Raw genomic sequence first — 144,179 nt, forward strand, 5'->3', positions numbered from 1 at the left:
ACTATCCTGTTTGCCGATGACATCAGCATATTGCTCACGGGATCCAGTCCAGAAACTTTGCAGTCCACAGCAGAAAGTTCTATGAAAAGACTTTCTGAGTGGTTCACAAAAAAACTCATTATAAATACTGAAAAAATTGTGTGTGTTGATTTTCATTTAATTTCTCCAACTAGTCAAATGTCTATTAAAGCACAATTAAAAAATTATCCCCTATTAAATGTAAGTGTCACAAAATTTTTGGGTCTATGGGTTCAGCAAGACTTTAAAGTGGAACACACATATAAATAACTTGTCTAGAAAACTATCATCTGTGTGGTATGGCCTAAGAATTTTAAAGACTACAACAAGCAAAACAACAGTACTGCAGGCATACTATACACAGTTCCACTTCCTAGTCCGATATGGGATCGTTTTCTGGGGATACTCAACACACAGTGTACAGGTTTTTAGAATGCAGAAAAGAGCTCTAAGAATAATTTGTGGCCTTAAAAAGATGGAGTCCTGTAAATCCCATTTTACTGAGGTTGGTGTTCTAAATGTTCAAAGTTTATTCATTTACGAAACTATCTTGTTCACTAGGGACTAACCCCTGAAAACAGGTAAACTGCTACAGAACAAAAATGTACACAACTATAGTACCAGAGGGAAATCAAATATACATCAAAAATATCACAGAACAACCTCCTATCAGATGAGAATAATCCCAATGGTGTAATGCTACACAATAAGATACCAGAGGAAATAAAAAATGCTACTCATCCAATATTTAAAGCTAAACTAAAGGCATTTCTAATAAAGCACTGTTTCTATTCTGTCAGAGAATTTCTGAATATGTAACAAAATTAATTGTAATAGGTACTTATTTTGCTAATGCGACGTATTATAGTAACTTATCTTTGGCCTGTCCAATATCAATTGTACAATTTGTGCTGTATGATAAAACTGTACCAATAAAAAAACAAATCAAATCAGTCTTGTGTACAAGCTGTTGAACTGTTAGAAGGTCAATATTTGAGAAGCCATTTCTAACAACTGCATCTCTGTCAATATTTTTAAATGGATATCACCACTGCCCAGGATCAATTGGATTCCAGTCACAGTCACTACATCCAACCGACTCAGACATTTGTTTGCTTACCTCTCCATCATCAAGTGGAAAAATTCCTACATCATATGCAGTTAGTTTAGGTTTTTGTACAGAGGTAGTTTCTGTGTCTGCTGACACTGGATTATCTTTCGGCAAAATGTGGCTGCACATTGTTTTGTTATTTTCTCTAGCTCTTTCACAAATTTTTCATCACACTTACAGTTTTCTGATAATTTCTGTGCACCAGATTTATGTGCGTAGCCTGACATTACCTTGTAAATAAATATGTTTACACAAATAAGGAAAGCTTTAAATAATAATAGTCAAAGTAGTAGCACAAAATTATTTTTAAGATTTTGTAACCTTCTCTGATTAAATACGATAAAAGAGGATTGCCTGTTAGATTCACAGCTACCTGTGATACCAATGCAAGAAAGGAAACCAATTTACTTGAAAACTTGCATACTGCCTTCACTTCTAATGTTAATCAAATAAATGAAAACAAGCACAACACTTAAATCTGAAACACACCACATGTAAAACACCAAGAAGCTGACAGTGGAGCCAAGTGCAAAAAGAACAGTCATCAGTATTGTTGCCAATGCCGTTCTTATGAAACTGGTAAGGTCAAAGTATAAATTCCGGTAAGACTTTTATCAATGGAATAAACATTATTCTTTATACCAAAGGGATTTTAGAAAGTCACTCCATCCATATTTAAATATATTTAATCCTTAGAAAAATTATAATTACTTGTCACTGACAGATGTGCCAAACACTGGATTTGGAGATTTACTGTTTAATTTGGGGATAGCTGTGTTCAGTCATCATTACAATCGGTTGTCAATATGTATTGTAAAATTGGTTGTGATAGTTATGAGGCTATGGCTTGTCCAACTTCCCTTGTGTCAGAGCCTAGGGCGGCAAATGAAGGGTAAGCACTATTGTGGCTGTGGGGCTAGGAATGTTGAGCGGGAAACATCTCTTGACAGTTCTGACAACTTTTGCAGCTCATACTACATTCTGACCACTTGCCGTGGTCATGGAAGTAACAAGATTTCATGAAAGTGCATTAAAGTGATGCTCATATTCAACATGTGGTACTAACTTGTAGCTATGAAAGTGATTTGAAATTAAGACCAAAGCTCATTGTCAAACAATAATGAGAGTATTGTGTATTAGCTACTGCAGTACCACTCAGTATCAGCTTGCATAGATAGGCAACAGCTACAAGCTCAGTGACAAGCATCACAAAAACTTATGAATTCTGTGGTGTGTACCAAGCAGTACTATGAGGCATTGCCCAAGAAAAGTTAGTCAAATTATAAAATCTTTTTGTTGATTTATTTTCCATTCCAATGAAAACATCAATAGCAACATTGAGTGTACAAGCTTTTATGATCACCCAGCATGGACAGTTTGGCGAGAATTTCAATCTTCAAGAAAATCACAATTGAATAAAAAACAAAACTGTACACCAGTGGCAGAATAGCAATGCTGGAATAACAATCCTGACTCCAGAGAACAACTCAAGCCTGACTTATACACTGCTCGTAGCTTCTACTGCATTTTATGCTACTACTTATGCTCACAAGAAACTAATTAACTTGAGGACGGTTCCAGCAACACCAGAAATGGTTGCACTAAAGTGAAAGAACTTCACTACAGTTATGGGTAAAGTAAATCATGAGGATGTAGCAATGTCAGGCTGTGTCCTACCTGCTCCTATCCTGTGTATCAAGCAAAGTTGCAAAGAAAAGTATTCAGGGTCATGAATGTTTAAGGCTTTGATGAAAGAAACTTCATTAGTTCAAGAAACCAATTCTGAACATTATATTCCACACTAATTGACACAACAGATCTGAACCAATGTGTTACATCATTAATGACCACTATTAGGTGATGTCCCAGCAAGTGTCTTAACTTACCGCCCTTTTCCCAATCTCAGGAAGCTATGTTGCAATAAATTGCTGATTGCTTTAGGGATAGGGTGTAACCCTGTAAAGCCAGTATGCTGCATGCCAATTTCTCTCATGTTTCTGGCCAGAGTCTCCCAGTCTCGTAGCTGCTGTTTTCGCTGATGGTTGTGGTTGATGGTGGTGCACTGGACCGTATTGCCAGAGGCTGAGATGAATGGTGGCAACACTCTGAAGTCTCCACTGCCAGCCTTTGTTGCTCATCTGGTAACATGCAACTCTCACTGGCAACAATCCATCTGTGCCTCCCCAGCAGTCCTGCCATTAGCAACAACTGAAATGTTGCTTCCTGCAAGCCTTCCCCCCACCAAGGGACACTCCCCTTTGTTAGAATTTCCAGCCTCCTGTTTCTTTAATATTTTTTTGTCTTTGCCTGGTACAGAAAAAGATTTATATTTCTTATTTACAATTTTAGATTAGTCTCTACTTCTCCCCTTGTTACCAGCATAAAATTTAATTTTTAATTACTTTAGAAAAACAGTTTTTGAAAGTCCCTCTCTTTCTTTCCACCAGTGACAGACGTCTTACTTGTTGCCAGGGTCACTCACCTTTCCGCAGCCTTGGTTTGCAACCCCACAGCAACTAAAGCATTGTTTGGAACCTTGACACTTTATTGCACAACATCACTAACCTTTTTTTTATTTTGGCCACAATACAACCTTTACACAGGAGGTACTTAGGGTACTATAACCATTCTTTGTACTGACAAGTTTGAAGTACTGTCTCCCACTGAACTGAAACTTTAGACAGTTCACTTGTTGGGAAGCCTGCTATGGCCTGTGTCAAGAGGAAGCACATGCAGGTGGGTAGGGCTCTGTTAATCACTGGTAATTTGGACATATGGTGAATAATGGTGCCCCTTAGGGAAGTGGCTGCAAGGGATGCAACTAGTGTTTGTGCCTGTGAGCCTTATTTAACATGTTGAAGAGGTTGCTGTGTCATCCATTGAGAGAGTTGGGTGCAAAACAATGCCAGTTGTCTTGGCTCTGAGGCCATACTTGGATCATTCCAGTTACTGACAGGGAAGAATGAGAACACTAGGCTTGCTTGTAGTATTTCCTCCAATCTCACAATCTGTAGCACTATCCCCAGAATTACTCATAGCCCTGTAGTTTGGTTCAAATGAACGATGTGAACCTAACTCTTCAATAGTTCCACGGCACGCTAGGCTGTGACTTTCTAGACTTGTACCTTACGGCTGTCAATTGTAGGGTTCCTGTAAAAGGGGCACTACTACACTACACATCAGAGGCTGCTGTCACGGCAGGTGGCTATTATTATTATTATTATTATTATTATTATTATAATGTCAGATATTTATAGTTGTAGGAGACCCCAGAGAAATTCCCTCTACAGATAATACTTTTGAAATCCTAGTGATCAGCTGACAAAGCAGTCACAGCCCCAAAGATTGAAGCATTCCTAAACAGCACTGGAGCTCACATGATACTAGGTACAGAAAGCTAACTGAAACATGAAATCGACAGTATTGAGAATTTTTGGGTAAATTTAAGTGTATATCGAAAGGCAATTGGGGCACTGAGATGGTGTATTGGTCACTGCAAACAAGAAACTCAAATCCACCAAGATAGCTGCTGAAGCTGCATGTGAGAATGTTTCGTATCCGGGGTTGGTGAAAACTTATAATTGTTATAATTGGGTCCATCTATAAGGTACCAGACTCCATCCCCAGATGTAAGCAAAAGCTATGGAGAAAAACCCACCACATACCCATGTAAAAATTTCTCAATCATACTGTCATTGGAGCAGACTGTGATCACCCAAAAATGAATTAGAATACAAGTTTTCTGAGGGATAAGCATGAAAGACATCATGCGAGACAATACTAAGTACCTGCGCCGGAAAAGAATTTTTCACTCATTATACTAATATATTAGATTTAATGGTAACAAACAGATCTGATCTTGAAGATGTCCACACTGAAGTTGTGATCAGTTACCATGAGGCAGTTGAAGTAACAATGGTTACGAAAGTATTAAAGGAAACTAAAATAAATAGAAAAATTACACTGAAGCACCAAAGAAACTGGTATAGGCATGCATATTCAAGTACAGATATATGTAAACAGGCAGAATATGGTGCTGTGGTCGGCAACACCTACATACGACAACAAGTGTTTGGCGCAGTTGTTAGATTGGTTACTGCTGCTGCAGTGGCAGGTTCCCAAGATTTAAGTGAGTCTGAACTTGGTGTTCGCACATGAGCAATGGGACAAAACATCTCCGAGAAAGCAGTGAAGTGGGGAGTTTCCCCTACAACCATTTCACAAGTCTACCGTGAATATCAGGAATCCGGTAAATATCAAATCTCAGACATTGCTGCTGCCGGAGAAAGATCCTGCAAGAATGGGACCAACAATGATTGAAGAGAATCATTCAATGTGACAGAAGTACAACCCTTCCACAAATTGCTGGGCCATCAGCAAGTGTCAGCATGCGAACCATACAACAAAACATCATAGATAAGGACTTTCAGAGCCGAAGGCCCACTCGTTTACCCTTGATGATTGCATGACAAAAAGCTTTATGCCTCGCCTGGGTCCATGAGCACCGACATTGGACTGTTGATGACTGGAAACATGTAGCCGGGTTGGACGAGTCTCATTTCAAATTGTATAGGGCGAAAGGACATTTACGGATATGGAGACAACCTCATAAATCCATGGAATCTGCATGTCAGCAGGGGAGTGTTCAAGCTGGTGGAAGCTCAGTAATGTTGTGGGGTGTGTGCAGTTGGAGTGATACGGGACCCCTGGTATGTCTAGAAATGACTCTGAAATGTGATACGTACTTAAGCATCACCTGCATTCTTTCATGCCCATTGTGCATTCCGACAGACTTGGGCAATTCCAGTAGGACAATGCGACACGCCACGCATCCAGAATTGCCATGGAGTGGCTCCAGGAACACACTTCTCAGTTTAAACACTTCCGCTGGCCACTAAACTCTCCTAACATTAACATTATTGAGCATACCTGGGATGCCTTGCAACGTGCTGTTTAGAAGAGTTCTCCACCCAATTGTACTCTTACAGATTTATGGACAGCCATGCAGGATTTGTGGTGTCAGTTCCCTCCAACACTACTACATTAGTCCAGACCATGCCATGTCGTGTTGTGGCACTTCTGCATGCTTGCGGGGGCCCTACATGATACTAGGCAGGTGTACCAGTGTCAGCGTACATGTTCAGTAGACCAGATAAAGCGGCAGTAGCATCTTATGTCAAGGAGGTACTTGAAATATTTGGCACCAAGCAGGGGCATGTTGATGATGGAGAGGGTTGTATCAGCGCATGACGACAAGGTCTTCAGCGCCCGCTCAGTAACAGGTTGAGACGGGTGTCAAGAAAATACACAGAACAGTAACTTAAAACAGAACGTAAAACACAGGTCACAAGGTTGGAAAAATATGTGCCTACCCACACCGAAACGTGGGACGAAGCATGCCATCAGCAGTAAAACATGGACAACACAAGAAGAAAGTGGTAAAGGGAGCTAAAACAATATGGCAGATGGTAGTGGCTGGCTGACCGCAAGGAAAAAAGGGAGGAGCCAGCCACTTTGCAATACACTAAAACCTCCAGCCTAAAAGTTTAGGCCAGAGTCCAGACAAATCACAAAACTTTAAAACCCTACACACAAGTCTCATCATTAGGTAAAATACAGGGCAGATCCCCATCAACTTGTGCTTCTGCCCTTGCATCACGGTATTAAACGCAGTCTGTTAAAATGTGCTGGAAAGAGATGTGCACATCACAAAATGGGGGATCCTCCCGCCGTAATAGAAAGCTATGTGTGAGAGGAAAGTGGCCAATCCGAAGACGCGTGAGGGTCTCTTCCTCCCACCTGAACAACCGGCAAGAGGAACACCATGGCTGAGTTGTTGACTTCACCAACCGCAATTTATTGGCCGTCACTGCCAGCCATTCTTCCTCCCACAACTCCATGCACTTCTTGTGGAGTGCAGAAATGACACACTGCAAGGGAATAGGACACTGGACCACATCCTGCTCTCTGCAGGCCTCCTTGCCAGCCCGATCGGCCTGTTCATTGCCCCATATTCCTACATGACCAGGCATTCAGCACAAGGACGCCTCCTTACCCCGCCATTGGTGCAAGTACAGTTGGTCATATATCAGCCCCGAACACAATTCATCTGCTCCAGTGCCTTCAGGGTCGTGTGGAGCTCCGCTGCGAAAACAGTATATTCATCATGGAGGCGAATCCGGGTAACATGATCAGGAACACTACAGAACAGCCAAGGAAATTCTCTTGTTTGGAGCCATCAGTGTAAACGACGGTAAAACTGTGATGCACATCTAAAATGTTAAAAAACAGAGATTGGAACGTACAATCTTGTGTACTTTCTTTCTTAAAATTAGTTAAATCTAAAATAAGTCTGGGTCTCTGGAGGAGCCAAGGTGGAAATCTGCTCCAACCGTGACGGAAAACATGAAGATCAGCCATATCCATTGCAGAGAGGCTATCCTGTGCGCGAATCCCATAGGGCCGTGTCGCTCGTTGCCGGTTATGAAACAGTCGTGCCAGAGGAAGCTGAGCAACGGTATGGTATGCAGGTGTGGACAAAGTTTTATACACCTGGCGCACCGTAAGTAGCCGCTGCCGCATATGAAGTGGCGGTTCACCAGCCTCTGCACAGAGGCTTGGTATGGGGCTAGTTCTGAATGCCCCAGTGGCCAACCGAAGCCCTTCATGGTGCACAACGTCCAACAGCCTTAAGTAAGAAGGCCTCGCAGACCCATACACCTTGCACCCATAATCGAGCCGAGATCGCACAAACGCCCTGTAAAACTGGAGCAGACAAGTCCTGTCGGCTTCCCATGTCCTGTGGCTAAGACATTTTAAAATACTTAAAGCCTTAAGTGACCGTCATTTCAGGTCTTTTAAGATGAGGTAACCACGTAAGCTTCGAGTAAAAAATGAGCCCCAGAAATCTCACCGTGTCTCTAAAAGTAAAGACAGTGTCTCTCATCCTCAGGAATGGTTAAAATCAAATGAGAACGATGAAAAAGAACACACATGGACTTCTTGGTGGAAAACTTAAAACCAATCTTCTGTGTCCAGTCATCCAAATGTCTACGAGTGAGTTGCAACTGACGCCTTGGCGTTGCAAGGCTTGAAGAAGAGCAAAACAAAGAGAAATCATCCACAAACAAAGAACAGAATTGTGGTTCAAATTTAGAAGAATAGTTGATTTAGGACCTATAGATTTGAATCCAGCAAAGCAAGTTTGTGACAGTCGGGATCCTCCATGGTATAAACTGATGTAAACAAACTTCTGGAGAAGCAGTGACTATTCCGCAATAACTGTAAAACAAAACATAGAACTATAGACAGATGCTAAATTAAACATGTTTGGCTGTCAAAGGAAAATGTGCAAAGCCTTCAACAACTACCACAGCAGAATTTTATGAAATGACAACTGTCCAAATCCAATTAAATTTTGGTCATATGTTACAGCTGTTACTCCCATAAAAGTTAGTGTCTAGGATGCTACGAATGGCATAAGAAACAAAACTGAGGGTAACAAAGAATAAGTAGAAATAATGAATTCTGTTTTCAAAAATGTCTCTTTCAAATGGAAGATCTAGTAGTACTGCCCCAGTTTAATTCTCACGCCCCTGCAAAGATGAGCACAGTAGATATTAGTCCCAGTGCTACTGAGAAAAAGTTGAAATCACTAAAATTAAAAGAAACCACAGTGTCCTGTCACATTTTGTGCAGAACGTCTAGCTGAGTTAGCCTCTCTTTAAACCATACAGCAGTTCCCTCAAACAAATAAACTGTGCCCTGTGTTTGAAAGCAAGCAAATTTCATGTTCATCAACAAGAGGGGTAGCAGATGTGACCCTCAAAACTACTGCCAGTATCACTGACACCCATCTGACAAAATAAGCTATCTCCAACAGAATGATCTTCTTTGTGTCAGCTATGGTGTATTTAGAAAACATTGGACATGAGAAAAATCAACTTTTGCTTTTCACACATGACGACATGAATGCCATGGAGCAAAGAAATTAGGTGGATGCAGAATTTCATTACTTCTGAAAAGTTTTTGAGTGAGTATCACACCTACATTTAATTATGTAAGTATGACCATATGGGGTATTTAATGAAATTGGATTGAGGATTTCTTGGTTGGATGGATGGTTGGTTGGTTGAACAGGGGTAGAAACCCAGACAATGAGCTCATCGGTCTCATGATCCAAGATGGCAGAAACCAAGAGTGGAACAACACAAATAGCACTTCCATGCAAGGGAAAGGGAAAATGGGCAAACAAATAGGTAAATGGAATGTTGGGGCAGCAGGAAGAAGAACGAACAGGTGAGGGGTAGGAAAAAACTGCGAGAGTAGGGGTACCCAGAAATGCTATGTGCGTTGTGCACCAGCACTGTCACTAACCCTTCCTGATCCCCACACCCAACAATTATCACAACACAATGGGAACAACATCCAGGGAAAGAAGACACAAGAAAAGGGTAAATGAAATTGTGCAAAAAAACATGCAAAATATAGGGAAGGAAGTGGAGGAAGAATCCAGCCACTGTGGAGGCAAGGCCAATGCTAACTGAGGGACTCCAATTCCTGAGGGGAATTCAAGGAATTAAAGCTCAGAGGACAAATTACTTTTTTGAAGAAAACCATGTGAGGGTTGTCTACTAACACCTGGGACAAGGAAGATGTGAGGGTATTTTTAGAGTGAAGGGCCAAAAGGCAGGGGCAGTCTAGCAAAATATGGGTCACTCTGAGGGGACATCCGCAGCTACTACGGGGGGCATGGCTCAATGTGGAGTAAAAAACTTTGGGTCAACTTCGTATGACCGGTACAAAGATGGCAGAGGATGATAAGACTCCTGCTGGGAGAGGGAAGAATGCCTTGTGATGGAAGTCACTCTGATTGCATGAAGGTTATTAAAAAGGGGAGTGACCTCCCAAAAGTCAGCCCATGACTGAGCAAAATGGGATTTGATATGAAGCTGCAAATCTGCCCCAGATGTATAACCGAGAATGAGGGGCAGGTGGTTGAAGACTTGCTGTTACAGGGCACAGAGGCAGGAGGATCCTGCTCCATGAGGTCCATAGAAGCGTCAGCATTCTTCTTCTGTTGGCCTGCGGAATCCAGAGCAAAAATACAGTTGGTGGTGTGCACCGGCAACACGGGGTCAGCCGGCGGCCGGGTGAGGGTATTACATGGCGACACCGTCAAAGAGGATCTTTGAGTCAGCGAAGGAGACAGTTTGCCTTTAACTATGATCCTAAATTTGAGGTCGCATGTCTACATGGCCATGTCATTTGTGGAGCGAGATGTAGCAAGAACAGTACTGTAGGCACCATATTGTAGAATGCACTCTTTCCAAAAGCCACCAACTTGCTAGTGAGCAGGTGCGGCACTTTTTCCTTCACCCTGATCTCCTAGACAGCCCATTCATTCAGGTACACGGGACAATTCGGGAGCAGGCAGCATGTCGCCATTGCAGTTGATGCAGTAGGGAGGAGGAGGCGGACAATCTCCCTTGTGAGCATCCCTACCACAGGTTACATATTTGGCTGGGTGTCAACAGGACTCTCGAGTGGGGTTGCAATGATGACACTGGTAGCAGCACATAGGGTTCGGAATGCATGGTGCGACTGTGATAACATAATCTGCTTTGATCTTGGATGGAAGAATTACTCTATCAAAAGTGAGAAAGAGAGAGTGTGTGGGCGCTAAGGAGACAAACTTTTTTCAGCAGCTGATAGACTGGAGTGACATCCTGATCAGAGAGGTACATTTGGAGTTTTGCCTCCGTCACAACATCGAGCAGCCTAGTGCATACAACACCATGGGAAGCATTCAGCTGGGAGGGTCTTTGAGTCATTAGCCTTATTCTGTTTATGTTTTGTAGCCGTTTAATGTGAAGATGATTGGTTCATTGCGAGAAGAACCCCCTCCCCAATTACCAGTGTCTCTGATGGTGTGGTGCTTCCAACTGGGGACCTGCTTCATAAGTGGGAACACCCGCCTTAGGCAATTGTTAACACCTCCCGAATACCTGACAGAGGGGCCAATCCCCAGTTTGCAAGGGTAGCAGCTCAGGCAATCACCCCTCCCTGGGCCTGGGCTGTACCACCAGGGGGTTTGTGCAAACCCTACCTGTCAACCCCGGGCTGGGAATTACACGTTATCCAGTCACCTGTTACGCGTCAGATGCATTGGCTAACCTTCAGGAGCGCACAGGGAGGAAGACGAAAAAGAGGAACCTCAAACGCCAAAGAGGAGGAAGTATAGGAGAAGGTGAACGAAGAAAGAAAAAAGGAACGAAAAACAGTGGAGAGAATATTGACTACTGAAAATGCAGAATACATTTCCAAAACCAGCCCACACATGTTCTCCAAGCGAGGGGAAAAAGAACAGCAAGAGGACAGACATGTAGCGTGGAAGGGAAAAGATGCTGCAAAGGCTGGGGCCCCGTGGTAGCCTAGCAAGAACCTGCCAAAGAGCGGCCAGCCCCCCGGTGTCCGTCCATCTGTGTGTCGTCTATCTTTATAAATTTGATTCGTCGTTGTTATACATAGTATTTGATGCTTCTGAGGCTATTAAGTAAATAAATAAATGTCTCTCTACCATGTTTCTTTGTTTTAAGTATTTTAGTAAACACTTAAAACAAAGAAACATGGTAGAGAGACATTTATTTATTTACTTTTTTCTTTCAATGTCTCTCCTACCCTTTGCTGAAAAGCTATTCTTTTTTATATGTTTATGTATCTTTGTTTAATTTAGCAACCTGTTGTTACTTACAAGCTCAGCATTAAACAATGAAATAACAGTATCCATCAAAACTAGCCAGTACTGGTATCTGGATCTTGACAGTCAGTTCATAACACACTTCTACAAAGACTCTCTCCTAACTCAGCATTTGAATAAACTTTTACTTCTTTCAGCACGTGCGAGTTTTACTTTTTCTTTATATTAGCTATCTTCTCACTTACCCTATGAGTAATACAGGAATTTTTAAACTTTATTTTGTATTCGTCATGCATTCTGATGGGTGGTTACCACTCTGTCCACATATGTCTCAAGTACAGTTTTAAATAAAACTTCAGTTACTATACAGCAAAAGGTTTTGGAGACTTTTGTAAATGATCATTCACCTCACGTAGTAGTGTTAACCGAGAATGGACTGAAACCTGAGGAAATTATTTACTTTAAACTAGATGGCTATTTCCTAGGAAATAGCTACTGTAGACAGCATCACAAAGGTGGAGGTGTAGCAGTATTTGTTAGAGAGCAGCTCAAAGTAAATAAATTAAACCATCTAAATCTGTATAATAATGAAGACTTGACTGAAGTGACAGGCGTTGAACTCCATATCAAAGGTTGTGGAAAGGGCATCGTGAAACAGAAAATTATTGGGATTTATCGTCCACCAAAATTGGAGGTAGGGCGTTTCACAGATATTTTTAGTAGAATAGTGGGACACTGTGACCCAAACGAGGTAACAATACTTGGTGACTTGAATATAGAGGCAACATCTTGCAATAACCATAACAGCAGGCTAATAGATACCCTTAACTCCTATAATCTTATGAAAGCAGTAAATTCAGATACAAGAGTAACTCAGTCTACTTCTAGTAGAATAGACTACATAATACTAAGTAAAGAGGTAAAAGATAGTATTAGATGCTGGAATGTGGACTTCCACTACTCAGACCACAAATGTCACTTTGTAGACTATGAACACACAAGCACCCAAGAAAGGACTCAGATCTTAGAACATAAAAGAATGCTTAAAGAGAAAAACATTAATGCTCTTAAAAGTAAACTAGCATCTGAGGAATGTCAACTAGTTCTTCAGCAAAAAGGGTCTGAATAAAAATGGGCCAAATTTTATGATATTATTTTACAATATCTTGATTTTTGCTGCCCAGTGAAAGAAATTAAGAAAGTAATAACTCACAACCAAAATGTAAAAAAGACCGGACTGACTCTTCCAGCTTACATGACTAAACTCAGGCAAAATATCGAGGATCTAAGTGTGCTATATAAGTCAACTAAATTGCAGATATTTAAGGATAAGTACAATCAAGCTAAAAAATAATTTCAGGAACAGCTCTCAAATTTAAGAAAACAGATCAGTCAACAAATATAGGGAAGACTTCATGGAATATAATAAATAGATATAGCAAAGCCACCCCTAAGTTAGATGCTCAAATAGACAGAACCCAACATGAAGGAAACCTTATTAATGATCCAGATAAAATCTACAATATATTTAATGAATATTTTATATCTTCAGCTGTGAATCCAGTTAATAACACAGGTCTGACTCTGATAGTAAAGCCTTACCCTAGGCTGGAAACTGCTTTTGAATTTAAGGAAGTGAGTGTGGAAGAAATAGGAAAAATAAAAATAAATTAAAGAATAAGATCTCATCTGGCTGGGATGGACTGAGTAGTGTTATAATCAAAAATGCAATAAGGAATTAGTTGGAATAATTACCCATATGATGATCAACAGTAGTATCAGGGAGCACACATTTCCAAATATATTTAAGAAAAGTACAGTTAAACCTCTGCATAAAAAAAGGATCAAAAGAAGAGCTATCAAACTTCAGGCACATATCACTAACGCCAATTTTCGGTAAAATATTTGAAATTGTTTTGTTGGCACAACTTATTGATTATTTCACAAAGAATAATTTACTAGCAGAAAAACAGCATGGCTTCAGAAAGCATCACAGTACCATATGGCAATTACCGAATTTCTCCACAAGGTGTATGATGCTCTGGATGAGGGAATGCAGACAGCAGGAATATTTCTAGACCTTACTAAATACTTTGACTCAGTGAACCATGAGCTACTACTAAGCAAACTGGAAACTTACAATATAAATGCCACATCCATACAACTACTGATCACTTATCTAACCAATCATAAGCAGTGTACAAAGCTGAGTTACGAAATTAATGATCAGATCATACATTTCCAATCCAGCTATGAAACAGTAAAACAATGTGTACCTCAGGGCTCCGTATTGGGCCCTTTCCTTTTCCTGGTCTACATTAATGATTTAGAGGCACCTCTGTACTCACAATTAATAAGTTATGCAGATGATACTTAACTTTTCTTCTTTTGAAAACAAACTAATGACTTGACATTGGCTGCAACTGATGGCTGAAGTCAAATAACTACTTACTTCCATGATCAAGGTCTAAAAGTTAATATTAGCAAATCCCAGCTATTACCATTTAAACTTGGTAATTCATAACAAACCTGTATTGATAATATAAGTGGCATCAAAAAAGTAGACACTGACAAATGTAAATTTTTGGGGATATACCTAGACGAAAATCTTAGATGGGTAGACCATATCAATTTTGTATGCAAGAAAATCAGCAGTTCACTGCACTTAATTAGCAAACTATCAAAATTAGGCACATGAACAGAATCCTAACACTGCAGAAAAGAGCAATCAGGACCATGCATCGAATAGGATACAGAGATTCATGTAGGGAAACCTTTGTACAATATAAATATCTAACAGTATATTCCTTGTACCTGTACAAATTAATAACATCCTTTGTGGACCATAAAAATAATGAAACTAAGTGCTCTGAAGTGCATACCCATAACACAAGACAAAAAGATTGCTTCTTCAGAAACAGAACTAAACTACAGACAACAGATCATAGTCCTTGGATTAATGGCCAGATATGGTTTAACAAACTGCTAGGTGCTATAAGATGCCACAGAGGTAAAGTATTCAAAAGGGGATTAAAATCATTCTCGACTCTCAAATGTTTGTACTCACTGAATGAATACTGATCTTAAAATGTAGCTATTCCTAAATGGAGGCCTAACTCTTCTATCAATACGATGTACTATTCTGAGGTGATAGTAATTTATAACAACATGCTGTAAATTCAAATACCTATACTATGTAACAACTGTATATTGCATTATGAAGTACTGTATCATATATTGCCAAGTGCATCACCTGTAAATGGCTTCTTGAACATGTGAATTGGAAATTCCTACTGTTTGTACAAAAATTGTATAAAAATGCTATGGTCTTTGCAAAAGTCACCAGTTGGTGACTATATGCAAAAAATAAATAAATAAATAAATAAATAATAATAAAATAAAATCACAAAGTTACATAGAGATTGTCATCTACACATGGAATCCAAGTTATTTTCAAGGAAAACACTTTACTAGCACAACATTCTCATGGAAATGATTATGCAGTTCCAGTGACATATTAGAAGAGAGGCACTGTGCATCACATGATGCTTACTGTTAAAATTCTGAAAATGCACTTTATCACACGAGTAGATCAACATATTATTTCCTTCTAAATCTACATACATACCACACTCTACAAGCCATCGTATGGTGTATGGTGGAGGGTATCTTGTACCACTGTTAGCCATTTCTTCTCCTGTTCCAATCTCAGAGTGAGGGGAAAAGATCTGTCTATATGTTTCTGCATGAGCCCTACCTTATCTTTGTGATCATATCAAGACTAATCAGACAGTAAAATAAGATAAATGAAACTTAAGAAAGTATTATGAAAAGGATATATTACTACTCACCATATAAAAGGATATGCTGAGGCCTGCCCTCAGCCTCCCCCCCCCCCCCCCCCCCTTTCCCTCAACCAATCTCCCTAGTGCTCCTAGCTGCTCTGCCCTGTCCCCATCACATCCTTCCTTGCACCCACTAGCAGCACTTTACTGTCCCTGCCCCATAACCCTACCCTATCCTTCCACCTCCCTGCCCTAGCCTCCTCCTTACCCCCAGCATCCAAATTGCTTCTCCTGTCAGGTGCAACTGCTCCCAGTCTGGCCTCAGTGGTCATGTGTGTGTGAGTTGTGCTTGCATAAATTTGTGTGTGTTGTCTAGTTTACAAGAAGGCTTTTTAGCTGTAAGCTCACATGTTTAGCACATCTTTTTGTAGTGCCTGTGACTCTACATTGCCTCTATACGGTGAGTAGCTATCTATCTTTTCATAATATTATCTGATCTCCATCCTGGATTTTCCATTGTTTGATAAATTAAACTATGGTTGTTCTAACACCGAGGCAACAGTTTGTTGCGAAAGCTTGAATTTTGTGTGTATGTTTGTGTGTCTATCGACCTGCCAGCGCTTTTGTTCGGTAAGTCACCTCATCTTTGTTTTTATACACTATTAGAAAAGAATTTTTTATATATTTTTTCCCCACACTGGCTGCTGTAATAGTATTACATAATGTACTCTCTGCCATACACCATAACAACTCCTAACTCTGTCCAAATAAGCCTCGGAAGGCTCAATGGCATCAACCAACTGCTAGTAGGCATAACTGAATGGGGATATAGAAGGGCGTGTAGTCAGTGTACCGCTCTCCCAGCTGTTGTCAGATTTCATGACTGGAGTCGCTACTTCTCAGTAAAGTATCTCCTCCATTGGCCCTGAGGGCTGAGTGCACCTCATTTATTAACACTGCTTGGCAGACCCAGATGGTCGCCCATGCAAGTCCTAGCCAAGCCCGACAGGGCTCACCTTCAGTGATCTGACAGGAACTAGTGTTTCCACGGTGGCAAGGCTGTTGCCCATAGACAATAGTAAGGGTGTTTACAAAATATAAATTCAGATGTAGAAATTTTCAGTGTGTTTGTGTGTGTGTGTGTGTGTGTGTGTGTGTGTGTGTGTACACACATCAATCAGGGTGGTAACTGCATTTCTCAATCATCTCTTTTAACCCAGAAGCTTACACTTAGCATCTTTACCTCACATCATAGCTTAAACTCTAAATGGTTGTTATATGAAAACTTTTATTACAACTATACACAAAATAAATTACTGCACAATTATTGCATTTGGATGTTACATATGTAGATTGATCTGGACCTACAAATTTCCAGTTATTGCACATTCACACTCACACATGCATATACAATTAAGTAGAACATACTTTAAATGAAACACACTTCATTCCTTCTGTACAAAAGTCAAAAGTTGAAAACAGTCGTCATTTAAATATAAATAACACTAAACTCTTTGAATGAGCCAGTGGAACATGGGTGTGAGAATATTGTTTCCCAAGTTCGCAGTATGCTAGCATACAGGAATAACTATCGAGGGTAGCTGGTGGTTCCCAACATATATTGTTTCCCAAGTTCGCAGTATGCTAGCATACAGGAATAACTATCGAGGGTAGCTGGTGGTTCCCAACATTCACACGCATTTGTGGTCACAAATTTTAAAGTTCACAGCAACTTGATAGGTTTATTTGAAGTCTGTCCATTTCACTGTGGACAATTCACATTATAAAATATTCTGAGTGCCCTTAATTACTCATTTTCCCCATTTGTAGCATCAGCTGCTTGAGTCAGATAAACAGGCGTCCCCCCTCCAGACTGCGGGGCAACCTGTAACAGTTAATGAAGAGACTTTAGTAAACATGTACAAGATCAAATTATATTACTGTAAGTTTGGTCAATAACACTAACAAACCTGTATGATCTGTGGCTGCCCTGCCTGCTGTATCGTCTGTAGTGGGGCCGTCTGAATTATAATTGGCTGATTTGTACCACCTTGCATCTGCATTCTTATCATTTGTAGTTGTTGCGGAGTTAACTGAATCTGTAAAATGGAACACACACAAATGAAGATAAGGAAACAAATAAATTCTAAAATAATATACAGTACCACATGTACCGGTATGAAATGAGCGTCAAGATACAAATGTGTCGATAGGGAACATTTGTTGTGAACGAGCCTTAATTTTTTTTTTTTGTTTTCATCGTGTTAACAATGTCGAATTTTGTACCAGAAAGTGATGATTTACGGAAAGAATTAATTTTTTGTTTTCATTTGAAAAAAAGTGCTGCAGAGTTGCATCGGATGCTTGTCGAGGCACATGGTAATCATGCTCTATCAGAAGCAACATGCAAAAGATGGTTTCAACAGTTCAGAAATAATGATTTTGATGTAAGAAATGAAGAACATGGAAGATCACCAAAAAAGTCCGAAGACGCCGAACTGCAAGCAATATCGGATGAAGATGATACTTTGAGTCAGGAGCAAATGGCAGCAATGCTGCTAAGTGTTGCACAACAAACAATTTCTGACTGTTTGAAAGCTATGGGAATGATCAAAAAGTGTGGAAAATGGGTGCCACATGAATTGAATGAAAGACAGATGGAAAACCGAAAAACCATTTGTCAAATTTTGCTTCAAAGACATGAAAGAAAATCAATTTTGCATCGAATTGTTACTGGCGATGAAAACTGGATTTATTTTAAGAAGCCTATACAGGAAAAAATCATGGGTTAATCCGGGACAACCATCAACATTGACTGCAAAACCAGATCAATTCGGCAAGAAGAGAATGCTCTGTGTTTGGTGGGATCAGAAAGGTGTGGTGTATCATGAGCTTCTAAAACCCAGTGAAACTGTGAATAATAATTGCTACAGACAACAAATGATCAATTTGAACTATGCATTGATCGAGAAAAGACCAGAATGAGCCAGAAGCCAAGGAAAAGTAATTTTTTTACACAACAATGCACCTGCACACAAAGCAAAACTGGTTCAGGATACAATCAAAACACTTGGCTGGGAGCTGCTACCCCACCCGCTGTATTCACCAGACTTGGCCCCTTCCGACTACCATTTGTTATTATCAATGGGACATGCATTAGCTGAGGAACACTTCGATTCCTACGAAGAAGTCGAAAATTGGGTGTCTGATTGGATTGCTTCAAAAGACGAACATTTATATTGGCGTGGTGTCCACAAATTGCCAGAAAGGTGGTCAAAATGTATAGAAAGCAATGGTCAGTACTTTGAATAAAATGTTTTTACTTTTCAATTAAAAATTAGTGTTTCAATTTCACAAAAAACGCTCATTTCATACCGGTACACCTGGTATAAATATGCTTCTTTGCACCAGTTGCAGACCTGCTGTAGACTGGAGGTGTAATTCTTCTTAATGTTCAAAAATTTTAGAAATACAATAAACAAGCGCATATGACATTTAATTTATTTTACTTATTTTGTAACAATCTAACACACTAATATATTATTGTCACAAAAGTAACAAATTGAAGCATTAGTGGTGTGAATATGTTGAAGACAGTAAACAATAATTTGTCTGTCTCAATCTATATTTCTAAATTGCTAAAACTGTCAACTGCTCCCAGTTCCAGGTTGTCTGTCTAATGGCTTGGATTGGGGCAAAAAATCTGGTTTTTCACTATTTCATGTAATTATTGATCAAATTTAAAATGCTATCATAATCTACTCATTAAGAGATGTGTAATCTTATGTTAAAGACTGATCACAATAAGTCTAGCAGTTCATTAGAAACTGCCTATACATCTTGAGGCAGTGTAACTCACTGTGCCCAAATTACTCACAGCCCTCAACATAATTTCTGCATGATAAAACCATTTTAAATGATCACTGTTGACTGTCAGATTCTTTATACAAGATGACCTTTGTTTCACCATGTATTACATTACTGGACAGCTTGACCCGTGCCCATTTTCAAATGCAGTTGTTTCGTGATGTGTGTATGTGCACCACGTAACATTAGATAGCCTTTACATACACATATTGCTGACAGAACTGCATCTGAAAATGGCTAAAGGTTGAAACTGTCTTGTAATGTAATAATGACAAAAAATAAAGGTCATCTTGTATAAACTATCTGCAGTCTACAATGGTTATTTAAAATGGTTTTATCATTCAGATACTCAGACTATCTTCATACAATTTTGACTTTCTATTAGTTTATGGGGGAATGATCCCAAACAAATAAAACCAACATAACTATAGTTTTTCTTCTTCTATATAAATATTTTAACATGCTTAATAGAAAATATTTATTAGATGTTTGAAGCTGTTTTGTATATGGGAGTTTGATTTTTTAAACGACTGGGGGTGGAGTTACTGGTACATACTAACGTAACATACCCAACAAATTCACATTTGGGAGAGTCAATAAAAGGCAACAGATGTAAAGAAAATAAAGGGAGCCTACTTGTCATAATTACATCAGTCAAACAGAATCTTTTGTATGATATTGATTCAGTGACAATCAAGTCTGCTTTTATTCGATGTACTATGTGAGCAATAACACAAAAAGTGATCTCACTTTAATTAGGAGCGTATTGCGGAAAAAAGACAAGGGGCATTCAAGAAGTAATTCAACACTTTTTCCTGAAAGCAGGTTGGTTTTATTCAGGATTACAATATGCCATATTATAATTCCCCATTCTTTTGGCTAAAAAACCTTATTTTTTCAACACAATCCCCATTCAATGCGACACCCTTATGCCTTCTTACTGGGAGGGCCTGAATTCCCACATGACGCCAGAGCCACTGCTGTGCTACATCAATAACCTCCCCGTCATCCATGTACTATTCTAACCACAAGAACATACAAACAATGACAGATACAACACTTTATTGTGCCTGGAAATAATTTGTTACAGGAAGACACTTTCCATGGAGTGGCTACACTACTAGTCTGATAATCCTAGTCAGAATGGCAACATCTAACTGAGGGAAAGGCTGGCAGGGCTCGACTCTATAAGCTGTTGGCCAGCCAGTCAAGTGCATGGAGAGGAGGCTGCAAGTGCATCCATAAGTGGTGACATCTGACGGTTCTAGCACCTGCAGAATCTATCCATGTCACTATACCAAAGCTCCTTCCTTGGGTGGAGGGTGGGGGTGGGGGTGAGGAGGCAGGGAGTGGGGGGGTGGAGTATCGCTGATTCCCTAGGCAAGGTCAGATGGCCACAATTTGGAGACGCGTCAATGTCCTTGCAGGTGAGAGCAACTCTCAGTAGCTGAAGAAAGATTATGGGTGAAAGTGACTCGGATGAGGAGCACCTCGACTCCCTCCACCCCTGGTCAAACCATGAGATGACAGGACCAGTGACAGGCAGTCCAAGCCGGGATCCCTGGCAACATCCCGTGGCGGTGTGGAAGGTGAAGGTGACTCCAGCGCAGGATGAGGCCACGCAGAATATATTGAACTGGCGAGGGCAAGTCCGCCATCTGGAAGGCCACTGGAGCTGCTGCCAGTGGCTTTGAGGTCGCAGGTTCATCAGGCAGAGGTGCTGACACAGGAAGAAGAGGAGGCTGGAATACTGGTAGATAGGCAGGACCCAGTGACCATAGCACTGGAGAATATGGCAGTGCAGCCATGGGGGGGGGGGGGGGGGGCACCGAGACGGGTAGCTGATTTCAATTGTGCTGGAACTCCCAATCTCTAGTCTCAATGATGTAGATGCGACAGCCGTTCTGATACACAGTGATTGGCCAGTCTCTAGGGAGGGCACCAACCAAAACCATGAGGCCAGACTACTGTCCCTGGTGGAAAGCTTACTAAAGCAGAACGTGATGGTGGGCGAGATCCTGGACAGAGGAGAGGAGCAGTGTCCTTGCCTGGCACCTGTGGAGAAGCTTGGCTGGGCCACAGGAACCAATAGCAGTTATCCGGCAGGCCGTCAGAAAAAAAGAACTGCTAATTCCTTCCTTGGCAGGAAAGTCTAGCAGATATTTTTTCTCATTTGGGTCGGACCATGCTCTCATCTTCCAAGTTAGATTGGGAGTGAGCAAACATGGGGAATGCCTGACTGCACACAGAAATCACAAAATGCCTGAGACGGGAACTGAGGTCCATTGTCAGAAATGATAGTAATTGGGTGACCTTCCACATAAAAAAGTTTTGCGAGAGCCTGAATAGCGACTTCAATAGTGGCCAAGGAGAGGAGTACTGCACCAAGTATGGTAAATGTGAGAAAGCGTCAATGTAAATCAGCTGAAACACATTCAGAAATGGACCCACAAAATCCACATGGATGTGTTCCGAGGGCTGGGTTCCTGGATGCTATGGGAGAATGAAGCCTTTGGATCCACTTGCTGACTAACACACTGGGAACACACAGCAACCAAACGCTCCAGCACCTGGCCAATAGCAGGCCAGTACTTATGTCTATGAGCCAAGGCTTTGGGGCAGGAACACCCCAGTAACCCTCATGCAACAGTTGTAAGACCTCCCACCGCAAACTCCTGGGAATGACCACCCTGGGAGCTGCGTTGTCTGTGGAGAGCAAGAGGACATAGTCTAAGACAGGAAATGTTAGTACAAGACAAAGTAGTTATGAAGCGGATCAGAAGTGCGGTCCAGAGGACGATAAGACCAACCCTGCTGGATAAGGCAGACTACTTGCTAGAGAACGGTGTTGAACACTGTTGCCTCAGTGACTCAGGCACTAGTGATCAGAAACCCATCTACCGCTTGGCGGGAGATGATATACAAATGAAAATACACTAGCTCTTCTCAATCAACCTTGGGTGTTGGGCCAACAGGCAGCCGCGATAAGGCTCCATATGGGCACAGTACTCAGTGGGGTGAAAATGAATGTCATAGTTGTATTTGGAGAGAAACTGGGGACCCAGAAGGAAGGAAAGCAGCTTGACACAGTGCCGACCTGAGGTGTTCGTTTAGTGTGGTGAAGGCCTAGTAACACAATGGAGACCAGAGAAAGGAAGCACCCTTACAGGGTAGCAAGTGGAGATGATGTACAGTGGTGAATGGCCCAGGAATAAATTGGCGGTAATAGCCAATTTTTCCCATGAAGTCTGCAGTTCTTGCAACGATGACGGACGCAGCACATCCATAATGTGCCAGGGTGAGACTCTCCACGTATCGGATGCCCTGCTGCAAGACGGCATGGATCACACACAAAATGGTTGGAAAAATCTGGACTTCTACAGATTGCAATGCTGACCCATGACCTGAAGCTTTTGACAAAAGGCCCTGAGATTGTGCAAGTGGTAACTTGTAGTAGTCCAGTAATGACAATGTCATCCAGAAAGTTGAAACAGTGCGGAATAATGGACGTGACTTGTTCCAGAAAGCATTCAAAAATTGCGGACGCTCATATCAACCCAAACATCAACAACTGGTATTGATACGGGCCAAAAGACATTACGAACCATGATATACTTGGGGACTCCTCATTCAGGGGTAACTGGTGAACTGGTGATGTGTGTCAGAAATGCCAAGTTTGGAGAAGAATTGACCTCTGCTAAGTGTGTGAAAAGCTCATCCAGATGTGCGAAAGGGTGTGTGTCACCTACAGACTGTGAATTCACAGTGACCGCAGAGTCGCAATTTACCTGAGGGTTTTTTCACGGTGACAAGGGGTGTGGCCCATTCACTAGAGGAAACGGGAACCACAATCCCGAAGCTAACTGCTTCAAGGTTAAGTGGACTTGAATGTTGTGACACACCCTAGACTTTCTGCAAAGATATCCTGAAATTCTGAGCACAGAGATTCCAATGATTGAGGGGGGGGGGCTTTGGCAGATCCCAAATGTCTGGAGTTGGTGACAGAAAAGCCAAAGGGCAGAAAGATATCAAACCCAAAAATGTTTGCTAAACTAGCACAGTGGACAACAATAGAGGTAATAGGCCAAGTCACTATTTTATAGGTAACTTCAGCCATGAATTGGCCAAGTAAGGGGATTTGCTGTTTATAAAATCCCCAAAGGCACCCGTTTACCAGTGACAGTGGCGGAGAGCTGAGATCTTTGTTTGGGCATTATGCAGGGAAACTGCTTTGCTGGTGTCTACACATGACAACAGGGAGCGCTGTCTAGAATGCCGTTCGTGTGCTGTGTGGAAGCCATTGGATTGACAGCTTGCACCACCACAGTATTGTCCTCCCTGGACACAGCTGGGCCATCTTGTATCACTACAACACTGCATCAGGCATGCAGCTGCTGACCAGCAGTGAGAGAGACCTCATACGACTGAGCAAATGATGAAACCTCTTCAAGGGATGAATTCTACAATTGGAGGGTCCATCACTGGACTGACTTATCTGGGGCAGTGCGGATGATAACATCCCAAACCATGATGCCTTCATACAATTCTTTTGACTTGGCCATGACCAAACGGCACTTGCTACTACGGTTGTGGTGGTTCATGGCCCAGGCACGATACAACTGATGCGGCTGCTTCTTGCATACTGATGCAGCTGCTTCTTGCATTGGTAGAATTCAACTCTAGCTGCCACGATGTGTGTGCAGCAGCGGTAATAGGAAGATGACAACAAACATAAACTGTCAAAGGACAACATGGAAGGTTCCTGCTATGGGATCAGCTGTTGCAACACCACACCTGATACATGGCATGAGAAATCCATGACACAAAAAGTGCACGACATACATTCGCTTCTGTAACATGGAAGGTGTGGAAATGGTGCCACAGGCAGTGTTCGTACGCTTCCCAATCTTCCACTGCATCCCCAATGGGAGGGCCAGGGCCAGGGGAGTGGGGAGGGAGGGGGGGGGGGGGGGGTGGAGGGGGGATAGATGAGGAAACAGAGCTGAAGATGAAGCTTTGGAGAGCAAAGCCTATTAGATGATCGTGATGAAATCATCCTGTTGTTCACCAACCTTTGAAGCAGAGATTCCATGTCATGACAACATGCAAAAGCAACCACATAATGAAAAACACATGAAAATATGACCCTACTCATCGCCAATGTATTCTTACCACAAGAACACACAGAAAATGATACTTTATTATGTCTCGGAGTGGTTACACTAATAGTCCGATAAGCCTAGCCAGAATGTAAACATCTAACTGAAGGCAAGAATGGCTGGGCCCAACTCTACAAGATGTCAGCTGGCTGGTAGCGAGCGCAGAGGAGAGGCTGTTTGTGCACATCCACGAGTGGTGGTCTCCAATGGTTCTAATGTCTGCAGACTTCTGTGGTGCGTCTTACAACTGTGCATCCAGATCTTGGGTGTGCAATCTATGCAGGTCAGTACACATACTGCTTCCTGTGGAGTGCATCCTTTGTTAGCCCAAACAGATGGAAATCGATAGGTGCCAGATGAGGAAGAAGAATCTAACGAAATTTTGTGAGCTCGTCTCAGATGTGCAGACTTTGTATGCGAGGCTCTGCATTGGCACAGAGAAGAAGTTAATTTGCATTTTTGTGGCGATGAACTCATAGAAATCATTTCTTCCGTTTCCTGAGGGTAGTAGAACACACTTCAGAGGTGATTGTTGCACCCTGAGGGAGGACATGAAACACAATAAACCATTTAGAGTCCTTTAAGACCGTTTCCAGGACATTACCAGCTGAGGGTGCAGCTTTGAACTTTTCCTTTGGAGGAGAGGTGTCACTTTTTTTTCCAGTTTGAAGTGATGAACCCATGTTTCATTTTCACTGCCTGGGACAATGTTCGGGCGGGGGGAGGGGGGAAGGGGCACAATCAGCCTTGCAATGTGCAGGCAATTCCACACAGATGGCTCTTCGTTGCTCAATCCTTCAATCACCTCGAATGAAAGTGTCCACGTTCCAACACTGCATGACTCACAGGTGTGTGCACTCGGCTGGCACACGGTATATCAGACAGGTTTTCGAGACCTCGTTGCAATGATGACAGCCTCCCCCCCCCCCCCCCCCCCCCAACAACTTACTGTGATTTTGTTCACTGCCAGGTCTCGGTATACATTCTGCAAGCACCTATGAATATCTGTGATGCTATGTTTTTCTCCCAAAAGAAAACGCCTCTGATACAGATGCCATTTTGAAGGCTACATATAGTGCCACCATCTATTGGAACTTCATGAAACTATAGGGGAACATTCCTCGATGTCCTATTACAAATTTAGCATTTTTTAAACTGACATATGATGCGAAAAAAAGACACACATGTTGCAATACTTATTGAATGCCCCTTGTAAATTTACATAAAAAGTCTGCCTCAATCACGTTCATATTACTCTTTTCAAAATATGCTACTACTATGAATATGTCAAATGCATCATAAACATAATTCACAAAGCACTATTAAAAATCTCCTCAAAAGTAACAAGTGAAGCCCACACACTATGGCCTAGTACTATGACTCAGACCAAGGCCAAACAAAAACAAATAATACAAATAATTACCGGTACTTGCTGTATGTCCCCAGAGGGGGCAACAATTTGCTGGACTATCTGTATCCCGCCTGCGGGCTGTGCAGCAGCGACCTGCCCTGTCTGCTGCAGCTGGATGACCTGCGCTGGCTGCTGTGCAGCTGCCTGATGCTGCTGTGCAGCCACCGTTGTTGTAGTTGCGGAGTTTGTCCCAACTTGTGTCACCTGTACAATTGAATACTTCATCATCTGGACCAACTCATATATTTAATATTTACTTTATTGTTGTATGAATTTCATGAACAGAATTTTTATATCGAATTTTTCATAAGTTATTCTGTAATATCTTGGCAGGTTAATGTGGCAGCACTTTAAAGATTTATCTCCTGTCCAGAATGAGGTTTTTAGGATGGAACACCTCAGAAGGGTGGGAAAATTAACAGGTCAGTTTCCTGGCAGAGTAATCATTTCAGTATTCACCAGAAGTTATTTTGATTTGAGTTAAATGTCCTACTTTGTTAAAGAGTTGGAGTACAAGCTCTGATTGGATGAGGATAGGGCAAAAGTTAGGCAGAGCACTGGTTAAAGCAATGAACTTTTATTTGTAGGAGTGGATTTACAATCTAAACCAAGATTTGAGTTTTCTATGGCTTCCCTAAGTTGCTGAGGGCTTTGAACATGAACCCCCGCCGTAACCATGGCACAGCCACAACTGGTGTTATACAGATATTTGACTCCAGGTCTCTTATTTCATTAAAAGTCTGATTTTATGAAACTTTGATTCTTTGTTAAAGTTTAAGTCCCTTTATAACCAGCTGGGTAATTCAATTCAAACATCGGGGAAAAGAAATGGCTTACCACCTCTAACAGGACCACGCCTCGTAAGGCACTGTGGTGTTTCAACTAATCTCTGGACTGATGTCAGCTTTATCTTTAGCAGTCACATCTGTTTGTGAAAGTAATAACTTAGCTATCAGTTTATGGAAAGCTCAATGCTTATTTCAAGGAGAGCGAGTTTCAGTTTCAAACTCAACATATTACAGATCTTGATGCTATTACGGCCACAGCACTGGCTCAGTTGGCAAAGGAACCATCATGGCATACTGTAGTTAAGTTTTGAAGACAACAGATATTTGACCTACCACTGTTGAAGAGTTGTCTGAAATCCATGAGTCCATTACCTTGAGCACTATAGTATAATGACAGAAGAGTCTCAGTACGGTAATTTTATTTTGCTTATTGTTGGAAGAGGTGTGACCACTACCAGATTACTTGTCACACGCGTGATACAACATAAGTTTGGAAAGCTCAAAAATGTTATTTTTGTGCATTCCATTAGTAACAGAATGGAAGGACTAGCATTTTATGTTTAATGATTCGCACACTTTGCAACATTCATTATACAGTCAGCATTAAATCCACTTAAGGTGCAAAAGTTTACTTTTCTTACAAGGGCTTTAGTCTGTCAATAGATTGGGAATTACAATATGCAGTAGTTTATATACAATACATCATCAGCTTACACTGCATGGGAAAGAAAAAAAAATCTAATCACACTGCTGCAATGTGACTATGTGAAGTACTTCATATCAAGCCATATGACATTCCCCAACCATTATCCCTACCCCAAGGTTCCTACCCCTACAAACAATGCCACTTAAAAAATCTGCCCCATCCACCCTCCCACTACCACCTACTCCAGCCTACCATTGATAAATTCTACAATATCAAAGGCAGAGCAACTTGCAAAGCCAAGCATTCTGTTTATTAACCCTTTGACTGCTACAGACATGCTCTCTGCATTCCGTGCATGGTTTTGTTGTTGCTGTACTGCTTGCCCAATGCTGTTCCCTGTGCTCAGAGACAGTTTTCCAACCACTATAAAATACTTACCATTTGATTTTACGAAAATATGTTTGCACGCTTACAGTCTGATATCTTCATCTGATAAAGGACTGGATTTAATTTCATTGTTCACCACAGTTACTGTGCTGCATCAAATTAATTAAACCATTATGTGAAATTTTAAAGAATCTGCAAAGGTAAAAACGCATCGTGTATGGCTGATTTTAGCTCATAGATTGATGTGTATGAAATGCACACAAGATATCAAATTTTTATTTAAAATTGAGCTCAGAATTCTCTCTCACTTCATTCTAAAGTTATTGGTTTTTATATCCAGCAGATAGTGACGTGTGGCACATCAGGAATCATGCAGTAATAATCATTATCAATTTCATAAATGTTTCAAGGTATTTTAATGAAGTTTTTTTTTGCAAATGACAGCATACAAAGAAGCACATATGTTGCATAATAAATACTTGACACTTTTTTATTCATTGATATATGTAAGTAACTCAGCTGCGGCAGTGAGAGGGTTAGTTGAATGGGATATATAAATACATCAACAAGGAAAACACAGAGGCCGTGTTTAAATATGTCCTCAGTACCTGGGAGCAATGGGCATGACAAGTTAACTCATCCACAGATGTCAAAGGGTTAACTGGTGTCCATCCACACTATTTTATACACGGAATGAGCACCATTAAACTGGCCGAGTGCATGAATGGCCGTAGAAGACTTGTTCTCCTTGGGAACAGCCACTGCCCAATTAATGAACATACAGTACAGCAGGACCCAAGTGACCTGAATGCTTACTACATCACACAGGTTACTTCAATTCTCCAAATTTATACTAGTTTCCATGAACTTCAGAGATGGGAATTTGTTCTCAACATATCGTAGCATATTCCAACGTCCTCCTGGAACATATTTACCCCTCTTATCATCACCATAATTTCATTATATTTTATATACTCCTTATTTATTTTATCCCATATTTCCTTTATTTTCTTTTTGCTTCTACTTTTTTGTATTCATTCTTCCCTGTTGCCCTTTATCTTTTTCTCTAGTTTTTAATCATAAAATTCAATTACCTTCCTCTTAGTGTTTTACATCTCACTCTGGCATCTTTGGCGTGAAGATTTCATGTACTATCTTTCACTACCTACTCTTTCTCATGCCCCCCCCCCCCCCCCCCACCCCTGCACTCTCTCTTGGCTGCAAAAGTGAACTTCCATAAATTTTGTGAGTAAAAACGATTGTCATGAATAGTTACTTAAGAAATCTCAAACAAACAAGTTAACTACCAGTAAAAAGCCTGTTTGTAACAGCTTGAAACAATTATATTGAGATCTGCTGGGAACAGCAGTAATATTTATAAATAACAAAGGTCAATTACTTATCTGCACATGTTGGCAGCTGTTGTGACTGACAATTCGCAATTTTTCACAAACACAACTTTTATTGGTGTAAGTTCACAAGGTTGATGACTGAACAACAAATGAAAGGTAACAATAATGATGCCAGCGAAGTCTCCTAATTGAGGCAAACAAAAGTGCACTTCTAATTTTCCACAAAGCTTTATGGTAATACACACACACACACACACACACACACACACACACACACACACTAGTAACAGTCCAATTCAGAGATGAAGACGTAATCTTCAACGGTCGCAGTACAAGAGATCGGCATCCATCGTGAACTGAACTTTGGGGCTGGTTCTAGCCCCTAAATAGCTGTCTCCAGCCAATCGGGTTTTGGCATAGTGATACTTCCTGCAGGCTGTGGCTCAAGCTCCCCCTGCAGGAAGTAGTGCTCGGAATGTCTGTTTCCATTATCTTGTATGTAAGTAGCCGGTGTTTACCATGATGCTTTTGGTACACTTTGGGGATAGACAACCTCGACCTCTGTGGAAGGGGCTACCTTGGCTCCGGTATAACACCAGCCTTAGAAATAAACACAGATAACTGGACCAACCTCCTCAACAACCGAACGCAATTGTTGCTGGGGATTGGGTGAGGGCCAACAATATTTGGAGATACATAATAAGACAACTGAATGTGGTTAAAGAATACCGAGATTAATTCTTTTGATAACCCTGAGAGATCAGAACTGCTGGCGCCATCAACTGTTTTGTGTGCTCTAGGTTCAGTATTTAATAATATATAAAAGGAAACTTTGCCACAGTTACTTAGAATTTTATTAAGTCTTCATCCTGACTGCATTTAGCTGGAAAACAGATGACATCAGAATTGGACAGTGAATCACGAAAGTTACAGCAATTAATACGAACTTCCTGAAACACATTGTTTCAGTTGGAGGCTTATCTGATTAACTACTTAAGAGAATTAAACAAAGAAATTTATTTTTTGTTGCTAACAACAGCAAAAATGTTAGTTATACCTGCTCAACTGCAGCATTAGGAATAGCAACAGTCTGAACCTGTCCAGGCTGTACTATCTGAATAGTTGCTTGATTTGCTGATCCAGTTTGTTGATTTGTCTGCTGGAGAGCTGCTTGATGTTGCTGAGCTAGTTGAAAGTAGTAGTGTACCTGGAAAACAAAATCCTGTGTGGATTATGTTGCCAAAGTAAACACTAAATGGCAAGTGTAAAATAAGGACATTAATAAATTCTAGTTTGCCCTACATGATTGAAAAACAGTTTGCGGACACTTGGTCAACAACAGAAGGCAACTGCTGGTAATGGGGATGAATAATTAGCTAGGATATATCACAGCCTGAGGCTGTGGGAGCTTTGGTAAGACTACCACACAGAGGTTTTCAGCGTAAGGTATCAGTGAGTCAATAAGATAATGCTCTATTGGAATTTGGAACGTAAATTATAAAACTGTGGAAAGTCCAGGATCGAAAAAATGGAAATGAGTGTATGGCACTGTTGGCGGGGAGGCCCTGTTCAGGGAATTTCAGCTGCCAAGTGCAAGTCTTATTGCATTCAAAGCCACATTGAGTGATTGTGCGCTGGTGATGGGGATGAAATAATGATGAGGACAACACGACACCCAGTCCCCGAGCGGAAAAACTCTCCAACCCGGTCAGGAATTGAACCTGGGGCAGCATGCATAGGAGGCGAGCACGTTACCACCCAGCTAAGCAGGTGGACTTCCAGGATGGAATAACAACAATATGGAAAGGACAGATTGCTACTCATGACAGAGGAGGCATTGAATCACAGACAATAAAGATTGCTAAAAATATCAAGCTTTCAGACAAAGTCCTTCTTCCAAAATAGAAAACATGCTTACATTCACGCAAGCATAACTCACATACACTGGCCAGTGTCTCTGGGCACTTGGGCCTGACTATGTGACTGTATCTGATGTGAGCACCAATCTGCCGGTGTGGCGATGGGGGGGGGGGGGGGGTTTAAGGAGGCAGTACTGAATGGGGAGGGAGCATGGGGTGGGGAGGAGGGGTAGCAGAGTAGGGGTAGGGGATGATGCTGCATTGCCCGTGGGAACATACAGAGATGAGGTGGGGACGGGACGGGACAGGACAGGACAGGACAGCTAGGTGTGGTGTTAAGAGGCTGTGCTGGGTGGGAGGGAGGCGGTGACAGAACAGGACAGAAGGTAGAGAATGGCAAAGGACTGGTAGATGCATTGGTGGGTGGTTCTGGAATGACAGCTAGGAAGGGGATAGGTAGGTGGAGGACAAGGGCTAGCCTGGGGGGAGGGGTTGCTATGGGAATAAAAGATATGTTGTAGAAAGTAGTAGAAATCTGCATGAAAATGATAATATTAAACTGGTGCACAGATGTATAACTCTAAACAATGCAACGATATAAACACTTCATGTTATCCAGGACAACCAAATGATATGAATAGTTGGCTAATTAATGTCTGCAGATGATGTCAGATGAAAGACTTTACAAATGGAGTAACAGCAGCTGAAGAAATCAGAACTATGACAGTGAATACATGGTGACAAGAAAGGTGAAGAATCGTAGTTAGTTGGATGAAGCAGGGTAAAAAAAAAAAGGAAAGATTGGGGACATAACAGTGAAATAAAGGTTGCATCTGAAGAGCTCACTTTCATGGAAGCTCTGTTATATATTCAGAGACCAATTAAAAATAATGTGTGTATGAAAGCAAACTAAATGAGATTGTGAAATAAAGAAGAGAGTTTTCACTCTAGAGAACCAAAGATGCGTGATACAAACAAAATAGCAAAGAAGTGAGCATAAAAGTAAGAGTCGTCCATCAGATAGAAAAAAACTATTCTGCAACAAAAATTTCACATTGTTTACAGATTACAAGTGTAACAACACAAGCCAGGTAAAGATTTTTTCTTCACTGTCCACATCAAACGATTATTGCTATTTCTAAATTGGACAACAACCACACAATTGGTAGTAACTAGTAACGACAAAAACAAAAATATTTCTATTACCTGATCAGGATTCATTGAAGTCGTTCGAACTGCACCATCATCCCTAGATTTATTTGGTTTTAGCTCATCTCTAGGAACAATGTCAATCAAAAAATCAAACTGATCATACTTTGTGATAGCCATAGCAATATCATTCCTCTGCAAAAAAAAGAAAACGATATATAATTTACTATGAATCAAAAATGTTTTGTGTAATAATTACAAACTGAACTGAAAACCAGTGACGAAAGGGTGAATACACAACATCTACAATTATCTACAACCATACTCTTCAAACTACCATAAAGTGCATGTCAGAGCAGCACCTACACTTGTACCACATATCTGGGTTTCTTCTTGTTCCAACTGTGTATTGAGCAGGAAGAATGACTGCTTTAATGCCTGTACGCCCACAATTAGCCTAACCCAGTCTTCCTGGTCCCTATGGGAGCAGTACATAGGAAGCTGTAGTATATTCCTTGCTTAAAACTGGTTCTTGAAACTTTTTATAGCACACTTTTGTGGGACAGATGTCAACAAACTTGAAGAGTCTGCTAGTTCAGGTTTTTCAGCATTTCTGTAATACTCTTGCATGGGTCAACAAACATATCCACAGTCATGCTGCCCTTCGTTATAAACATGTAATATTCATTGTTAGTCCTTTTTAGTGTTGGTACCACACAATTGATCAATATTCTAGAATAGTTGCATGAGCATTTTGTAAACTATCTCACTGTGTTTTCCCAATACCCTAGCAATAAACTGGTGTGTGCCACCAGTTTTACGTAGAACTGAGGCTTTGAGAAAACTGTGAATCACTGCACCACTTTGAAATCTTAACATCTGTCTGAGTATTTGTGCAGCTTTTGGTTTGTTAGCTGATTGGGGTAAGAGAGGTCATCAGTCCACCCATCAAACGTTCGGTTGTTTGCAGGTAGTGACGTCCACCAGGAATGTGCTCAGATGAGGAAAGTACCGTATTTACTCGAATCTAAGCCACACTTTTTTTCCGGTTTTTGTAATCCAAAAAACCGCCTGCGGCTTAGAATCGAGTGCAAAGCAAGTGGAAGTTCTGAAAAATGTTGGTGGGTGCCGCCACAACTAACTTCTGCCGTCGAATATATGTAGCGCTACATGGCATGCTTTGTAGGCACAAAGATAAATAATGGCACCAAATCCTCTGCATCAGTAAATAAATTTAAAAAAAGGTGGAAGACGAGCTTTTTTTTCTCCGCCCCGAGTTTCGACCACTGCATTTTCATACATTATCCAACGAAGTAAATACAAAGTCCGTGTCGTTCATCTTCGAATGTAACAGCATTTTAATGTACTACGAAAATCCGACTGGCAAGACTGTTTGGGATGTTGGTCAATATGGCCAACTCTACTCGTCAATATGGTCAACTCTACATTCTGAATTTTTTCCTACCTGTGGGAAGAGATGGTTGCTAATAGGAACTTTTATGAATTGTGAATCACATGCAGTATTCTCTTCACCATAAGAATAATACGAATATAAACATTTTGTCATGTATTGTTTCGTGTTTGCTGCTGTGTCATTTAAATCCTGTCTGCCTGATAAACTACGAAACTAGAGTGAGACAACAGCAAACACGTAAGAATATACATATCATGTCATGTTTATATTCGTATTATTCTTATGCCTAATAGTGATACAGTCAGAAATGAAGCACAGCAACTGACTAGATTTTTAAATCTAAGATGACTAATTTCTGTGCAGAATGTAATGTACTAAAGAGGCACCAACAAAGATTTTCAAACGGAGAAAAATTTTCGCTAAACTCTCGTTCAGAACATCTTCTATCATATGGAGTCTATTATTTGGTTCTTGTTGATCATTATTAAAGAAAGCAGCAGTGTAAGTAACAACAAATAGCAAAAAGCAAGCCGTGCCGCGAGCGGCAACAGGCCGTAAACACGCACTATCAGAATGTGACAAACAATGCATAACACAGTACAGTAATGAATTTTCAGCTTAGAGTGACGTAATCACCTATAACAAAGAAAACGGCGCTTATGAGATCAAAGAAAAATAAGCAATCAATTCAAACCAGACAAAGCACGTGAAAAAGAAAGGGTACCCGTATAAATAAGGACGGAGCGCCTGACTCATAGCAATGGTTACCTGGTAAAGCTTAACTGCTAAGCTTACAACTCCAACCGAACTACTGTAGCTGTATCGTCATTCATTCGACCTAAATTGTGTCTCATATTACAATGGACCAACATTGTTTCGGCCTAAAACTTTTCTCTCCCCTTGAATTTCGACTCTCAAATTTCAGGTGCGGCTTAGATTTGAGAATTTTTTTTTCCCTTGATTTCGAGTCTTATTTTTCAGGTGCAGCTTAGATTCGAGTAAATACGGTACGCTGGAGTGGTAAAAGTGAGGCATTTAAAGTAATACTAATGACAAAGCTGAAAAACGATTTACTATGAATTAAAGGTCTATGGATTGGATTGGTACCCATGTTCGAAGAGACAGGAGGTATCTCAGAGCTTAGTTATGCTGAGAGAAACCCCTCCTTCATCTGAACCCCCCCCCCCCCCCCCCCATCAACCTGATTAAAAGTGAAAACAACTGCAGAATATGGATGTCAGTAGGACCACGAATAACAAAACAAGATGACAGAAATAATTACGGCGGCACATGGGTGTGCCCTGGGGCTCTGTATGTAAAGGGGGCAGTTCCCACAGCAGACACATCCCCAGTCCTTAACAGGCAAAGCATTAAAGAGGAGGATAGTCCTAATCCACAGAGTCCTACTCCTAAAAAAGGAAACAGCATGTGGCAAAAATATGCAAAACACCTAAAAGCAATTAAAATGAAGGAAAGGAGGGATGACAGATGCAGACGGCAAAGGTGACAGGGCTGAGGGTTCCCTGACCCAGCATGAGGCAGGAGACATTCCAAACATATCTACCCTGCCCCTGCCCTGAAGGTAGTTTAAAATGTTGTAAAACCTGAGAATAAAAACAGCTGCCAGTAAAAATGGAGAACCAATTCAATTATCTGTGAGCTGCCTGCCAACACAAGAAAAAAAAATTGGAAGACTATGCTTAGCATGGAGAGCCAGGAGGAGCAGCATTCGACTGGGATGAGCAAATGTCAGTAAGGGCCCACAACCACAATGTGGGGGTAATCCATTACGTAAAATACAACTATAAAACTGTGTGTCAGTATGATATGACAGCCGCTAAGGTGGCATACAACAGTTGATGTCTTCAGGGAGGAACAGAAGGAAGGGTGCCATGCAGCAGTAATCTCCTTGATAGTGCAGACTTTATTAGAGGGGGAGTAGCCCACCAGATGCTGCTCTATCTCTAACTGAGCAGAGGCTTAGCTGCACCTGCAAATCTGCACCTGGGGTTGTCTATGCAAATGAGGGAGGAGGTTGGCAAACAATTGTTCTCTAGCGAAATGGTTGGCCAATTCACTCCCTGGGATACTAACATGATTTGCAGCTAGTCCTAAAAACTGGGACTGTGCAACAATGTGGGAGTGCTGGGTACACAAACAGAGTGCTTGACCTGCATTTTTGTTGGAGCAAACTGGAAGCCATGGGAAAGGGTCCAAGAAGAGGCCCATCAAATAGCACCTTGGAGCTGGCATTCAGCCACAGCTACAGTGTATCAAATGCAGAAGTCACTGACATACAGCACAGGGGTGACTACTAGTCTAACAGAGGTCACTAATTTACTGATGTTGATTTTTTTTTTTTTTTTGTTTGTTTGTTTGTGGTTTTAGGGCGCAAAACTTCTATGGTCATTAGCGCCCAGCCCGTGACGTAGAAAACAGGAAAAAAACGAAATTTAAAATCAGCAGCAATGGGAACAAAGTCATAAAATTTGAGAAAATAAAGGCAGAAGGAATGCTTAAAAATCCACTATAGAAAGGGGTTGGTTGTCCCCCAAAAAAAGGGCTTCAAATGACTGACGTCATTTCACTGTCACTAATAAACTGTAGAACGCGGTCAGCTGAGCGCGTGTCATCTGCTAAAATCGACGATAGATCAGGCGATAGCTGTAGACGGGAGCGTAACGGATTAAAATAGGGGCATTCAATTAAAAGGTGTCTGACCGTCCACGGCTGAGAGCAGTGGGGACAGAGTGGGGGAGGATCACCGCTGAAAAGATGTCGATGACTAAAAAGACAGTGCCCTATCCGGAGTCTAGCTAAAATTACCTCCTCCCGACGACGCGATCGGGAGGAAGAGGTCCATGCGCAAGGAAGGGCTTTCACTTCCCGCAATTTATTATGGGGAAGTGTTGACCAATGCGCATGCCATAAATGAGCAACTTGGCGACATAAACCGCTCCGTAGATCGGTAAACGGAAGAGACTGAAGAGCTGGCCGAGGAAGAGAGACTGCAGCCTTGGCCGCTATATCGGCCGCCTCATTTCCACAGATACCAGCGTGTCCTGGGAGCCAGAGGAACGCCACTGAGACGCCCCCCAGGTGGAGCAAGCGCAGACAGTCCTGAATCCGGTGGACCAGAGGGTGCACAGGGTAAAGAGCTTGGAGACTTAGGAGAGAGCTGAGAGAATCTGAGCAGATTACGTACTGTATCCGCTGATGGCGGCGGATGTAGTGGACAGCCTGGAGAATAGCGTAAAGCTCCGCAGCATAAACCGAACACTGGTCGGGAAGCCGAAAGTGATTTGGGGTGTCGCCAACAATATAGGCACTCCCTACACCTAACGATGTTTTCGAGCCATCGGTGTAAATAAATGTGGCTTCCGTCATTTGTGCACATAGAGCAGCAAATGCCCGACGGTAAACAAGTGTAGGGGTACCATCCTTGGGAAATTGACATAGGTCTCTGAGCAAGTCGATCCGGGGACGGAGCCAAGGCGGTGCTGTACCCCAAGTTGTCAAGAAGGTTTTAGGAAAGCGGAAGGAAAGAGAATGGAGCAGTTGACGGAAGCGGACTCCCGGGGGTAGTAGGGAGGAGGAGCGGCCTGCATACCCGACATCAAGGGAGGCGTCGAAAAAAAGGTCATGGGCTGGATTAGCAGGCATGGAAGACAAATGGCTAGCATAACGACTCAGAAGGACTGCCCGCCGATTGGATAGCGGAGGTTCAGCAGTCTCAGCATAAAGGCTTTCCACAGGGCTGGTGTAAAAAGCTCCAGACACTAAACGTAATCCACAGTGGTGGAGAGAGTCGAGACGCCGAAGAATAGACGGCCGAGCAGAGGAGTAGACTATGCTTCCATAATCCAATTTCGAGCGCACTAAGGCGCGATAGAGGCGGAGAAGGACCACTCGGTCCGCTCCCCAAGAGGTGCCATTCAGGACACGGAGGGTGTTAAGGGAACGCAGACAGCGAGCCGAAAGATAGGAAACATGGGAGGACCAGCACAGTTTACTGTCAAACATAAGACCCAAGAATTTAGCGACGTCGGAAAACGGAAGGTTGACAGGACCTAGATGTAAGGAGGGCGGAAGAAACTCCTTACGTCGCCAAAAATTAACACAAACGGTCTTACTGGGTGAGAAACGGAAGCCGGTTTCGATGCTCCACGAGTGGAAGCGATCGAGACATCCTTGAAGACGTCTTTCAAGAAGGCTGGTCCGTTGAGAGCTGTAGTAGATCGCAAAATCGTCCACAAAGAGGGAGCCCGAGACATCAGGAAGGAGACAATCCATAATTGGATTAATGGCAATGGCAAACAGTACAACACTCAGCACGGAGCCCATTGCTACTGATGTTGATGAGGAATAGTGTGACACTCAGCATGGAGCCCTACATGCCGCCATCCTCTTGGACCTGTGGAGTGCTGAATGAAGTACCAAATCACGCCCAGAACAAATGTTGGGACAAAAACCGCTACATAAAGATTGTTAGGAGCCTTGAAAACCCGTCATGGAGGGCAAGTAAAATGTGATGGTGCTAGGCAGTGTCATATGCCTTATATGGGTTAAAAGAGACAACAATGAGGTGTTGTGCATTTATAAAAAGCCTCTCGGATAGTCATTTCCACCTAACAAGATGTTCGCTTGTGATCGTCCCTCCCCGAGTTCAAGAACACAGCATAATCTGTGGGTAATCATCCTTTTGAGCAGTTTGTAGAGCACATTTGTGAGGTTAATCAGCCAGTAGCTCTCAATGTTTGTTGAGTTTTTGTCTGGCTTAAGGATTGGGATCATCATACTATTTCACCACTGCAAAGGAAAGACAAACACTGTTGAGCCAAATACACTGAATAATAGTCAGATGTTGCAGCATGTGATTGTGAACATAGTAAGTGCTCGAGGCAGAATTACGAGATGAGGTCAGAGCCTGAAGAAATTCCCAGTCAGTGACGTAAGGGTTCATTATAGAATTCAGCATGTCAAGGGGTGAAGGAGAGAGGGATGTCTTCAATTCATTCTTTTTGTGCCCAGGAGGCAGCTGCATAAGAATATTATGCCAGTGTCAAGTGGGTCACAAGGTATTCAGCAACAGCCAATGTGTCAGTACAGAGGCAATCCAGAAGGAAGAGACCTGGTGCAGCTGTTAATCTTCGGTGGCCCAGAAGAATACAGTGTTTGGTCCACACCAGGGATGAAAAGGCAAATGTTCCCAGGGAGGAGGTAAGAGTACTCCCAGCATTCCTTTTTGTTTTTCAGTTATCAGTCTTCTAACTGGTTTGATGCAGCCTGCCACGAAATCCTCTCCTGCAGCAGCCTCATCATCTCAGAGTAGCATTCGCACCCTATGTTCTCATTACTTTCTGCATATATTCCAATCTCTGTTTTCCCCTACAGTTTTTGCTCTACTTGTACAGTTCCCACTAGTATCATGGAAGTTATTTCCGAATGTCTTAACACTCGTCCTATCATCCTGTCTCTTATTTCAGTCATTGTTTTCCATATGTCCCTTTGTTCGCTGATTCTGTGGAGAATCTCTTCAGAACTTATCACTCCACCTAATTTTCAACATTCTTATGTAGCATTACATCGCAAACACTTCAATTCTCTTCTGTTCCGGCTTTCCCACTGTTCATGATCCACTACATACAATGCTGTGCTCCAAGCATACATTCTCAGAAATTTCTTCCTCAAATTAAGGCCTATGTCTGATACTAGTAGGCTTCTCTTGGCCATGAGCCTTCTGTCTTGACTAGTCTCCATTTTACATCATACTTGCTTCATCCGTCTTAAGTTATTTTGCGTCCAAGCCAGCAGAATTTCTTAATTATTTCTACTTTGTGATCAACAACTTTAACGTTAAGTTTCTCACTACTCCCATTTCTGCTGCTTCTTAACACTCTGATCTTTTTCTGGTTTACTCTCATCCCAGATTCTGTACTCATTAGACTGTTCATTTGATTCTATGGATCCTGTAATTCCTCTTCACTTTTACAGAAAAGAGCAGTGTCATCTGCCAATCTTTAACACTGATATCCTGTCACCCTGAATTTTCATCCCGTCCTTGAACCTTTCTTTTATTTCCATCATTGCTCGTTTGATGCATAGATTTAAAAGTACAGGCAAAAGGCTGCATTACTGTCTTACACCATTTTTAATCAGACACTTCAGTTTTGGTCATCCAATCTTACTGTTCCTTCTTGGCTCATGTACAAACTGTGTATCAGCCACTTTTCACTACAGCTTAACCCTATTTTTTCTCAGAATTTTGAACATACTGCCCCATTTTACATTGTCAGGTACTTTTTCTAGATTGACGAATTCTATCAGCATGTTTTTATTTTTCTTCAGTCCTCATTCCATTTTAAAACGCAGTATCAGAATTGCCTCTCTGGTGCCTTTACTTTTCCTAAAGCCAAACTGATTGCCGTCTAACATATTCTCTATTTTCTTTTCCACCCTTCTGTATATTATTCTTGTCAGCAGCTTGGATGCACGAGCTGTTAAGCTGACTGTGTGGTAGCTCTCACAACTATGAGCACTTGCTATTTTCAGAATTTTCCCCAATGCATTTAGAAATTACAATGGAATGTTATCTACTCCTTCTGCCTTATATGTTCGCAAATCTTCTATATAGAGCTCTTTTAAATTATGATTAATACTAGATCCCCTATGTCTTTCACGTTGATTATAATTTCTTCTTCGATAAAGTCGTTAGACAAGTCCTCTCCCTCATGAAGACCTTCATGTACTGCATTTGACAGTGGAACTCCCATTGGACTCAATTTTGCCACCCTAGCTACTAATTTCTACGAGGTTTATTCTGACTTTTCTATATGCTGAGTCAGTCCTTCTGAAACATTTCTTTTTTTATTTCTTCACATTTTTCCTGTAGCCATTTAGCCTTGGCTTCCTGCACTTCCTATTTATTTCATTCCTAAGTGATTTATATTGCTGTTTTCCTTGAACAATTCTGCACGTCTTTCTTTCATTGATGCACTATAAAATATTGCTTCAGGAAACTAAAAGAATACACTGGGGAAAATTTCTATGAAGGCAACTGCAATTTGACATAGTGGGAAGACCGTATAAATTACTGGCTGAAATGGTTAATGGACCTACTGTCACTGCACAGTTCATAAAGTGGATGGCTCAGTGACAGCTGGAAGGAGGCAATCAGCAGAATATCTGCTAACCACACTACTTCCTGATAGCATGGACACAGATAATGTAATACATGCACAATTTAAAAGTGAACCAGATAACAAATACGACAATCAGTTGTTGGTGATATTGTTTACTCAAGAAGTTGCTGTTGCAATTTCTTAAGTCAAAACTGGAAAGACACCAGAGCAGTTGTGATTAAAATGGGAAAGGATAAAGACCTGGCATCACCGAAAAGCTATAGACATATTTGCTTATTAAAGGTCTTGGGCAAAGTTCAGGAATGTCTGCTCTGTGATTAGTTGTAGGCACATAGGTCTAAACCAGTGCCAATATGGATTCAAAAAAGGGAAGTCTATAGATGATGCAATTAATAGAGCTCTTCAAATTGTAGAAAATTCAACAATTAAGTATGCAGTCATGCTCACGACTGAAATCACAAGCGCATTTGACAATCTTTGGTGGCCTGCATGTTCGCATGCCTTCGAGATCTCTGGGTCCCCAAATGTACAACAGGCTTTGTAGATTATTATAGTGGGCATAGCATCCAGTGGTCCTTCGGGGCAGACCAAGGCAATCACAAAGGTTACGAAGGGGTGTCCTCAAGGCTCCGTAAGTGAGGTGTCCTCAAGGCTCCATAAGTGATCTGCTGTTCTGGGATCTTAGTATTGAATCCCTGTTGCATTTGTTAGATTATACTGAAGGAGTTGTTGCATACACAGATGATATCTTTCTAGTTGTTTCTGCACATTCCAGGGCAAGACTTGAGGAAAAAGCGAGTGATGTGTTTGCTCACATGCAGCGTTGCTGCAAGAGAAACAAACTGTCTGTAGCTGTTCATAAACCCACATACATATTTCTGAAGAGAAGACTTCCTCTTGCCAGAAATCCTTCCCTGAGGTTTGACAGAATACCTGTAAAATGCAGCACTGTTTGTAGATATTTAGGCATTCTTCTTGACAAGGAAAGAACTTTTGTAAAACACGTAAAATCTGTTACTCAGAAAGGCCCCAAAGATTGCCCACAAGGATCACAAGGGCTGAGTGCAGCCCACTTGCCAACAGCACCCTGCAGACCAGATGTCACACATCCAAGTGCTAGCCCAGCCCGATAGTACTTAACTTCGGTTATCGGTGTTACCACTGCGGCAAGGCTGTTGGTCAAAGACAATATGATAGCACATCAGCTATCTAAAAGGCAACTGCTTCAGTTGCAGTCTGTAAGATAAAGTGGATGCTCTGAATATGAAAATAATGTCCATAGGTCACAAGAAGCGTGTTCTCAATTATAGATCATGATAGGTACACACAAATTTACAAAAATTTCTCTCTTATAGTCGGCAAATCTTGAATTCTTTCGAGGCTGTCAGGGGCAATGGTCTTGCTGCAGTGGATACACCGGTTCCCGTCAGATCACCGAAGTTAAGTGCTGTTGGGCGTGGCCGGCACTTGGATGGGTGACCATCCGGGCCGTCACGCGCTGTTGCCATTTTTCGGGGTGCACTCAGCCTCGTGATGCGAATTGAGGAGCTACTTGACCGAATAGCAGTGGCTCTGGTCAAAGAAAACTATCGTAACGACTGGGAGAGCGGTGTGCTGACTACACGCCCCTCCTATCCGCATCCTCAGCTGAGGATGACACGGCAGTCGGATGGTCCCGATGGGCCAATTGTGGCCTGAAGACTGAGTGCTTTTTCGAGGCTGTCAGTAACTGACGTAAGACTTTTTTTAAATTGGTTCTTCATTACACACACAATATAAAACATAGTATGTCACCATGATTAATTAATATGTACAACCTGTGTACAGCTTCTCCAGGTAACAGGTCGAAAATTCATAGCAATAAACTGAATTGAAATTTATTGATCAATTAAGTATTTCTTTTGTTACCCATGGCTTCTTTGCAGTTACCTTCCTTGTAACTATGTTTGTCTGTCCAACATCTGTGATTGCCCTTTTTATAGTTGTCCGCTCTTCTTCATCTGAAATACCTACTCTCATATTCGTTACTGCAGTATCTACATCCTTAGCAAACTTCAAACATGTATCATCATTTCCCAGTATTTCAGTATCCCATTTCCTTCCCCACTGATTCTTGTGGATGATTCTTAAACTTCAGTCTACTCTTCATCATTACTAAATTGTGATCTGAGTCAGTATCTGCTCTTGGGTACACCTTACAATCCAATATCTGATTTTGAAATGTGTGTTTGACCATGATGTAATCCAGCTGGAATCTTCCTGTGTCTCTGGGTCTTATCTCAGTCTATCTCCTCCTCTTGTGATTCTTGAACAGAGTATTCGCTATAACCATCAGCAGAACTCAATTACTCTTTCTCTTTTCTTATTGCTATGGCCTAGACAATATTTTCCTGTAACCCTTTCTTCTATTCCTTCCCCTACAAGTGTCTTCCAGTACCCCATTATTATTAGATTTTTATATTACTTTATGTACTGAATTACCTATTCAGTATCCTCACATACTTTCTCTCCATCTTCTGGCTGCGACATTGGTATGTATACCTGAACTATTGTTGTTGGTGCTGATTTGCTGTCAAATGTGATGATGATAGGGGTATCACTTAACTATTCACAATAGCTCAAACTCTGCCCTACCTTCCTATTCATAACAACTTCTACCCCTATAACAATTTTTTCTGCTGCTGTTGGTATTACTCTGTATCTGACCAGGAATCCTAGTTTCTTCATCAAGTTACCTTCCATTAGGAATGTGGATGCACTTAAGCCTTGAATGAACTGTGACAGAAATCCGAACAACAGGAGACTGACATACTAGGACATATACTGATATTATGAAACAGTGCACTGATAATGGCTAGTCACTAGCCAAAATCAATTTGCTTGTTGATCATTGCTGATTCTTACACCTTTCAGGAGTAGTTTCCCACCCCAAATGAAACAGAGTACCCTGAACCTCTGTCCACTCCTCTGCCCTCTTTCAAACAGCCATTGGCAGAATGAGAGTGAACTCACGCTGGAAGTCTTCGGCCACCACTGCTGATAATTTTTTAATTGAAAATTTATACATTGGCTGGGTTCAAACCTGGGACACTACTTCTACACCACAGGTGCATTCCTTCTTACCAAGTTTAATTAGATAGCGACACTTAGCACAAAGTCACAGAAAATTGTTAAGATTGGTCTGCGCCTGAAATGTTGCAAGGCCCTTCAGCGATCCTGAACAGCTATTGCAACGTCTTTGGTCCACGGTGGCACCAGCTGTTGAGGGAGGGGACCTCTAGAAAGGGGAATAGCAGTTCCAGCGGCAAGAGTGATCATGCCAGAGACATCTCACACAATCTTATCAGTGCAATCTGACAGAGGCATACAATTGGCAGCTGGTTCTTCGAAGCACCCAACATGGCAGTTGGTCCATTTGAGAGTGGCAAGGAAGTGACAGGATTACCAGAAAGTGGTCACTGTTACACAGATAATAATGTAGTGACCAATGTGGTAAAGCCACATGATTGGGGGAAGAGATGGTTCAACTAACAACTGAAAAGATGCCACAGGCGGCACTGGAAGGGGTAGGAGTACCATCATTGAGGAGACACAGATAATGGTTGGTAAGAATCTGGTCAAGTAGAAGGCCCCTTCCAAACAAACTGGTACCCCCCCCCCCCCCAAAAAAAAAAAAAAAAAAGAGGAAAAAGGGTGGCGGGAAGTTGTTGGATTGAAGTGGGTGACTCAATGTAAGTAAGTGGCCCACCAGGAGGTAAGTAAACATTGCAAATGGTGATCGCTGAGGTCACCTGCACCCATACTTCTACTGCTTCAAAAGTGGTATGTGAACCAATATGCAGACCCCTCCAGATGCCCTCTCATGGCTTGTACATTTCCAGCAGAATGTACGATAACCACAGAGTGGCTGTGAATGGTCATCTGTGAAGTGTGTTACTTATGGAGCAACATAAATTGCAGAGAGGAGTAAATAAGGTGTTGTTGTTCTGGCAATTGACAGTAATATTCCTTACAGCTACACTGAATGATCACATTATGGGTATCCAGATTAGACATGTAGGAGCCAGGAGGACTGGTCACGGCCCAGGATCACTGCCTGTCATGGATGGGATGGAACCATACCCATGAGGATTGGTTCAGCATCTGATAGTGCAGGGAGATCTGATACTTCCAGCAGGGTCACTTGAGCAGTCTTGCCCCAATTATTCTCCTCCTCATCTCCCCCCCCCCCCCCCCCCCTCCCCATTTGCAGCCTTTGGTGGGTGAGATTACTGTGAGGGCATATAAGCAATGAGGACATATATGCAATGAAGAGCAGGCAGACCTGGGACTCCAGGCCACAGTTCCTTCTGCCATTGGCTGGTGTCGTGCCTCAGATACGTGGGTTTCTGGGGAGAGGGTACCAAGAGGGAGTCCTGCCAGTGGTAGACACCAGAGGAGGAAGCTGCTTCTCCAGCCTGGTGCGGAAAGTGGTTATTGGAGATGATGCCGCAGAAACCATAAGAGAGGAGGAGGGTGGGATAACTGATTCGGAAATAATTGAAGTAACGTGTGTGTTGGCTGTGACTTTCACTTTATTGATCATCACCTCAAGAGGATGTAGGTGTTCATATTATTCTACGATAGGTGGTCGACAGATTTATATTCCTGTATTTTATTTTATTTCTTGAAGAATGGGCAGACCGCTGGACGTGGAGATATTGCTCCATGTGACTGACACACAAAGACAGTTGTTCACAAGGACTAGCTTTGTCGAGTAATCATTCGCAGTTGCCGCATTTTGGGTCAACTGTGCCGCAGCATGAACATGGCCGAACTATAAGCATCAGAAGTACCTCACAGGTGGTGGGACATAATGCTTTGTGTCATACCTGGACAGCATGATTTAAACTTTTTCTGGATGGACATTTTATTTAAAGGCTAAGATAAAGGTGCCTGTACTCGTTTGATTATCTTTAGGAACTTTCTGGACTTGTCAGAGACTTGCGCTGCTTGAGATTAGCCTGTAGGTGCCTGTGTCTTGTGCATGAGGTCTCTGTGGAAGATGATTCCTTGGACCATATTCATAGTTGTGTGTGGAGCAATGGTCACTGGTATGTCGCCCAGAAGTTTGCATGTCTGAAGAGCTGTAGGCTGTGCAGCAGAAGCCGCTTTAATCAACAGCGGTCCATTGTGCATTTTTCCCCATGACTCAACTTATCCAAACTTATCTTCAATATGTTCCCAAAAAATAATGGCTTTGTAAAAGTATTCCCATGAGTTCGAGTACACACTGAGTATTGGATAAATTGTTTCACTCCCTGACATCTGGCTCGTCCCTCTTCCTATGTGGTAGCCAGGATAGAGAAAACAGTACAGTTATAACTGTTCACACTGGAATTTCTTTATCTGTCTGATGAGATGGTTAGATCACAACAGCCATTGTTTTGGTGCAATGTAATACATTTCTTGCGCAAAAGTTTCCCCTGGTGCCACTCACATCGATCAAGGGCTGTCTGCAGTGGCACTGCTCAGCTGCAGCAAAGGCCATCTGGCACAATGACCACTACCAGGACTCCTGATGCCCCCCAGAAGATGTGCAACATTTACTCCTTGGCATGTGTGGGAAACTAGCAGCTCAGGTACCAGCAGTGTGATCAAGGGTACATAACAACACTATCACACTGGATCATCTATGGCTTGGCTTTGAAGTGCATATAAGGTCCTATGCAGGTACTGTGTTTATATGAACTTTAACACTGCATGCAGTAGGCACAATTTAATGTGTGTGTCTTTATTGGGTCAACACTACACAAAAAATTTGGAAAATGAAGGTCAGACCCAGGAGGAGACCAAAAATCACTTCAACCAAAAAGTGATGAATGAACGAATATTCTGAGAGAGGAAAGCAAAACCTAGGGATTAGCAGGACTGACATTAAAGGCTGCCAGCTTGGGAAATAGAGTAAGAGAAGGAAGGATACTCAGAGACGAGAGATTGCAGCACAGGAAAGGAAGTAGGTGTCACAATAGCTTGGGGCCCTGTGTTTGCCGCACATGTACTCACAAAAGAGTTGTGAGCCCCTTGAAGGATTGTGCAGCTTTTACCCGACACCACATTAAAGTAGCACTGTCTGTGGGGGCAAGAGGGTTTGTGGGTTACAATGAAGCAGATGGCTATATGGGCACTGGTGTAGCTACTGGCAGAGTCTCCCACACTGGGGATGCACCTTGCAGAGGAGCCATACAAACGTTATCTCTCAATGTTCCACCTTCTCCTTTATCTGATCCTGAACTTTCCTTTATCACCTTGATAAGATACGATTGAGAAGGGGATGGGAGGGAGGGGGAGGGGGACTGAGACACTAAGTTAGGGGTTGGCCTCCCACCCCAGTAAAAACAGGTTTTGCTGTGTCTCCCAAACAAATTAAAATAGCCAAATTGATCAAAAGGCATTGATTCTGGTTAAGGACAAGGACTGTTTTTGGGGGAAAAAAATACGGATTAGTAGAAAAATTGAGAATATAATTTAAAAAATGGAAACAATGAAAATAGTTATGCTGTTGGCAAGAAATAATTGGAGACCATATTTTGTAGGATGAACAGTGTAACAATGGAATAAAAATGAAATTAATTAGGGTATATGGCCCCAACAAGAAAGACAGACACTTCAATGGTTTACAAGATGGGGCTGCTGAATAGATGCAAATTTTTAAAATGAGGGACTTAAATTGCTGATATGGAGTACCTGGCAGTAGGTGGCAGCACAATGCACCTAATATGAAAAATGTATGTTTTTTGGGGGTGTCCGGATACTTTTGATCACATAGTATACATAAATACACTTAAGCAAATTCGTCAAGGAAACTAATATCAATTATAGACTATGTAATAGTGCAAGGCAGGAGGTAATTAAGGTTCAGTATGAGACATTAGAGTAAAAAGAGAAATGGTGTGTGGCTTCAATCATTTTTATCATTACTTCAAAAATTGGTTTTCCGATTACGACCAAGATAAAACAGGAGGAGAAAAGGAGGATACTGGAAGTGGAAAAGTAGAACTATATAGGAACCAAAATATAGGACTCATTTGCTACAGGAAGAAAGTGTCAAATGTTTGTATAAGCAGATTAAATCTGTGGATGACTAGAGTGTCAATGAGCTAAACAGTCACCTGAAACAGTTGATTGAGGAAGCAGTGGAGGAGGCTTTAAGAAGAGAAAGGGAGAGAAGAGTAAGAACTGAATGGATTACCATGGAGTTGTTGGAGGTGGTTGAGGAAAAGAAGAAACTATCGCATTCGGTTAAGCTCTGGAATAGATACAAGGTATGGAAACAAAGGGCTAAGAAATTAAATTAACAAGGAAGTATTGATTGTTTTGGGGAAGAGTATATGGAGAAATACAGCATTTGCTTGGATATAGATTGCCAGAGGTGTGGAGGATGATAAGGAAGATAAAAATGAGTAGTAAGCTCACACTCACGATACAAACTACACCTATTGCACAGTGGAAAAAGCACTCTGAAGAACTTCTGGTGGAAGAGAGAAGATACCATGTGATAGAAGTCTACAACAAAAGCAGTACATTAGGTAATAAAGAAGCTCACAAGAGGAAGATGTAAATGAGGTGCTCAAAAGGCGAGAAATGAAAAGGCAACTGGACTGGGAGCAGTTAAGATGGAACTGTGAAAATATGCCCCCCCCCCCCCCCCTCAAATTGTGAGACTTATATGTAAATTGCTCTATCAAACTGCGGAGGGAGGGGAAGTACCAAGAGAGTGGTGGGCATCATACGTATCTGCTATTGCTACAACAAGGGAACAAGAAGCATACACACAGTTATAGGGGAATTAGTGTTATGACATTCATCAGCACACTTTTTAGCACTATACTGAAAAATAGGTTGGAGAATGAGATTGAAGGAAATATGCAAGAGGACCAGGCAGATTTTACAGTCAGACACTCTGATGTTGATCATATTTTTAGCCTTAGACAAATAAGTGAGAGGACATGCTCTAAGACTCAGGAAGCACAACTTACATTTGTAGATTTAGAAACTCCTTAGGAAGCTGTCAAGGAACTGCGGAACGCAGGATCCAACAGAGTAGAGGAGCAATTAGTTGCTAAATGGAATTAAGTGGAGTAAAAGAAGCAAAGAAGAGGATTTTGCAAACAGTAGTGAAAAGTGCACTAACATATGGCGCAGAAGGATGGACCCTGGGGCAGCAACAGAAAAGTAGAGGACAGGCAGTAGAGATGGATGGGATGAGGAAGACAGCAAAGATATCCAGAACAGAGAGGAGAAGAAATGAGGAAATTATGGAGATAATACATATGGAATGACCAGTCACGCAAAGAACTGAGTTCTTCAATTTATCACCATGTATGGTGAATGGTGGAAGGACAGTAGCTGAAAGCAAACCTGGAATCGTCGCGCCAGGAAGAAGGGAGCACGGACAGCCAAGAGTAACACGCAGAGCATTGGAACAACGAGAAAGAGAGACCTGAAAAAGGAAAACTGCCACGATCGTGAAATGTGATGAGTGGGAATACTGGGCAACTGTAGAAGAATGGGGAAGCCCTTAAAAGTAAGTAAATTCATTATACGTAACTGTATCATCCACAAAAGACTCAGGTTACTACTAAAATTGTATAACATGTTATTAAAATATAGCACGAGCAATAAGGTTCAATTGTGACCTAGTGACCTGTTCAATTTCAGTGATTTTAGTTGTTTCCTAATGCCACTGACACTAATATCAACAGGGTAGTTACAATTAAACTTTCGCTATTTGAGCCGGTGTATAAGGGAAACTATTTACCGTCTGGGTACCCAACTTTATAGATATCAAACAATGGAAAATGCAGGATGGAATAACGCAATATTATGAAAACGATAGATCATTACTCATCATATGGGGGAGACGCTGAGCCTCAGATAGGCACAACACAAAGACTGTCAAACAAATAAGCTTTCAACCAAAAAGGCGTTCTTCAGAATTAGACAACATACACATGCAAACTCAGTGAAACACAACTCACATGCACATGACCACAGTCTCTGGCTGCTGAGACCAGACTGTGAGCAGCAGCACATGATGGGAGAAGCAGTCATGATGGTGGGGGTAAGGAGGAGGCTGGGGTGGGCAGTCAAACAAATAAGCTTTCAACCAAAAAGGCCTTCTTCAGAATTAGACAACATACACATGCAAACTCAGTGAAACACAACTCACATGCACATGACCACAGTCTCTGGCTGCTGAGACCAGACTGTGAGCAGCAGCACATGATGGGAGAAGCAGTCATGATGGTGGGGGTAAGGAGGAGGCTGGGGTGGGCAGGATGGTAAAGCACTGCTTGTGGGAGCATACAGGGATGAGGCGGAGAGAGGGTAGGGCAGGTAGGTGCAAGTAGGGAGGTTAGACGGAGGGGGGGGGGGGGGCAGTGGAATAGAAGGAGAGAAGTAAAAAGATGGTGGGTGAGTAGGTGGAGTAGAGGGCTCTATAGTGCTGGAGTATGAACAGGGAAGGGGATAGGCGGGTGTAGGACAATGACTTAAAGATTGAGGTCAGGAGGGTTACAGGAACATAAGATATATTGAAGAGAGAGTTATCGCTGCACAATTCACTAAAGCTGATGGTACGCAGGAGTCAGATGGCACAGGTTGTGAAGCAGTCATTAAAATGGAGAATGTTGTGTTGGGCAGTGTGCTCAGCCACTGGACGGCGCAGCTGTTTCTTGGCCACAGTTTGTCGGTTGCCATTCATGCTACCAGACAGCTTGGTGGTCATCATGCCCATGTGGAATGCAGCACAGTGGTTGCAGCTTAGCTTGTAGATCACACGACTGACTTTACAGGTAGCCCAGCCTCTGATGGGATAGGTGATGCTTGTGACTGGACTGGAAGCAGGTGGTGGAAGGATGATGTAAGGCACAGGTCTTGCCATCTAGGCCTGTTACAGGGATATGAGCCATGAGGCAAGAGGTTGGGAGCAGGAGCTGCATATGTGCAGGTGATACACTGAAGATTGTGGTCTACGAGAGTAGAGATTATCTCAGTAGAGGCACAGTAACCAGCCACATCTACATCTACATCGATACTCCGCAAGCCACCCAACGGTGTGTGGCGGAGGGCACTTTACGTGCCACTGTCATTACCTCCCTTTCCTGTTCCAGTCGCGTATGGTTCGCGGGAAGAACGACTGTCTGAAAGCCTCCGTGCGCGCTCTAATCTCTCTAATTTCACATTCGTGATCTCCTCGGGAGGTATAAGTAGGGGGAAGCAATATATTCGATACCTCATCCAGAAACGCACCCTCTTGAAACCTGGCGAGCAAGCTACACCGCGATGCAGAGCGCCTCTCTTGCAGAGTCTGCCACTTGAGTTTATTAAACATCTCCGTAACGCTATCACGGTTACCAAATAACCCTGTGACGAAACGCGCCGCTCTTCTTTGGATCTTCTCCATCTCCTCCGTCAGACCGATCTGGTACGGATCCCACACTGATGAGCAATACTCAAGTATAGGTCGAACGAGTGTTTTGTAAGCCACCTCCTTTGTTGATGGACTACATTTTCTAAGCACTCTCCCAATGAATCTCAACCTGGTACCCGCCTTACCAACAATTAATTTTATATGATCATTCCACTTCAAATCGTTCCGCACGCATACTCCCAGATATTTTACAGAAGTAACTGCTACCAGTGTTTGTTCCGCTATCATATAATCTGGGTGGATGGGTTTATGGACTTTAGGAAGCGCGTAGAAGGTAGGAGTGCAGGGAGTGGTAGGGGTGAGGAGAGAGATGGACTTTCGGGAGATTGTAACACCATAGCTCTAATGCTGTACGGATTTATTTTGCTTTTGTTTCATTTAATGCTACATCATTGAGCTTCTGTAAATGTTTTTGATAGAATAGAGAACACAAAATTGTATACTCCTTTCTTTGTTAAAACTTTGATGTCATGATTTGATTGTATGCTGTGTAGCACATCTTTCATTTAAACGCTTTGTCCCATTTGGAGGGAACAAAACTTACTGTATATAATTGTAATTTTGTGTGAATAATTTTTTGTAGAGATGTCAATATGTGTAAATGTTTTGTTTTATTTAATGCATTTGGTTGCTGTTATGTAAACTGCTGATCCTCACTTAAGATTCTTAGTTATTCTGTATGTAAAAGTTGTTGTGGTTCCCCTCGGGAACGGAACTGTGTAGCGCGCGCAAATTGTGGTTGGCCTAAGTAGAAAAGGTGGAACTGATAGTGGGTCGGGGACGAGCTACGGGTCGGGGACGAGCTACGGGTCGGGGAGGAGCTACGGGTCGGGGAGGAGCTACGGGTCGGGGAGGAGCTACGGGTCGGGGAGGAGCTACGGGTCGGGGAGGAGCTACGGGTCGGGGAGGAGCTACGGGTCGGGGAGGAGCTACGGGTCGGGGAGGAGCTACGGGTCGGGGAGGAGCTACGGGTCGGGGAGGAGCTACCAAACTGTGCACTGTCATGTAAATGTTGCATATCGTGCTGGTTCCGAGAGAGGCTTTTCCTGCCGCTGTCCAATGCCTCGGATGGATGGATAAATAGCTGGAACTATTCTGGAATTTGTATCTGTCGTCGCCACCAAGAAATGACAGAGTCCAGCAATTCTGTCTGCGAATCAACCTACCAACATGCAGTTGCCACCACGTTGCGCAATCACTGTAACGTAATACTATAATGATGTACAGTGAAGGATCAGCTTAATGGATGTGCTAATGTGCTCAAATACAAGGTAAATTTTATCTGAATTTATGTACCTACCCTGATTTTTTTCCCTCATCATAACACCTCTCAGGTTCCTCTCTGTTTGAGCTAAAGTGATATCCGAGTGTCCTTACTAAAAGAACATTAAAGCCCAATATTTTGCTCATTAATTCCTCTTCAACATAGTAAAAAGAAAGTTAAAATTAAGGTGGCAAGAGAGTGAGTTAAAGCAAATGTTGTTCGCTGAAAATATTCCTATTAAAACTGCTTATTAAAGTGCTGTTGCTAACTTCAAAATTAAAAGTTCTTAAGACTGAGGCTTATAAAGCAAATGATCACATTGTTGTCTGTAGTAAATTCTAAAAGGTGAGTCAGTTTCTTGCAATTTTGTCAACATTGTTTTTCGCTGTAGTAAAAGTGAGAAAGCTGCAGTTGTGAAACATTATATACTCATGTTTGTCTCTCTTGTGTATTAGAAGTGCATATTAATAGTAATGTTATAAAGACCATTCACTTTGTGTAAGCCCTGAAAGTAATAGTGTGTTTCGGTATCTGTTATAATTTTGCAAATAGTTTCTGCTGCTCTAACTGCTAGCTTCATTCTTAACGTAAACAAATGTATGTGTCAGAGTTCACTGCACTCCCATGTGACAAAGTATAGGTTGTGTTTATCCACTAAAATTACTAATAACTATTTTCTTGAACGAGAATGTTAATCATTCTCTTGCCTAGTTAGGCTGGCGACCGTTTTCTTTATCCATTAAACAGTGCAGATAGGCAAAATTTCGTTTGTTACTGTTCAAATATTTATGTAATTCTGACTTTCTTTCCGATAAGCCACCTCCGTTAGGTACAACACGGTCAACATAACAAAATTTCTCTCAGAGGGTAACACTGCTCTGTTGCTTTATACCATAATTGCTTTAACAAAATAATTATATTTCACGACCTGCCTCCTACTTTAAGGTTATGGTATAGCAGTAGCAGACAGGAGAGTTATAAGATGTTCTGGGATGGGCCTAAGATTTGAGGAGAGAGTGGAGATTCTGCTGGCTTTCTGGAATGGGGTCACAGTGGCAGAGTTTGTAGGTGGGTGAATCTGACACCTGGCAGAGTTCTTCTGTCAGGTAATCCTTGCGGTTGAAAATAAAAGTGGTGGAGTCTTTGTCGGCTGGTACGATTATAAGACTGGGATCAGTTTTTAGGTGGTGGATTGAAGTTATTTCTGTGGATGTAAGATTAGCTTCCATGTTGAGGGATTTGGGGTACGATGGTGAAGCAAGGTTCAAAATTAAAAAATTCTGGAAAGTTAACAGGGGTGATTTGAGGGCAGGGGGGGATCACAGTTGGACAGAGGAGTGAACTGTCAGGCAGAGTTCAACACTGATCTTTGGACGAGCCCAACTGGTAGAGTTGGTGGCAAAAAAGAGTTTACACTGTAGGGACTGGGAGAAGGAGAGAAGTTCTTTAACAAATCTTGCAGGATTGAATTCGGGAGTGGCGCAAAAGGTGAGTGAGGCCTTTGGAAAGACAGATAATTCTGTGGGGTCAAGGCTGTGGGCACCCTCCAAGGAATCAAGTTGATCTGGCCAGAAGATTCTTGTTTCATGACCTTTTTGTTGTGCCTAGCTGTGGCTCAGAATTTCCACTATATGGTGTGTAGTAATCTATCCTTTTCATAAAATTGCAGCTTAATAAGAATGTTGTTTAGACTGTGGGTTAGAGAATTTGCATTGTTAGCAGTATTAGTGTAATATCCTGCCATTAGGTGCCAGTACTCGTTTGGTGACATAGGGTTGGAACACAAGCATCAATGCGCGTTACAGTTGTAGTTGCAGACAATGAATATCGGTCTGGACAAAGTGAAAAGGGCTTTACTTGTAAAGCTGATTTATCAAAACAATGGCAATAGTGCTCCTGCTTTGCAAGTATCGACACATTAAAGGAATATGGAGTGGCCCTCTTTCCCCACCATGATTCGGAAGTTCAAATTAACTGGCAATTTCGGAGTGCCCAACAGCACCACAAACTGTTGAAGTTATTGTTGCCATGGGTGAGAATGCTGGATGCACTGCCCAACCATCAAACAGCACATAAGCTGTGTCACAACAGCTGAACATTCTATGGTCCACTGTTTGGAAAGAGCTGCTAACTTTGTGATATAGTATCTCTAGAATGTTTCCAGGCTGTCAGGGATGCAGACAGTAATCACACTGAGCAATGTTTGTAACATGGAACATAAACCTGGTATGCAATTAACAAATGTTACCCTGTCATGTGGAAATTAAAACGTGTTTCTATCAACAGTTTAATCATTATTTCTTTTTCATATGTCCTTCATGTATTTCATTTAGCATCACTTAGATCTACAGCCCACTGCTCCCCCCCCCCCCCCCCCAAACACACACACTGTGCCGTAGTTGCTGTTTCTATACAGCAGAGAATGTAAGCCACAGAGGCCCCTCCTCCCATCCCCTACCCCATCTCTAACTGTTCTACTAGATACACATCTTTTCAGTGTTTGGTCAACTATCCTTCTATAGAGGCACAATAACTCATATTCCAAGTTAAATGTTTCGAGTTCATCCTTGAGATATGATGCTACTGTCTCTATTCAGTGTACTGAACATCTCAATCTTTCTAGTTGTTTGTACTTTGGTAAGCGTAGTTTTTCCAACTGCTATGTGGTTACCTGCTTCAGTGTTGACATCCTGCAAGGAATCAAGTTTATTTGTTACCAATAGATTTAACACATTTCCGTCATGAGCTAGTTTCTAAACTTTCTGTTGTAAGTAGTTCCTAAGGTACCTGTCTCACTAATATGACTTGCATTTCAAGTAATTAAAGCAGTTGAAATTAAAATTATAACAATTCCAAAAATTTAAAAAAAAATTCATTTGTGTCACCTGTTCATTTAACTTATTTTCATCTTCTGTCCTACGTATCATGATTTCCAATTGTTCCAGCAAATCCAGTTTCCCAACTTTATTTTGCACGTGCAAGACTGAGATGCTCTTCAGTTCCCAACAAAACAGGGTCTGTTTCATAAATATGCATGGCTACAGCTGACTTTTCATCATCATGAAGCTGAAATAATCCTTGTATTCACTTTACCTTATTTTGAATGACCTTTGTCCAATTATTAGTGAAGTGCATGTGAAATTTTTAAGGATTTTTGAGTTTCTTTTATAAGTTTTTACATTTTAAAAATAAAGGATATAATGGAGAACTTTGTGTGGATAAACATTTCTCAATGTACTCACGCAATGAAGGTTCTTGGTGTGTAGATTTTTCTGATTGTGGAAGCATGCTTCTTCAAAAGGTGTTAAACTAGTGTTTTTGCATTGTGTGTGGCTGAATCGCCATTTTACTTGTCAACTGAGTGCAGCCATTACCTCACAACCAGTCAAAGTCATTACTATTGCTTTACAGGATGTTTTCCATGCCCATCTGTTACAAAACCGTAACATTATCCAGTTATAACAGTACCGTTAGGAAATATCTTCTGAACTAAGATTTTTTCTCTCTAAAGTTTACAGTTATGTCTGGGAGTGATTCTACTGATTGACAGAAGGATCCAAATAAGTTTATGTTCACCTTCCGTACTAACTTGTTCAAGAAATCTGACACACTTTCAGTTTCTGTCTCAATGGCTTGGAGTTTCTTTTCTACTGTGATAAATGCACTACTTCCACTTCCCAATACCCTCTTTTGATATATACATGATAACTCTCACTGCTGTCAATTTTGGGTTTTAGCCAACCTTCTGTACTCAGTATTATGCGAGTTCCACTGCTTTTTATGAGTGCTTCAAATTTCTGTACTTTGTTCCACCTTGTGTCCATCTCACACACAGACAGCTACCATGGCCGCAGCCTCTGAGATGTATAGTACCCCTAGCCCATTTAGGGTGACCCTACAAGACTCAAGCTTATGGTCTAAGTCTAAGAGGTTGCAGCCTAGCTTGTTACAGATCCTTGAAATCTCTTATTTAAGCCCTCCACTGAACTCAGTAAAATGACACCACAATCAGTTTTGGGGATAATGCTGCAGATTAGGAGCTTCTCCATAGCACTGTGAACAAGCCTGGTGCTCTCAACCTTCAATGCCATCCAGTAGAGTGATCAAAATATCACTTCGGAGGCCAGATGACGCACATCATTTGTTGCCACGTGTGGCATAATCTGGACACAGTTGCATCCTCTTCTGTCAATGGCTGTCTGAATAGCCTCTGCAACATGTTGAATGAGGGGTCCAGGTATACACACTAAGTGCACTAGGCGATCATCTAGTTATTGCTTATGGCCACTTCCCTATGGGGTACCATAACTCACTGTGCATTTGAATTATTGATATTCAACAAACCATATATTTATGCACATGTTTCTTGAAAAAGGAAGATCCAGGACAACTGCCCTAGTTAAATTCTTGCACCTCTGCAAAGATGAATAATGGAGATAATACTCCCACTGACACTGAGAACAGGCTGAAATTTTTAAAACTGAACAGAGCTCCAGAGCTTGATAAGAATCCCTATCAGATTCTACACTGAATTTGTGGGTGAGTTTACTTCTCTTTAAACCACAATAAGTCGCAGATTTTTTTGAACAAAAACTGTGTTCTGTGGCTAGAAGAAAGCACAGATAACATCTGTCTACAAGAAGAGGAACAGAAGTGATCCATAACTACTGACCAATAACCTTGATATCCATTTGTCAGAGAATCTTACAGTACATTCTGTGCTCAATTGTAATGGCATTTCGAATGGAATGATGTCATCCAGCATGATTTTCAAAAATATCGATCACGCAAAATCTAAGTTGTGCTTTTCTCACAAAGCATCCTGAAAGCCATTTCTGTTTGTAGTCTTACTGGAGATGGTAAGCATTTCCATTCTATCACCTGTGGACCAACTCCATGAGTTAAAAGAAGCCCAAATGTTTATAGTAGAATTCAAACTATGATACACTACATTTTCCCACTCCAACAAAAAAAACGCACACACAGTGAAAACCACACGAAGCAACAACCAAAAGCCCTAGTACCAACAGAGACTAAACTGTGAACACTCTGAATTCTTACACTAAGCAACAAAGAAAATATCCATATCCCCACAAAGAGTAGGGATCATACTATGGCAAAGCAGTGACTTTTTTTCAAAGTAGAACTTAATGCACACACAAACATTCTTTTGGCTGTCTGCAATAATGAAAATGCTGTTTATTACTATTAGCACAGTAAGAAATATACAATAAATCAGCATTTAGTGTGGCATGCACTACAGCTACTTGTGTGTACTGATGCATGCCTAGCCTCTAATCGCTCTCTTCAAAGTTTCTCCTTTGTGTTGGGGTCTAACGAGCATAACTTATTACACAAATCCACAACAAATATGAATGATTTCACAGGTAAAGCCAGAGGGTATTAATGTATAGAAAAGCAGTGTACCTTTTACAGTTCTGTTAATATAGCAATTTGTTTTCATTAGGTGACTGTGAGCATAGCCATTATAACCACAGAAATGGTTTAACTGGGTTTAGGAGAAACTGGCAATCACATAGGAAGAGTTAATGCTCTTCTGAAGTTCTCCTTGACTTGTTATAATTACTACAGGAGAGTTCATAAATGTACGAACACAAGACGATTTGTCACAGAGCACAAAAAATTTCCTGTTCGAAATGACATTAACATTATACAAATATGTGACCAACACTTTTAGTAAACAACACATACATTTCCGAAAGACACTATCTGTACAAAAAGTACCTGAGCTGCCAAAGTAGGGCTTCTCATATTACAGAAGAACCAATGCTTTCAAAGATCTGATTTAAGTAGTGAACACTTAGAAAGAAGGGCAGGAAACGGAGACTTCTTTTACTGGCAGATTTGACGGAGAACAAGACAAAACCAGAAATTAAATCTACACTATACTAACACAAATAGAATTGTCTTGTTAGCAACAGCTGCATCATAGTCTCACAGCATCATCAGAAAGTACCACATGACTCATGATTGCCTAAATGAATTACTCTTCAATGGCTCTGTCAACAAAATATTCAGAATTAAGATATCAACTTCTAGGTATAAACAACTAAGGTTATATAATCAATCTATTGTGTACCACACAAATGAAAGTGTCAGAATAAATGTTCTTTTATTGAGTGAAACTAGAGAATACGACTGTGTTACAAATTTTGTAGAAGGAACACATCTAGAACAAACATAGAAATAACAGACAGGAATCTGGACATTAGGAAAATTAAAGGTTTGCTTGTCTTGAAGAGCTGGGTCGTTCGGGGGGAGGAGACCAAACAGCGAGGTCATCGGTCTCATCGGATTAGGGAAGGATGGGGAAGGAAGTTGGCCGTGCCCTTTCAAAGGAACCATCCCAGCATTTGCCTGGAGCGATTTAGGGAAATCGCAGAAAACCTAAATCTGCATGGCCGGATGCGGGATTGAGCTGTCGTCCTCCCGAATGCGAGTCCAGTGTGCTAGCCACTGCGTCACCTTGCTTGGTGAAGAAATTAAGAAATATGAATGATACAAGTATATGAGTTTGGAAGTAATGATGTCTCCACGTGCAGGAAAAAATTATGCTTGATATACTTACACAACTACTCAAATATCAGTAATGGTTTAGACTGCAGCAGCTATCATAAATTGCTTCTACAGGATGGTCAGAGACAGCCTGTTACATGGAAGGTTGCACGGAGAAATATAGTGTTAAGAAAAACTCAATTTGTTACACCATTCCAGAGTTAATTAGTATCTGTGTCAGTCAATTACGCCATTTTGTGTGCAAATTCAAGCAGCCTGCCAGAGATGGTGTTGCCAAGTGTGTTCTTCATTTGGTTTCCTAAAACTGAACAGGAGGGCAATACAAAACAATGGAAAATCTAGGACAGACAGCAGCAAAATTATGAAAAGGATATATACAGTGACGTAGCTGAGCCGCAGACAGGTACAACAACAAAGACTGCTAAAAATGTAAAAGTGTGTGTTTGTGGTTTTTGTTGCAAGTCTTCTCCACTATATGGTGATCAATATATCCTTTTCATAATATCGTCTGAGTAATATAAACATTGGACATGTGATGGCAATAAGGTTCGAACTCAATCCAAAGGCGTAACAGTCTCGCACACTAACATCTATGCTACAATATCAACTGACACTAACCGTATTTGGTGGTCTGCTTGAATTTATCTGTGCAGTCATCCAATTGGCTACTTCAATGCTAGTTAATTTAGTTACTCAATACGTTAAAGTATTTTTCTTTTTGCAATTACACTATTTGCCTACAAGTCCATGAACCATGGACCTTGCCGTTGGTGGGGAGGCTTGCGTGTCTCAGCGATACAGATAGCAGTACCGTAGGTGCAACCACAACGGAGGGGTATCTGTTGAGAGGCCAGACAGACGTGTGGTTCCTGAAGAGGGGCAGCAGCCTTTTCAGTAGTTGCAGGGGCAACAGTCTGGATGATTGACTGATCTGGCCTTGTAACATTAACCAAAACGGCCTTGCTGTGCTGGTACTGCGAACGGCTGAAAGCAAGGGGAAACTACAGCCGTAATTTTTCCCGAGGGCATTCAGCTTTACTGTATGGTTAAATGATGATGGCATCCTCTTGGGTAAAATATTCCGGAGGTATGTCGTTATCAGGAGAAAGAAAACTGGCATTCTACGGATCGGAGTGTGGAATGTCAGATCCCTTAATTGGGCAGGTAGGTTAGAAAATTTAAAAAGGGAAATGGATAGGTTAAAGTTAGATATAGTGGGAATTAGTGAAGTTCGGTGGCAGGAGGAACAAGACTTTTTGTCAGGCGAATACAGGGTTATAAATACAAAATCAAATAGGGGTAATGCAGGAGTCGGTTTAATAATGAATGAAAAAAAATAGGAGTGCTGGTAACCTACTACAAACAGCATAGTGAACGCATTATTGTAGCCAAGATAGACAGGAAGCCCATGCCTACTTCAGTAGTACAAGTTTATATGCCAACTAGCTCTGCAGATGACGAAGAAATTGAAGAAATGTATGATGAAATAAAAGAAATTATTCAGATAGTGAAGGGAGACGAAAATTTAATAGTCATGGGTGACTGGAATTCGGCACAGGAAAGGGAGAGAAGTAAACGTAGTGGGTGAACATGGATTGGGAATAAGAAATGAAAGAGGAAGCCGCCTGGTAGAATTTTGCACAGAGCACAACATAATCACAGCTAACACTTGGTTTAAGAATCATGAAAGAAGGTTGTATACATGGAAGAACCATGGAGATACTGACAGGTTTCAGATAGATTATATAACAGTAAGACAGAGATTTAGGAACCAGGTTTTACATTGTAAGTCATTTCCAGGGGCAGATGTGGACTCTGACCACAATCTATTGGTTATGAACTGTAGGTTAAAACTGAAGAAACTGCAAAAAAGGTAGGAATTTAAAGAGATGGGACCTGGATAAACTGACTAAACCAGATGTTGTACAGAGTTTCAGGGAGAGCATAAGGGAACAATTGACAGGAATGGGGGAAAGAAATACAGTAGAAGAATAATGGGTAACTTTGGGGGATGAAGTAGGGAAGGCAGCAGAGGATCAAGTAGGTAAAAAGACGAGGGCTAGTAGAAATCCTTGGGTAACAGAAGAAATATTGAATTTAATTGATGAAAGGAGAAAATACAAAAATGCAGTAAATGAAGCAGGCAAAAAGGAATACAAATGCCTTAAAAATGAGATCGACAGGAAGTACAAAATGGCTAAGCAGGGATGGCTAGAGGACAAATGTACGGGTGTAGTGGCTTATCTCACTAGGGGTAAGATAGATACTGCCTACAGAAAAATTAAAGAGACCTTTGGAGAAAAGAGAACCACTCGTATGAACATCAAGAGCTCAGATGGAAACTCAGTTCTAAGCAAAGAAGGGAAAGCAGAAAGGTGGAAGGAGTATATAGAGGGTCTATACAAGGGCAATGTACTTGAGGACAATATTATGGAAGTGGAAGAGGATGTAGATGAAGATGAAAAGGGAGATATGATACTGCATTAAGAGTTTGACAGAGCACTGAAAGACCTAAGTCGAAACAGGGCCCCGGGAGTAGACAACATTCCATTAGAACTACTGATGGCCTTGGGAGAGCCAGTCCTGACAAAACTGTACCATCTGGTGACCAAGATGTATGAGACAGGCGAAATACCCTCAGACTTCAAGAAGAATATAACAATTCCAATCCCAAAGAAAGCAGGTGTTGACAGATGTGAAAATTACCGAACTATCAGTTTAATAAGTCACGGCTGCAAAATACTAACGCAAATTCTTTACAGACGAATGGAAAGACTAGTAGAAGCCGACCTCGGGGAAGATCAGTTTGGATTCCGTAGAAATGTTGGAACATGTGAGGCAATATTGACCCTACGACTTATCTTAGAAGCTAGATTAAGGAAAGGCAAACCTGTGTTTCTAGCATTTGTAGACTTAGAGAAAGCTTTTGACAATGTTGACTGGAATACTCTCTTTCAAATTCTGAAGGTGGCAGGGATAAAATAAAGGGAGCGAAAGGCTATTTACAATTTGTACAGAAACCAGATGGCAGTTATAAGAGTCGAGGGACATGAAAGGGAAGCAGTGGTTGGGAAGAGAGTGAGGCAGGGTTGTAGCCTCTCCCCAATGTTATTCAATCTGTATATTGAAGCAAGCAGTGAAGGAAACAAAAGAAAAGAATCGGAGTAGATATTTAAATCCATGGAGAAGAAATAAAAACTTTGAGGTTCGCCGATGACATTGTAATTCTGTCAGAGACAGCAAAGGACTTGGAAGAGCAGTTGAACGGAATGGACAGCGTCTTGAAAGGAGTGTATAATATTAACACCAACAAAAGCAAAACGAGGATAATGGAATGTAGTCAAATTAAGTCGGGTGATGCTGAGGGAATTAGATTAGGAAATGAGACACTTAAAGTAGTAAAGGAGTTTTGCTATTTGGGGAGCAAAATAACTGATGATGGTCGAAGTAGAGATGATATAAAATGTGGACTGGCAATGGCAAGGAAAGTGTTTCTGGAAAAGAAAAATTTGTTAACATCAAGTATAGATTTAAGTGCAAGGAAGTCGTTTCTGAAAGTATTTGTATGGAGTGTAGCCATGCATGTAAACATGGACAATAAATAGTTTGGACAGGAACAGAATAGATGCTTTCGAAATGTGGTGCTACAGAGATGGGTAGATCACATAACTAATGAGGAGGTACTGAATAGGATTGGGGAGAAGAGAAGCTTGTGGCACAACTTGACTAGAAGAAGGGATCAGTTGGTAGGACATGTTTTGAGGCATCAAGGGATCACAAATTTAGCATTGGAGGGCAGCGTGGAGGGTAAAAATCGTAGAGGGAGACCAAGAGATGAATACACTAAGCAGATTCAGAAGGATGTAAGTTGCAGTAGGTATTGGGAGATGAAGAAGCTTGCACAGGATAGAGTAGCACGGAGAGCTGCATCAAACCAGTCTCAGGACTGAAGACCACAACAACAACAACCTACAAGTGCCTCTGTAACAACTTATGTAAGCAAGAACAGATACTTGAAGAAGGAAAATCTTTATCTGTGTACATATAATGGATCATTTCTTATATTTACCACATTTCATCAGCAGATGTTTACATGTACTCTCACAATTTGTCATTCAACAAACCATGTTTCTATCGTTACATCTTAGCACCCTAATGGTCTACTGTAGTCTACAGCTCTTTAAAAGTCTTGTAGATTCATTATAAAATTAACAAAAATACTGGTTTTCTTAGTCAATGTAATGCCTTAGAAACTCCCATCTTAAAATGAACCATGTCTCTGCAGGAACCACGTCTCTGGCAGAGTCATTCTTGAATTCAGGACACAAGTGTGGGTGAAAACAACTGCAGTACAGGAATTAATGATTAAGCTACATCTGCAGTGCACATAATTACTGCTAAAGGCAATTTAAAAATGAAAAAAAAGTTTGTTTCAAATTTTTCCATTCACTAATGAGTTATGGAATCATCGTCGACAGAAATTTGAGTTATATTCATTAATACCCTTCGTCATCAGCATTTCGCTTTTCACAAAAACAGTGAAAAGCATGAATATAACCCTAGACGAAAAACAACTTCCACAAAGGGGTTAATGTTAGTACAGAATGGAATCATTGTAGGTAAACATGTATTTAACAATCTACCTGAGCACATTAATAATGTAAAGAAATTTATAAATTAATTAAAGAGCTTACGCTTGAGCAACTCCAAGTCCATTGAAGACTATATTTTAACAGGAACTCTTATATTTAGTTTTGCAATATTTTATAACTACAACTAATACTGAAACACAGAAATGTGAAGTCATTTCATGCTACTGCACTCAAAATAAATAAAATGTGCCTTAAAATCGTTTCCACATCCCAGGGACCACTCTCCAGAGACCATGGAATACTTCTACTGTAATGTGAACATTAACGTCATCAAACAAGAAATATATTACCTGTAATGTCCTCCTCTTGTTGTCCTCAGTATGTATCCATGCTCTTAACGTTAATTCATGAATGAAGATTTCAGCAGCCTTAGCAAATAGCATTGGCGCCTCGGCACTTATCATTTTAACATCTTCATCTAATTTCATTATCTTCTTAATTCTGGCTAAAGGCAGTGCTTGCGTTTTCAAGTCCATCTGTAATGAGGAAATTCGGCTTAACCATCTGAACAGGTTTATTAATTTGAAGAACTGGGAAAAAATTACACTGGTGCGGATGAAAATTGACGTTTTGCCTAATTTCATCGTCGTACTCACAGTTCCAATCTTTTTTATTTCATCTGTAACACGATCCCAAAACGTAGCCAATGCCTGATGTGCCTCCGACTGCGCTTGTGGGTTTGAATTACCATCTGAAGATGCATCAGGCTCACTCTCCCCTTCAGCGCTGGAATCAACAAAACGTAAATTTATTGTGTCGTCCAGACTATGTCAATCCGTCACGCTTATTTACAAATATATCCTGACAGTGCACATCCGACATTGTTATGACAATCATACGTTCTCACGTCAAAATGCATTTGTCAACCACACGTATTTAAAAGGCTATAAACGTGTTACACTCTTGGCCATCTTGTCAACAAGCATACGTACGTATTTACGAAGAAAACGGACATGATTGGTGGTGTGCACACTTCCTTATCAGTTTTATTTATTTGCAGATATGTAGTTACAGCATTTTACACAGTAGAATTACAAAACCCGCGTTTGTAAGAACTGTCCCAGCACCAATCACTGCGAATATGAGATACTCTCCAATCACCTAACAAAATGGACACAACTAGCGATCTGAATGGTCAAACCTAGTCCATAGAATATGCTGGCACACGATGTTCGAACATTGGCCGCAAGAGGGCAGCCATGTAGTGTATGCGGATACGCGCTGCTGGAAAGTTAATGTATGCGGATATCATCGGGAGCATGCAATAAAATGTGTGGAGATGCGGAAGTAGCAATGCATTGAAGGTTTTGTTGCTATTGATACGAAGAGTGAATTGCCTCTTAAAGTTTTATTTGTCGTCCAAATAAATCGAACTTATAATTATTTGTTCACTCATGCATATTTTTTTTTTCAATGACAAGTTTATCTAGTTTTGTATAGTATTTACAAAAGCACATATATATACTTGTGAGTGTATAATATTTGGCCAGCCATTTGGTATAATTTGAACTGGATTTCGAAGAAGGGTTGGGAGGTAGGCAGAACAGCGGTTTATAAAGCTCGAGGTAACAATGCTGTTTTTCCTTCGGGAAATGAAGCAAAACTGTTTGAACGGGCACGAGTGTGAAATTGGCTCCATCCCCGAGGACTTCGTTTTGGTGACGGATTGATCTGTAACGTAGCCTGAGGTCTAGGTTAGGTGGAAGACGATAATTTGTTTGCTGTTTGCCAAAACCAGCAAATGTGAATTCTAGATAAAGTTCGCTAACACACTGACCTGTCGCGTGACCTACTGTGTATGTTAACACTATTTTAACACACTTCGCCATCCATTTTAATGGACTTTTCAGTATAAAAACTAAATCAGCAAGGTAGATTCAGGAAATGCATATTATGTAACGGTATTTTGATGCAAATAATGCACATACATCATACATAAACTTCAAAACACGGCAGGGGAGAGGAGTAGTACTGCTTAAACACATACCACCCATCCCCCGCCCTTTTTTTTTCTTATCAGATTTTTTTTCCCATAACTGATGATGTTAATTAAAAAAAAAAGTACTGTTAAAGAGTCACTGTGCAGGAGAAAGAGAAGCCCAAGCTTTAAATTATCTTCCCGTAATATTAGAAAATAACCGAAAACAATGTACAAATTTTTGACACAGACACTATGTACCTTTGTTTTTACTGGAATATGATATTTTCAGAAGGTATTTTTTAAAAAAAAGTGCACATTGAAAATGCAACAGCTGTGATGAAATCCATTTAAGTAAATACAAACAAATTTATTTCCTGCTTGATGGCACACACTGTTAATCATTAGTTTTTAAGCTTTCCCAAGCATTTTGGTTGTGATGGAGTTCCATGTACAAAGGGCGTTGTTTTGACTTTGGTGTTTCAGTGCTCAGTGAAAGTCTTGTTGCAGTATCATACCTCCCAGCTTATCTTCGTGTACTTCCTTTTTGCTTGCATGTTAATAGATTTATCCATAATGGACACTGAGCCTGCAGCCGTGGTTAAAATATTGGATGCTTTGCACTGTTACTGCTTTTATTATTATTAATTTAAAGGCACTCTTGTTCTTCCATGAACTAACTTTCGAGCCACAGCATGCTTATCTTCAGATGTTACGTATTTACAGGGAGTTTATGTTTTGTACCAGATGCAGCTAGTTGCTGGAATAGAGGATCCAGTGAAAATAGTTGGAATTTATATATAGTCTTACTTGTTATGCATAAAAATAAAAGGTAGTGGTTTTATTATGTTACATATAACTTCTGGAATTGCATACTGTCTAAGTAACAAAATACCACCGCAATGATTTAGTTATTTGCATAACAGCAAAATCTGTATAAATTCCAAGCATTTTCACCAGCACCATGCTTCCAGCGACTAGCTGCGCATGATATGACACATAAAGTGCCTGTAAATACAGGGTGTTTCAAAAGTGACCGGTATATTTGAAACGGCAATAAAAACTAAACGAGCAGCGATAGAAATACACCGTTTGTTGCAATATGCTTGGGACAACAGTACATTTTCAGGCGGACAAACTTTCGAAATTACAGTAGTTAGAATTTTCAACAACATATGGCGCTGCAAGTGATGTGAAAGATATAGAAGACAACGCAGTCTGTGGGTGCGCCATTCTGTACGTCCTCTTTCTGCTGTAAGCGTGTGCTGTTCACAACGTGCAAGTGTGCTGTAGACAACATGGTTTATTCCTTAGAACAGAGGATTTTTCTGGTGTTGGAATTCCACCGCCTAGAACACAGTGTTGTTGCAACAAGACGAAGTTTTCAACGGAGGTTTAATGTAACCAAAGGACCAAAAAGCGATACAATAAAGGATCTGTTTGAAAAATTTCAACGGGCTGGGAACGTGACGGATGAACGTGCTGGAAAGGTAGGGCGACCGCGTACGGCAACCACAGAGGGCAGCGCGCAGCTAGTGCAGCAGGTGATCCAACAGCGGCCTCGGGTTTCCGTTCGCCGTGTTGCAGCTGCGGTCCAAATAACGCCAACGTCCACGTATCGTCTCATGCGCCAGAGTTTACACCTCTATCCATACAAAATTCAAACGCGGCAACTCCTCAGCTCCGCTACCATTGCTGCACGAGAGACATTCGCTAACGATATAGTGCACAGGATTGATGACGGCGATATGCATGTGGGCAGCATTTGGTTTACTGACGAAGCTTATTTTTACCTGGACGGCTTCGTCAATAAACAGAACTGGCGCATATGCGGAACCGAAAAGCCCCATGTTGCAGTCCCATCGTCCCTGCATCCTCAAAAAGTACTGGTCTGGGCCGCCATTTCTTCCAAAGGAATCATTGGCCCATTTTTCAGATCCGAAACGATTACTGCATCACGCTATCTGGACATTCTTCGTGAATTTGTGGCGGTACAAACTGCCTTGGACGACACTGCGAACACCTCGTGGTTTATGCAAGATGGTGCCCGGCCACATCGCACGGCCGACATCTTTAATTTCCTGAATGAATATTTCGATGATTGTGTGATTGCTTTGGGCTATCCGAAACATACAGGAGGCAGCGTGGATTGGCCTCCCTATTCGCCAGACATGAACCCCTGTGACTTCTTTCTGTGGGGACACTTGAAAGACCAGGTGTACCACCAGAATCCAGAAACAATTGAACAGCTGAAGCAGTACATCTCATCTGCATGTGAAGCCATTCCGCCAGACACATTGTCAAAGGTTTCGGGTAATTTCATTCCGAGACTACGCCATATTATTGCTACGCATGGTGGATATGTGGAAAATATCATACTATAGAGTTTCCCAGACCGCAGCGCCATCTGTTGTTGAAAATTGTAACTACTGTAATTTCGAAAGTTTGTCTGCCTGAAAATGTACTGTTGTCCCAAGCATATTGCAACAAACGGTGTATTTCTATTGCTGCTCGTTTAGTTTTTATTGCCGTTTCAAATATACCGGTCATTTTTGAAACACCCTGTACGTGCCATGTGAATATGAGGCTGCTGCAGATTGAAAGTGGACTGACGGCAAAATGAAAGTGTATTTCAATAAAACATTACAAGGGACCCATTTTGTAATGTATAAACAGTTTTTTGTGATACTACTGCATATTTAATCTATGTGATCTTTAGACCAATCCCTGCCATTTCCTCTTAATTTTGTCTGGGATAAGTTATTGTTGTAAATTGGTAAGACTGCCTGTCAGTAGTGAAGGCATGTCAAATTATTCACTTTACTACCCTAGTCAATAATTATAAGAGAATAGATGAAAGAAAGTTGACTCAGCCGACTGAAGATAAAGAGAAGTACTTGATACAAATTGTCAGCTGTGACTAGTGATGCAGGAAACATGATAAAATGGCGTAAACAACATTATGACTATAATACGATATCAGTGGTGATTTTTTTTTCAAACGGGCTACATTACAGATCACTTTGTCACCCCAACCAGGTTTTTGTCCCCCCCCCCCCCCCCCCCCCCCAATTCGTTGGCTTTGTCACCTAACACCAAAACTCTGAGTATATGCACCAAAATGTGATATTACAGCAGCCACTAACTTTATGTCACTGGTCAAAGCCAACAACTTGTACTGAATATTTTTCTTGACCCATGACTGGTCTTCACTTTAAAAAGTGCCTCAAGAATAAATTATTTCTGCAATTTTAAATAACGTCATTTGAGCTATCGGAACTGTAGGAGACTTGCAAATTGTGGAAATCAGGAAACATTTGTATTAGCCTACTTATAAAATACAAACAGAATAGCTATCCACAACAGGAGTAAAATCAAATTCAAGGATAATGATATGTATTGGAAACAGTATGCGTAATGAGAGCCAATTACTTAAAATAATACATACTTCCAAGCTTCCAGAACTTTGACAAAACTAGCCAAAAATATTCTATGCTTTTATAGGCCTTTCATGCTGTTTCATTTGATAATATGTTTGTTTAATCTGTGTCATGTGTTTCACATACTTTAATTTACCGTACAAATGAACCATCTTCCACTTGCAGACCGAGCACTGCAATTCTTTATAGGTCCTATTGGAAATGGTATTCAACAAACTTTTTCTTACCCACCTAACCAATTATAAGGGGCCACTCAAATTTACAGAGAATTAAATCTGAAAGATGTAATTGGATTCTGTCACATCCACTAAGCATTATCTGGGATGACAGAACAGTACCAGAAAATATGTGAGAACCAATTAGGGAGTCACTCCTTTATATTGTACCTGTGGACTGAAATTTATCTGGCCTCTCATTTACATGCACTTTTAATAAGCAAGTTTCACATTAAAGTGTATTCCAAATGGAAGCTGTAATATTATGTATTCTGTGGTGATTTCTGTTAGATCTTTATCATAATCTGTAAAATTATTTTAAAGATAGCTTCTATAACTCCTTACATGGCACTGACTTAAAACACTGAAGCTATCTGCTTGTGAAGAAAGTCATACAAAGCCAAGACAATCTTATCAAGTGCTAATCAAAGTGCACTTGCCTCAAACCAAATGGTTATAAGATTTCATATATATCTACAGACATTTAATGATATTTTAATGTATTAAGATTAAAAACAATGGTTACAAGGCAAATAACATACGTGACATTTTAATCATGTTAAAAAATCAAAATGCTTACTGAATTACATATGATTTCATTCATTTACTTAACAACCTTGCAGTATGACTTCCTTTTCGAATTCACAAATAAGAGAAGAAGGTATCCTGGTTACATTTTCAGTAACCTTGTCAAGATCATTAATGATGTGGATTATAAAGCTTTACTTTGGAGGCATAGATATTATGATACGAATTGCTCACAACTTGAATGGCCAGGGCTGTACTGATAGTGATGGAATTGTAGTATGGTGTTTGACTTAATTTGATACTTAGTTTGTTTCTGATACTGATGCACCAAACTCATTGAAAACTAATGTTCAGAGGTATATACAATGGAAAGATCTGAACTATATGAAATGCTTTCACAACAATTGGATCACAGTGTACAGCTTTTTATTATTAAAAAAAAAAAAAGATGGAATTAACACAGAAATAAACCGAGCAATCAGCTGAATTCATCCTCCACATTAAGATATATCTCTCACTGTCTTGACTTCAAGGTAAAATGTCTGTGGTATCTGCATACTTTCGCTCCCTGATCTCTGTGTTCACTGTTGTCTGGAGCAATGTATCCATAATTAATGTAGTGTCTATTATGCCAATGTCTGCAATCCTTGGTCAGAGACCTAAAATTTAAAGACCAGAGTTCTCATATTTGTGTGTCAGTACATGTATTGTGCAGTGTTTACATTGTAAATAAGCCCCTTCATGCAGTACATATCGGATAATTATATGAAGTGATACAAAACTAATATTTGCAGTTTAACATATAATTTCCTTCTTTTTGCAAGCAGTTCTTATAACTGTCTGAACTGAAATTTTTAAGGCAGCAGTAGTCAAAGTTAGCCATAATTTTGTGAGTGTAAGATGTTGGTAGTTCTAATGACAACTAGATCTTTGTTTAAGAACATTCTACAGCTTTCTGATAAAAGTAATTTTATCATATTATGTACATTGTAATCTGTTGGTACATTCTTGTATTGTTTAAAAAATGATTCAAAAATACTCTTTGCCAGTATGTTCCTGCTTACTATATTTATTACGTGATGTAAATAGAGGTACAATTTTCATTCGCTCATTCTAGCTCTTTTCTTCCCCTTCTTCCCAAAGTGTGAATACTACATGACATATATAGCATAATTTCTTGTAAGTGACTCAGAAGTGTAAATCAGTGACTTGCAGTCTGGTACAAAAAGATTTTAAAATTATTTCAACATCTTTATTGTAAAAACAGATAACAAATTATTACACTTGCTTCGATCAACAAGTACTGCAGCAACACAGTTAATGATGGTCATCAGCTGGTTGTTTCACCCAGAATCCATGAGGAGCAAAGTGTTCATGGTGCCCATGTGTTGTAGGTCCTCTGTACACCTTGATCTGCACTCGACCATAGTGACCTGTGGGAAAAAACACCCATTTTTATAGGGAACACACATGCATCCAAGTATGGGATTATGTCCAAATTATGACTGTGATCCTTTGGCATATTTTAATTTAGTCTAGGCTAAAACATCTGTTGTCAAGGCTGTTAAATTTTGGAGTTTTTGCTACAAGTAAAGGTATAAAACACACAAAAAAGACATACTTGAAATTTTGAAAATGCCTATGGCAATAAAACATGTTAAATCAAACAATGGAAACTCCAGGTCGGAATATCAACAATATAAGGAAAAGTTATATTGCTACTTACTGTAAAGATGATACATTAAGTTGCAGACAGGCACAATTAAAAGACACTTACACATTAGCTTCCAGCCTCAGCATTCATCAGAAAAATGGAGAGAAACAATCATAATTCATTCACATGAGCATACACTGCCAACCCCCAGCTAATGTGAAGTTTTTAATTTTCCCCATCTTTATGGTAAGCAATGTGTCTTTTCTGTACATCTTTGATATAAAATGTTAAATACAGACAAGATATTCCATTCATTTTCTCAGTTGCTTATACATTGTTTTCATTACATTTACTGAAATATTTCTGGGCTATTATGTGTTGTGATCAAATGTTTTTTTGTGATAACATGTTTTATGCCAATCTGCAAAGTATATCGTTAAGTCATGTCTGTGAGTCACTGCTCGCAGTGCCTTGCTGCTGACTGAAGCAACATTTTATAGCAAGATCTATCCACACTGCGGTGTGATTATCATGACCTACTTCTGAAATCTGAGCACAGCTAGCCATTGTCAGTCGTAATCGTTTATTATCAATACTGTCCAGCTGAGGGACTGGTGCACTTCCTTTCAGTCACAGAAGCCAAATACCACTGAGATGAAAGCCTTCCTCTGTATTATTATATGACAACTGGGAAGATGAAGGCATTCAATATAGTGATATCTGACTTCCAGTACTAAATAGGAAGTGCACCAATCTCCCACTGTGAGAGAGTAGTAGTAGCGTACAGCAACTAACAATGACCAACTGCAATTGAATTTCAAGAAAACACGTGATGTTAGGCCCTGGTGCAGACGTTACAAAATGAAAATTCAGCCAGCAGCAAGGCTCTTTGTGTACTGAAACAAAGTCACGACACACTTGAATTTGTCCTCCACAGACTATGATGAACCATCAGAAGCATCTAGAAAACCCATTCAACTATGTCATAATATATGGCAATAACATAACATTTTGTAACATAAAATCATTTTCTTAGTAAAGTATTTAGGTGACAGTATGAAACACCTAATGTTTTTCTTTGTTGAACAACGTAATTAAATTTTTGAAAGTGATAACTGAACTGCGCAATAATTGTTTCTTTTACTTAACAACTCACCATGACCACTTGCAGCTGTTTCTAAATCTGAAGCACTTCTGGGAATAACTTGAGGAACAAATGATGATTCATCAACGACTTGATCATACACAGGTACAAGTTCTACTCTTGCAGCTGAAACCAGCCCAACACACACGCAGACAGCAACACAGGAAAGAATTGCCTGTTGACAATTGAATTTTGCTTACAGAATTTTAAAATGAAATGTGCTATAAGCAGTTGTTATTGAATTTTGTTATTAGCAGTATAACAAGACTAGAGTTAGTCTTGTGCTGACACAAACTCACCAAGTGGTTCATGATGTTGTCTGTTGTGATCTCCCTCTTGGAATGCATGACAGGAGATGCTATTCTGCCTCTTATATAGCCATGAAAATCTGAAGCCAAGCACAGAATGGTACGCTTCTCATGCAAAAACTGTTGCCTGATAAAACAAGAGGAGAGAGTTCACTCTTGGTGCAAAAAGCTTCCAACAAATGATGACTACTGAAAATCTGGAGCTGAACATCAGGAAAGAAAAGTGAAATCTGGGCAAGGAGAGTGAAAGTTTAGTGGTGAAGCCACACAGTTTTGCTTCACTGGCTACTGTTTAAGAGAGAGCTATTCCAGTACTTCGGAGACAGAGCAGGTGGAGTGGGGAGTGGGGGGCAGTGCAGGAGAGAGACGATGATAGTCTGCAAGCACTGTAATTACAGCCAACAACTTTGCTAAATATTTATTAGTTTCAGTAATGGGGCTTTTCTTGCACTTCCAATAGACAATGGTTAAGCATGTCTTTTCAATAATGAGAGTGATATTGTTATTGTATTGTTGTTTATGTAGACAGAAGAGTACATGGTGAGCTACATATGCTTTTTGAATTTTGTCATACCAGCCTAGATTAGCATTAATTAGCATCAGACAGTTCTGGAACAGCATGCATAATAAAGTTTTTCTCCTTAAGTCCTTTAGAACATTACTTTGAGGACTAAGAACTGGGTATACAGCTCTGATGCAGCAAACTCAGTGCACAGTATTTTATATTATTACTTGTATTTATTTATCTGTTGGTCTTTCTACCAATATTAGCACTGAATGTTACAGATATTGAACATGTCATACTTTGCAATTATGCACTGACTATTCTTAAGGAATTCCTTAAATAACTACCTGAATTTAATGTCAATTGTAATCTTTGGCCTAATATAACACTTAAGATATCAAACAGAAAAAATTTCCTATGTTGTCATGTTCTGTCCTGCAGCTTTGAAAATGAGTTAATGTTGCAATTCGGAAAAGTGCCCACTCATAGAGAAGAACTGCATAACCTTATTAAAGGGATTACACTTCTTCAATGATTGTAGGAATTCCATAAGTACCAGCTAAATATGAGTTTCGTTTAGTTATCTCATTGGTTTCTCAACTGCATCTCCGGTGACAGTGCAAATGAAAATTTTCTTGGAACATGATTTAACTTTATATTTGGTAGATGCAGGTTTTATTTTATCATATTTTCTGCAGTGCCACTAAAGAAATTGTTAATAGGTTTGCCACTGCTGAATTGTTACTGGTGCATACTGAACTGATTCAATATGGTATCATTTTCTGAATATGCAGTTACTGATAAACTTAGATTATAAGAATGGTTACTACTTACTTTCATTTCTTTTTAGTTGATGCTAAATATAACTGTGTCCTCGTTTTGACCTCTCCAATATCTCTTGTACTGATATGATAAAAATGGACCAATAAAAAATCAAATCATATATGCTAATCTATTTACGTAATTGCTGTAGTGTATTCTTTCGCAAGCCTTAACATTTTATTTCATACATGGTTTAAAGTAAACATGTAACCCTGGTTAAGCACTGGTTTGTTTCAACATTTTGAGTGGAAGTCTTTTTTTTGTGGCTGGAGGTATTTTACAGACATTTTTACTTGTTATAGTTACAGTTTTCAAGGGAACATCATTTTGAAGTTAGTTCGTTCATTCATTCATCATGTTCCACAGATCGCATCAAGAAGGAGAATCTTCAGGGTTGTGAACTGAGTCAAAGTATACGTAACATAAGATGTAGACATCATACAAATTCAATCTGTGTACTGTATTAACAATAAACTGTCACTATATTGCTTAATGATAGTCACACTTACAACATCAAAATTTAATTGAGTTAATTTTGAAGGAAGCTGCTACTTTGAAAAAAACTGTGCCTCTTCAGTTTTAGTTTTATAGCTGCTGTTAATCTGTTATTAGTAGTGTAATATTTAGACCTACATGTTTACAAATAATTTTTTTGAAGAAAATGTTTTTGCATCTATAATTGATGAGTCCTATCTATAGTACATTATTACCTTTCATACGTCTTTATAACAAAAAAAAAGGAAAGAAAATAAACCTTTCAGTCTCAATATTCAGATGATCTGTGGAAAAAGTGGTTAATGAGATTCGCTTTTAATTTTCTTTTAAATTAGTGGGGATTATTAATTATCTTACCAACAGAGCACATAACTCCATTCTTAACTGTGAACAAAGAGGCTAAGTCTACGTGAAGATTATTTTTGTGACAGTGTAGAGCACAGTTCAGTTGAAATTGACTGTTACTGTCAATGACAGAAACCATCAAGGAATAAATGTACTGGAGAGTGAATGCAAGAATTTTAGGATCCTTAAATAGGCTTCTGCAGTATGTTTCTTATCTACTTTACACAATATTCTTATTGCTCCTTTCTGCTGAACAAACATTTTATTTACTTTATGTGCACTGCCCCACAAGACAAATCCATAGAACAACAGGAACTGAAAATATACAAAACAGATAGGAGCATAAAATGCTGAATTGAGATTTTTGATTAATTTATCCATGTGTTGACCCCATTGTAATTTGTTATACAGATGAATCCCAAGAAATTTCACACATTGTGCTTTATTGAGTGAGTGTGTGACCATTAATTTCTATTTCTGAAGTTAAAAGATCATTATTGTTTGTTTCAAACTGCATTATATGAGGTTTTGTGAGGTTAAGATTTAAACTGTTAGCTGTGAACCACTTGTAGGCCTGTTCAGTTGTCACCTGAGCTGTGTCTGATAAGATTTATTTGTACCCTCGATTAGGATGATTGTGTCCTCAGCAAACCTTACAGCTTTTGAATTTCTCTTAAAATCATTGGAAGATCATTTATAAAGATTAGAAAAAAGAATGGGCCCAGTACTGATCCATGTGGCACTCCACATGTTATGTTCCTCCAATCTGAAGTTATTTTTGTGCCTGAGATACAGTGTGTTAATGAGATCCTCTGCTTTCTGTTATGGACGTGAGATTCCATCCATGCAACAGGGATGCCATTAGCACTGTAACACGTCAGTCTCTACATAATTTTTTCATAAATACTTCACAATTTTCTTTGCATAAGTTAATAATATCACTGAAAAACCTATGAGTGGTTTTTGTTATGGTGAAGCTCACTATATACACATCGAAACAGATGTGTAGTATACTTGTGTAAGATGGTCAGTGTGTCCTTAAACATGTGATTTCAATGATATGTTTTTTGTAGCCCCATTTACAATAATCTGGTCCATGAATTGGTTATTATTTTAGTCAGGGTACTCACTTTATTACATAGATAAATGCTTTCATGAAATTTGCACCTTTAGTGAGAGAAATGTTCAGATCCCCACTATGTCACAAATTTCTTATTTTAAGCAAGAGAAACTCAAGTTTGTTCATGAATTGCTTGAAGCAAGCCCACAGCCAGCAATAAAAAGTGTCACTTATAACATTTACTTCCATAACGTTTATGACAACTATTTTGATATTGTTTTTTGAGGGTAGGTAAAATAGTAAGTTCAGTGTTACATTTAATAAGTATTGCAACTACTCCATTATACCTGTTAGTTTTAGAATAATGTCACACAATTTGGGGTTTGGCAATAACACAATCTTTCTATCTATTAAGGCACTCCACTTACAAGATCCTATTTCATGAAGTCAGCAGTAAAAGGAATTGTGCTTCAGTAATAAGTGAAAGATTGTTAGTCAACTGTAACCAATTTTCGCAGTAGACAGAAGAAAATATTAAGAAGAGTACAAGATGTTAAGTAAACACTTTGAGAAGAATCTTGAAGATCAGGCAAGAAACAAATACAGCACTATATTGATCTGCAAAAAGTGTCCATTTCCCAAACAGTTTACCTAGGCAATAGGATTTTACTATATAAACAGTTAAGTGAGGGATGTTTTCTTCTTGAATGAAGGTTCTCTTTATAATATGTCGATTTATGCATTAAATATACTTCTCTGTGTCCGTATAGCATTCGACACCCTTCATATTGTCTATTTTGCAACCACAATATTGGCTGCTAATGGGAAAAGAATGCAGAACTGGAGGTATCTGAAGGCGAGCACAGCATGAGGCAACAGAACATAGTTGACCTGCTTGGTTGATAAGTAATTCATAAAGTGCTAGTGTTGTTAATACAAAGCAAACACTGCATTATATCTACAACAACAGGTGCTGAAGTTGACATTTCATCAGAAAGGAACCCAAGGAATTTTGCAGGGTGGGAAAGAAATGACAGATGAAATATTAGGGTTTCTGCAAGATGGGTCAGTGGAATGTGTGGTGTCATACACACTCAACAGTGCGGTCAATGTACATGAGGAGTAGCATGATGATGATATGATATGTGCTTAACAAGTGAAAGTTATATTGAAACAGGTGTTGACCCATGTAGTTCATCATCCTTGTCAGACAGGCAGCCATAAATCCTTTCTCCAGTGAAATGAAGGAAAGGACAATCATTGTCCAAGGAACAGATACTAAACATAATTATATACATGGAAGAACATCTGCAGCATAGGGAAGAAAAAAGTTAGGAACAGATTTTGAATAAGCCCGCAGCAATATGACCATGTGCATAAGAAAAACTACAGGTATTCAATGGAGGACGCACTTGTTACAAAAACTGGTGCTTACGCCTTTCAAGGATGCTGGATACAGTTTACAGGATGTGCATCAAATTGCACATGGCATACATTATGATGACTTCAAGGGAAGCAGAGGATGGTAGCATAATATCAAATAGTGCTGTAGAATTGGAAGATGCAAGATAACGAAATTTCAGACAAAGCATCAACTTGATGATGCACAGCAAACGTGAAAATATGTAAATGAGGTAAACAAACTTATCCCAGCATCCGTAAGGAACTTGTTTTCAACTCCGACCAGTTTGAAGAGAAAATGCATATGAAAGGAACACTGGAAATTAGAGGTACCAAGAGAGTTGTATTAGGATCAACTAACATCAATGCCTTAAAACATTCATATACAATTATGTGACTGTTAATCTGGATAGTAAATTGGCTGCAAAGTTAGTTATTGTGCTGCGAGGAGTTGGAGGTGTCTTGCCCCTCACAATTCTGTCTCGTGCATGTGATCATGCAAGGGCGGTGGGGAATATTTGTGTCACAGCAAGCAAGAGTGGGAAAATGGGCATAAGAGAACTACAGCTGTGGCCTGATCACTGCTTTTGGCCAATAGCTGGTCAAAATAACTTGCTTTTGCTTGATTTGTGGTCTCCATATAAAAATCATTCTCATTTAGTGGGAAGTATACAGCCTGAAAAGTGTTTGACATTGCAATCCATAGCACCTGGAGCCACTGTACAAATTCAGTCTCTGGATATATCTTTTTTCTGTGCCTATAAAACTTGCATTGAAGTGCCAAAGAAATTGGTACAGACATGTGTATTCAAATACACAGATATGGAAATAGTCAGAATATGGCGCTGCGGTCGGCAACGCCTATATAAGAGAACAAGTGTCTGGCATAGTTGTTAGATCGGTTACTGCTGCTACAATGGCAGGTTATCAAGATTTAAGTGAGTTTGAACAAGCCCACTTGTGATGGCACACAGCATCTCCGAGGTAGCGATGAAAAGGGGTTTTCCTGTACGACCATTTCAGAGTGTACCGTGAATATCAGGAATCCAGTAAGACATCAAATCTCTGAAATCGCTGCGGCTGATAAAGATCCTGCAAGAATGGCACCAATGATGACTGTAGAGAATCGTTCAATGTGACAGAAGTGCAATCCTTCCGCAAATTTCTGCAGATTTCAATGCTGGGCTACCAACAAGTGTCAGTGTGCAAACCATTCAACGAAACATCATTGATATGGGCTTTTGGATCCGAAGACCTACTCGTGTACCCTTGATGACCGCACGACACAAAGCTTTACATCTTGCCAGAGCTCATCAACACAAGACATTGGACTGTTGATGACTGGAAACATGTTGCCTGGTCAGATGTGTCTCATTTCAAAGCGGATGGACATGTACAGGTATGGATACAACCTCATGAGTCCATGGACCTCGAATGTTAGCAGGGGACTGTTCAAGCTGGTGGAGGCTCTGCAATGGTGTGGGGTATGTGCAGTTGGACTGATGTGGGACCCCTGATATGTCTAGATACAACTCTGACTAGTGGCACGTATGTAAGCATCCTGTCTGATCACCTGCATCCGTTCATGCCCATTGTGCATTCCGACGGACTTGGGCAATTCCAGCAGGACAATGTGACACCCTACATGTCCAGAATTGCTACAGAATGGTTTTAGGAACACTCTTCTGAGTTTAATCACTTCCACTGACCATCAGACTCTCCAGAGATGAATGTTATTGAGCATATCCGGTATGCCTTGCAACGAGCTGTTCAGAAGAGAGATCCACCCTCTCGTACTCTTGTAGATTTATGGACAGCCCTGCAGGATTCATGGTGTCAGTTACCTCCAGCACTACTTCAGACATTAGTCGAGTCCTTGCCATGTCGTTTTGCAGCACTTCTGCGTGCTTGCGGTGGCCCTACACAATGTACCAGTTGTTTTGGATCTTCAGTGTATTATCGCACTATCTGCAGCTACACCTTAAGGGATAGCTGGTTCCATGGTAAGCTCCACGACAGACTGTTTTGCATTTGGTTGCATGCCAAACAATTCCATCAGTTCTCATCACTCCCTCCCCCTGCCACCTCCCGTTACACGAATATGATTCTATATGCATTCTTGAAGAGTGGATACCTAGCTGAACACCCTGCACAGTTTGTAACTCTCAAGGAGTTTGTCTTTGAGCTTGTTGGTGTGAACTTTTATGATCAATGTGGTGCACCATTTTTCATGTGGTGTTCATGGTGCAAGTTAATGGTTTGTTTTGAACATATCTTGAATATCAGCGGTGTCCATTTTGTGAAGTGTAATACATTCATTCAACTTATTACAAAAAATTGGAGCTTGGGGAGGCAAGGTAATACTTCTGTGTAATGGAGGGAACTCTAGGGGGGAGGGAAGTTGTAGGGAGTAAAAATGGTAGAGTAAGACCATGGATTGAATACAGTAAGCAAATTCAAATGGATGCAGGTTGCTGTAGATACACAGAGATAAAGAGGTGTGCACAAGATACACTAATGTAAAGATCTGCAACAAACCAGTCCTCAGACTGATGAGGAGAACAACAACAACAACAACAGCAGCAGCAGCATCTTGATTGTGAAGGAGGCTGATCTTTTATGAAACTGTTGGACTGAAGGTTTTATTATATGAGGTAATTGCTTGAATAAGGGCAACCATGTTGAGGCTGAAACTTCCTGGCAGTTTAAAACTGTTTACCAAACTGAGACTCAAACTTGGGACCTTTGCCTTTCACGGGCAAATGCTCTACTGACTGTGCTACTCAAGCACGACTCATGACCCATCCTCACAGTGTCAATTCTGCCAGTATCTTGTCTGGCAGAATTGATGCTTTGATGATGGGTCGTGAGTCATGCTTGGGTAGCTCAGTCAGTAGAGCACTTGCCCGTGAAAGGCAAAGGTCCCAAGTTTGAGTCTCGATCCGGCACACAGTTTTAATCTGCCAAGAAGTTTTATATCAGTGCATACTCAGCTGCAGAGTGAAAATTTCACTCTGGCATGTTGAGGCTGTTCTAAGAACAATGGATTTACCACAGTACAAAGGTCAACTAATAGAAGTAGAAACATACACGTGTTCAGTAAAATAAATTAAGATACAATAATATCATATCTAAAGTGGAAACTTGAGACATTTAGCTTTGGGTAAAAGCATCTTGAAGGAACTGTGGCTCAAGTTGAGATGAATAGTTGACCAAGCACTGAATAGATATGTATCTACCTGAACAGTCTCTCCAACTGTGACTAATGCACATGAGTACAAAAAAAGCATAGGGCTTATTTTGCTGTCAAAAGAGCAGTGTGTGAAGTGAAACCACCCTTCTCCTCCCCCTCTCCCCCAAATGGTTACCGTAAGAATGGTAGCAGAAGCAATCTGCAAAACTACCATCCAATATACAATGAAGAGACAAAATACTGGTACACCTGCTTAATATCGTGTAGGGCTCCTGCGAGCACGCAGAAGTGCCACAACACGACGTGGCATGGACTCGACTTATGTCTGAAGTAGTGCTGGAGGGAACTGACACCATGAATCCATAAGAGTACGAGAGGGGGGAGGGGGAGGAGGATCTCTTCTGAGCAGCATGTTGCAAGGCATCCCAGATATGCTCAATAACATTCATGTCTGGGGAGTTTGGTGGCCAGCGGAAGTGTTTAAACTCAGAAGAGTGTTCCTGGAGTCACTATGTAGGAATTCTGGACATGTGGGGTGTTGTATTGTCCTGCTGGAATTGCCCAAGTTTATCGGAATGCACAACGGACATAAACGGATGCAGGTGATTAGACAGGATGATTACGTACATGTCACCTGTTTGAGTCATATCTAGACATATTAGGAGTCCCATATCACTCCAACTGCACACACCCCACACTATTACAGAGCCTCCACCAGCTTGAACAGTCCCCTGCTGACATGCAGGGTCCATGGATTCATGAGGTTATCTCCATACCCGTACACATCCATAAGCTTGATACAATTTGAAACAACACTCATCTGACCATGCTACATGTTTCCAGTCATCAACAGTCCAATGTCAGTTTTGACATGCTGAGGTGAGGCGTAAAGCTTTATGTCACGCAGTCATCATAGGTCATGAGTGGGCCTTTGGCTCCAAAAGTCCATATCGATGATGTTTCATTGAATGGTTTGCGTGCTGACACTTTTCGATGGCACAGCATTGAAATCTGCAGCAATTTGCAGAAGTATTGCACTTCTGTTATGTTAAATGATACTCTTCAGTCATCGTTGGTTCCGTTCTTGCAGGATTTTTTACCGACTGCAGCAATGTCGGAGATTTGATGTTTTACTAGATTCCTGATATTTATGGTATACTTGTGAAATCATCATAGGGGAAAATCCCCACTTTATTGCTACCTCAGAGATGCTGTGTCCCATCGCTTGTGCACTGACTATAACGCCATGCTCAGACTCGCTTAAATCTTGATAACTTGCCATTGCAGCAGCAGTAACCGATCTAACAACTGCACCAGACACTTGTTGTCTTACATAGGCATTGCTGACCACAGTGCTTCTGCCTGTTTACAAATCTCTGTATTTGAATAGATATGCCTGTACCAATTTCTTTGGCACTTCAGTGTATATGAGTATAGAGCATATAGCCCCCAGTGACTGACACGATTTTCTTATTCTTATCATCCATACTTTCTAACTTATAAACTACTTTTGACGTGCCAAAACATACTAGAACAAATAAAAGTCTATAAAACGCTACACACTACAGCGTACTTGCAGTGAGACAGTCACAATTGCTAAAATCCAGTGCCCGTGGTATCTGGCCTGAGGAGCACCACAGTTCTGGAACCACTGCATTCAGTGCTGTAGAATCTTAGAATGTACTCTGTGCTAAAACATAATGAAGCATTTCAAACAGAACAAACCCTTCCATCTCAACCAGGATGGATTCCAAAAACACCAATCATACGAGACTTAACTCTTGCTCTTCATACATGACATCGGAAAATCAGTTAGGTGGATGTAGTATTTCTTGAATTCCAAAAAGGATTTGGTCCTGTACCACAACACTGATTATTAACAAAAATAGTATCACTTGGCATATCAAATACAATCTGTGACTGAAATGGGTGTTTCTCGGTAGGTGCCCACAGCATGTTATGGATGGAGAGTCGTTGACAGATATTGAAATAACTTCAGATATTTCCCAGGAAGGTTTGTTAGGGTCCGCACTGTTCATGTAGCACATTAATGACCTGGCAAACAATATAAATAGTAACTTCTGACTTTTTGCTAGTGTCACAGGTACCTACATTGAAGTATTATCCGAAAAAAAGTCCGCTCAAATATCCAGCTCTTTAAGATATACAAATTGGCAACTTGATTTAAGTCACAGTATCCAACAACTACAATATCAACAAGGCAATAATGGAATCAGTCAACTCATACAAATACCTAGGTGTAAAAATTTGTGTGGATATGAAGTGGAATGATCACATAGGCTTAATTATTCGTAAAATAAGTGGCAGTCTTTAGTTCAGTGGTTTAATTTTGGGGAAATGCAGCCACGGTACAAAGGAGATTGCTTTCTAACTGCTGGTGCATCCCTTTCTATAATGTTGCTGAAGTGGGTGGGACACATAGTCAATAACACTAACAGGGGATATTGAGTGTGTACGAAGAAGGGGTGTATGAATGGTCATAGGTTTGTTTCACTTGTGGAATGGTGTCACAGAAATGCTGAAAAACCTGAATTGATAGATGTTTCAAAATAGAAGCCATGTACCCTGTTAAAACCTATTTAAAACGCACCAACAACTAGTATTAAGTAAGGGATCTATAAACATTCTACAAATCCTTACACATTATTCCATCAGGGATCATTAAGACTAGATAAAACTAATTGCAGTGTGCACAGAAGCAATCCACATGTGAATGGAACAAGAAGAAACCATAATCCTTGGACTTTGTGATGGTTTGCAGAGTATGGGTGTGGATATAGATATCTTGTAATAAAAACACAGGTTTTGCTACTGGAATTGGGAATGGCATTGGAATGTGCTTAGTGCTAGCATTAGATGGACCAAGTTACAGAAGTACAAACAGTTTGGCAAAAAAAGTTGTTATTTCATTTGCTCAAAATGTACATACAAGTATATTAGAAAAAAATTAACACCCTCTAAAGACTTTTGTTGACAAAATGGCATTAAGAAGTCCACTGTGCCCACTAAATGCCCCCACTGTTAGAGGTTTTTCAATTGTGGCATTCTGGATTGGAAAGGGGGCAGGGGCTTAAAACTACCAACCATTGCTGCTACAATACCTCTCCATGAGGAGCTACAACATTGACTGCAGCATTATGAGAATTACATTCTACAGCACTGATAATTAAGTTGGTTTGTTTCCACAAACCAAATGGCAAATATGTAACAGCATAAATGACGTTTATTGCACTACATCAAAACTATTGTTCTTGTGAATAAGATGCTTGAAGACGAACACTTTAAGTGCAGTACGCATAAATTATCAGTGACTTTGTGGATGATATTTTTGTATCCCTGAAGATACACAAGCACTGTTTGTTGTTTATGACACCCTAAAGTGCAGCAGAGTTAACACTAAGTTCAAATTTCATGCTCTCAAGGAAAGTGGGAGGAACACAAAAGTCTGAACAAAGTGTGGGAAAAGCCAAAGTCATCATGAGTTAGAAATAACATTCCAAACAGATACAGTGTGAAGTTCAAAATAACACCAGGGCCAAAGATAGCAAACAAGGTGTGAAGCAAACAACAAAGTGACATATACTCCAGCAAACTAACTTGGCCATGGCATGGGCCATGCCTGAATAGCAAGTAGCTGCACCCACATCACACATGGTTCGTGCTTGCAGCAGCTGCAATGGCCCTGGCATTAATAGTTAGTGATGCTGTAGAATCTATACTGGCCAGTGACTTCATTTCCTTATCACTGTTGCTGGCCATCAGGGACGCAATAATATCACCCCCCTCTTACTGTCAATGCCTACTGCATGAGATGTCACCTGAGCTGGTGACACAGGGGTGGGAGAGCTGCTGGAAGTATCACATCTCTGTTGAGGTACAACAAAATTATAACTGGTGCCTAGGGTGCCTGACCATCACAGCTAAGGAACAAGTTTTAACATAACTTCATGATACTCATCCCTAGGCATATAAAGCATATCAACATAGTCTCTATTAGCATGTGTGATGTGTATATTTACAATTGCACTAGTGACCTCAATGAAAACAGAGCTCTCCTAAAAGACGTTCTGAAAATGACTGTTGGGTCAACATTGTAATATGTATGCTGAATGTCATAGTTCAGTTGCTAAGCATATCTCCAGCACTAACAAACCGATCAATAAGAAAAGCATGATCTTAGCATAATTGAACTTTCCAATACACTTGCAGCTTTGCTATGTATGTCTGACCATGAAGGTGCAAAGTGACTGAATTCGTGAAATATTTCTCACAGCCAAAACTGTTACATGAAAGTGACTTGAAAAAGAACATGTCAAATTCTTTTGTATTGTCCATAATTAATACTTGTGATACTCTATTAGATTTCATCTGCCTTGGTAATAAAGATTACAACATTACTTCCACGTGTGAAAAGAAAAAAAAGTTGAATAAAATTTCAGTTCATTTGCTGCGTATTAAAATGAAAATTAATTTATCATTACACATTGTTGGGTCTGGTGGTCTAGTGGCAAAGTGGGTACATGGAAAGCAAAAGAAAGGAGGATTGAATCCTGGTTGCACCACAGAATTTTTCAGTCTGCCTTTAACCTAGCCTTCAACTCTCAATAATGTAAAGATTCACCAGGAATGACAAATGGTTTTGATTTCTGGTAGAGTTACTGGGATAATTTAGGGAAATGTAAAATGAGATCTTGGTGTCTAGTGAAAAAACTTGAATGAGGCTGTTGAGCCACATGAAATTCTTACTCACATTCATTAATAATTCAAAAGATAGACCATCATATTATTACTATTAAAAAAGGACTAAGATACAGGAAGCTGCTGTTTCAAATTAAACTTCAGTCATATTGACACACAGAATTATTTAATATTTTAATAATACTGAGTCCTTTGGCGGTCCACTCATAGTATTCTTTTCTAAATGTCCATCAGAGACTGAAGACAAAACAAGAGTAGAGACACGTTTAGAATAACAATATTTACTGATTTTTCATAAAAAGTCAGTTCTCAATAAATGTTCCATGAGTTGGAGGTTGCCCTGTTGCACTTCCAATTCTTAATTTTCGTAGGCTCAGCTGCTGCTCTCTGCTGGCATTAACTACAATCATTTTTGCTATTTGTTTCACAATATTGTTCATAAAGTGCATTTCCATCAACTGGAAAAATATTCTCTTGGCACTCTGTACTGACACAGTTACACACAAAATAAAACAGAAATGGAACATTTCAGCTGATTTCTCATCCCTTCTCTCATTCTCATTTAAAATAACTTTATTTCATTTCCATTTTAGTATCTTATTTATAATGTTTCAAGATATTCACTTGCAACTCTTTCTGGAGGAAAGTAAAAGCTGTATGTTGCACCCACTAATAAAATTTGTTGTACCATGTCAGGGCAACATGCCTGTCAAGGGATCAGTGATGGGCAGTAGCATGATGGGGCTCAGGCTATCTATTGTAGTGGAATATTTCATCCCTGGAGGCAGCTTGTCCATGCTTGCTTCACTGATATGGGCTGGGGATCCACTGAGATTGGAGGAGGACAATGATCCACCGGTATGACATAGGTGCCCATAGGCTGCCATGACAGATCTCCGCTTGGCACTGCAGTGGAACACACTTGCTAGAGTGAAGTTCACATTGAGATGGGGCAGGTGGTGGGCATGGGGGAGACATTCTATGCCAGCTGGGAAGCTAAGTAATGATGAGAGGCAGTGGCTCGATTGGATGATGTGCCAAAGTTGTTGCGGGCATTTGGACTGTTGTTTTAGGTACATGCTCTTGCCCTCTGTACTGTGTCAATGACAGTGGCCGTCAATGACAGTACTCAGCAAATTTCATGTAGAGTGAGTTACATTATGGGATGCGAAAGAGAATTCATCTAACAAGTAAGATATACTGAGCAGTGGGATGATGATGTATGTGCCCACAACTGCAGTTATTGTTTCATCTTTTCTGGGAGCTTGGACTGGGGACTGAACAGTGAAATCATGGGTTTATGGTTTGTGATCAAATGGAATCTCATGCCATACAAGTAAATGTGTACATTATTCATTTCATAAATTGTGGTGGCTCTTGTTTGGCAGGTATATGCAATTGGTTGGTCTATCTGTCAGTATTTTTGGGGGACAATATTGCACCAGACCAATAATCCGAGGCATTTATCACAAGTGTAAGTGTTTTGTCTATAGTAAAATTCGCTAGCCATGGTGTGAATTTAAAATGCTGTTTCAGCTGCTTAAAGGTCTTTTGGCGAGTTGTGGACCATACAAACTTGATGCCTTTATTTCATAATTGGTTCAATGGGTACATGATGTGGGCCAACTTGGGCATAAATTTCCCGTAGTATGTAACCTTACCAAAGAACAAACTCAGTTCTTTCTGATTTTTGGAAACTGGCAATTTGTCTATGGCATCGATAAGCTCTGCTGTCAGTACTAACCCCAATTTGTTTAATACATGTCCCATATATTTAATCTGAGGTTGAAAAAAAACTGCATTTTTTGAGTCAACAGTGGAGAGCATTGGATTAAAGTCAATGTACAAGTGATTGTAGAATCTGCAAGTGTTGCTCACGTAGCCCATAATGATAATGCCAACCAAACAGCTGGCACACTGTGGTATCTTTTGGATGAACTGCTCTTAATACTTTTGGAAAATAGTGGGAGCATTTGTGACTTCAAGTGGTTATCTATTGAACTTATTCATTGCAAAGTATCTGTTGTGGTTCCAGATCTACTGGCAGTCAAATTTGAGTACACCAAATCAATTTTTTGAGGTAGTGGCCCTGATGTCTAACTTGGCTATCAAGTCTTTGGGATGCAGAATTGCATATCGATCTATATTAGACTATGCATTTACTTGGCTTTGATGTCACCACAAATCAGTAGTCTCATTCGGTTTAATGATTACCATGGGTGAAGCCTGTTGACTTTATGCGATGGGAGTGATGACATTCATGACCAGCAGTCCATTGAATTCCATTTTTAAAACCTTCTGCATTGTAAAATTTACTGGCAAATGTAGCTGGGATGAAGATTCTACTGATACATGTGCAAAATATTCTTTTTCACAGCCCAGCAAAGGATCAAATAAATGCCCACAGTTTTGGCATAATATATCTTGGAATGTACTTAGAAACTAAATTAAATTGCAGATTGATCTGGAATCTGACCAGTGAAAATGCATCTAGCCCAGAAAGGTTGGTCGACACTGGCAAAGCTACTACCAATAAATGATCTATATACATTCACATACTTATCTGTTGCACTGCTCTGGCCTTTGAGAGGTACTGAGTGATTATTATGAGTGACACTGTTGTGCCAGTTCCAACATGAAACTCCACTTTATACGAGCTGATTTTAAGTGTAATCACCAGCTTGCCGGAAGTTTCAGTGGATGCTGTGGACAATGACGTGATCTTATGCAGTGGAGTGTTGTATTTTGGTGGTGATGTTAGATGACTGAGACACATGTGAGCCAGAGGTTCTCTCTTATCGCAAACCTAGCAGACTCCTGTGCAATGCAGTGTCAGTGCTTGCTGCAACACTCAGGGCATAATCTGAGTCACATTTCCAGGTTTTGTTTACATGTACAGCATGGGGCTGAAGGAAACAATGGAGCAGAACAGCATGTTATTGTCGCTGCTTGCACTGATTGGGAATTGTGGTGAACTATGTGCACAAAGCCTTAGGCACCTACCAATGTTGTGGAGTGGTTATTACAAACTACTGTTCTGTTACATACATGCCAGCCTTTTGCAGATTTCTTTTGAGTTGAGTAGCTGTTAGTGCTGAGTAAAGTAGTGCTTGCTTCTGTGAATATTAAAATCCCACTGCTTACTGCGTGTGGCACTCTCTCTTGAAGTGGCGTTGCTTGGCAGCTGTTCTCATGACCTGATACTTGCAATGACCAGACGTGTGGTCCTTACTCTCCTGATGTGGAGTAGAGCAGGCCTCCACCATATCAACCAGCACAGGCTCTGAAAACATCATGTGAAACTCAGTTCATACTTCTTCACATCTTGAAAGCTGTAGCTTAAAGTAGTAAGGTAGCTGCAGAATTTCTTGTTGCTGAAAAGCATTTAACCTTAATGCATCTATGCTTATTACAGGAAAATATGATTTTAGGGGTACCAAGCAAAATTTGTGACTTGATTGAGGAATTCTTAGTAGGGAGGACACAGTATGTTAACTTGTATGGAGAGTCATCAACAGATATAGAAGTAACTTCAGATGAGTCCCTGGGAAGTACATTAGAATTTTTGCTGTTCATGTTGTACGTTAGTGATCTCTGCATAATATAAAACTAACCGACCTCAGACTTAAGGCAAATGATGCAGTTATCTATAATTAAGCTGCAGAAATATTCAGTCAAATCTTGATAAGATTTCAATGGGGTGCAAAGATTGGCAATTATGTATAAAAGTTCAGAGCGTAGGACACGTGATGTAGTCAGCCAACAGCAACATCGCTGTTAAGTAGCACGAACACACAAACAGGAAAAGTTAATAGTTTAAATTAACATACATAGTGTTGCTACAAGAAAAGCAAAGCTTTCACATATAATACTGGTCTCAAGCTGCAAGAGAAGCTTTCGCATATACTGTTGATCTTTCTTGCACGTGTTACACTTTATGATATATCACACAAATGTGCGAGTAAAATTTTTAATAATGGCATAAATGTCTGATCTCCAGGGTTCGAAATTCTTCTAAATGGCTCGTCATCAAAGAGTTGATTTTTAAATGAGAGTCAAATGCTCTGTGATTTAATAAATTCATGGTACATTCTTGCACTTCGTTCAACTTAAGTAAAAGGATATTTACTTTGAAAGTAATGCTTTTCAAACCACTATTCGCAATATTTTCCCGCGACCTGTTAGAAATAGGTTCGTTTCAGCAGTTGTCAGAGAGCGCAGATAACAGGCGACACCGCGCTTGGGTAGCTATCATGACGTAGGAACCCGTATGTCGCACGTGTAAAACATTGAAAGATCATACATTATGTCATAAAAGAAACATCAGAGGATACCGCAAGAGCATCGGAATTTCGTGAACCATATTCAAATGTTCACATTTAAAGTGCATACTTACTAGGCACATTCGTATGTCCAGATTCCCAATGAAGTAGACCTCGACCTGATATTAAGCTTTTCAGTGTGGTTTTTCGGGATGTAAATTTTCTTGGAGCATCAGTACTGTATTATATCATGCCTGGTTCTTTATTATGGCATAATGTCACAGTTGAAACTAGCCAGTACTGTGGAATTCAACATTTCGTTTCAAATACATTGACTGCCTCTGCGGAAAAGGTTAACAAAAGCCAAATTTCTTTAGCAAACAGACAAAAATAACTTCATAGTTCCGCAAGGCGATTAATGCTCGACTGTCAGAAAGGGGAAATAAAATAAAATCTGAAACTAATGACATATTTTAGCCTACCGTAATTATGTGAATGTGTTTTAATTCACTTGATAGCTCCCGGCCACAAATGTCCGTTTTGTTTTCATTTGAGGTGAGAGTAAACAAGGGGAAACAGCAAAATCACTAAATGTAAACACGCGTCACGTGGAGACTACCAACTATAACTCAGACTGCTCTGCACATCAGCCCCGGATCTATGACATTTGCGGAAAAAAAAAAATCGAATTTTCAAAATATGTTCATCTTATAGCGCACATCTTTCTGAAAAGTCTGAAACATAAAACATATGTATTCGAGGAAATCTAAGATATATTATTTGGTCGCAAATATGCCAAAATGCAGTGCCACGCCTCTTCATAAAACATTTTTCTGCCGCACGCCCAAACTATATTCAGGAGAGTGGTAATTGAAATGCCCTGTGGTGCCTCTCCTGGTCCCAGTAGGCCGGTTTGACAGCCTGCCTGTCTCCCAATTAATAGCGGATGGGATTATTTGTAATCGAGAGAATAAGAACTCTTCAGAAAATCTGAAATCTTTATTGCCTATTAGTTAATAACTTGCTGTTTTGTGTGACATAAAATGAAATATGGGATATATAAAACCAATACTGACAAGAGATAAGCAAGAAATTACACATTTCTTCAAACTTTAGCTCCTAGCATTTTTTCTCTCTAAGCTTGCTACAGCTTTACATTGCGTGCTTTCCTTTCTGCGAAAGAATCTATTACCTCATCAAAGTTCGTCAAACGTTTTGCTACATGAAAAATCGAAATGTCATTATCTAATACTTAAAAAGCTGTTAATACAAATAATACCCAAGACTAGTGTGGTTTCTTGATCTGATTACGTTTATTTTGTCACCGTCTGTTAGATAAAACAAAATAGGCCTTTCTAATATAGCAGCAATTTTGTAACACACCAAATAAACGAGACTGTTTTGGCACAAATGGTCATTTTTATAACACGACAAAATATAATCGACGAAGTACCAATATAAAATGCGTATTAGGCCTACTTCAAGCAAAAAGCTTTATGTAAGGAAATAGTTTCACATTTCATTCATAAGCACCAGCTTCTCAAGCATGAGATCGAAAAGTAGTTTTACGAAGTTTTCATATAAATTTTGGAATCGTCTTATGCTTCCATAATTTGTGTGATGTCCCCGTTTCTTCTCCTTCCTCATTCTAACAAACAATCTTGTTATCATCAATTCTGTAGCTATTGCTGCCACTGTCAAAATTTGTTCGCTGGATTAACTTCACTAACACTGCCAGAATCACAGGTTTAGTTATCCCGCGATTATTTTCCGGTTAGGCGTTATTACGTGTTCGAACAACGCGTTTTCCGCGTTACTTCCAGAATAGAACTTACCCGGCTGCTAGCCGGGGACTGTATTTCTGGTCCTTACTAGTGTAGCGATCTGGCCAAAAATTTTCTGTCATAATTTCATTTTATTGGATACACCGAGAAGAAATGCGTAATCTTTCTCGCCTGTTATTCCTGTCAGTCGTTTATTTCCATTCTGGTAGTCTGAATCTATGGATTTCGCTAGTAATTATAACAATGCTGATCATTCGCAAACCCAATCAACCACATAATCAAACAGCAATTGGCATTCATCCGTTCGGCTTTAGTCCCTCAGCTCGTATAGCCCCGTCCCCTTTTGTCTGCGGAAAGTTTATTTCTAGATGCGACGAGGAGTCTCCTGACACTATGCATGCATTCAAAAGTCAACTTATGATTCATCCAGAAATCAACTTAAAATGTGTTCGAAAATGTTCAAAAACCAACAGGGAAGCGTTTCAATATCATATGAATAATCGCTAGACAAACGTGCGCTGGATGCTAGGCGCTTTGTGAAACAAGTTTTTTTTCCTCAAGAATATGAATTTGGCGCCCCCTTTTCCCGGTAGCACATCTAGCTGCTTGCTGCGACTGCTTACACAGCCAACAGCCACATTCCTGTGACTCAACTGCGCATGCGCATGAGCCCGCGCGTAACTGCTAAAACAAATCGAATGTAAACAGTTGCTAGTTCACGCTCAGTGGAGGCAATTTGTTGTTATGGCCGGTATTGTTGTTGTTGTTGTTGTGGTCTTCAGTCCTGAGACTACTCTATCCTGTGCAAGCTTCTTCATCTCCCAGTACCTACTGCAACCTACATCCTTCTGAATCTGTTTAGTGTATTCATCTCTCGGTCTCCCTCTACGATTTTTACCCTCCACGCTGCCCTCCAATACTAAATTGGTGATCCCTTGATGCCTCAGAACATGTCCTACCAACCGATCCCTTCTTCTAGTCAAGTTGTGCCACAAACTTCTCTTCTCCCCAATCCTATTCAATACCTCCTCATTAGTTACGTGATCTACCCACCTTATCTTCAGCATTCTTCTGTAGCACCACATTTCGAAAGCTTCTATTCTCTTCTTGTCCAAACTAGTTATCGTCCATGTTTCACTTCCATACATGGCTACACTCCATACAAATACTTTCAGAAACGACTTCTTGACACTTAAATCTATACTCGATGTTAACAAATTTCTCTTCTTCAGAAACGATTTCCTTGCCATTGCCAGTCTACATTTTATATCCTCTCTACTTCGACCATCATCAGTTATTTTACTCCCTAAATAGCAAAACTCCTTTATTACTTTAAGTGTCTCATTTCCTAATCTAATTCCCTTAGCATCACCCGATTTAATTTGACTACATTCCATTATCCTCGTTTTGCTTTTGTTGATGTTCATCTTATATCCTCCTTTCAAGACACTGTCCATTCCGTTCAACTGCTCTTCCAAGTCCTTTGCTGTCTCTGACAGAATTACAATGTCATCGGCGAACCTCAAAGTTTTTACTTCTTCTCCATGAATTTTAATACCTACTCCGAATTTTTCTTTTGTTTCCTTTACTGCTTGCTCAATATACAGATTGAATAACATCAGGGAGAGGCTATAACCCTGTCTCACTCCTTTCCCAACCACCGCTTCCCTTTCATGCCCCTCGACTCTTATAACTGCCATCTGATTTCTGTACAAATTGTAAATAGCCTTTCGCTCCCTGTATTTTATACCTGCCACCTTCAGAATTTGAAAGAGAGTATTCCAGTTAACATTGTCAAAAGCTTTCTCTAAGTCTACAAATGCTAGAAACATAGGTTTGCCTTTTCTTAATCTTCCTTCTAAGATAAGTCGTAAGGTTAGTATTGCCTCACGTGTGCCAACATTTCTACGGAATCCAAACTGATCTTCCCCGAGGTCGGCTTCTACCAGTTTTTCCATTCGTCTGTAAAGAATTCGCGTTAGTATTTTGCAGCTGTGACTTATTAAACTGATAGTTCGGTAATTTTCACATCTGTCAACACCTGCTTTCTTTGGGATTGGAATTATTATATTCTTCTTGAAGTCTGAGGGTATTTCGCCTGTCTCATACATCTTGCTCACCAGATGGTAGATTTCTGTCATGACTGGCTCTCCCAAGGCCATCAGTAGTTCTAATGGAATGTTGTCTACTCCCGGGGCCTTGTTTCGACTCAGGTCTTTCAGTGCTCTGTCAAACTCTTCACGCAGTATCTTATCTCCCATTTCGTCTTCATCTACATCCTCTTCCATTTCCATAATATTGTCCTCAAGTACATCGCCCTTGTATAAACCCTCTATATACTCCTTCCACCTTTCTGCCTTCCCTTCTTTGCTTAGAACTGGGTTGCCATCTGAGCTCTTGATATTCATACAAGTGGTTCTCTTCTCTCCAAAGGTCTCTTTAATTTTCCAGTAGGCAGTATCTATGTTACCCCTAGCGAGACAAGCCTCTACATCCTTACATTTGTCCTTTAGCCATCCCTGCTTAGCCACTTTGCACTTCCTGTCGATCTCATTTTTGAGACGTTTGTATTCCTTTTTGCCTGCTTCATTTACTGCATTTTTATATTTTCTCCTTTCATCAATTAAATTCAATATTTCTTCTGTTACCCAAGGATTTCTATTAGCCCTCGCCATTTTACCTACTTGATCGTCTGCTGCCTTCACTACTTCATCTCTCAGAGCTACCCATTCTTCTTCTACTGTATTTCTTTCCCCCATTCCTGTCAATTGTTCCCTTATGCTCTCCCTGAAACTCTCTACAACCTCTGGTTCTTTCAGTTTATCCAGGTCCCATCTCCTTAGATTCCCACCTTTTTGCAGTTTCTTCAGTTTCAATCTGCAGTTGATAACCAATAGATTGTGGTCAGAATCCACATCTGCCCCTGGAAATGTCTTACAATTTAAAACCTGGTTCCTAAATCTCTGTCTTACCATTATATAATCTATCTGATACCTTTTAGTATCTCCAGGATTCGTCCAGGTATACAACCTTCTTTTATGATTCTTGAACCAAGTGTTAGCTATGATTAAGTTATGCTCTGTGCAAAATTCTACAAGGCGGCTTCCTCTTTCATTTCTCCCCCCCAACCCATATTCACCTACTATGTTTCCTTCTCTCCCTTTTCCTACTGACGAATTCCAGTCACCCATGACTATTAAATTTTCGTCTCCCTTCACTACCTGAATAATTTCTTTTATCTCGTCATACATTTCATCTATTTCTTCATCATCTGCAGAGCTAGTTGGCATATAAACTTGTACTACTGTAGTAGGTATGGGCTTTGTGTCTATCTTGGCCACAATAATGCGTTCACTATGCTGTTTGTAGTAGCTAACCCGCACTCCTATTTTTTTATTCATTATTAAACCTACTCCTGCATTATCCCTATTTGATTTTGTATTTATAACCCTGTAATCACCTGACCAAAAGTCTTGTTCCTCTTGCCACCGAACTTCACTAATTCCCACTATATCTAACTTTAACTTATCCATTTCCCTTTTTAAATTTTCTAACCTACCTGCCCGATTAAGGGATCTGACATTCCACGCTCCGACCCGTAGAACGCCAGTTTTCTTTCTCCTGATAACGACGTCCTCTTGAGTAGTCTCCGCCCGGAGATCCGAATGGGGGACTATTTTACCTCCGGAATATTTTACCCAAGAGGACGCCATCATCATTTAATCATACAGTAAAGCTGCATGTTCTCGGGAAAAATTACGGCTGTAGTTTCCCCTTGCTTTCAGCCGTTCGCAGTACCAGCACAGCAAGGCCGTTTTGGTTAATGTTACAAGGCCAGATCAGTCAATCATCCAGACTGTTGCCCCTGCAACTACTGAAAAGGCTGCTGCCCCTCTTCAGGAACCACATGTTTGTCTGGCCTCTCAACAGATACCCCTCCGTTGTGGTTGCACCTACGGTACGGCCATCTGTATCGCTGAGGCACGCAAGCCTCCCCACCAATGGCAAGGTCCATGATTCATGGCCGGTATTACACTATCAAATATCTTTGTCAAAGATTTGATCAAAGATGTGATCAAATATTCCGTCAAATATATTTGACAAAGATCTTTGACGTAGTGCTAGAAGGGGTATTACACTGTCATCAACTTTTTCGTCAAAGTTCAAGATGTCTGACAACAACTTGTTATTAACCGCAGCAGTTGTACGTACCCCAATTGCATTGTGTGCACATGCGGAAAAGAAGTGGGGGAAAAAATGGAACCATACATACGAGGTTGATAGTCTTAAAAGTCCTGGGATTACAACTTGATAATAAATTCAGTTGGGAGGAGCTCATCCCAGAACTGCAGAAACGCCTTAACAAATCTGTTTGCAATTCGAGTGTTAGCAAACATAGGCAACATAGAAATGAAAAAGCTTGCATACTTTCATTCCATAATGTCATATGATATAATATTTTGGGGTAAATCTTCAAGTCAAACAAAAGTTTTCAGAGTCCAAAAGCGTGTAATACGTATCATTTGTGGAGTAAATTCACGGACGTCCTTGTAGAAACCTCTTCAAAGAACTGGGTATACTAATTACTGCCTCTCAGTATATTTACTCCTTAATGAAATTTGTCGTAAATAATATATCTCTTTTTCCAACAAACAACTCAGTTCATACATACAATACCAAGAACAAAAATGATCTACACAAGGACTTACAAGCACTTACTTTAGTTCAAAAAGAGGTCCACTACTCAGGAACACTCATCTTCAGTAATTTGCCAGCAAACATAAAAAATTTAGTTACAAATAAAGATCAGTTTAAAAGGAGCCTGAAAGACTTACTAGTGGCCAACTCCTACTCCATTGACGAAATTTTTAATAGAAACAAATTATGTATTGTATTTATTCATACTATTAGTATTGTTATTTCAGCTTAAAAAAATTGACATGTTCCACATCCACGAGGATCTCCTCAGCACGGATCTATGGAACGAAAAACTAATCTAATCTGGGTGAAGCCGTGGGTTTTACGACGACACGATAAAAGCATTCAACAAAACTTCTTACGTCAGCTTACAGTGGAAGACGTCAAGTGGTACTGCATATTCTTCTTAAAGCCTTTGACACATTTTCAATTGGCAGACGCTTGCATGAGCACTGTGTGTCGTCGTTGTATATGGCACATTTCCTTTGCAAATTTAAGTTATTTTCGTGTTTTTCTCTCGTTTATGTTTTATTGTTGAAGTATTGTTCTGCAGTGGAGGGATACAGTAATATCCTTTGTTAGAGTGTCGGTTCCTACCAGTCAAAACTACAAAAATTTAAGTGAAAACTAAAACAATGAAAAATTCCCGGAATTCTAAAATTATCTCGGGTTTTTCCCGGTTTTCTCCCAGATGAAAAAATTCTCGGGGTTTCCCTGGATCTCCTGGGTCATATACACCCTGTACAACTACCAGTATGTAACAATTTGTTGGGATATGAAATGGAATGATCACCTGCATTCAGTCATAGCTAAAGTGTGTGGCAGACTTAGTAGAATAGTACAGTTGGTGAGAGCTGATCCGTGGCAGCTGGCAGCACTGTTGCCAGCTTCAAACTCTGTGAAGTGCAAATGGTTGCTCACCGAAACAATAGTCATCTATAGAGCTATGACAACACATAGGCATTGTCACAGATATGTCTACAAAATTGCGTTACGCAATTGGTTGAGATAGGTGGGCAAAATAGCTACACTAAGATCACTTCAACAATCAGGGATTGTCTCTTACCAACTTTTCTGTGAGGAAATGCAATCAGTTTCTAAGGAGATTGCTTACAAAATACTTTAAGATATGTCCTAGAATATTGGTCAAGTGTGTGGGACCTGTACCAAATAGGACTAACAGGGGATACTGACAATATAAAAAGGTGAGTTGCATGAATGATCACAGATTTGTTTGACCCATTGCAGTGGGCAACAGAGATGTTGAAAACACTAAACCAGACACAAACTATCCCATGAAAGCCTACTTATAAAGTTTCAAGAACTGATGAAGTGATTAATCTAGAAATATACTACAGCCTCCTACATATTACTCCTATAGGGATTATGAAGACAAGATTAGACTAATTATAGCATGTACAAAAGTGTTCAAGCACTCATTCTTCCTGCGCTCCACTTATGAATGGAACAGGAAGCAGTCCTAATAACTGGTACAATGGGAAAGTAATCTCTGCCAGGCACTTCATAGTGGTCTGTGGAGTATGGATGTGGATGTAGATGTAGATGAAAAATTGTTTATTCATATTTGCACATGGAGTAAGTCCTTGTCACCAACTTTTGCATCTCTGCAGATATGTAAACTTCATTTGTATTGTATGACACTTTTAGATTGCAGTGGAGCTGCCACTAAGTTTAAACCTCATACTTTTGAAGAAATTGGTGGAAACTCATACTTCAAATAAGTGTGAGGAAAGCCACAGCCACCATGAGCTAATCTTAACAGTCAAAACAAGTCTAGTGCGAACCTCCAAATATTTGCAATATATAGCAAACAACGTATGGAGCGAAAGAATAAGTGACATATACTGCAGCATGGTTATGGTTGCACTCAAATATTAAATAGCTCTGCCCACAACAAAAATGTTTCACACCTGCAGTGGTCTTGGTGTGAACCATGTGTGGATATAGCAGTTTAATCTATGCAACAGTGGTTTGGGGAGAAAGTAAGCTCGTGTTCCAAAGGTAGACCAACAGACTGTTAAGCATGTGGTTGGCTCATGAGCATAACATGTTTGCATCGTTTGAGATGGAGGGCCAATGTGGAAGCTGTCCTTATCACCTTGTCTATTTGCCCAGAGAGTGAGAGGGTTGCCGTTCCTTCATCAGGCTCTGAGCAGGAACTTGGGGCAGGTGTCTGCTAATTATAGGGAGTGCCAATGTTGGGCACATTATGGAGTCCCTTAGGAAGCTAGCGTTCAGGGCTGGAAAGACAGCCAATGCACACTCGATAAGTCTGCTGGGGGGCCTCATTCGAAATGTGGAGGTGGCCTTGCCTGTGGCTTTCAAGCGTACAGGATGCATTCATCTGCAAGTTGTGGTTCACGTTGGCGCCAATGATGCCTGTAGCATGGGTTCTGAGGCCATCTTCAGTTTTTACAGGTTGCTGGCAGATGTGGTGAAGACTGCTGGCCTCGTACACAGGATATAAGCGGAGCTTACAATTTGCAGCATCATTCCCAGAGTTGATCTTTGGTTTGGAGACAAGTGGAGGGTCTCAACCATAGGCTTCATCATCTGTTACAGTCTTGGCTGCAGAATTCTGGACCTGCATTAATGGTTGGGGATTTGTAGGACTCCTTTTGATAGGTCAGCAGTGCACTACACAAAGGAAGCAGTTATTCAGGTAGCAGAGAATTTGTGGAGTGCACATGGCAATTTTTTAGGCTAGGCCGGAAGTTTGAGGTACTCTCATGAACACTTGACAGTCAATGTGCATATAGGGAAATCAGACAGTGTGTCAGTAAATTGGTGAAGTATTAGTAACAGAGTTCCTGAATTTACTGCCCACCAGGAATGTTCTCAAACTTAAATTATTCTTGGGACTGAGAGCTGGCTAAATCCCGAAGTAAAAAGTTCCGAGGTATTTAGTGAGCCTTGGATGTTTATCAGAAAGACATATTATATGCCGTATGAGGGGTAATATTCACTGCAGTTGACAAGAATATTGTCTCTACTGAGGTTGAAATTGAATGTGATAGTGAAGGTATCTGGTCATGCATAACAGGTCTAGATGAAACCAAGTTAATTGTTGGATGTTTTTACTATCCACCCAACTCCGCTGTGACAGTTCTAGGCTCATTCAAAGAAAGTCTTTGGTCAGTTGTGCATAAATAACCAGATCATGCAGTACTAGTTGGTGATGACCTTAACCTGCTGGATATAAACTGGGACTGTCTTGGATTCATTGCAGGGGGTACAGACAGAGAGTCCTGAGAAATACTTTTGAACATGTTTTCCGAAAACTGTCTTGAGCAGCTACTTTGGCAGCCCACACATAAAGGAAGTATCTTGGACCTTGTCACTTCAAACAGGCCGGACTTTATTGATAGTGTCAGCATAGAGACAGGGATTTGAAACAAATACTAACAAAGAGATACAGGGGCTGGCCAGTACAAGATGCGTGAATGGCTAAAGAGGAGAGGGAAAAAGGAGAAGACTGAAGAGTAAATGGGAGTGAGGTTGGTTAACGTAGGTTCAGTCCAGGTGGATGGTGGGATGAAGGGATGTGTTGGAGTGCAAGTTCCCATCTCCACAGTTCCGAGGGACTGGTGTTGGGTGGGAGAAGCCAAATGGCACATACGGTGTAGCACGTTCCTAGGTCCCTAGAATTATGCTGGAGGGCATGCTCTGCTACTGGGTATTGGACATCTCCTAAGCGGACAGTTCGTCTGTGCCCATTCATGCGCTCAGCCAGTTTAGTTGTCGTCATACCGATGTAAAAGGCTGTGCAGTGCAGGCATGTCAGCTGATAAATGACATGTGTTGTTCCACATGTGGCCCTGCCTTGAATTGTGTAGGCTTTACCAGTAGTGGGGCTGGAGTAGGTGGTTGTGGGGGGATGCATGGGGCAGGTTTTGCAGCGGGGTCGGTTACAGGGGTAGGAACTGCTGGGTAGAGAAGGTGGGCTGGGAATATTGCGGGGTTTGACAAGAATGTTACGGAGGTTAGGGGGGGGGGGGGCGACGAAAGGCAATTCTGGGTGATGTGGGGAGAATAATGTCAAGGGATGATCTCATTTCAGGGCTTGACTTGGCGGAGTAATTTGTTGATGTATTCGAGGCCAGGATAATGTTGGGTGACAAGGGGGATGCTTCTGTGTGGTCTGGGGGTAGGAACATTGTTGTTGGACGGGGAGGAATGTATTGCTCAGGAGATCTGTTTGTGGACAAGGTCTGCAGGATAGTTGCAGGAGGGGAAAGCACTGGTCAGATTATTGGTGTAATTGTTGAGGGATTCGTCACTGGAGCAGATACGTTTGCCACGAATACCTAGGCTGTAGGGACTGAAGCATTTGATGTGGAATGGATGGCAGCTGTCAAAGTGAAGGTACTGTTGTTTGTTTGTGGGTTTGATGTGGACAGAGGTGTGGATGTGAGCTTCAACAAGTTGAAGGTCAACATCCAGGAAGGTGGCTTGGGTTTTGGAGAAGGACCAGGTGAAATTCAGATTCGAAAAGGAGTTGAGGTTATTGAGGAAATTAAGGAGTGTTTCTTCACCATGAGTCCAGACCACAAAGATGTCATCTATAAAACTATACCAGGCCAGGGAAAGCAGCTGTTGGGTCTTCAGGAAAGCCTCTTCCATGTGGCCCATGAAGAGGCTGGCATAGGATGGAGCCATCCTGATTCCCATGGCCGTTTCCCTGATTTGTTTGTAGGTCTGGCCTTCAAAACAGTACCTGCACTCCAACACATCCCTTCATCCCGCCATCCCCCTGGACTAAACCTACATTAACCAACCTCACTCCCATTTACTCTTCAGTCTTCTCCTTTTTCCCTCTCCTCTTTAGCCATTCACACATCTTTTCTTCCTACATAGTTGTGTTTATCTTTATACTATATACATCTTTACTTCTGTATGCATCCTCTTTGGTTTGAAGCTGGCACAGTACTTACAGTAGAATATCTTTGGCTTCCCTCTGATGACCATGCCTCCATCCTTACTACCCTCCCTGTTTACCTTTCCCTGTTGCTTCATAACCTGGGTTGTGAGTAACTGAATCTACTTTCCCTTCTTCCCTTTTGCCCCCACTCTCCTCCCTGATGAAGGAACAAAGTTCCAAAAGCTAGGAATGTAAATTTTCTGTTCTGTTTTGTGGATCTGTCGGCTGTACTGAGCTGAGGTAGGTACTGGCCAGCCCCTCTATCTCTTTGTTAGTATTTGTTTCACATCTTTAAATGAGATTTTCCATTCGTAATTAAGAGACAGGGGTTAGCAGTCATGATGTCATCATCATAGCAATTATGGTTACGAAAGTTAACAAACCAGTTAAGAGGGCTAGGGGAGAGATTCTGCTAGGATGGAGTCCCAATTCAGTTTTACAAAGAGTATTCTACATCATTGGCCCATTACTTAGTTTTCTTTTATCGTGAATCTCTCAGCCAGAGCAGTGCCAAGTGACTGTAAAAAAAGTGCAGGTGACTCCTGCATATAAGAAGGGTAAAAGAACGGACCCACATAATTACAGATCAATATCCTTAACATTGGTTTGCTGCAGAATTTTAGAGAATATTCTGAGTCTGAATACAATAAATTTGCTACAGACCAAAAAAAGCTCACCTCCATGGATCAGCATGGCTTTAGAAAGCATTGCTTGTGCGAAACCCAGCTTTCTCTTTTCTCACATGGGATACTGTGAAATATGGATGAGGGGCAACAAGCAAATTCCATATTTCTAGATTTCTGAAAAGCATTCAACACAGTATCCCACTGCAGACCGTTAACAAAGGTATGTGCATATGGAATAGGCTCCCAGGTATGTGACTGGCTAAAAGACTTCTTAAGTAATGGAATCCAGAACGTTGTCGTTGATGGTGATTGTTCATTGGACACAGGGCTAACATCACGAGTGTTTCAGGGAAGTGTGACAAGACTGTTGCTATTTTCTATATACATAAATGATCTGACAGGCAGAGTGGGCAGCAATCTGCAGTTGTTCACTGATGATGCTGTGGTGTACAGGAAGGTGTCAAAGATAAGTGACTGTAGGTTGATATAAGATGATCTACACAAAATTTCTACTTGGTGTGATGAATGGCACCTGGCTATTAATGTAGAAAATTGCAAGTTAATGCAAATGAGTAGGAAAAACAAACCCCTAATGTTTGGATACACCATTAGTAGCATGCTGCTTGACAAAGCCATGCTGTTTAAATATCTGTGCATAATGTTGTGAAGCTGTGTGAAATGGAGTGAGCATGTGAGGATTGTGGAAAGGAAGGCGAATGGTTGATTTCGGTTTATTGGGAGAATTTTAAGAAAGTGTGGTTCATCTGTAAAGGAGACCACATATTGGATGCTAGTGTGACCTATTTTTGAGTACTGCTCAAGTGTTTGGGATCCACACCAGGTCGGTTTGAAAGAAGATATCAAAGCAATTCAAAGGCGAGCTGCCACATTTGTTACCGGTAGGTTCACTCATCATACAAGTATCAGGATATGCTTCAAAAGCTCAGGCGGGAATTCCTGGAGAGAAGAAGATATTCATTTTGAATCTTGCTGAGAAAGTTTAGAGAACCAGCATTTCAAGCTGAGTATAAGTATCCTACTGCCACCATCATAAATTTTGTGTAGGGACCACTAAGGTAAGATATGAGAAATTAGGGCTGATAAGGAGGCATATAGACAGTCATTTTTGTCTTGCTCTATCTGCGACTGGAACAGGAAAGGAAATGACTAGTTGTGGTACAGGGTACCCTCTGCCACACACAGTATGGTGGTTTGCAGAGTAAGTATGCAGATGTAGATATTCAAAAAACGCTTCCTACCAAAAAAGTTATATACCCAGAAATGGAGGAAGAAACAAAATGAAATATTGTGGGCTAAGAGGGTATGTGGTGTTATTTCAGTAGTTACAAAACTGCAAATTTATAAAGAACTTGGCAGTATAAGCCCACTTATCAGTACAGCATTGCACCCCCTATGCCCTAGATGCATGCACTTATTTGGTCAGAGGGGGCCTCATTCAACTGGTTCTAGTTGTCCTGTTCACTGGCACTGGCACAAAGTTGGCTTCCAAGCTGGTCCCACGCATGTTCTGTCGGGGGCAGATCTAGGGATCCTCCTGTACACAAGAGTACCTTAACATCATGATGATACTTCATAAAGACACAAGCAATGTGAACAAGCACTGTCCTGTTCAAAAAGACACTATGAGGTATGACACAGGATGTCTGTGATGCACCATTGTACCATTTGACTTCTCTCAAACACTACCAGCCATGACCTGAAGTCATACCTGATAACTCCTCACTCCACGATGCAGGAATAACACTGCTTTGCCAGTCCAAAACACTGAATGGATGGCGCCTCTTCCTCAGGTCACTGCTGTACTTGCCAATGATGGTCATCTGGAATGGAGAACAACCATGATTAATCACTTAAAACACAATGCTACGCCTTTTATCAGCAGTCCATGTTTCCCAGTGACAGCACCACTCTAAATGAAACCATTTCTGTTATAGTGTTAACATCAGCCTGTGCTTAAGACAGTAGTTCCATAGTGTGGCTGCTGCTAGTATCTGACCAATGTGCAGAATGACACAGAATGTTGCAAGGAGTTCATTACTTGTTCTCGGATGGCAGGCACAGATGTTGTAGTTATGATGTGCTAGGTGCACAATAGGCCTACCCCTCCTTGTGGTGGCCACACATATTTGACCAGAACTTATCCCCTTGAGTATGGCTGACCTCACAATCCTATTCAGTCCAACAGGGGACCACCGACATATCTGAATGTGTCACAAAGCTAGATATTGCACGATATGACCAGCCGGTCAAATGGAGACCCACAATGAGGCCCCTTTCAATCTCATTCAGGTGGTGATAACACTGTCCTACATGAGTATGTGGCATCTCCATGTCCTCCCCATTCATCACTCAACATCTGACACTGTTCACTCCCCTTATGTACCCCACCAGGCCCGGTAACAACTTGAATGCACTCTGGTAGCCATTCTACCTGGTACAGAGAACTGTAATGCCAATCATTTACATACCTGTCAATGGTGTATACGTGCCTAAAGTAACACTGAGATCTGACATGTCTTCTGGGTGCTTCACTTTTTTGTCCCACACTGTATCAGAAGAGTTTGTAACACTGTCAACAAATGTCACACGTACACTTAAGACATAGAATATTTTTTTCAATTCCTTTGTAATTAAATGCTGTAAAGCAATACTTATGCTGAAATCCTGTAATTAACATTGAGTATCATGTGCATGTATTGAATTAATTATTTTTGTGTTAAGAGAAGCAAGATGACTGATCCATACATAGGAAATATTAATAGGAAGGGTGATGTAATTGTGAGTAAGAAAACCATTACTGCCTAGTTCTGGATTGGCAGAAATCAGTTGACTTCCTCCTGATAATATTTTGTGTGCGGTTGGTGCGAACACTGGAGAATTAATAATACAGTACTCATGACTATAGTAGCTGTCACAGAGCACTTGTCATGTTGTGCTGAACCAGTGAGTACATGCATAGTGCCAGCTGGCACTGCATGATGAAAGTGAGGTTTGTTCCCTCTGCTCGCTCCCCCCCCCCCCCTTTCTCGTTAGCTAATGTACTGGGAGAATGCAGTACTCACGTCTACACGTCTATCGTAGCTGTTACAGAGCAATTGTCATGTCCTGCTGAACCGGTGAGTACATGCGTACTGGCAGCTGGCACTGCATGATGAAAGTGAGGTTTGTTCCTTCTGCCCCCCCCCCCCCCCCATCTTCTTGTTAGCCAATGTACTGGGAGTCAATAGGCAGAACTTGTGACCTCCGCTCCCTGCCCTTCCCTGAGAATTCATTCAGGATGTTGTGAACAAACTACACTTGAATTTATTCTGAATAAGCAAAAACTTTTTATAGCAGTTTAATGATAATTATTGATGCAGTTACTAAAAACTAGTTCTCTCTGTTAATAAACATTGACTCATTATGCGTACATCATAGTGGGATCTGTAGAACACAATGAATAAACACACAGAAAGAATAGTCATATTCACCACGAAGAAAGACCAATCACATACAGATCCTACAAACAAGCTTCACAATGTCTAATTTTCAAACAGCAACAATCTACCTCAAGTCAGCAAAATTCAGAGTTACTTTCAGCACAACACTGCAAATGACAGATGACAATAATTAACAACCAAGGCAATAAACCTTTTTGTCAGCCAATATTCAGGGCATTATAAACACAACTGACAACCAACAATTGACAATATCAATTGCATGTGGCCCTCTTTTGGGTAGATTCTACTGAGTTCACATTCCTGCTCAATGAACACAAGGGAAGAGGTGTCCCTCACTAGTTCAGCTATATGTCCACGAAATATTGACCAACTGTAACATCTGACTTCTACACATTCATCTTGCATTTTGTGGTACCAGAGCACAGTCTGTGAAGCGACTTCCATATCCTTCAGTTTTCCAAATGACTAAAAGGGTTTCTGTGTGACTAGACCATATAAGATAGGAACTTATCAGCTCTGTAATACAGTAACATAATGCAAATGCTGCTGATGTCTCCGATGTGGATGACTGTAGGCTCCATACCTTTGCATGGACCTTGTCACATCCCAGGTGGTGTCCAAGTTTTTGACAGCTTGCCTTTTCTTCAGGTGGAAATGCACATTTGAATGTTGAATGGGCTTGGCTTGGACTGATTTTTCCAGCAATATGAAAATAATTTCTTCAGTGCTTCAGATAACTTCTGCTCCAACCCACCTTTTCAAAAAATTCAGCTACAGCAATAATTGCAGTTACTGGCAGAGATTAAATCCTGGACTGCTCCTGATAGTGATAAATAAACAACAGTGGATCAAGCACACTCTTCTCAGTTGATCCATTCATCCAAATTCTTTGCATATTTCTCTCTGTTTAAAATTCCACAAACTAGCTTGACTTTTTGAGAATATCACTGACTAAATAAATGTGATACACTTTGGTGGTGCTACAGCTTTTATTAAGAATAAAAGAGCTTAACATCCCTTCAGTGATGACGTCATTAGAGGTGTGGCATACGCTCAGACTGACAGAAGAAAATGCCATTTTAAAAGAAATTATACCTGAAATGGAGTTTTTTAGGAAATCTGTGAAAAATCTCTTGCCTGGACGAGTATTTGAATTGCCGTTCTCCCAGATGAGGGTTCAGTACATTAACCACTAGCTCAGTAGTTCTTATGAGGAAGTCAACAATCCACTGTCATCTACATCTACATGGTTACTCTGCAATTCATAGTTAAGTGACTGGCAGAGGGTTCATCAAACCATTTTCATACTACTTCTCTTCCATTCCACTCTCGAATGGCGCGTGGGAAAGAGGAACATCTAAATCTTTCCGTTTGAGGTCTTATTTCTCTTATTTTATTATGATGGTCATTTCTCCCTACGTAGGTGGGTGTCAACAAAATATTTACGCATTTAGAAGAGAAAGTTGGTGATTGAAATTTCGTAAATAGATCTCACCACAAAGAAAACCACCTTCGTTTCAGTGACTGCCACCCCAACTCGCGTATCATATCAGTGATACTTTCACCCCTATTGCGCGATAACACGAAACGAGCTGCCCTTCTTTGCACTTTTTTGATGTCCTCCATCAATCCTACCTGGTAAGGATCCCATGCAGCAATATTACAGCAGAGGATCGACAAGTGCAACATAGGCTGTCTCTTTAGTGGGTTTGTCGCATCCTCTAAGTGTTCTGCCAACAAAGTGCAGTCTTTGTTTCGCCTTCTCCACAATATTATCTATGTGGCCTTTCCAATTTAAGTTGCTTGTAATTGTAATTCCTAGGTATTTAGTTGAATTGGCAGCCCTTAGATTTGTGCAATTTATCGTATACCCAAAATTTATTGGATTTCTTTTAGTACTCATGTGGATGACAACGCACTTTTCTTTGTTTAGTGCTAATTGCCACTTTTCGCACCATACAGAAATTCTCTCTAGATCATTTTGTAGTTGGAATTGATCATCTGATGATTTTACTAGACGGTCAGTTACAGCGTCATGTGCAAACAATGTAAGGGGGCTGCTCAGATCATCACCTAGATCATTTATGTAAATCAGGATCAGCAGAGGGCCTATGACTACCTTGCAGAACGCCAGATATCACTTCTGTTCTACTCGATGAGTTACTGTCTATCACTACGAACTGTGACCTCTCTGAGAGGAAATCACGAATCCAGTCACACAACTGAGACAATACTCCATATGCACCCAATTTGATTAATAGTCGCTTGTGAGAAATGGTATCAAAAGCCTTCTGGAAATCTAAGAATATGGAATCAATCTGAGATCCCTTGTCGACAGCACTCATTACTTCATGGGAATAAAGAGCTAGCTGTGTTGCACTAGAACGATATTTTCTGAATCCGTGTTGGTTATGTATCAATAAGTCATTTTCTTCAAGTTTATTCTTAATGTTCGAGTACAGTATATGCTCCAAAATCCTACTGCAAATTGAGGTCAGTGACATGGGTCTGTAATTCAATGGGTTACTCATATTTCCTTTCCTGAATATTGGTGTGACCTGTGCTACTTTCCAGTCTTTAGGAACAGACCTTTCGTCAAGTGAGTGGTTGTATATGATTGCTAAGAAAGGCGCTATTGTGTCTGCATACTCTGAGAGGAACCTGATTGGTATACCATCTGGACTGGAAGACTTGCCTTTCTTAAGTGATTTGAGTTGTTTCGTAACACCTAAGATATCTACTTTTATGTCAATCATGCTAACAGCTGTTCTGGTTTCGAATTCTGGAATATTTACTTCGTCTTCTTTCTTGAAGAAATTACGGAAAACAGTATTTAGTAACCCTGCTTTAGTGGCACCATCATTGGTAAAACATCCATTGCTATTGCGCAGTGACGGTATTGACTGTTTTTTTGCCACTGGTGTATTTTACACATGACCAGAATCTCTTTGGGTTTTCTGCCATATTTTGAGACAATATTTCATTGAGGAAACTATTAAAAGCATCTTGCATTGACGTCCGCACTAAATTTCGAGCTTCCGTGAAACTTAGCCAGTCTTGGTGATTTTGCTTTCTTTCGAATTTGGCATGCTTTTTTTAATTGCTTCTGCAACAGTGCTCTGACGTGTTTTGTGTACCATGGTGGATCAGTCCTGACTCTTATTAACTTACGCGGTATGAATCTATCTATTGCTGTCGATACTGTATCTTTGAATTTGAGCCATATCTGGCCTATACTTCCATAATTAGCTTGAGAGGAATGAAGACTCACTCTTACGAGGGCATCAAGCGAATTTTTATCTGCTGTTTTAAATAGATATATTTTCCATTTATTTTTAGTGGATTTGGTTGACATGGTTTTGAGCCTCACTACAATGACCTTGTGTTCTCTAACCCCTGTACCCGTCGTGGCGCTCTCTATTAGATCAGGATTATTTGTGGCTAAGAGGTCAAGTGTATTTTCGCAACCATTTACAATTTGTGTGGGCTCATGAACTAATTGTTCAAAGTAATTCTCAGAGAAAGCATTTAATATAATTTCGGAAGATGTTTTCTGTCTACCACCGGCTTTGAACATGTATTTTCGAGGGTAGATTGAAGTCTCCACCAATTATAACTGTATGAGTGGGGTACTTATTTGTAATGAGATTAAAGTTTTCTTTGAAGCACTCTGCTATTATATCATCTAAGTCGGGGGGTCGGTAGAAGGAGCCAATTATTATTTTGGTACGGCTGTTGAGTATAACCTCTACCCATAGTAATTCGCAGGAACTATCTATTTCTGCTTCACTACAAGATAAACTACTACCAACAGACACAAACGTACCACCACCTACTTTATTTAATCTATCCTTTCTGAGCATGGTTTGCGCCTCTAAAAATTTCGGCAGAATTTATCTCCAGCTTAAGCCACCACCACCTTTCTGTTCCTATAATGATTTCAGCTTCAATGCTTTCTAGCAGTGCTTGACACTCTGGTACTTTTCCAATAACATGCAGAAAAAAATTTGTGAAACAATGACAAAGTTTATGATATTTTCAACCCATGAATTATCTAGGCCAGCTGTTTCCCCAACTGACAAGAGTAAAATCCAGTGTGACAAGTGTAAAAGGCAAGGATCAAGTGTTAGGCACTTAGTCACAATTTATCACCAATATTTTTGTTTCAGTCTTGATGATTCGAGCTGATTCACCCTTTACTAGGACCTGACGGGCAATCCGAGCTGCCCTTAAGTTTGCTAAACTGTTTTGTTTCACATATATTGGTTCCCTCTGACACTGCTTTTAGTTTGTATTTCAGTATAGAATGTGAGGTGTCATATTATCTACTTATAAATCTTTATTTTTCTGGTTCTATAAAATAGCAGGCTTTACAAGGGATTACCAATTATTTAAACAAGAAATGAGTTGAATAACAATTTTATTTTATCAAAAGAAAAAGTCATAACATATTCCACAATATTACATAGGGAAAAAACTGCACAATATATCGATCACAGAACAGCTATCGTACAGTGATGAAATCGCACCTCATTCAGTGCAGTGATGAAATCGCACCTTATTCAGTGCAATGGTGTCCACCCATGCTGTGTTTGGGTCCCACATAAAAAGGATTAAAAACTTTCAATAGCAGAGGCATGGGAATGTACTTGCATCCTTTGTTTTCATATATTTCCAGCACACATCTGCACTTCAAGTTTTTCCTTAGCATCCATCTCCAGCCTCAAATAAATAAAGGTGTTGCACATTCATGCATTTCCAGTCATCATATTTCTCACTGTCGTGTCGAAATTTCTGCAGAAAAAAAAGAATATTTCAAACATGTTTTTAGTCATTACAATGAGTGTTAAAATATAATGCATATTGAAATAGGACTGATAAAAAAGACAGAAAGGAGGTACGGAATATGAATGTGCAAGTATATAGAAAGTGATTACACTGAAATACCTTCAAACTCAATTGCTTTCCATCATGTTAAGATTTAAAAGAAAGTCCAAAAATCTGATCTGGTTTCACACTAACTTCCACCTCTTTTATTAATATATTAATTTCTTCGTCTCAGCATACCTACTATGTCCAATGTTATTGCTAATTTACTTTACATATTTTAACATTTGCCTGCCAAATATCTTATTACCCTATTGCTTCTTCCACTCCAAAATTAACTATTTTGAAAGTTTTAGCAAATGTTCCACTAACTTGTGCTCTATTCTCATAAGTGTGCAAAGATTTATTTCCACAACTATTCCTTCTGGTATATATTTTGTAGTTCAACTGTTGACCTAATTTCTAATGCAGTTCTGAAGCACCCTATTTGAAATGCTTCCAATTTTTGCACAGTGCTCATAGTTCTACACATCAGACATGCACTCTCAGAAATTTCTTCCTCAATTCCATGCTACTAGTTGCTACTACTTTTTTGGTGAGGGCAACTTTGCTGACTTGTGCCAAATCACTTGTGACCATTTCCATTAAGAATCAGTCATCTAGATCAGCCCAACACAGCTGCAACATTCCTGCTGCACCTTGGTTCAGCTGGTACTACCAGTAGACTGCTGCTATGCTTCTTTTAATTATAGTTCATAACATTAATTTTTGGTTTGTTAATCCTTATAACCCACATCCTCACTAGGCAGCCCAGCACAGCATCTGTGTCTTGGACAGAGCAAAATCTTGCAGTCTCTTCTTCTTGAATTTTTAATTCCATTCTGAGCTTAGCTTTTAGTTTAGATTCTACCACTTCAACATACAAACAACAGTGGCGATAAACTAACATACTACCTTATATTTTACTAATAAAAGTTTCTCGGGCTTCCAGCCATGTCAAGTGGTTTAAAATCCACGAGCTTTCGGCCGAGTACTCCTTGGCCATTGTCAAGTGGTGACTGTCTTCTGTTAGTTGCTGCCGTCCTTATATAGCCGTGCTGCCTTTTGTGACATCACTGGTACCCGTTCCGGCACCATATACGGTAATGTTTGCGTTGTACGGCTGCCATGCCCACTTCAACCTTCCGATGGCCAGGTCCCACGCCCTACTTAGCTGCAGGCCACCATTTTTATTATGTGTGTTGTCACAAATTTTTATTTCAATTGATTCTTTTATTATACAATCACTAAAACTATTAGTCTGTGTGATAACAGATGTCTTGTCAAATACAATATGATGACCATTTTCTAATGAATGCTCTGCTACCGCTGATTTATCTGGGTACCATAGACGAAAACATCTCTGTTCTACACAGCGCTGTTCAATCATACGCACAGTCTGTTTGCTATATAACTGTCCACACCCACGTGGTATTTTAAATACTCCTGGCATTCTGAGGCCTACGTCGTTTTTCACAGGCCTCAAGAGTTGTCAAATTTTTGCTGGAGCCCTGAAGGCCGAGTCCGATTTTATACCTCTTTAGGAGCCGGATTATCTTTCCTGTTATTGAGCCACAGAATGGCAAAAACGCAAACTTCTTTGAGCCCTCCTCAGTCTTTCCGCTTACGTATTTTCGGAAAGAGAGCTTGCGAAATCCGAAATCTGGCGGTGGTTGTACCCGTTTTCCTTGAATACTTTCCATAAGTGGCTCAGTTCCTTCAGCAAGTTTTCAGAATCAGAGACAGTTTCGGCTCGATGCACTAAGGTCCTCAGAACAGAACATTTCTGCGATGGATGATGATAGCTGTTAGGATTCAGATATAAAAGAAGCAATCGAAATAAAAATGTGTGACAACACGCTCAATAAAAACGGCGGCCGGCAGCTAAGCACAGCATGGGACCTGGCCATTGGAAGGTTGAAGCGGGCGTGGCGGTCGCACAACGCAAACGTTATCGTGTATGGTGCCGGAGTGGGTACCAGGATGGCAGCAGCAACCTGAAGACAGTCATCACAATGGCCAAGAAATACTCGGCCAAAAGTTCATGGATTTTAAATCACTTGACGTGGCTGGAAGCCCAAGAAACTTTTACTAGCACATATTGCTGTGAAACTATGCACTCCTGTATTACCTTATATTTTGTTTAAGACAAATTTGTCTTTTTCATTATCTCCCCCTCCCTCTCCCTTGCCTATCATTTCTGCACACCTATTAGATTACTGGTGTACCTTCGTATTTAATTAGAATTTGGATTTTAAAAGTCTTATGCTACCTTACGCCAGTGAAGGCTTTCTCTAGTCTTATGCTGCCTTATGCCAGTGAAGGCTTTCTCTAGGTCTACAAACGCCACGAACATATTCTAGTTTTTAAATTAAATCATTGTCACCATTTGACGGCAAGTTTTTATTATTTATTTCATTACTGCGATTTCGGCAGTACAGCCATTTTCATGTGCAAGGTAAAAACTGAAACCAATTAAACAAATGGATAAAAAGTGCAAGGCATAAGATGATAACATTTGATAAGCACAATTTAAGGAGCATCATTTACAAAGCCAGTGTCATTCATGTCTGAGTGACATATCGTCACTGAAATATTACAAAACATATAAGAACATAAATAAAAGTCATTTCATCATAAGATCTGAGTGCAAATTAAAAAAAAGGATTACAGCTAATATTATATACTGTTGACAAACTTTAACGTACTGTGATAATGCTGGTCAACACAGTGCTGTAGTTAAGTACAGGCCATTGATAATGTGGAGTATTGTGTGGTAATTAATTTTCTGCATTTGAAAGGGAACATGGATGTAAATGTTGAGTTGGTAGAAGTGAATGGCAACAATGCACTATCACATGACTCACTGGTTAGGTGAGGTGGAATTTCACAGTTTCAGTGAAGTCAAACAATTCTTAATGACGAAGAACAAGTGACAGACCACCTATCTGAAGAACTGGGAATAACAAGAGAAGTGGAGGACCTGGTGCTCTAAGATAGACATATTATAATTGAGACAGCATAGTCGAAAAAATATATAAATTGTGGAACAGTTTTCAAAATCTAGTATGTCAAATTCTGTAAATGAAGAAAAGTTGTCGCCTACTGAGTTCCACAACTACTCCTATCCACTCAAAACACCTGCCCAACAAGGGCAGCAATAGGAATGTTGCAGCTGTGTTGGGCTAATCTAGGTGACAGCTTTAGCTGCCTAATCACTATGGTCAAATGATGGATGATCATTATAACCTCAAGACAAGGGAAGCAAATGCAAGCATGTGAATTCATAGCCAGCAAAAAAAGGAGAAGATGCAACCATCATAGGAGAAGGACATGCTGAATGCTGTTTTGGAGCACAGGAGATTACTAGTGAAATCTCCTCATTAGGCTACATAATAGAATGAAGCCAAAGCATTGTTAATGTTTTTGGTTCCAATGTCCCAGCTCTTTTTGCACTAGACAGTCTCACATGCTGTTCCTTTGGGCTAATCAATTTTGTCTCCTTCCCTTTGCCCCCCCCCCCCCCCCAAAAAAAAAAAAAACTACTCCTGAGATGGCACCCAGTAATTTTTTTCCTCAGACGAAGAAATCAGTGTGTGACAGGCATTTCCTGAATGACAACGAGGTGTTTTTTGAGGTGGAATTTTTTCTGCACAGCCAAAATCCCTACTTCTACTACCAAGGTATCAAAGCCATCTGCTGTTGGGTAAAATCGTGATGAAGGGAGAATATGGTGAGGACGATTAATACCAGCAAAAACACAGTTTCATTTTTCTAAAGTTCTAAAGTGATAACTGGAACACTACCCCTCATAAATACCAATAATATGCCACTAAACATGGCAGGCACATAATAAAAATTCTGGAGGTGACAAGCCAATGCGAAGAATGTAAAAAGTAATGCCAATGAAATTTTTATCGCCCATAAAAGGGCAGTCAGCACATTCTGACATGCCAATTAGTGCATGTTGTTGTTGTTCAAGTGTGTCTGAATCCTAAATCTGCAGCCATCTCTGAACATATATTCCCTCATGGGATTTTGGACCAATTCAAAACAAATTTCCACATATATTCAATGAATGCTGGATGGAAAAAAACTTTGCACTTTGATAACACCTGCTATTCTGTAGGTTTAATTTTCAATAGGCCTCCAGCAGAAATAGAAAAAAAAGATTTTTTTTCCATTTCAAAGGAGAGAGTAGAGGGTGTTTGGTACAAATTATTAAACTGTTTGGCAGATGCATTATAGGCACCTCCCCTCGAGGGAATGACAGTTACGGCACTCAATTAATGAAGCACACCTAACAGATTTCTGAAGATGAGACAATATTGTCTTGAAATTGATTGTACATACATGACACAAACACCAAAGTAAAGTAAACAATGCAGATTTAAAGAAACTGCTTTTCATTTGGGGGGGGGGGGGGGGGGGAGAGGGGGGAGCAAATAATACTTTACAGAAATTGTGACAGTTATCCATAGTCTGCGATCACATCATGCACTGCCGTATCCTTTCTCTAGGTATGCTAGTCTAGCAAGCTATGCAGAAGAGCCTTTATGGAGGTTGGGAAGCAGAAGAGAGATATAGACAAACTGAAAATTTGAGTTGCGAAGGTCTCTTTAAGGAAATTTGGGAATTCTTATAAAAACTTCCCAGTACTCCTTAATGTTACCTGCTCCTTACAAGAAAATCAGTTTCAGTTATTTTGTGATTTACACAAGATACAACATGGAAAAATAATTTACATGTTAACTTTTCCTCGTAGTTCAGGTTTCATAGCGGGGTTCTGTATTTTGGTGTGAAGCTTTTCAAGACATTCACATCTGAAGAAAGTTAGAAATTATAATCGTTATTAATTTGAAATCAGAATTAGGAAAATACCTTACTGGAATGCAACTATATGGTTCCAGAGACCTTTCCAAGCTTCAAATATCTATGATGCCTATAAGCAGACTGATGCAGTGAATGAGAATTTATACCAAGGCTAGGATAACAATCAAGGTCTTTCAATGGTGGCTTTGGAATTTTCGTCGTCTTTCAGTCTGCATATATACATTATAGATGTGTGAAACCTGAAAAGGTCTCTGGAACCATATACTTTCATTTGATTAAAGCACATATACCTGGCACTCAGGTAGGATCCCCTATTTCGTTCAACGTGAAGAGCTATTCCAATACAGCTGGAGAGCCTCTGCAATGCTGTTTGAGTTCAGGGGGAATACTAGGTGGGCTCAGGCATGAAGGGGAATTTGGACTGAGGAAGGATGCGTGCTAAGGTAGTCCATGCAGTTGAGAGCAAAGTCACTGTGACAGGGTGGTATAGTGATTAGCACATCTGCCTAGTGGGCATGAGATCTTGTTTTGAATCTTGGCCTTGGTAGAAGTTTTCATTCGTCACTTCAGTCTGCATATATACGTCATACCTTATTGGCTACTTCCAGAATTTACCCAATTACTTAGGTCCAAGCATTTAAGATTTATGTTACCTGCATGATAAGTACATCTATATCCATCTACACGACTACTCTGCAAATCACTCTTAAGTTCCTGGTAGAGGGTTCATCGAAGCACCTTCACAATAACTCTCCATTATCCCACTCTCGAAAAGCATGGAAAAAAGGAACACCTGTGCAAGTCATGGTTTCCCTTATTTTATGATGATCGTTTCTCCCTGTGTAGATAGGAGTCAGCAAATATTTTTGGATTCAGAGGAGAAAGCTGATCATTGAAATTTTGTGAGAAGAGCCTGCCGCAATGAGAAACACCTTTGTTTTAATTATGTCCACCCCAAATCCTGTATCATGTCCGTGACACTCTCTTCCCTATTTCTGGATAATACAAAACCTGCTGCCCTTCTTTGAACTTTCTTGATGTACTCCATTAATCCTATCTGGTAAGGATCCCACACTGAGCAGCAGTATTCTAAAATCTATTTAGTAGATCTGTTGCATCTTCTAAGTGTTCTGCCAATAAAATGCAGTCTTTTGCTTGCCTTCCTCACAACATTTTCTGAGTGTTCTTTCCAATTTAAGTTGTTCATAAATGTAATTCCTATGTATTTAGTTGAAATTTACAGCCTTCAGATTTCATTTATTCATTGTGTGACCAAAGTTTAAAGATTCCTTTTAGTACTAATGTGGATGATCTCACACTTTTCATTACTTAGGGTCAACTGCCAATTTTTGCACCACACACATTATCTAAATCATTTTGCAATTGGTTTTTATCTTCTGATGAATGGTGTGTTTTTCTCTTTTGCTGATGAAGGCAGTGGCCAAAACCTTTATTTAACTGTATTTTAATTGTGCCTGTCTGCAAATTAATGTATCTTCTTCACAGTAAGTAACAACCCATCTTTTTCTACATTGTTGATATTCCTACCTGGAGTTTCCAATGTTAGATCAGTAGTTACGTACTGTAAGAATATAGCCATGTTTACAATGAACAAGGCAGCAGCCACCGGCCAAGACAGGGCAGCAACAGGGAAGTAACCGATTTTGTGGCATTTTACAAGTTCCTAACCAGATGCGAATTTTGTAGTTTCATTTTTGTGTTTTGGTAGTTTAGTTTTTAATTTCTGTGAGTTAATGTAATATATTTTGTTTATATCAGAAAGTAACCAATTTTTTGACATTTTACAGGTCCCTACCCTGTGTGACAACACCCTGTGTGTGTTGGTAGTTTAATTTTTGTATCTCTGCATGTTAATCCATTTTATTAGACACAGTTCTTGCATTTTCATTAGTGTCTGAAGTAGAGTTTCGTAGCACATGTCGATAGTCGTTTGTTTGTGTATTGTAGTTTTCCACCATCTTTAGTGTGGATAGCTTCTCGAGCTGGAACGCAACTATCACCAGATGCATTCTGGTCCGAGATACTGTAGTTAGTGGTCATGTGTGCATGAGGTGTGCTTGCTTGTGTGTGTGAACAGTGTGTGTTTCTTCTTTATTGATGAAGGCTGTGGCCAAAAGCTTGCTTTAAGTGTCTGTTAATTGTGCCTGTCTGCAACTTAATGTGTCTTCTTTATGGCAAGTAGCAATCTGCTTTTCCTGCATTGTTGATAACCACTGATCTGTCATAAATCTCAGTGTGGTCATGTAGATACTGAGCTGGCAACAGGAGATAAACAGTAATTACTTAATATAGCTGAGAGAGCAGCAGCTACTTAAGCAACCTTAGCTTGTTCAGGCACAAATTTAACAATAGTTAATTATTAATGTGGTTTCTAACAGCTGCTCATTTTCTAAGGTGTACATTCACTTGTTTCACATCCCTGAAGGTGCTTCTTTCTAATAGGATCTATGGAAGCATATAAATAAATGAAATAATTAACAGGGCTGTGTTTTGGGTATGTAGATTGCAGCTGGTAAGAGCATCGCTTGAGAAAGGGAAGAGATTACGATCAAATATGGCTGGCTGCGTGATGATTTTACCCGCTTTTGTCTTGAACATGAGTTCATTGTTTTAATCACTGTTCCACCTTTCTTGACCACAGTTAAATTTCATTATAGAGCATTTTTCATTTCAGAATGAAACATTCATTTTAAAGTTATTACTGACTGATGATACTGTATGAAACTGAATACTGTACAAAGTATTTCATTTCTTAATATACATAGGTGATTGTCTACATGAAGACACACAGCGTACCAAGTAACACAACAGGGAAAAACTGCAACTTATCTACACATAACATGACATTTACTACACTGTATGATGTAGGTGCAACCTGGATGGGCCAGTTCGTGATGTAGCCCTTGAATAATTCGCATGCTACTGACTTATCCATCATCGTTCACTTTACCATGTGTAGAACATACCTATACCTCAGCTGTTTGGAAAACACGGCTGCATAGTGCCAACTTGTGTTGGTTGGGTAGGTCATGACAGCAACTGTATCATTACAAAAACAAAGCCACATAGCTTTCACAATGATATTACAATATTACAATTCTATGCATATCCTATATCTGAATGTGCTGTGCAAACCTAAATACATTGAAATAAAATGATAAATACTTACTTTGATGTAATAACATCCCCTGGTATGTAAAATGGATTACACACCACATCAGTATATAGGCCATGTAGTTTCCGAAACATCTGAAAAATGCCACATTTGGAATCTCTCTTTTAACTGCAGAATATATGAGTTTTTCAGTATAGATCAGGCTTAAATGACTTACCGTTCTGACTTCATTGTCTCGCAGAAGAGTGTTTGAGGATTCAACAACAATTATAAATTTGATTTTTGTGTTTGTTACATACCCAAATCTTTTAAAACATTAAGGCAAATATCAATATTTCACATGTATTTTTAAAGGAACAATAAACTGCATAACTTTATGATCTCAGGATAGGAAAACTTCACTTGAGAAAACTACAGAGTTATGTAGCAGAAATGCTGGTCATTATTTAACTTTAGGTGCTGAAACATTTGGTAGCTACAGAAGTATATTACGGTATCCGAGCTTTTCATACTATTGGGTTCTTCCTTGGAGAGGAGGGAGGAATATGTTGGGGAAGATTAACAAGAGGGCCACATCACTCAGACTCTAAGATGAAAGGGACTCACCTGTTGTGAGGATGAGGGAGACAAGGATAAAAGGGGAAGCTCGTACTCTGTCCGACATCTCTCGCTCCACTTTCATCTCTGGTCATCCTCACAACTGTAGGGACCCTTTCATCCAACAGTCTGAGTGGCTTGACCTTCCTTTTTAACCTTACCCAATGTATTCCTCCCAAGGAAAGGAGTAATAGCTTAGGAGGCTAAGATTTCAGGATAGGTTAGGGGATTTGGAAGAGATACATAACACCAAACATGACAGAGTATGGTTACTAGAAGTGACTGGATGCAAGGGGGAGGGGGGGGGGGGGGGGGAGGGGGTTGGAGATTATAGATATTAGATGCAACAATAACCTTAGACATAAGATATGTTTTAAAAATAAAGAAATGACGTTCCATGAAAATATATTATACTAGTCTCTTTCGTATGATGAGGGAGAATTACAAAAACTGATTAATGTTAGCAAATCACACATGACGATGAAAGAGGAGCTTAGGATGGAGGTAGGAGAACAGCTATTGAAGGACTCCACAGTGGGAAACTGTGGGTGCAATAACAAAAACAAGACACTAAACAAAAGTAGTATTTGGAATAACATGTTTATCCTCAATTTATTTTTTTGAGAAGGGGAGAAATGGGAAACTGTCTTGGCAAGGGCCAAATAGAACTAAAAATGAAACCGATTGTTTATCACAAATTGGAGAAACTGTACACGAAGTGACTGCCTTAAACCACTTTCAAAAATGCACGTGATCATAGGCTCCAAAGATGTAGAGTAAAAATATATAAGTCAGAAAGAAACAGATTCATCAGGTAAGAACTTAGAAATGTACACGATGACAATTTATTTAAGAATGTATCATATTACCTAAGTAACAGGGTTTTTGCCTCGGGAAATGAGAACACTGACATAAGCCAGGGCTTAGTAATTAATAAAAGTACTTACCCAAACAGCAAAAGATTTGGATAGCATGAAGAAGGCAAAAGAAAATGAAATCTCAACGGGAACAATTTAGCTGTTAAACAGAAACTGCAGAATGTACTCAATTACACAAAAACATTCAGGCACAACAAAATGTTGGTGAGAGAGAGACTGAAAACTACAAGGGTATGAGAAAGATAAATCAAGACTTCTTTTGGATAGATACAATATTTAATGAGTTAAGACATATGGTGACACAATAAGTGAAAAAAAAGAGAGAAAAATTATACAAGCATTCAAAAATTCTTTACTCATAAATGTTTCTACAATTCAAGAGTGAATCACAAACACTGGTTGTAAATAATGAAAGAAACATAATAGAAATAATGCCATTTGAGGGGCATGAAGTCATTTAAGGTATGCAAAAAGAAAAGTTGTACTAAAGGAACTCCAAATTATTTACAAAATGTTTGTAACTGAAGACAAGTCTACAAAACTGGAACAATATAATAATTATTCACACACACACACACACACACACACACACACACACACACACACCAGTTTTCTTGCTGCACTGTACACAATATTCACTTAGTTATCATTAAACACATAGAAAGAACACAGGATTTTGATAAAGCAAAGGAACAAGTGGACATTAGAAGCTAATAAATAACAATTGAACATATATATCCTCTCACCCCTCTACCTATCCCACTATTTTGGTTGCCTCGAGATCAGATTACAACAAGGACTTCAAATTACACAGTGAAAACTCTATTTGCCATCTGACTCAATCACAAAGTTTTAAATATATAGTTTTTGCTAAATAATGTTGGTTAGTTGATTTGGGGAAGGGGAACAAATGGTGAGGTCATCAGTCCCAGCTAAATAATGTACTACACTTTACTAGTGTTCTGTGCATCACAAACTAATGGCTAAAGATTGACCACATCTTCTCATTTTCTATACTAGGCTACATACTAGTAAATTATTTCTACAGAAATAGTTACAAGTGGGAGTACTGCAGTTTTCATTAAACAAGGGTTGACTTAATATCCTAAGTTTCAGCACCTCAGTGTTCCTTTGGTTTAAATCATTTTGTGCACAGATGAACGTGAGCCACAAGTCACTGAAGTCTGCGGTGCTGACATAATTTCATTTAAGAGCTTTATTGGATTTGTGAGGGAGATAAGCATCACGGTCGTGGAACAAGTCACTTTACATTAATGAATCAAAATGTGGCAGACTACTGTTACAGGTTGCTTTTGCAATTACTGTTTGAGATTGTCAGATATTAGTAAAATCATAGAAAAAAAATGTGTAACAGGTTAATGCATAAAAAGAATATTTTCACTGATACTCAGCAAGACTTACGGAAAAATTAATTAGCAACTATTAATTTGTATGAAACCTTATAGGTGCAGTGGACAAAAAGTAAAATGCCACTGACATTTTTTTTAGCTCTCGACCTTCTGAATCACAACAAATTGCTGGAGAAGTTCCCAGTATATGGCATTAGAGGCACTGGATCAAAATTTTTCACATGATACTTGACTAACAGGTAACAGAGAATACAAATAAAATATGAACTACAGGAAAGTATTAAGACATGTTTCTCAGTCGCAGAAATTCTAACAAAAGGAGGTGCCCAAGGATCCATTCTTGGGTCAATCCTCTTCTCCTGTACAAAGATGACTCAGAACTGAAAACTGAATCAAAAACATTACTTTTTTTTGCAGATGACAAGCTTTCTCATCATAAGAAAGAACCCAAGTTGACTACAAGCAAGTGTAAATAAAATAGAAACCCAACTAAATGGATGGTTTGAGGGGAATAAGTGATAGAAAAATGTCAAAGATGTAACATTTCTGAACTTCTGTATTAAAGCTGATGCTTGCAACACCAGTGTGACAAACTCCAACAAAATCACATAGAAAAAGAATTCTACGCATTCAGCTCCAAAATGACTTCAAATGGGATACAAAATAAATGGCACACTAAATAAAACACTGTAGTCTATGTTAACTTCCTGTTACAAGAAGTTTTCACACTGTCAGACTTGCCTACTTTGCCCAGTTTCACAGTATGTAAGGAATTATATTCTGTAAGGAATTAACACTGGGGTTGTATGTCATCTAATTCTGTCATTTTCTTAACTCAGAAAAGGTACCTACGGGGTCTGGTAGGGTAATAGGAAAAATGATTTTGTAAAGTTTTGACTTTCAATTACTACCTTGATTCATTTGAGCCAGTTACTTTTGCAATTTTAAGGGTTAACGGGCCTGAAATACAAATTAGGCTGTTGGATTCATTTAACTGTTGGTTCTAAATGACATCACAATAAGTTTATATTTACCAATTAGGTCAGGGGCAGATAGAAACTGCAATCTCAAAGCATGGACTGGATGACACATAAACACAACACGAAAATATGTGGCTACGTCTCATGGATATCAATGGAATTTTCATAAACGAATTAAATTTGTTCTCTACACTTTTGCTGAGATGGTTGCGGCAAAATACCTAAAAAATCATTCCTATCAACATAAAATATGTAGTCTTGCTATACTTGGAATACCTTCTTAATGTCACACCACAAATGCATAGGTATAGTTGATAGGAGTTTCTTTTTCCAGAAAGAACCGAGCAGTATATTTGCTGCAGCTTTAATTGAAGATTGTGTTGGGACAGATCAATCAAAATGACCTTGGTCATGTTTACCACAAACTTCATCTTCAAGTTCATAATTAAGTACTGGCAGCTGCTCCTCACCTTCGAAGTCATAATTTGGTTTTCTTTTCCTCTCCTTGTTGGTATTACCCCTATTTTTCTCTTTTCTTCCCTGTGGCTTTCATCAGCTGACATAAAATTGTTTTATTTGTTAACACTTCTCTATACTGAAGCTGTCACAAATAAGGATCAATTTTTCTTAGAGTGGGAGTGAAGTTGATTTCATGCAATTGTAAATAATTTTGCAGAAGAAATCTAAAAGACTATTAGTGAAAAAGGCCTCATCTTTGAAAGGCTGTTTTTGACGTGAGAAATGCAATTTTGTCCTTAAACCCAAGACATGTTATTGCTCTATGGGCGGAACTATTACATGGGCTAGGCCAACATTACAAACAAGTGAAGGAGCTGGAAGGGGTTCGGCCAACAGTCATGTGCCCAATGAATTGGTGCATGAAGTGCTGGAAGATGTAGGACTCAGTGCGTTATGAACATTCACCTGTATTGTTGCAAGTCAGCAGGGGCAAATAAAGCCACTGAAAAATGTGTGGAGTCAACTGGAAAAATTCCAACGGTAAGGAATTTCCACTTAATGTTGTGCCATTTTGTGACACATTTTCACTGTTGGGAGCTGCTTGTAATCTTTGTCTCTGAGCAGTGCCGTCCCCTGTGTGCTGAAGCTGAGGAGGAAGCTTGAAGCAGCCTGTTGAGGAGTCTTGTGTGGGTTTCCAAACTAGAAGGTTGGCTGGAGTAGTAGTTAATGGACTGCTACCAGTAGCTTTTGAGTGATATTTCCGAGTGGAATTGTATTATATGGGAAGATGGTGGCTTTGTGGCATTATTTTTTGCAATAGTACCTGCAGAACATTGTTTTAATCTGCCCTGGAATGTGGCTGTGGATGATTTAAATTAAGCTTCTCAACATAAAACATGGTGCATCTAGTTGAGGGTAGCTGAATTTCCAAGAGCAAATACACTCCTGGAAATGGAAAAAAGAACACATTGACACCGGTGTGTCAGACCCACCATACTTGCTCCGGACACTGCGAGAGGGCTGTACAAGCAATGATCACACGCACGGCACACCGGACACACCAGGAACCGCGGTGTTGGCCGTCGAATGGTGCTAGCTGCGCAGCATTTGTGCACCGCCGCCGTCAGTGTCAGCCAGTTTGCCGTGGCATACGGAGCTCCATCGCAGTCTTTAACACTGGTAGCATGCCGCGACAGCGTGGACGTGAACCGTATGTGCAGTTGACGGACTTTGAGCGAGGGCGTATAGTGGGCATGCGGGAGGCCGGGTGGACGTACCGCCGAATTGCTCAACACGTGGGGCGTGAGGCCTCCACAGTACATCGATGTTGTCGCCAGTGGTCGGCGGAAGGTGCATGTGCCCATCGACCTGGGACCAGACCGCAGCGACGCACGGATTCACGCCAAGACCGTAGGATCCTACGCAGTGCCGTAGGGGACCGCACCGCCACTTCCCAGCAAATTAGGGACACTGTTGCTCCTGGGGTATCGGCGAGGACCATTCGCAACCGTCTCCATGAAGCTGGGCTACGGTCCCGCACACCGTTAGGCCGTCTTCCGCTCACGCCCCAACATCGTGCAGCCCGCCTCCAGTGGTGTCGCGACAGGCGTGAATGGAGGGACGAATGGAGACGTGTCGTCTTCAGCGATGAGAGTCGCTTCTGCCTTGGTGCCAATGATGGTCGTATGCGTGTTTGGCGCCATGCAGGTGAGCGCCACAATCAGGACTGCATACGACCGAGGCACACAGGGCCAACACCCGGCATCATGGTGCGGGGAGCGATCTCCTACACTGGCCGTACACCACTGGTGATCATCGAGGGGACACTGAATAGTGCACGGTACGTCCAAACCGTCATCGAACCCATCGTTCTACCATTCCTAGACCGGCAAGGGAACTTGCTGTTCCAACAGGACAATGCACGTCCGCATGTATCCCGTGCCACCCAACGTGCTCTAGAAGGTGTAAGTCAACTACCCTGGCCAGCAAGATCTCCGGATCTGTCCCCCATTGAGCATGTTTGGGACTGGATGAAGCGTCGTCTCACGCGGTCTGCACGTCCAGCACGAACGCTGGTCCAACTGAGGCGTCAGGTGGAAATGGCATGGCAAGCCGTTCCACAGGACTACATCCAGCATCTCTACGATCGTCTCCATGGGAGAATAGCAGCCTGCATTGCTGCGAAAGGTGGATATACACTGTACTAGTGCCGACATTGTGCATGCTCTGTTGCCTGTGTCTATGTGCCTGTGGTTCTGTGAGTGTGATCATGTGATGTATCTGACCCCAGGAATGTGTCAATAAAGTTTCCCCTTCCTGGGACAATGAATTCACGGTGTTCTTATTTCAATTTCCAGGAGTGTATTTTGTGCATGGCTGCACTCCACTGAAGCACATATGGAACGCTAGTGGTATGTTCTCACTGTTCTTAATTGTAGAGTGTTTTTATGGTGTGTTCCCTCTTCTCAGTTCTTTGATTTGAATTGATTTGTCAGGAAGACCTGTAGCCTGTTTCCAGACTCGGGTGGGGGCGAGGTTGTTTGTGCAATGGGCTTACAATGTGTGTCACTCTGGACTGGTTACAGTAATTACAAATGCAGCTAGTGATGTACTGGGGTCAGTTGTATGATGGAACTTGTCACTGTGGGGGTTGTAAGTGAATGGTACATTGCTCATTTGTAAGGTATTGCATACTGGACAATAGCTAAACCTGGTGGTCTGTGTGTTAAACTTACTTAAAATTTTGGATCACGGAGGTCCGTAGGAAGTGTCGAAAGACCTCTTACATGCAGTTATTTTAAATATTTATTTTCAGCAAGAATTATGTTGTTGTTAATTAACTGAATGCAAGGTATGGTTGTCTTTGGGATTTCAAAGTTTAGTAATACCAATCGCATTAATTATTTTATGAAGAGTATTTTAAGCTTGTTCATTGGCAAGACTGTTATGTTTTACCACCAGGCTCTGAGTGACTTATTAAGAAACAGTATATATTAAGTGCCTGAGAGCTGGGTAGGGATTACGACTGTAAGCTTATCTTTTGGCCAAATTCTATGGTCCATTTTCAAGATGAGTAGTATATATTGTATATAATGTTTAAGTGGCTGCTCATATGTATTTGGCTGCTTGTAGGCTGCAGAGCAATGTTGGCGTTCAAGAAGTGAAGGCACTCATTCTTTTTAGTCTAAACTGCTGAATTAACCTTTGTATTTTGTATATGAGTACTTGTGCCATGAAGTATGGAATTGGAGGAAACCATAACAACTGGTACAATAGGATATACTCTGCCATGCACTTCGCGGTGGTCTGCTGAGTATGAATGTAGATTTTGATTTGTATTACATGTCTGTATGTGAGGGATAAAAATTTTAGTGAACTACTGATAAAACTGAGGCTCCTTCATCCAACCACTTGTTGAAGCAGCATAAAATATCCCTGGGTAGGCATTACTTGAAGTATATGGAACTGCACTATACTAACTTACGATCAGTGATAGCAACGAAGTACTGTCTGCAGCAATGTAGGCTACAATACTCGTTGAATCCCTACCTGATCCTGCAGATGCCCTATTCAGTAGATTTTCCTTTCCCCAAAGAGCTCTTACCCTAGTTAGGTCACTGTCAAACACAGAACCATCACAACTGTAGCCATAGCATAAATTTTCATCATCTTTTAGCCCACACATTTCATACATATTCTTCAGTTCATTGTAGAAGGGGTAAATTACAAATGGATCTCTAAGAGTTAGGGACTTTTCAAGATGCTCAAGTGTCTTCAAAGAAATATGGAGGTTGCATTTCATAAAGACTTGATACTGATCCCCACAGGACAGTCACCTTTTAATGGAGTTCCATAAATTCTGTTAAACGTATTGTTACACAAATGATTTAAGTTGTTCTCTATCACATAGATATCCTATTTCTGCATGAGCATTAATCGTGCTGACCAGTGTAGCTTCAAGATGTGGAGGAAGAGCTTGAGAATGCCTGAGGTCTAATTTATCCAATGGTATCTTATAATACAAAGGAAAAAAATTACAATAGGATTATGAAACTTCCCGGCAGATTAAAACTGTGTGCCGGACCGAGACTGGAACTCGGGACCTTTGCCTTTCACGGGCAAGTGCTCTACCATATCAGTGCACACTCCGCTGCAGAGTGAAAATCTCATTCTGGATACAATAGAATTATGATAATCCTGTATAAGGGTTTAGTTTCAATTTCTTCTTTTCATTCTCAACCGCAGACTCTAGGAAATATAGGATTTCTTACCTTTAATTTAGTAGTATGTGCCTGACTTTGGAAAACCATAAGCCCCTTCTGTGTCCCTAAATGTTTTATCTCTATTTATCACAACAGCCCTTGACTTCAGTTATGTTACAGTGTAACTACAATTTAGTAGGTTCTTCACATTTTCCAAAATCTCACATGGAATAAGAATGTCATACTGTTTTGCATTCTCCACTCAGTAACTCTACATAATTACCCTGCTTCGGAACGTTTTAGGGGAAAATACAAACATGCAATGGGTCTTATTCAGTATGAAATTAACCATTTTTATTGATATAGCCTTGTTTGGGACTGATGAAAGCTTAATACACAATAATATGTGCTTAAATTATCAATAAATAAAGGGAAAAAATAATATTTTCTTTTTCCTAGAATATGGACCAAACAAACTGCTAAACACATAGACATAACAAGCTCTACAATTTACATAATTCAGCATGAAGAAGGGGGAGGGAAAATTACATAAAAATAATAAAAAACGATGGCTAAATACAATGCTAACAATTAAACCAATTTTTCCTTCAAAATTTGGCGTAACTGAAATATCTGAAAGATTTTTCTTGGATAAATAAATATGGTGAACTATGATTTTGAAAACATACTTACAAGGAAAGGTTTGCTATGATTTAATGTTCTCTACCTAAGTGGGACATTTATTTGGGCTACACATTTAGAAAATAGCATTACTTGTGCCTACTTTTGTATGGCACCAGTCTGCAGGCCTATTACTACATTTGACTTTCATGTGTTGTTTCAGGCTGAATACGGTGAAGTTTTAGTTACATTGTTAGATTTAACAACAGCCACAAGACACGAAAATTTTAATTAATTATGCATCACAAACATATAAAAGTTTGTTCCATAGCACATTACCCCAGATCTAAATATTGGGCCTTATTAGTTCACACTGACCAAACCAAAATTTGAAATTGGTGGTCTCCAAACTGGCACCTCCCCAGGAAGCAGAAAGTTGAATGCCCATCTGATGTGAGGGGTACTGAGAAAGTAAAATACCCTGGGTAGACCAAAACTAGCACTGCTTCTTTGTGGTGGGCAGAGGAATCTACAAGGGATAAGGAAGGGAAGCACCTAAAGAAAAACACTCAGTTCATGAGGTTGGGTGTCCTACGCAGAGCTAATAACCAATGGCAGGAGAACTACGCGGTTACGAATATCACATATGCCATGTTTGAAACGTGGTTCACATTCGAAGGCGGCATGTAAGATCCGAATGGGAGCTTCATGTCCCTTCGAAGTCAAGAAGAAGAATAACTCCAAACTATCAAGAGTGCAGGTTAATTGGGCATCAGGCGATAACTAACTGCAATATGTCTAATTATACCTAACATCCAAAAAGCGTACAGGATACATTTTATGTTCTTCTGTTGAGTATAGCAAACCAAGATATAATTCTCTAACATCTGCCGTAGTTTTACCAACTGATGTCAATTTTTCTTCAACCACATCTAGAGATGTATGAACCTTGTAGTGAAACTGCAGTTCGAGTTCTGGGTTCAAGCATGATATATATTTTGGCGAATTCTGAAAAGAAAAAATTCGATTTGTAGGCACTAAGAAGTTACTGTGAACAGATGTGGTAAGACATTATAACAGATTCCTCACATCTTTGCCTATAATAGCAACACAAACAGCCATGGCGACGATAAAATATTATTTCACATTCCTACGTCAGATACTGAATGGAAACAATAACAAATTTTTTATCGTGTGACACTGTGACAGCCTCTGGCCCTCTGCTCATAGATGTTTGTACTAAAGGCCCGTCCACACGCAACGATCTGTCTGCGCAAATGTCTGCGCACGTCACATCTGCGCAGACAGATCGTTGCGTGTGAACAGAAGATTTGCACCAACCTGAGGTGTGTGCAAACCTGGAAGTTGGAGTTGGAGGTTTGAGCGAAACCTCTCAAATCTGTCGGTTCAAACCACATCTGCGCAGACAAGTTGGAGCGTGTGGACAGTAGATCGTCGCAAATCTGGCGCGAAACAGCTGTTTGCTCAGTCTAGTGTTTGTATTTGTGGGCACAGGGCAATAAAATGGCTGATACTCGTCAGTGTTCTCGAGAGTTTGTAAGTGAATTCATTGAAATATACAGAAACCACCCATGTTTGTGGAAGATTAAAAGTAAAGAATATAGTGACCGAGACAAAAAGACAGCAGCATACAATGCTCTAATTGAAAAATTGCGGGCAGTTGGCGCCTCGGCAAACAGAGAAACGGTAATAAAAAAATAATTTCGTTGCAAACTGGCGAAATTATTTGCGGATGGATGTCGAAACTTATAATTATCTCTTAAAGCATGTAACCCCTCATATTATGAGAAAAATACTTGTATGAGAAGGGAAATTTCTCCTAATGAACGCCTGGCAGTAACATTAAGATTCCTAGCAACAGGAAGGAGCTACAATGATTTGGGATTTTCATCTGCAAAATCGAAACAAGCATTGAGTGAAATAATACCCAACACATGTGAAGCTATTTACGCTTTCCTGAAAGATGAGTTCATGAAGGCAAGTCAAGTAAATTAGTCTGTCAGCGAACTGTTTACCGAAAAGAGATATCCAAAGTTCAGAAATCTAGAGGTTCTGGTGTAGGAGTAGATCAAGTATACCAGCCAACGTTATGGTATTTTGATCTACTTGGCTTTCTTAGTGATCAAGAAACGCCAAGACCAAGCAGGAGTACAATTGAAGATGAAATTTGAGTGCCAATGTGCGAGGAAATGGAACACGAGGTTATGTAAAACAAAACAGGTTCGCCCTGCAACTCTCGCAGTAAATTTACGTGACAAAACTGCTTCCGCTTTAGCAGCCACTGTCTGCACCATTTTGACCGCTTTCTCTGTTTCCTGCGGTTGGTCTGAATGTTTTTTGCAACACAAGTTGCGAACACAGACCACAGCAGAACTTCCTCCATTTCTATTTTTCAAAATAACTGAATTAAATTTTGACGTTTTCGGGGAGCGTAGTCGCTTGCCACTGATATTTCTTTTCTACACCGACAGATGGCGGGCGAGTAGTAGATTGGGGTTTGTGTCGTGTGAACACACCACATTTGGAGCGATCTTTTGCATGTACAGACATCTGCGCCGATGTCTGCGCAGACAGATCGTTGCGTGTGGACCGGGCTTAATGTACTTGCCGCAAGTGAACATGAGAAGCAGTGATCTCTGATGAGAAGTGGAAACTGTAAACATTGAGCACTTACTGCGAACCTCACATTTGCCAGATTTCCATAGACAATGAAAACTTGCACATTGCCGCCTTCGGAAGTCTGGAACTGTTACCGAAGGCGGGCAGTTTGCAAGATGCAGCCATCTGAAATAATTCGTACTAGTTAAACAGATTCTGGGTCAAGAGCTTACACAATGGCTAAGGGGAAAAAAACCAGTCCTACAAATATTTGGTACGAAAGTGAATTTCCCACAGAAATATTAAAGGAGTGACGAAGGTCCCAATAAAAGAGTAACATTACTACATAACTATCGATTCATACTTAACATGATGGAAGTGGTTGAAACGGAACCTCAAAACTCTCCATAATACATATCAAATTGGGTATTTACACAGACCGTCAACGGATTGGAACTTGATAGAACAGGACGTCTGGGACAAAGTTTCCCTCGCAGAAAGTTTTGAGGTTGACGTTGGTGGGTGACTGGCGTTGTTGTCTGCTAATATCAGTAGTTAAGATATTTTCGACGTGTCGAGTTATAGTAGTGGTTCTTGTGCTTCTGCGTTGTTGTCTGCTAATATCAGTAGTTCACGACTTGTCGAGTTATAGTAGTGGTTCTTGTGCTTCTGCGTCTTCTTATTCTTTAGTTTTGCTCTTTTGTTTTGTTTTGCAACGCACTGCAAATGCGTCATGACGACTTGGACTTTTTTCCAATTGAGTGTTCTTCTGCAAGAGAGGCTAGATATCTGAAATCGACAGATGATTAACGTTTCAAGTAAGTGGCTAGCGAAAAGGTCTACAATTTGTAAATATTTTCTTTGGCTCTCTTGATCGACGATGTCATCGGTCTTAATACTAGGCCTGCCACTCCGTTGTTCACCGCGAACATTTTTGCGGCCATTTTGAAATCCTTGCCGCCAGTCACGATCTTGATTGTCACTCATTATTTAAGGTCCATAGACTAGGCATGAGTTTCAGCAGCTGAAGATCCTTTGCCCTTACAAAATATAATCACACTGCATACTTACAATTGGAGTGGTGGATTATTGTCTCGGCCATTATGATCTGCTCTCACCGACTGGCAAACAACTACAGACTCAAACCAACATTGTAGTAGTTTCCTAAGGCGGACTTTAGTTTTGGGATAGGTTTCGTATATTCCGGCTTTTTATATCATTGATATATAACTTCACTTACACCACTTCTTACAGGGTTAAGCGAAGTGATGTGTTGACGTTCTATCTAGAGTGAACACCATTTGCCAACCAGATTGTCTGCCATTCTGCTTCATTTCATTGATGTCTACTGTGAATCGGTCTTCTATCATATTTCATGGATCGCATGAGGAGAGGTCTCTGGTATGTATTGGTGTGTGGAAAGAACTCAAAAATGTATGTTTAATTCAAGTACAGTACAATGAAATGAATTTACATTATTGTATTACAATGCTAATTCTAATGATAAAATAACCTAAAACTTTACGTTTAAGAGGCGTCTACAGCTAAACAAAATTCTTATCCAGATCAGTATGTCACAATATTCTTGGTTTACTAAGTTCCTTTTTAAGTAATTGCAACTCTTCTCAACATCTCTCATTTTGAGACGTATCAGTCTTCACTTAAAGTAATGTACTGCTCTCTTGCAAAACGTTTTATCAAGAATTTCTTAACTGCTTCTGAAAAGATGGGTTTCTCACGTTCAATACATGCTGCCATGGAATACCTCTCATCAGTCATTGCAAATAAATTCACTAATATGAATATGCCCCGTACTACACCAATAGAAGTAATGTCCGCCATACAATTTTTAAAATCATAAAATTCTATTGGTTATGATAAAATACAAAGTTAATTAAAGATTATGCTTCTGAGTTTAGTAACATATTAAGCTATCTGAGTAACCAGTCGTTTATCAGTCGAATGTTTCCTGAGTGGATGAAATTTGCTGAAGTTATGACTCTGTTTATGACAGGAGATAAAAAAATATGGTCAAATTTCTGCCCAATTTCACTTAAGCCAGCATTCTCGAAAATTTTAGAAAAGTTAATATAAAATTGGCTTCTTCAACATCTGACAGCAAATGGGATATGGTCAAATTAATACTGCAAATTTCTAAAGGGTTCAGATATTGAGAAGGCTCCCTAAATATACAGTGAGAATGCACTTACTTCATTAGACAATAAATTACAGGCTACTAGTATATTTCAGGATCTGTCAAAGGCATTTATTTGTGAAACCACAATATCCTCTTAAGTAAATTGCAAGTATAACCTTATGGTTAACAGGAAATGCTGCAAAGTGGTTCAAATCCTATATCTCCGAAGGGAGATAAAGTGTTTCATTAGACAAGAGATGTGTACTAAATTATCAGGCATCATCCAACTGGCAAATAATTGCATGTGGTGTCCCACAGGGTTCTATCTTAGTACTCCTATGGATTCCTGTTTGGTATATATTTTAAAGGCATTTCTTAGCAGGAAATGTAATTATAAGTAATAAAAAAAGAAATAATTTAAGCCATAGATATTGACCATGGCTGTATAAATAATGTATGCAGCCGCTGGAAACATTTGAAGGTTTTTGATCATCCTATTATTGGCGAAACAGGAGGAGTCACTTTTTGTTTTCTAGGCGTTGTCCAATTTGGACATATGTTGCACACTGCCATTAATATTACATTATTTCACTATTTTATTCACGAATCGCAACCAAACAGCACTCATAATCACATTATGTAAGGGTACTTTTAAATTGTGTTTTTATTTCATGATTCACTGTTATTAATAACCTATGTATGTTTTATTTTGTGTCTTTAGTCATTGTAAGATTGTTGGGTGGATTGGCATAGAAAAAGATTCTGTACTTTTATGGAAAAAGTCGTCCAGCTCGAACCACCATCGTCTTCAGATGCTGTCATATTACAAAGTCCAAATTTGGTGAAAACAAAGAGAAAAGAAACACAGTTAAAAATACACTCCTGGAAATTGAAATAAGAGCACCGTGAATTCATTGTCCCAGGAAGGGGAAACTTTATTGACACATTCCTGGGGTCAGATACATCACATGATCACACTGACAGAACCACAGGCACATAGACACAGGCAACAGAGCATGCACAATGTCGGCACTAGTACAGTGTATATCCACCTTTCGCAGCAATGCCGGCTGCTATTCTCCCATGGAGACGATCGTAGAGATGCTGGATGTAGTCCTGTGGAATGGCTTGCCATGCCATTTCCACCTGGCGCCTCAGTTGGACCAGCGTTCGTGCTGGACGTGCAGACCGCGTGAGACGACGCTTCATCCAGTCCCAAACATGCTCAATGGGGGACAGATCCGGAGATCTTGCTGGCCAGGGTAGTTGACTTACACCTTCTAGAGCACGTTGGGTGGCACGGGATACATGCGGACGTGCATTGTCCTGTTGGAACAGCAAGTTCCCTTGCCGGTCTAGGAATGGTAGAACGATGGGTTCGATGACGGTTTGGACGTACCGTGCACTATTCAGTGTCCCCTCGACGATCACCAGTGGTGTACGGCCAGTGTAGGAGATCGCTCCCCACACCATGATGCTGGGTGTTGGCCCTGTGTGCCTCGGTCGTATGCAGTCCTGATTGTGGCGCTCACCTGCACGGCGCCAAACACGCATACGACCATCATTGGCACCAAGGCAGAAGCGACTCTCATCGCTGAAGACGACACGTCTCCATTCGTCCCTCCATTCACGCCTGTCGCGACACCACTGGAGGCGGGCTGCACGATGTTGGGGCGTGAGTGGAAGACGGCCTAACAGTGTGCGGGACCGTAGCCCAGCTTCATGGAGACGGTTGTGAATGGTCCTCGCCGATACCCCAGGAGCAACAGTGTCCCTAATTTGCTGGGAAGTGGCGGTGCGGTCCCCTACGGCACTGCGTAGGATCCTACGGTCTTGGCGTGAATCCGTGCGTCGCTGCGGTCTGGTCCCAGGTCGACGGGCACATGCACCTTCCGCCGACCACTGGCGACAACATCGATGTACCGTGGAGGCCTCACGCCCCACGTGTTGAGCAAATTGGCGGTACGTCCACCCGGCCTCCCGCATGCCCACTATACGCCCTCGCTCAAAGTCCGTCAACTGCACATACGGTTCACGTCCACGCTGTCGCGGCATGCTACCAGTGTTAAAGACTGCGATGGAGCTCCGTATGCCACGGCAAACTGGCTGACACTGACGGCGGCGGTGCACAAATGCTGCGCAGCTAGCGCCATTCGGCGGCCAACACCGCGGTTCCTGGTGTGTTCGCTGTGCCGTGCTTGTGATCATTGCTTGTACAGCCTCTCGCAGTGTCTGGAGCAAGTATGTTGGGTCTGACACACCGGTGTCAATGTGTTCTTTTTTCCATTTCCAGGAGTGTATATGAACGGACCTTTAACGAAAATGCCATGCTCAAGCGCTGAGAGTTTGTATAAATTTTTTAAATACATTATTATAATTGATTGTATGGTCTCGATCCAGTTGTGAATGAACCAAAAAAATTAATTAAAAGACCTATGACCTTTTTTATATTACCAGATTCCTAGTTTCTTGGTGGAACTTACGCAGGCATTGCAATAAATAGCAAATCAAGTGAAGTCTTAGAGAGATCAGTTAATGAAAATTTCATAGGCATTAGTAAATTGTACCTAGTCAATTCTCTATCATCAAACTAAGAAAAAACAAATGACATGCCATTCAGGACTTGTATGAGGTTTCCCACCAGTATATACCTAAAACATAACGAGAAACAGATAGAATAAGTTGACAGTGTTAAATTCTTGAAATTACAGCATGATAATAAATTCATCTGGGAAGAGCACACCACAGAACTGCTGAAGCACCTAAACAAATCTTTATTTGCAATGAGATATAAAAATAAAAAAAAGCTGGCAGACTATATTTACTTTCACTTCATAATGTCATGCAGAATTATTTTTTGGGGTAACTCATCAAGCTAAGCTAAATTTTTGTGGGCCCAGAATGGCGTTAGCCAGCAATTGTGGCCGAGAGGTTCTAGGCGCTTCAGTCCAGAACTGCACTACTGCTACGGTCGCAGGTTCGAATCCTGCCTCAAGCATGGATGTGTGTGATGTCCTTAGGTTAGTTAGGTTTAATTAGTTTTAAGTCTAGGGGACTGATGACCTCTGATGTTAAGTCCCATAGTGCTTATAGCCACTTGAACAATTTTTTGGAACTTGTGATAGGAATTACTTGCGGTGTGAATCGTAGGACAATCTGTAGAGGACCGTTTAGAGAAATATGGATGCTAGTTACAGCTTCCCAGTATATTCATTCTTCAATGAAATTCCTAATTAAAAATATATCTTTTTCAAACCAACAGTTTTGTCCGTGGAATCAGTGCTAGAAATAACAGTAAACTTCACAAAGATTTAAAGTCACTTACGTTGGCCAAAAGTGTGTTCATTTTAAAAAAAATACAAACTTTCAATAACCTGCCAGCAGCCATAAAAATTCTACAAATAATGTTCAATTTGAGAGGAGGCTAAAGGATTTATTGTTGACCAATTCCTTCTAGTCCACTGACGAATTTCTTTTAGAACTGACTGATGTTTGTGTGTCACTAATAATATCAAACAATGTGAGTATTAGTGTAATCTGATTTTTGTAGGAATTCAGTACAGTAATGTGATCCTCAGAAATGTAATTGTGCTGCATCCAAATTGTGTATTGGCAAACTTTACTTTATTCATTCATCCAATAAAATTTCTAAACTGGATTCGTGACATCCCAACTCTGAGATACAGCCAGCACATCAAACGAAGATTAAAACTGTGTAACTAACCACGTTACTACGGGTTATTCCTTATTATTGGGAAAGGAAATACTTATTGCTTATGAAATCAACGTGAGAAGAATAGGGTCGCCACCGACTCAAACCATACAACTAATCAAAGATTTGGTCGAGTCGGAAAATAAATTAATTTGATCACAGACCAAAAACTCACAAAAATGCATACGTTGTGAGGTCGCTCACAGCGGATACGGTGTAATTAATAGTATTGCCCATGCGCTGTTCACGACAATCAAACATTTAAAATAAAATAGAAAATGCATGAGCACTGCATAAGATCAGCTCCCAGCAACACACCTGAAAATATGACTTAATCTAAAGCTTTTGTTATAAAATACAAGAGGAGACTAATCACTGGACCTGTGCATAAGGAAACGCATTGGATGTGCTAATGGGAAAGCTACAAGGTGAGTGGCTTAGGCGCAAAAACGTAATCTCGGAACACAAGAGAAAATTGTAGACAAAATCATTTATTCCTAAACTAAGGATGTGAGGCATGTACACGATTCCAGATAACACGTGGCTTGTGGAGGCACAATTTCTAGGTATAGTGCCAAATTCCAACAATATCACATCATACAATCATGTTAACATTTTCTAAAACAAACATGTGATCGGACAGTTAGTGATGCCGGTAGCCCAACAACTATAATGTTCTACCACGGACGAAAGACACGGAAAGTAAGGAAAATTTACGAGAAGGCAAGGCTCTAAATATTTAGAAAGGTGAAAGCTTATACAGGCACAGCTGAAGGCAAACAGACATTCATACAGAAGCGAGTGCTCACTTTTTATCGACACCTTTGTGTGGCGCTCTTCCGGCGGATCCAAGTCTGCTACAGAAATTTGTTAAAAGAAAAATCTGCCAAAGTTTTGCATTCCTTGCTGCGACACGGCAAAGCAATCTTCCAGATTTGAAAAGCGAGACCAAAGGCTAACAGCTCTCCCCTCGCCAAGTAACAACGCGCCACGCGGTCAGTCTAACTCACCCTTCTTCGACTGGAGCACAGCTGTGGACGCTTCCCGTACCGGCGGCAGACTGACTCCCTCTTCTCCAGCCTCTTCCACGCTCCGCGTGGACTGGAAAACCCCAAGATGCCATTTCCGCCACCAACGTAACGCAAGTGGATTTCTCACAAGTAGCGGAAACCTTTTTGCCGACTTGACCACTACGAGAGTTGGCTATTCTGTGCAACTGCTGAGCTGAATCTGTGCGACTATCGCAGACTTTCTGCAGCAGACTACGCCACCGTCTAGCAACGTGACACACAACCACATTCATTCAATCACACTACTATGAGAGTAAAGAGAATAGAGAAGCAAGGAAAAGAAAGAGAAATGGTAATGAAAATGGGCTGCCGGACTAATGAAAGGTGGCTACAGGACCCTTTCATCACCCCAAACGTCCCGGAGAAGACTGTGCCGCGAATTTTCTCGCCATGCTAGGAGATTCGCCAACAGTCTTCAAAACAAACATACCCTAACGAGCAACAATTGCAACAGGCAAACAGCAGCACAAAAGAATTGATTGATCTCTTAGATCCAAATGAGTTTTATCTGACCTTAGTCAATAATTGTGACCTTATGCGGTCCACAAGGCTAACAAAACAAATTAAAGTAAGTGTGATACTGTACGCTAACATCATGTCATCTGACCTACAACGACAACAAACATGAGATATTATCTTAAAATTGCTTAAACCTATTATCAAAAGTTAACATAGAGACATAGATGAACAGGTACACAAAATATATACATATATAAACAAATTCAATGTTGCAAAATCATTATCACGAACCAAAGCAGTATCAGCTGGTGCTGACATAAATAAAAACATGTAAGTGAAAGTGCAAAATACAATTTTCGCAACAAATACAGTGATACAAAATCATTAATGAACCCAATGGAATGACAGCTGATAAATAACCACCTATGGAAAATAAGACATGAGTACAAAAACACACCCAGAAACCAGCTCGTTGACACGCTGTCGTTTTGCAGTTTCGTCACATGGTATTTTCACTGGGTATTCTCTTTAGGTGCTGGGGTGGGCGTCTCTTCTAAAGGCGACTTGGAGAATAAGCTACTAGGGGACCACAACACTGAACTGGGGAGTTCGCAGCGGCGTTGATTGTAACGTCCGTTGTAACCCAGGTTGTTCATCCTAGACAGCACCCCGCGACGTTGCCTCGTGCCCATTTCCACCCTCTGCGTCCATACTGTGGGATGGTTCGGCGTTGCAGATTTGCAGGACATCGCCACTTGTGGGCCCTGCCTCATCATCAAGAAGGCGGCTTGGCGGTCGTCGTCCGTGTGTTGTGGAGGAATGTGCTTTACCGACACACGCCCCCGTCTCCTGTCGTGTCAATGGGGAGACACGCGCTCTTCTGCGTCGCATCGAGGTCGACGTAAACTCATGCGGGTGTCGCGCTTGAGACCCACTTATCACCTCTTTGCACCGTCTCAGCTGATGCGTCAGTGGTGGGACCCGTGTCTCTCCGGGCAGTGGGCGTTACCTCACCGCAGCAGTCGTCTGGACTAGCGGCGCTCAGGGATCGGCGGCCTCGCCTGGTGTGCGTCATACTTTCCCTTTCGCTTGTCAGATGACTAGCGCATGGGGTGGAACGCCGGCCATCAGCTGGCGCTGCCGTGGTGACACGCCTGCGGGCTCCGGTGTGAGCCTGCGCCTGGGGGAAGACCAGCATCCCCTCCCCTCTGATGGGGAAACAGCTGTGACCGCTCGCCGCACCACTGCTTCGCCGTTGATACCAGGGTTCTGCAACGCCTGCCGGTGGACCAAGCCCTGTGCTTTCTGATGCGGAGGCTCCCTAGGCAGCCTTGCACCCACTTAAGAACTGCGCTCACAGAGATCGTTACAAAATATCATGTGTACAGATTACCACAAAATCTTCGGAGTTTCTCACTCCTGATCAATACATGGAATAGTGCCCAAAATTAACTTGACAAAAAGGGTCTTCTTAACATTACTAATAAAAAAACAATGAAGAAAATTAAATAACCAATATTCAAACAAACAAAAAATCCTTTTTATAAAATATAGTTCCAGCATTACATCTGCTGTCAATCATTCAGGGTAGATCTTGTACAAGGTTTGGTCAGGATTTGGATAGGATTTGGCGCCGCTGCTAGCTACAGACACAAAACTCTACCTACTCCTAACTACGCTCTCACACACAATCTACAGAGCTCGTACTAGTCACCATCACCATATAGCCCGACTACAATTCCCACATATAAAGAAAATATTCCTTTCAACACCAATACCCATATCGTTGTTCATTGACTGCTCCTCCAAGGTTTGCAGAACATGTTTGCTGATCTGCGAAAAATTTCCGAGACTTCTTTTCTTTGGACATTGCATAATAAAAGTTATGATTAATGAGACACAGAAGGTTCATTCAAGTCACATCTGGAATGGTAAATGTTTCAACATCTATTCATCAGACTAATGCAAAAGGTCAGTGGGCATAAAAATGGAAATAAAAATCATCCTATCCTATTAGCAAACACATAAACACTTCGTCCTATAAGTACATAAAAAAATACTGTCAAAAGAAATCCATTGTCCAGGGCCATGAGTACCCAACTTACTGCTATCATAAGATACTCATAATGATTACACACTTACTCACCACATGTCCCCAGGGGTCCTCACCTACCGTCATGTTATTTTAGCTTGGAGGTAGTCGCATTGATTCTCTATTAAATATCAAGCTGCTTGAGTTTATAAGCTGTTTCCATATACATCTTCTGGGGTTTCACATCCTGGTGTCCTCAACCGTATCTAGTAGTATGTGACGGCAAGTTACACTTTCCAAATATCTTATAAGATGGCAACGCTGAAAATCAAACACTATTAATCTCCCTTCATACACAAGTCCTTCACCTACAAGTCACCAAGTTGCTTCATTAACATCGCAGTACATTTGAAAACTCTCACTGAATCATGCTCACCTAAGGTGAATAAGAACACTAAAACTGTAATTTATCATCAAGAATTACCTTATGACCATTGACTCGCCACGCCAACACACCCGATACCTTTTTAGTCATCAAAGAACGAAAGCCATCTTACTGTAATAGGAAACGCTTCATATGAGCCTCATAATCATTCACATTCAGATGTTTTGAAGCTGCACAACACTACTCCTTTCTGCTGACAAGAAGAAATAACTACACACATATTGGGTGACCCTTTACAATACACAGAAAATATACACTTTAATTTTAATCACACCAGAGTGAATCAAAACATTGGAAAATATGCACTGTAATTTTACTCACGAAAGAATGAATGCGAGAAAAACATATGGGTAATACGTCATTCCGACCTCCAAGGGGCAAGATCTTCTGCTTCTTATTCAATGTAAGGTTTTACGTTGGAGATGTGGTGCAGGCCCTTGGACTTTCGAGAGCGGAGTGTTTCTACTTCAAGCGCATTCGGATGTGGAATCCGCTTGATTCTGTACGGCCCGTTGAATAAGAAGAAGAACTTCTTTGACAACCCAGCCCGTTTATTAGAGAGGTTGTGCGGGTGTACAAGTACTTTCTGGCCTACGTGAAAAGTTATATTCCGCACCTTCTTTTTGTAGGTTCTTATCCGAGCCTCGGCGGCACTCTTTATATTTTTCAGGGCAAGCTCCACAATTGCAGATCTTCGTAACCTGGGTTCTACTGGCGAGGGAACCACCTCTTTTATTTTACTCGGAGGCTCCTTGTTTTTCAGGACCAGAATCGGTGGCAACGTCGTTGAGGCATTTGGCAACTCATTTAATATGTTCTGGAAACCGGCTAGTTTCGTGTCCCACGTCCGGTGGTCACGGTGGCAGTATAACCTACACAATTTTCCAATCTCCTTCATCCACCTTTCACAAGGATTTGCTGAAGGGCAGAAAAGGGAGATAAAGATCGGTTTTCTCTCGCTATCTCCAAAGCATATGCTCCCAGTGATGTGACCTGAATTGTGGCCCATTGTCCGAAATCACACACTTCACAGTGCCAACCTCCTGTAAGAAGTGATTTGCGAACGCGGCAGCTACTGCCTTCCCGGGGGCCCTACGTAGCGGGGTGAGGCAGACGAATTTTGACGTCAGCTCTACTGCCACAAAAATGTACGCAAATCCGTTCCTAGAACGCACTAGTGGACCGAATAGATCTACCGCTGCGAGATCCCTGAGTTTATTGGGAACGATCGGGTGTATTGGTGCGGCAAACGACACAGTGGGCGGCTTGGCTTGCTGACAGGGCTTGCATACCCTAATTACGTATACGCCGAAGCATATTATTAAAGTAACAGGTTTCCCGCAGCTTCTCCAAGCATTTCCTCGCACCAAAGTGACCGTAGCTCAAATGCACGTACCACACGAGCTTGTTCACCAGTTCTTCCGGAATCGCTAACAGCCACCTGGAGTCATCCAGAGCTCGCCTCTTAAATAGGATGCCATTCCGGATAATATAATACTGCCTGATGGCCGCGTGGGATTTATTATGCCATTTCTCTTTGATGTCACGCAAGACTTCGTCCTTGTCTTGTTCCGCCCTGATATTGCCTAGTGACGTAGTGACATAATTCTCGAATGCCACATTTTGAAGGTATAACACACTGAAATTGTTTTCATCAATAGCGGTATCCTCAGCATGGATTAGCCCGATAGGCATCCGAGATAGAGCATCAGCAATGATGTTCTTGTGCCCCGGAATGTACTCTATCGTGAAGTGGTATTCCTGGAGGAACACCGTCCACCGTCCGAGTCTACCGTGATTGATTTTGGCGCTCATTAGGAATTGTAGTGCTCGGTGGTCGCTGTACGCGCTGGTCGTGCGCCCGAACAAATAGTAATGGAATTTCTTGAATGCCCAGACAATCGCCAGGGCTTCAAGCTCCGTGACAGAGTAGTTCCGTTCACTCCGCGATAGCACATGGCTGGCGAACGAGATAGTTTTCCAGGTGGACGGGTCCTTTCCACCATCCGTCTGGAACAACACCGCTCCCAGCCCCGTCAGTGAACTATCTGTCATCAGGCAAAACTCCTGATTCAAATCCGGATGGGCGAGCAATGGAGCGTTAACGAGTGCATTCTTTAATTCGTCAAATTCGCTCTGTGCTTGTTCGTCCCACATCCAAATGGTGTTCTTACCTGTCAGTGCACATAAACGAGGGGTGGACAAAACATAGAGATTTATAAATCTCTTGTAGAAATTGCAAAGCCCCAAATAACCCCTGAGCTGATGCTTTGACGTGGGCGTTGCGCACTCCGCAATTTCTGAAATTTTTTCGGGATCCGGATGAATTCCATCCGCCGACACAATATGACCCAGAAACTTTATGCTTTCGCGCCCGAACTGGGATTTGTCCAGATTCACGGTCACCCCCGCTTTCTCGAATACTTCGAGCAATCGATTTAGAACCCGGTTGTGTTCCTCCCATGACTTCTCTGCAATTAGAATGTCGTCCACATACAAAGCTACGCGCGCTCTTAGGTCGTCAGGTAGTATGCTATTCAGGCCTCTTATGAAGGCGGCTGAAGAAACATTCAACCCGAAAGGGAGACGTTTAAACTGGTAGCAGCTCCCATAGCAGAGGAAGGCAGTGTATTGCCTGCAAGACGAATCGAGCATAATTTGCCAATAGCTGTTTCGGAGGTCAACGGATGACAAAACTTTCACGCCATGAAACCTTTGCAGCAGTTCCTCCAATCCTTCTGGCCTATCTGTCTCAGATATGATTACCGTATTTATTTGCCGCGAGTCCAACACCAAACGCACGGACTTGTCCCGCTTTGGCACAACGAGTAATGGCGAGTTATATGAACTCCTAGCTCGCTCTATTATACCCTGATCCAGCATCCTACTTATTTCGGCTTCCACACTACTCTTGTGCACCAGTGGGATGGGGTAGGGCTTAACAAAGAAAGGAAGATGCTCGCGCACCGTAAAGCGGTACAAAAATCCATCAATTGCCCCCGGTGAATCCGAAAATACTCGGGAATAGCTTCTCAGAACGCGACACAGTTCCATACGATTCGCTTCCGAGGCTCCCGCACCAGCAATACACCGTTTCACCGCGCTCGTGAAAACATCGTTCCTACCATACTCATTAGGTTGTGAATCTAGGTCACTAATCAGATTGACCAAAACTTCCTGCCCAGGTCGCGACTCAGTCCTAACGTGAAATTTCAGACAGCTCACCTCAGACTCCTTGCGCAAAACACATTCCTCGAAAATTAGACTGACAGGGTTGCTCCCGGCAATGATAGTCATAACACCACCAGCCACGTCGATTACGGCGCGGTGGGCATTCATGAAATCAGTCCCCAATATCATCGCCACGCTCATCAGCGGCATCACAAAAAAATTGAATTCAAACTCATGTCCTTGACAGACGAAGTTTACTCGAGTCTGAACTTTCATTTTAACACTTTTTCCATATATCGCGCCCCTGACTGTGGTTCCTCTCACCTGGAAAGTTGGCCAACTCCCCGTTTCCTCAGACTTCCGAAACGCCGCCTCACTAATCAGCGAAAAGGAGCTGCCTGTATCGAGTACACATCTAAGACTGACTCCCCGAATGTAAACAGACACGACTGGGTTTACCGCGGGCACACCAATACTGTGGTCCTCCCTCAACAAATCTTCCCTAATATCGCCTTCCTCTATCAAATGCACATCAATATCACTGGTCCTCATTAAGTTGACGCCAACCGAGTCAGCCGCTAGTCATTGATCCCTTTGATTAGGGTCATGTGGCGGATTGTGACGCGGGTTTGCGGGACGAATTTCAACACCCACTGGCGGACCACCCGTACTGTTTACGGCACCCCTGTTGTTGCTTGTTCGATAATTATTCTGTGGTCGATCACGACTACCATTCCTAGGTCCACTATAATTGCGCCTAAATCTCTGCCCATTACCGTATCTTCTAAACTCCCCGGGGTGTCTCTGATTTACTCTTGGCGAATGATGACCATTGGCATCGTTTGTTCTGCCCGCGTTCCGTGAGGAGTCGCGACGCTGCCACCGCTCGCGCGCTCTGTAAAGGCCGGTTCCCACTAGGGCTGCCGCGCGTCAAAACCGCGCGTCAGCGGCGTGGTTGCCATGGAAATGGCGTCAGCGGCAAGGCGCGGCGGGCTCTGCGTCGCGGTTTGACCATGTCGAACCGCTTCCGCTGCCGCGTGACGCGCTCCAGGTGCGCGCCGCCAATCACAGAACGCGCTGAGCGTGACGTCAGGTACGGAACCCCGGGCCACACGAACTTTCGCCGAACCGCTGGCGCGGCCGCGGCGGCAGCTATGAAATACTTATCATCCGATTCCAAGGAAACTATTCGGTAGAAAAATTTGATTCTTGGTCATGTTACAGCCTGATATCTTCTCTCGACAAAGGACCGAATTTCTTTTCGTTATTCGTCGTGGTTACTTGCTGTATCGCATTTACGTAAACCTTTACACGAAATTTTAATGAGTGTGCAGAGGTAAAAACGCATTGCGTGGACT

General features: G+C 40.8%; 3 protein-coding genes and 1 pseudogene across 6 annotated transcripts; 1 reads left to right on the plus strand and 3 right to left on the minus strand.

The window, feature by feature from the left end:
* Positions 1-16,881: 16,881 nt before the first annotated feature.
* On the minus strand, positions 16,882-64,874 carry LOC126416103 (nuclear transcription factor Y subunit gamma-like). Of its 3 annotated transcripts, none has more exons than XM_050083601.1 (8): positions 64,647-64,874; positions 64,311-64,440; positions 64,005-64,190; positions 32,289-32,426; positions 30,281-30,430; positions 26,063-26,254; positions 17,584-17,712; positions 16,882-17,498 (listed from the first exon to the last, which is right to left on the minus strand). In XM_050083601.1, the coding sequence occupies exons 1-8, from the start codon at positions 64,667-64,669 to the stop codon at positions 17,421-17,423; spliced, it is 1,026 nt and encodes a 341-aa protein (XP_049939558.1). In that variant the 5' UTR covers positions 64,670-64,874; the 3' UTR covers positions 16,882-17,420. The 3 variants fall into 3 exon arrangements, with proteins under 3 accessions (XP_049939558.1, XP_049939559.1, XP_049939560.1); XM_050083602.1 differs by lacking the exon at positions 64,647-64,874 and adding an exon at positions 64,554-64,637; XM_050083603.1 differs by lacking the exon at positions 64,647-64,874 and adding an exon at positions 64,562-64,620.
* Positions 42,177-42,294, plus strand: LOC126417299 (5S ribosomal RNA; annotated as a pseudogene).
* A 6,179-nt stretch (positions 64,875-71,053) lies between the features above and the next one.
* LOC126416104 (uncharacterized) lies at positions 71,054-103,610 on the minus strand. Its single transcript, XM_050083605.1, has 5 exons — positions 103,503-103,610; positions 88,606-88,744; positions 72,913-73,048; positions 72,626-72,788; positions 71,054-71,248 (listed from the first exon to the last, which is right to left on the minus strand). Exons 2-5 carry the CDS (start codon positions 88,725-88,727, stop codon positions 71,133-71,135), a joined length of 537 nt encoding a protein of 178 aa, XP_049939562.1. The 5' UTR covers positions 88,728-88,744; positions 103,503-103,610; the 3' UTR covers positions 71,054-71,132.
* Positions 103,611-109,637: 6,027 nt separating this feature from the next.
* On the minus strand, positions 109,638-128,414 carry LOC126416369 (trafficking protein particle complex subunit 2-like protein). 2 transcript variants are annotated; one of them, XM_050084049.1, is made up of 6 exons: positions 128,266-128,414; positions 128,012-128,184; positions 118,287-118,374; positions 118,124-118,203; positions 117,921-117,993; positions 109,638-110,028 (listed from the first exon to the last, which is right to left on the minus strand). In XM_050084049.1, the coding sequence occupies exons 1-5, from the start codon at positions 128,296-128,298 to the stop codon at positions 117,921-117,923; spliced, it is 447 nt and encodes a 148-aa protein (XP_049940006.1). In that variant the 5' UTR covers positions 128,299-128,414; the 3' UTR covers positions 109,638-110,028. The 2 variants fall into 2 exon arrangements, with proteins under 2 accessions (XP_049940006.1, XP_049940007.1); XM_050084050.1 differs by lacking the exon at positions 117,921-117,993.
* Positions 128,415-144,179: the final 15,765 nt, after the last annotated feature.

Source organism: Schistocerca serialis, chromosome 8 (assembly GCF_023864345.2).
Source record: "Schistocerca serialis cubense isolate TAMUIC-IGC-003099 chromosome 8, iqSchSeri2.2, whole genome shotgun sequence".
Lineage (NCBI taxonomy): Eukaryota > Metazoa > Arthropoda > Insecta > Orthoptera > Acrididae > Schistocerca > Schistocerca serialis.

Excerpts from the sequence above, each read along its gene's own strand:
- LOC126416103 (XM_050083601.1), bottom strand. The coding sequence starts at position 64,669 with ATGTCCGTTTTCTTCGTAAATAC. Across the intron at positions 26,255-30,280 it reads CTAATGCTGCAGTTGAGCAG|GTGACACAAGTTGGGACAAA; the intron begins GTATAACTAACA and ends TCAATTGTACAG. Across the intron at positions 17,499-17,583 it reads GGCAGCCACAGATCATACAG|GTTGCCCCGCAGTCTGGAGG; the intron begins GTTTGTTAGTGT and ends TAACTGTTACAG.
- LOC126416104 (XM_050083605.1), bottom strand. The coding sequence starts at position 88,727 with ATGGTGGAGGCCTGCTCTACTCCACATCAGGAGAGTAAGGACCACACG. Across the intron at positions 73,049-88,605 it reads AAGAGAGAGTGCCACACGCA|GCAACAGTTTTTGCATGAGA; the intron begins GTAAGCAGTGGG and ends TTGTTTTATCAG. Across the intron at positions 71,249-72,625 it reads AACAGCTGCAAGTGGTCATG|GTCACTATGGTCGAGTGCAG; the intron begins GTGAGTTGTTAA and ends TTTTTCCCACAG.
- LOC126416369 (XM_050084049.1), bottom strand. The coding sequence starts at position 128,298 with ATGGCTGTTTGTGTTGCTATTATAGGCAAAGAT. Across the intron at positions 118,375-128,011 it reads TCAACAGAAGAACATAAAAT|ATTTGGGTATGTAACAAACA; the intron begins GTATCCTGTACG and ends ATGTTTTAAAAG. Across the intron at positions 117,994-118,123 it reads GGGGATGTTATTACATCAAA|TTGCTGTCATGACCTACCCA; the intron begins GTAAGTATTTAT and ends GTAATGATACAG.